This window comes from Pseudopipra pipra, chromosome 3 (genome assembly GCF_036250125.1).
Source record: "Pseudopipra pipra isolate bDixPip1 chromosome 3, bDixPip1.hap1, whole genome shotgun sequence".
NCBI classification, from domain to species: domain Eukaryota; kingdom Metazoa; phylum Chordata; class Aves; order Passeriformes; family Pipridae; genus Pseudopipra; species Pseudopipra pipra.
In genome coordinates this window covers 42,453,078-42,573,837 of record NC_087551.1, presented here as the reverse complement: position 1 = coordinate 42,573,837, position 120,760 = coordinate 42,453,078, and the positions used below count along the sequence as shown (strand labels likewise).

The following is a 120,760-nucleotide window of genomic DNA, read 5'->3' as shown; positions in this document are numbered from 1 at the left end:
GTGGAAGACGTTCCTGCCTATGGCAGGGGAGTTGAACTAGATGATCTTTAAAGGTCCCTTCCAACCCGCATCATTCTTTAGTTCTCTGGTTCTACAATGCTGTGACTGTCCAGAAGATCCCTACTGTTGCTTTTCTTTCATTCTGTCCTGTTTCTTCAGCACGTCTCACTCTGACAGGGACATCCCTCCCTGGAACACTACCTAGTGAAACCCTTATGTGTATCTGGTTTATATTTCTCAGTGTTTTAATGTATTTGTTTGTTTTTTATTGTAATATGTACCTGTGTTTTGATTGGACATGGCAAGGTTTCAGCCACTTGGTTTCTTAATGGAGCTTTATAGTTATTTACCGTCATCACAAACGAAAGATAACAGTGGTATATTGCAAGTTCATGAGGTTTAATCAAATCCACAGTAAGAATGTGTTGTGGAAGAGCCAGGGAACATAATTTTTCATCTTTCTCCTTTTTCTACTAGGTTTCTGTTAAAGAAAGAGATGGAAGGTGTCCCTAGACAATAGGAACTATAGATTTTTAGCATTTTAGCCACTGGATGTCAGTAATGGTTCACAGAAACATAGAAATATGTGCACTTTTTCCAAAGGGTAAAAAATTACTTGAAGAGCACAAGGTTTGAATGTGAAGCATTTCTATCTGAAATGGGAGAAAATTTTATTAGTGTGAAGTAAGCATGGATCTGGTTGGGCTTGCCAAGTTGTGTTGAACTTGATGACTTTTCAGGTAGCAAACAGATCCTCTGTTATAAGATTCTGGGGAACAAAGACAGCAAAGTTTCTTGCACAGCTCAGTTAAGAGGTATGAGCATAACTAAGCTGGAAGACTCTCCACGGGAAAACCTGAGTGTCAGTTGCAATGTATATATAATGGGTATGGTAAATAAGTGTGCATTCACACACATGGAGTCCACATAATAAGAGCACAAGAGACGAAATAATGAAAAAGGTTCAGATGTGCCATCATTGTATAAAGCAATTGAGGATTTTAATAAATGTATTTAAAATGGCAAAGCATCTTCTGGAAAACATCTCCATATAGGTGCCACCACTGCAGTGCCTTTTGCACTGGAAGTGTCAAGACGAGAACATACCAAATGACTTAATGTTGTCATGATTTTTGCATTAAATTAGCAACCACTAGAATACCTGCTGCAGATGTGTGTAGGACTTCTAGACTTCTGTTCACGAAATCCTAGAGAGCGATTTCTATTTATGAAGCACATATGCTAGATATCAGACATACCCCAGCTGCTTCAGATTTGCTGTGAATGTACAGATCAACTGTGCAGCCGTCGTGCAAGGGATTCTGTCTGCTGCAGTCCAGGTAGGTGTTTGGTCAGGTCCACTGGCCTCAGACACATTCCTGTTGCCTGGAATGCCATGAATTTCCTGACATACCCAGTCAATCTTCTCATGCACCACCAGCCATATGCCAGGGGATGCCTGATTTCTAGAAATTGCAGAAAAATAACCAGACTCTGCTTTTTCTTCTAGGACTTAAACTGAAGGAAGGAAAAGAGGGCATGCCAGCCAAAAAATGAATCTATAAGCAAGAATATAGAGAGCAGAAGTAAAGCACCACTATAAATACAGTACAACCATTGCAGTCTGGGGGCTGGCCCACATATTAAGGCAAGATTTCCTTATTTGTAAACACATATTTGATCAAATTGTCATTTCAGTCTTTGGTTTTTTTGTTATCTGTGCTTTGAATACTATTATTTTTTGCTTTGTCCACTGTCAGTTCCTTCCATTTCCATTTTTAAGTTTCATCCTGGTTTCTAAGTTGTGGTCATATCAGTGTTTGAGTGCTTACTAAAGCCCAGGCACAACTGCAAATAATAGTGGCAGTGGTATATGTCAATTTTATGGGTATGTGTTACAAAAAAACCTCAGGCAGACTTTATTGAGGTTCAGTGTACTAACCATCTTGGTATAACTCTTATAATTTTGGATGGATTATATAAATAGAATAAAAATTTAGGTTTTTAACGTGTACAAAAAGACATGCTGAGCCATGAGGCACCATGGGTCAATGGGAGCTGAATACAAGAGAGACATCTACTCTCTTTTATCTGCGCTAAGGCCAAGGATAGATGCTTACAAGATGTGCTATCAGTTCCTTTGTGAATCTCCATCCTGGTCTAAGGCCTTAGAGAGCTGAAACTTTAATCTCAGCTCTGACATTAGGTTTCTTTTTGATTAGAGGCAATGTGCTTAACCTTCACTTTACTTAATTCCATTCCTGCACATTTTTTAAAATGACTCTGCAAGGCTAGCAACTTTGAGTGATACTATTTTTTAAAAAATCCTAAACTTCATTTAACTTAAGCTTACCCAAAAGTTCAGAAAAACCTGTCTTTTAGGAGCAAAGCTGTATTTGATTGGAATTAAGTTTGCCTGTTCTTACCAGGATGCTGTCAAGATGCATAATTTTCTTCTGAGAAGAATTCTTAATCCTCATGCAGATGGGAAGTAACAATAAACACCATCTGCTGTAAATTGGGTTATTCTCTTAGCAACGAGTGAGTTCAGGCTTCATCTGAGCCTCCCATTTTCTGTGCTGAAGTACACACTGGCACTTCAGCCTGTAACAGAACAAGTGATCAGAAACAAAGTGGAAATAAGAAATGAAAAATCTTTCTTATTCCCATCCTGGCAAGATCCATCCTGTCCCTGCCAACCCCACAGGTTTATTGCTGTATGCCAAAGAGGCCAAGATCTGCTCCTCACACCATCTTCCTCTGGCTCCTAGCTTCTCCTGGGGGAGTGGGAGCAGCATCATGAAACGGTGGCAATCTCTCATGACTGCTAGGTGCTGGGAGCCATCCCAAAAAGTAAATAGGATCAGCAGGGAAAGGCTATGTATCAGTTGAGAGGGGATTTAAAGCTGTTTGCTGTTGGCAGAGCTCACAGGGAAGAGGGCCAGTGAGGCACTGCATTGCTACCTGGCTTCCCTTGGCAGAACACATTCCCTGATGCATGGCTGCCCTGTGGATGCCATTTGCTTCCCCAGCCGGCCGTCAGCCTTCTTCTCCCCAGCTCCACCCCAGACTGCTCAGTGATTGAGGCATGTCAACTTGTTTAGGACAGCAGGTGTCTGAGCAGACGCTTGTCATTAACTTGGCATGGCATCTCTCCACAGAAAGCTCTCCTGTGCTGCAACAAGGTGATTTTAAAAGAGAACAGTCTGGGGTTTTTCCATTCTTTTGTACCATGCCTGGTTGGCTTTCTCTGTTGGTAAAGTCCGCAATGTCTTGACCAGTTTCAGGCAGCTGACAATTCAAGTGCTTTGCAGATTGCAGATTCATGTGCACTCTCGGAATATAGAAATCCATGGTCTTCAGAAGTCATTTAAAGCATCTTTCTGATGCAACTGTATAAGGAAATGCTATATTTGCCCTCAAATCACCAAAAATACATTTGTAGGTAAAGGACTTTAATTTGACTCATTGCCAGGGGAAGTGCTCTGTCTTTCTATTCAAATATTTGTGAAAAAATCTGAACATCTTGACAGTTTCAAGAAATCATAGAAATAATGTATGTGTCATTCCTTTTTCATATTTTTTCATGCTACGGTTTCCGGTTAACGTGCAGGTAGATGAGTGTTCGCATAATTACTCATTGGAACTAACTTTTTTTATCTGCTCAGAAAATTTTACTATCTTTGTATTGGATTTGTTGAATTAACATTTCTGATGCTCCGTAAGTTGTAAGATTCAGCTAATTACTGCAAGCCATGTAGAGTATTCAATGCTTCTGTGATATGTTACACTCTCCTGAGCGTGCACATGTGCTAATCAGCTGGTGGTTCTGAGAAGGGTAGGGGCCATGAGCACATGTGCTAAACCATCCTCACGTTCATGTGTTGGTCCTTCAGGTCAAGCACCATAAATCTGGTCTACTGATGCTCTGAGGAAATACCCCAGCATTCCATGTATAAAATAGCTTGGTTGGACCTAGTGAGAAATAAGGACAGCTGCCTAGAAATCATAGGCAAATGTGAGAGATCCTCTCATTTTTCCCAAGCAAAATTTTGTCTAGTGCTTGCTGCACAGTTAGAGCTGGGAAAAAACCAAATCCACAAGGCTATAATCTTCAATCCTCGTTCCATCCATAGGCCAGCTTTGTCAGAGTCTCACTTAGGCTGCCAAATAATTTACACATGGCAATAAATGATTGGACATGAGCTCATATTTTATGTTGATTCCACCATTTTCTGCTTGTCCTCTGCCATCTAAGCTTAAGGAATGGCTCTTGTCAGGACACTTGTGCAGCCACGTGCCTCTGTTAAAAAAAAGAGTTTCCACTGTCCTCAGCTACAGAAGGATATTGTAATTGCAGATGAAATTTTCGATCTACTAGTTTTATGGTGCTTTTTGTTTAGACAGTTCATAACATTTCGAAGGGACTGCATATTCAAAAGCCACGCTTGAGGCTTCTTATGAATCAGATCCCTACAAGATGGATCACATTCAGCATCTGAAAAGCAAGGCAGGCAGGATGATGAGTCATTTATTAAAAAAGTAGAACCTATCTGTGCTTTACCAGTGATTTAATTATATGCACTAGGTTAAGAAAGCTCTTTTTATTAAAAACAATTTTTAGCATGCATCCTCCTGAGATATAAGCAAAGAAATCAGCAATAGAAATTACCTGATTGGTTATTAAATCTATCCCTTCCCAGCAGGATAATTGCTGTGCAATAAAGAATACAAACAGCTCAAATAAGCATAAATTTGTGGTGAAGAAGACTGAAAGCAAGATATGACTTCTTTATATAGATTAAAAGGACTTGCCTTGAGGAAGTGGTCAGCATTTTTTATTAAAAAAAAAAAATCATTGTGCCCAGCCTGATCCCGTTCTTCAAAAGCAGAAGCTGTGTTTTCATCTTTTCCGATGCCTTTGACTATATGGTTCTTGTAAGATATGGAAAAGATGTGCAATGGAGATTGATTAGAAGCAGGAGTGCTAAATATCTTTTGCTGTGAAGAACTATTCCTCCCTTACTGATCAAGGTTACTGGCCATTCTCCACTTCCTGAACAAATATGTGTGGTCCTATTATGTAAATCTCATGTGAGGGGCACTGGATATATGGAGTTTTCTGCTACAGTGCCCCAGAGTCACCCCAGGTGGAGGGCAGGGTGCTGAGGTGCACACGATATTACATGTGGCCTTTCTGTAAACTGATAGAGACAACTACCCCTGAGACACCCCATTGTGGGACAACTGCCAGTGTGAAAGAAACATTTTTGTCAGCTGCTCTCAGTGCTCTCACACATGCTGCTTGCTGGTAATTTTTATTGTAAGTCTCATGATACAGCATTTGTTTCCTTGAGTTCCTATTTCACTTCTCTTTGCCATAGCCAAATGGCAGAATGGACAACAACTGATTTTCAGCAGTTGGATGAATCCTTAGGGGCAGTTGGATGATGTACGGGGGACCAGGCATAGGTGTTTGGTTGACAGTTAGAGAAATTAGGAGAACTTCTCAGGCTGAGATGAGAGTTTCACACTTCCTAGATACAGAGTGCAATCCAGAGGTGGGCTGACAGGTGTTTTTGAGAGTGTTTCCTGGATTGCTTTCTTTAAAAGGTTGTGGCATTGAGGAAGCCCCAGACCATACTGAGCACTGTTTTCCATTTTAGTATATTTGCATCTCAGGTAAGGAGAGCAAGAGAGCAAAGAGAGAAAGAAAGGTAATGAAGGAGCCCGAGTAGTCTGATCTTACTCAGTAAACCTGTATACTGGTGCTTCTAAGATGCCCAAGAGTGCTGCATGAAGCATTTGAAGTAATGGAACCGCAGGAAATGAACCTGAAAGAGTTACAGGGCATCTGGGAATGCCAAAGAAAGTGCATTGAACTCAAGGGAAGGAATAGTTCCTGTTTCAATTATGAGAGAGACTCATGAGGAAAACAATGAGGCTATAATATTTTTAAGCCTTTCTGAAACTCACCTCTAAAGTGTTGCCTTTGAAATTCTTGGCAGTGCTGAGTCATCTGGTGTTCTGTGATGACTATTTCCCTTACTGTTCACAGCTTGATTCTGCTTGACCAGGTACCTCTAAATGTGTCTCCATTGCCTGATGGGTTTTGTATCCATCTGAAGTCTCATAAGCTGTATTTCACATGGCCATATTAAGTGATTCCCAACTGGGTATTTAACCATCCACAGCAATGGCATTGTTTGATAAAGAGGAAAAAGAGCCTGGGAGAATTTTCAAGGTTGAGGTACACTTTGAGTAGGTATAAATAGACTAAAGCTATCATCACACCTGCCTCTCTTCTCTAAGAGTCCCAAAATCACAGGCTCTAAGTGTCACACTCGGCAAGGACAGGAGAAGAAAGAAAGGAATACCACTGGCAGTATAAAAAACACAGGGTTTAAATTTATTTCTGACTCACAGGCCCTAAACCATGACTATTTTGTGCAAGTTGTGAGTTCAGCCATGAAAGCACTGTGGGTCACCTTGCTACAAATAAAACTCACTGCTATTTTCTCCCATTGTCTCATAAAATATGGCAGGTGAAGTTTCGGTTCTGCTCTGCTGTTCCAGCTCTCTCCCATTCTGCGACATCCCTGTCCTAAATAGTTTTGTCTAGTCCCCGCTGTAAATCAAAAATGTTTCTAATTCAAGTTTTAAGATGATAGCAGTTGCTACAGAAAGTCCGAATGCCAGCTCAGCTGGACCTACATTCTGTCTTTCATGGTGTCTAAAAAAATTAGGAATATTTATTAAATCCCTGGGAGATACTCTACAGAAATCTCTCCCTAGACAATGCTCAAAAGGACTCAGATGCCTCAAAGCAAATTAACAACCTGAGATGTCAAAAAAATCTCTTCTTATACCAAACAGTGATTCCAATGTCTCCATTAATGAAACAAAAGACCAAGACTTCAACTTACAGTTAGATCCAGCTTCAGGCATAAATAGTCCAATGACTGTCATAACTATGTGCTTAGAAGGATCTTGCCCAAACCCTGCCCAGTTCTGCATCCTATCAAGCCAACTGTCTGCAGCAACTACTGCTGTGGAGGATAATTCAAGATAATTGAAGGCCTCTTTCCCTTTGAAGGAAAGACAGCTTGATGTGGACCGTAGCACAAGTTAGCAGTGATGCTGGAGCAACAGATGTGTTCTTGTAGGAGGTGATGGGTTTGCAGCTCCCAGATCTCTTCTACACCACCCTGTGCAAACACTGAGCCAGTGTTAGGATCAGCACTGCCCTGTAAAAGCCCTAGTGAGGCTTGGGAAGAAGGTTATACTGTGAGATGAATCACTGGAGGTGAGTAAAGAGAACACGGGAGAGGTGGAAAGAATGAAAACAGCCATGGGATGGGCTCTCACCATGTGGGGGAAGGTAAATGTGCTTATTTTAGGACAACTTGGAGCCCTGAATCCAAGTTTGGCAGGTGGCCCAGTTTTATTTCAAGCTAGGCTTTATAGCATGCATTCGCTTCTCACCAGAGAAGGAAGAGAATTTTCTTTACAACATCTGAGCTGACAGGGCCAGCTGGAAGCAGATAGAGTGGAAAAGGGAAAGCAGACTTTGAACTGGTCTTCAACTGGCCTGGTTGATGGCAATAATGTAATTTGTTCCTTCATCTCAGAGGCTTTGCAGAGAGCAGTGTCTCATCAGCATCCCAATTTGTCTTTGTGATCCTAGGGCAGAAATATGTGCTTGCGTTTTTTGCATTGATCTCTTAGATTTTATTTTTTTAATTTTATTTTTGTTTTATTTTGTTTTCTTTTTAAAACAGGACAGGAAGATCCACGTGCTCTAATGACATTTGCTGTTTATTATCCTCCATATCATTCAGATTATGGCTTGCAGCTTCTGCACACTGGGGAAGTTTGCATAATAGTTTCAGTTCACTTGTTAACAGTAATTATTTTTTCCAGTCTCTCATTTGATGTAAGCCGAATAGCTTGGCCTCTAAGAGATATAATTAGTGATTCCTGCAGTTTGCTATGGAATGGGGCAATTGCATCATTAAATTCAAGATAAGTCTTAACTTGGTGTTTCAGACACTCATATAACGTGTTATGCAACAAGGGAATAAAAGCTACACAATCCTGCCCTTTAGAACTTTGCCCCAGTTATTTCTGCTTCTCCACTGCTTCAATGCAAAGAAAGAAAACACAGACTTACCATTGCAGATAAAAGGACATCCACTGCTCAGATAGCCTCAGCTGGCATGTAGTTGGCTTATGTGACATGGGATGAGGTAGTACAGCTCCCCCCATTCCCGTCCCCCTTTTGGCCATGCAGGTAATGAACTCTGGATATAATATGTGCAGCAGCAAAGATGAGAAGTGATACTAACTCAAGAGAAACTAAAAAACCAGTGCCACCTTATTTGGATGGAATTGTATTTAGAGAATTCAGGTCATTCATTCAAGAGGCTTACCATTTACTGTTTTCTCTCAGCTTGTTTTTTGTCTTCTGTGGAAAACCATTTACGTTAACAACAACACTTGAAATCTTTTTTAGCATTTACTTTCGGTAGATCTGAAAGTTCTTAGTGTTATTTAAGTCTCATTTCACTCCTTTAAAGAAATCATGGTGTTATTAATAGGAATACCTATTCCTTACCTCATAGGGAAACCAAGGCACAGAAATTATGTTACCTGTCTATGACTGTGCATAAAAGAAATGGTAGCGTGAAGAACTGATTTCTAGTATCATGTAGCTTTATCAATTCCCTACCTCCATTTTATTCCAGTAACAAAATATTTCAGCAAAAGATCCAATCACAAGGGAAAAAAATAGAATTTTTATTTAGTAATATTGAAATCTACTATTTAAAATATTATTTACTATCTTATTTTTATTCACATCCCTTCTTTGCAGATAACTAGGGTTGATTTTAAAGTAACTATTTCTGAAGTGTATATATAATCTCCTTAAAAATATCCTTGTTTTGGCACTGTCCTTTCCTCAAAGTCATTATGGCAAACCTGTGACATGGCAGCATTGTACCTGTGTGCAGAAATCCTAACACTGCTGTGATGATTGATAGGACACTGTGACATAGAAGATAGGAGCACATTTTTAACAAATTGCAGTCCTCTAGGATCAGAACTGCATAACACTCAAAAGAAGTGTCAACTGCACCAAAACTCAGCACTTTTTTTTTGCTGTCTCTCCTGCCCTGAAGGCTAGTACATGGCTGGATGGTTATCTCCAGTATTTCTTATCAAACAATTAGTTGTTCAAACTGTGCAAAGCCCATACAGTCAGTCATTTTTTGACTATTCCCTGAAGTGGGAACATACATGCAACATACTTCCATTCTACAACCATAAGACAGTTTTAATAGGAGTAATGCCTTGTCCCTCTGACATTATCAGAAATTATAATCAGAGAGAGATATGAATAGAAATGTTCTCTTCTTTCATTTTGTAGCCTTTTTTCACTTATTTTTGTGTGGTGTATCTCTTGCTTACATACCTATTCTGAGATGCGTTAATTGTCTCTTTTCCCCCCTCTCTTATGCATTTTCCAACAGTTTTTTCTCCCTTTTCTCTCCACTCTTCCATTCCAGTTCTCCACTTTAACATTCTTAGGGGAATATCCTAGATATTCAAATGGATCCTGTGAATCCTGGATCAGATTTAAAATCCATTTTAACCAAGGGAAATCACTCCATTTCAGCTATAGACAAAAATAGCATAACAAGAACAGGAGGTTGGCATATCTGGTACCTTCTTCCACAGCACAGATCACACATTAGAATTTGGCGACTCTATCCCATATGCTGGTTTTTAACTTTGTGGAAATATAGTCTATTGGTAGACCTTGTGCATGTTCCTTAATTTCTGAATTAGCCGGAGCTCTTTTATTGTAACACCCAAACTGTCTCATAAACATGTCTTATTACAGCAGTATCAGTATTCCCTTAAAGAAAATACCCATCACAATTTTAGCTTTCTTGCACAAGCTATGTCTTGCCTAAAATCTGGAATCAATTTTTGAAGATGTCCTTTTCCACTCAATTGATTCATCCATTGTATCTAATGTATTAGGCATTTAGTCCCTTACTCTTGCTGTGGCCAACAGACAAGAGAAATTCCTCTAAAACTTGCTACAATGGGGATCAAGCCCAGTTTCTTAGGATGACTTGTGGAATATACATGGCTGTACTCAAGTGGCTAATCCTCTGTTTCTCTTCCCCACCACTGCTTGTCCCACTGATAGGTGCACGTTCTTGGGATCTGTGATGTGAGAAAGACTGTGTAGTATATACATTCCCAGCTTTGTTTTTGCAAAAAAACCCCAAATCAGCAAGTGAAAATCTCTGATTAAGCGGGGAGCAAGACTCTCCTAGTGATGTAAGTGAAGAGAAGCTTCCCTTGCATTCCCAGGAAGATCAGCTACCAATAAATCATAATTAGTTAATTAGCATCCCCATTAGTGTCTGACAGAATGTGATTAAGCTGCAGAAAGCACAATGTAGAAGCCTGTCAACAGTTTAGGAAGAACTCAAGTCATTCTGAACTCAGCCAACAACAGAGCCATTGGAGAATGCCACTATGAGGTGTCAACACAAGTCACAATGACTTCTGCAGGCATAAAAGGAAATGGAGCTCCCACCATATCTGAGGAAACAAGAAAGGTCAATTGGGCTGTTCTCTTCTTTCTCCGTCTCTTCTTTCACCACATCCCTCAACATCTTAAACCTCTCATTGATTCCCGGCATGAGGCAGTTTGATGGAGAGCACTGTTCATCTCTGGATGATAAAGTTCATGGCTAACCTCTGTCCTTTCACTCTCTCCTCTCCTTAAACTAAGGCTTAATGACTTGCAGCTCTGAGCAGAATAGCAAAGCACAAATGCAGATAGATGTTCAGCAAAGCTGGCCCACAATCTGGCCCAAGGAGAGCATCAAGGACAACGTGAGTGTGACTGACCTGTCATTTTGATGGGTTTTTTGGTCCTGTGGCTATTGTAAGATGTCATACTACCCTAGGATGAGCGCATCACCCAGGGCAGGTTTCTATGTTCTTAGAGGCTTCTGAAAAGTAATGGGATAGAGTGTTTTTGAAAGCATAGCTGTGGGGATTATTCATCCATTCATTGCTAATACAGCACATTCTTAGACCTGTATCTTTTATTGCATTAGCGTAATTTTGTTACTACAAGACATGACTAGCCAGTACTATTTCTTCTATTTTTTGTTCTCTTTTATGTGATGGACTGTGTTGCTAATGGAAAACCCAGGACTCCTTATCTGTCATGCAAATTCTGTGCATTAGCTATCAGTCCTTATAGATGATATTTTTGACTATCAGACTAGAAAATAGTCTGGACTTCATTCCATTTTACAGAGAGGAGGGGGTGTATGATTGTTTGCCCTATAGTTCCTCTGTTTCCTAGGACCTGCAAAGCTCCTCTCCTTGCGTTGGAGGTGGGTAGGAGCATCACTTTTGCATGTGGAGGTGTTTCTGCCTTGAATGGATATTCTGTACCCAGGACTAGACAGGTGAAGGTGTGCAGAGGTTGCAGATGACACCAGCAACTGGCTGGGTAGAGCCTGCTTGCACAGGCACTTACAGTAACTATGCTCTGCCCTGTCTGGTCAATTAATCCCTCACAAAGCCACCAGGAAAAAGAGCTTAAGAAATACCTGAGCCCTTGTTCTGGTTGTTACCATTTCCCGCTCTTCTCAAAGGCAGGGGGCATCACCTTCCAAGTCAATGCACATATAGGCCCAAATCAAAGTGCAGCATGCCAAAATCCAGAGCTGCTGCTCTTTGGTGTCCCTGTAGGACAACACAGCTCATTTGCTAAAAAAACCTCCTCCACAATTGCTACAGGTTGTTTTGTAGAAGTTATTTTATAATCATCTAGAGAAATAGCTTCTCCATTCATTGACTATTGCAATGACTTTGCAGTTTGTGAGAAGCTCAGGCTTTACTGATTTGAGATTTGTTACAGTATCCTCACCTCTTTATTTTTAAAGAAGCGGCTTAAGAAAGTTCTGGTAGATGTGTTATAGTCATTTTTTTTCCAAGTGTGGTTTAGGCACTTACACTTTTCCTGTAGTTTCCTCACTTTGATAAGAAGCATAAATCGTCAGTTGCATACTACTGTACTGGGGATAGAACCTTCAAAAATGTGAGAAAGAAGCCAATTACTGTAGAAATGTTTTTGGATAGCCAAAGAAAGCTGCCTTCATATGCCAAGCTTAGCTGTCTTGACAAGTCATTAATATTCTGTTGGAAAAAAATCTTTCTTTTCCCTTTCAAGCTATATTTTTTTAATTCAGAGGCTCCATTGATTTTACAGAAGACTAATACTGAACCAGTACAATCCAGGTAAAATCAGGGCAAAAAGTTACACACAGGAAACAATAAAAAGGAGAATAAACATGAAAGATCATGCTGTAGCAGGGACTGAGTTCCTGTCACTGCCTGTAAGTAAGCCTGCTTGACACTTTCCAGATAAGACTGCTTTCTGTTGACTGTAATTATATAACTCTTTAGCTGCTTAGGTTGAAACATGCCTTACTGGGTGACTGCCACAAATAGATTCTTTTTTTTTCTTTTTTTTTAAAGCCAGCCAAATACTCAATAACAGAAAAGAAACTCCAGGAAAGCTTTCTCTAATGTTTACCATCTGGAACAGTAAATTCCAGAATGGCATCTTACAAACCAGGTCTGTCCAGAAAAGCCTTTTTAATGGTTTATGATACATGTTGCTACTGCCATAAGCAAATAAAAAAAAGTGCCTGCTTCTTTAACCTAAGTAGCAATGCTCTGTCCTTGGAAATCTCAGCCTCGTTCAGTGATCTATCCATTTTAAGATACCACTGTTTCTGTGATGGAATGTGACAACTTCTCAGTTTCGCAAGGCGGTGCAGTACATCAGATCTATTTTTCTGAAATTGAGAAGAGCAAAGTTGAACAGCTTTGCCAGTAATGAAGAGGAGAGATTAAACCTCTGCAGGTATTCTGATCCTTGCAAGAGGCAGCCGTAAGTGGTGTTGGGAGCTGCAAATGCAGTGGCATGTCTTTGGGTGAGGAGGCAGCCAGGCTTTGCATGCTAACTTTACGGGGTGACTGTTCCTTTGTACTTTGAGACCAGTGTTCCAGAAGTGCTTTCTGACTTCACCAGTCAGCGGCTCAGATCCCATGTCTCCTGTATAGAAGGATGAATTGTGTAAAAACTGTCACTCTACCCTGAGCCTCTCCATCCCTTTCCTCAGCCATCACCCCCATGTATGCCTAAATTCATTGAGGCTCATTCTCATCCTTCAGTTCAGTCATGCCCACTCATGGTTAGTTGTGAAGGATGGATCATTCCTGCTTCTGTAAATGCTGCTGACATCCCTTAGCTTCAGCACGCTCTGCAGAAACCAAACAACATATGACAGACTCAGACCTCATTTCCAGTGAACAGAGAGTGCCCGATGGACCAGTCCAAGGCACACAACTCAGAGATAAGCCACAAAGGTTTTAGGGGCTGGTCCTCATTTCTCTGAAGTGTTTATGGATGTCATGGTTTAACCCCAGCCAGCCACCAAGCCCTATGCAGCCGCTCAGTCCCTCCCCTACCAGCAGGATCAGGGACAGAAATGGAAGGGTAAAAGCCAGGAAACTCCTGGGTTGAGATAACAACAGTTTGATAGGGAAAGCCAATACTGTGCATGCAAGCAAAGCAAAACAAGGAATTAATTTACTGCTTTCCAAGGGCAGGCAGGTGTTCAGCCATCCCCAGGAAAGCAGGGCCCCATGACGTGTAATTGTTACTTGAGATGTCAAATGCCATCATTCCAAACATCTCCACTTCTTCCTCCTTCCCTCCACTTTATATTCTGAGCATAATTTCTTATGGTATGGAACATCCCTTTGGTCAGTTTGGGTCACCTATCCTGGCTGTGTCTCCTCCCAGCCTCCCATGCACCCTCAACATTCTTGCCAGCATGGCAGTTCAAGGAGCAGAAAAGGCCTTGTCTCTGTGTGAGCACTGCTCAGCAATAAGAAAAACATCACTATATTATCATCACTGTGTTCGGCACAAACCCAAACACGGCCCCACACTAGTCACTGTGAAGAAAATTAACTCTACCCCAGCCAAACCCAGCACTACGTTTTATGTAAGTGTATAAAGGACACACTGCCTTTGGAAGAGATGGTCACATCTCTATTTTATTAAAAACAGAGGAAATCAGTGGTGACACAAACAAACTCACTAAAGCTGTACTTTTTCTAAGCATGACTTCTGAAGTTGCAGAGGTGCTGAGCCTTTCTCTCTTTGCATTCTCAAAGAATCCTTCTGCAACAATTTGAAGTAAAAAGCCATCATGTTTGTATAATGTATAAAATGTATAATGTATAATGTAGAAAATATTTTCTTCTCGAGTTCTGATATCCTGATCAAAGTCATATTTTTAATATGACTTGCAGTGGTAAAACACTGGTTGTTTATATACCATTGCCAGTTCTACCAAATCAGCTAAACGAAGCTGAAGAATCAATCAGTCGTATCTGGATTCAGAACGCTGGTCTATAAATACATCCGGAGCTGAAATTTCTGTTAGTGATAGGAGTGGTAAGAGTTGTCAGATTATGAATAATTTCTGTAGTTCTTGCCTTCAAATCTTGATTTGATACTGAACTTTGAGAAATAAAATATTTGAAATAGATAGCTTAAAACTATGAATCTGTTACTTTGATTGTCTGCATTTACATGTCACCTGTTTTGTTTTTTTATTATTGTGTGCTTAGAAATCTTATTTGTTTCCAAGCTTCTGGTAACATTGCTTTCAGGAAAAGTTGTGGCTTCTTAACACTTTGGGTGAATGGAATTGAATTGAATGTTGTTTTCATAGAGGGTAGAAATTTACAGGCTGCAGAACTTCAGAGAGATTGCTCGCTCTGATTCCGTACCAAAGGCGAAGATTAACATTTCCGTCTGACACGACATGCCCCACCACTCAAAGTCTCATTTCATGAACTTTCACTGCATCCTTTCAAAACACACTGTACCAGACAGTTTTGGAAAGTAGAGGCAATGCCTTCACACAAACAGTTCCTCTTCTTGGATTAAAGACATGCATGCATAATGCTGTGACTAACACTTCCCACCTTATGTCCTGAAATGCAACATCCTGTTTGGATCATATTTTGCTTCCTTTTTCTTCTCCATGTAGTTATGTAAACAGCTTTTGGCCTATCTCTTACGGCAGTTTTGGCTTGTTGCATTCAGAGTGTGCCTGTGGCAACAGCTACATGTAGCTCAGATTTCCTTCTGTTGCCATCTGCTCTCTACACCTGATACAAAGCCTGGTCTGTTGGCAAAATCATCATTGTGTGGGCTCTACTTTTCCTCCACAAGAACTTGTTATTGTTCCTCAGAATTGCTAATTTCAATGATATCCATGAAGGACTTGGAGGTGCTGGTGGGTGAGAGGCTGGACATCACACAGCAATGTGTGGTTGCACTCCAGAAAGCCAGTCATATCCTGGGTTGCATCAAAAGGAGTGTGGCCAGCAGGTCGAAGGAGGTGATTCTGCTCCTCTACTCCATTCTCATGAAGCCCCAACTGGAGTACTGCATCCAGATCTGGGATCCTCTGTGCAACAAGGACATGGACCTGTTGGAACAGGTCCAGGGGAGGGCCACAAAAACAGTCAGAGAGATGGAACACCTCTGCTATGGATAAGGGCTGAGAGAGTTGGGGTTGTTCAGCCTGGAGAAGAGAAGGCTCAGGGGAGACCTTATAGCAGCCTTCCAGTACCTAAAGATGGCCTACAAGAAAGATGGAGAAGGACTTTTTAGCAGGGTCTGTTGTGAATAGGACAAGAGGTAATAGTTTTAAATTAAAAGAGGGTAGATTTAGATTAGATATAAGGAAGACTTCTTATAGTGAGGGTGGTGAAACACTGGAACAGGTTGCCCAGAGAGGTAGTAGATGCCCCATCCCTGGAAACATTCAAGGTCAGATTGTAAGTGGCTGTGGGCAACCTGATCTAGTTGAAGATGCCCCTGGTCATTGCAGGATGGTTGGACTAGATGACCTTTAAAGGTCCCTTCCAACTAAAACTATTCTGTGATTCTGTGTGACTTGCTTGTTTAATGCCCTTCAGTTTATATATAGCTCATTTGAAATCATCATCAGCTCCTCCCTCATGCAGCAGAGTATTTGATCATGGAGGCTGGTTCACAAAATTGCCCTGAGCAGGATGGCTCACACAAGGGCTTCTGTTAACTCTGCATCCAAATATCTGCACAATGCAAGATCTAAACAAGACTCTTCCTTGCCTAGATTTTTCCTTGGCTAGTTCTGCACTTGAAATTCACTTTCTGCACTTACAAATATCATTGCTATCTTTGTAATCTGTTTGGGGGCTGTTTTAATTGCATATTGGAAGGACCTGAGCTGGAGATTGTATTTACTTCTCTCCATTCTCATATTAAAGATTCTTTTGGTCAACAGTTTCTGTATAACGTTTTCTCCTTAATTACAGATGGATGCCTGTAGTGAGTCAGAACAAAGACAACTCTAACTCGGCATTGTGTCTCTGATACTGGCCAATACCAGCTACTTAGAAGAAGAAAGTAAGAAAAAGGGCAAATATAAAACAATTTTTCTTCTATTTCCAATCTTTCTTCTATTTCTTGATGCCTTAAGATCAAGAGCTGGAGGTTTTTGGACCAGGAGACTTTCTTCATCTCAAAGATTTAACTGGAGTTTATGTTAAGTAATCTTTGATCAACTTCTACATTAATGAATATATCTAACTGTTTTTTTCAACCCATCCTTGCTTTTGTCTCCTCAACACCTACGACGAAGGGTTACGTGGTTTAACTGCCTGCTGTGCAAAAAAGCACTTCTTTTTATTTTATTTATATTTACTGCTGGCTATTTTGTTTTGGTGCACTTTAATTCTTTCATTATGAGAAGCGGTGATCTGTTGTCCTTTTCAAACCATTATAATTTCATAAGCCTTGATCATATTTTCCCTCATTCATATCTTTTCCAAGTTAAAAGGCACTAAGCTATTTCCATAGCTTCGAACAGACTTTCCTTTGTCCACATTTTACAGAAAAAAAATCTCTGAAAAAGCATGGGCACACAGTGTACTTATCAAATTAATTATGGTTTCTATTTGTGATTCCCATTCTTTCCTTCCCCCTGTGTCAATAGCTAAATTAGAGCCCATTCACTTAGAAGTGTTTTTCCTGTATGTGATACAATGGTCTTAACCTTGTGTTTCACCTACCATTTTGTCTTGCAGCTATTCAACATCGTGAAATCCTTCAGACACTTTTTGCAGCAAGCTTTAGAACTGATTTTACTAAATCATTTTTAATCATCACAAAAAGTTTGTCAGCTAGGCATGCACCTCCTTTGCCTGTCATCTGTAGTTGTTACACAAGTCCGAGCACACAACTTTTGTGATTCTTAGTGGTAATTTCCCTTCTTTATGAAAAATGACCATTTGTTTGTATCTTCATTTCCCTAGGTCATTAGCAGATTTTAATTGCAAGAGTGACTTCTTTTCCGTGCCATGATGATTGTATTCCTTTATGAGCTTTCTGTGAGAGCTTATTGCAAGCTTAGAAAGGAGCAGTGGAGCAGAGGCAGCCTCTGAGAACTGGGGATTCAGATCACAGAAGCAAAGCATCTGGGTCAGCCGGAGGGAGCTAGAGCTGCTGAAGGTCACAACAAAACAGCTGGAGAAATATTAAGGAGACCTAAAACTAGGTCTGTCTGAGAGAAAACTGATTGGAGAGGCTAAAGATCAGCCCATATCAGGTCTTGCTCAGAAAGCTAATTCAGATTAAGCCACGCTATGCGAATGCAAAGAATTATATTAAAATCACATCACAGAAAAAGGATTAGTTGACTCAAAGGAAATGCTATATGTCTCATTTCTCTTTGATTGTCAGTTTAAATCCAGATCAAGACTGTGTTGCTTAAGATGTGTTAGCATCTCGTGGCCCATCTGAGTACAGTATGAATCTCTATTTGCAAGCAGTCATTCAAGTAGCAGAACATAGAATTTCCTCTGTTTATCTGCTCCATGCCTGGGCCAGTTCTCATGACGAAGCCTATTAGTGTGTACAGTTCCTCTTTGGGTGGCAATTCAGAGGTGGAATAGCTCTTCAGAGAGATAGTGGAGATGGGCATCTTAGTTTGTCCCACAATAAATCTTGAGGAGACAGAGCACAAAGCCAGTCTTGTTTCAGTCTGTTAGTGATGAAAGGTGCCGGTAGAGAAGCTGAAGACTGTCTGGATAGGATGAAAAACCTCATTTGCAGCCCATCAGCAAATCCATTTCGAGTGGGCTTGTACTGATGACTGAGGACATACAATTTTGGTTGGTGAGATCTTTCACTCAGCCTACTCTATTTTCTCTTTATGCCACTGCTTACCTATGATCGAGCAGATTTATGTTACATCATTTTGAGAGAGAGGTTGAAAATTTGTTTTGAAAATATATGAAGTTCCCTCTTCCTTCCTCAGCCTTGGCTTTTCGTATGTGTTGCCTGCCCAATCCATCTTCATAAGGGCACATGGAGCCTGCAGCCACCAAATTGTCCTTCTCAGTAATAAAATTAGGGTTTTTAATCAAATGTATTTTTATGCCCCAGACTTCCATTTCAAACCACTCCTTATGCAGTGTTAATATATGTTGTAAAGTAGGCAAGGAAATAAAAATACCACATGATCTATTTGAAGCAAAGTGATCGCTGACTGTGAACCTGAGTTTATTATAAAAAAAACCCCAAATATGTTTTAGTCAACTGAGGCAGGGCTTTTAATCACATATCACAAAATTCCTTCTATGTAGTTATGTCACCAACAGAATAATAGGGAAAAGAGCTAGCATTTCTTTGCAGTCTTCTCATGTTTCATCACGGAAACATAACTGGTTTACCACTGAAGGAATCGTTTTGCTGCATGAAAAGATAGAGTTCATTATGATGTGTTGCAGTGCCATGCTAGTGGTGATTTTTGTTATGCCGTGCACAGAGTCAAAAACTCTTTCAATTTGGATGACTTTAATTAAAATTTCAGATAACAAAGATAAAAGAAAAATTCCATGTCAGAGAGAGTACAGTGTGTGTGTGTGTGTATGTGTTCTTCTCAGACTATGGTAAATTCCCAGAGGGTTATTTGCTTGAAAAGTTAGACACTTGAAAAGTTAGCTCTATTTCCGTGCAAAACTTTTGGACATCCTTGTCTCCAGCTTTCCAGATTAGTAAAAAGACCCTCAAAAACCTCCTTGCCATCTACTCTGCCTTTATCCCAACACATTTGCTGATCAGTTTTAATCGGGAATTTGATGGTTGGAGTTGAAGACACTCATTCTGGGAAAACCCCTTCACACCCACCCGTTGCCCATTCATTCACATTTTTCAAATAGAAAAGAAAAAAAATAGTAACTTTGTGTTTGGGTGGGTGTGAGTTAGTAGAGAAGACAGAAGGTGAGGGAGCCAAACTAGCAGAGGGAAAAAAGGTGCTTGAAACAGGGACTATTTAAAGGGGGGAAATAAATGCTGAGTTTAAGTGTTTGTTTGAGGAACAGAGAAAAGCAAAAATGCTAGAAATGAGAGAGAAAAGGGGGAACAGAAGGTCAATGATCAGACAGAAGGAAAGAATAAAACTGCAGGGGAAAAACAATAAAAGGGATGAAAAAGAGTATTAAAAAATCTCAATATTTTCATGATGAGAAAGCAATTTGGTTTCATGTCCATGTCTTAGTGAATGAAGCTGGCTTTGGTGCCAATTAGTTTCTGAGGGCTTAGAACTTGTCCTCATTTTTCACTGCACTTTTCCTCTCATCTCAACTGCAGCTTCATTTCCTGAGCACAGCTGTAAGTCTCTTTTCTCTTGCTGGAGTTTTGGGAACCATGACCTGCCATGCCACCAGCATCTCAATGATCATGCATGAAAGGCCACAGGGGCTGTCGCAGGCAGGACAGACAGCAGCGGTCTTTAGACAGAGCTTCTTCAGCACCCATACACATTACTCAGCATAAAAATCAAACTGGTCAGGCACCAGTTTCATCTTTGCAACTGCTGATAGGTTCTCAAAATGGCATTGCCACAATATGGGGCTTCGGAAATCATTAATTTGGGGGATTGTTTGTTGTTGCTGTCTAGACCTTTAAAAGGTGAAAATGTACAATTTTTCAGATGTGTTGATATGCTATCTGTAGCATTTTAAAGTTCTGGGGAAGGCATCATTTTTCACTAAAAGTTATGGTCATTGTAAGATAAATTTCAGTTGAACTCCATTTAGACACTTGAGTGTTGTTCCCAGAGTCCATCCAGAGCAGAGGTCTTCCTAAGGCCATAGGATGTTGTGCAGAAAGACAACAGGAGTTCTGAAATAATTTTTTGGCATAAGGAATAAAAATAAAGTTTTAACCAAAGAAAAGAGAAACCTCTCACATTCCAGCTGCAGAAAGCTATAGGAGTCCATTTCTAGAGCTTCCTGAAAGAAGTGGTGAGCTTCACTTCTATTTTGCATGTGCCACAGTGCTGTCTCTCAGCATTCCCTTTAATATGAAAGCACGGTACCCTATGACTAATTTGTTTACCATCAAAAAACTCCTTAATTCCTCATATACTGTAAAAGATCAATATTTGCAGTGGAATAACAGCACAAAAAGTATAATTAAAAAAAATGGATAAGAGTGTAATAGTCTCCTTGTGCGTGAATACTCCAGTAAGAAGCACTCTGGAGAGCATTTTCATTAACAACAACAACAAGAAAAGTGGTAATAATAATGATGGCAAAAATGAAGAAATACATTTTGCATTTATACAAAGAAATAATTTCTCTAGAAATTTGCTTCCAAAAGTGATATTCTTCCAGTTCAGGGACATCCAGTAACCATGAAATATAACCAGGAAATATAGGCAACCATGCTCCAGTTTGAGGTATCTGATATTTTTAATAAACGGTACGAGAATAAAATCCATCTGTCAATAGCATGAAGATCTTTTCAGCGCCAGACTTTATCAAGCTTTATTCCTGCCAATGAGCCCTTAGTCACATGAGGAGTCCTACTTAAATGAATGAGAAAACAGTGTAAAACTTCTGGACTTCTATAGATAATCACACATAACTTTGGGAAGAAATCTTAGCAATGCTGTCTTTGTTCCTTCTCTAATGAAGAAGGTGACTGACCAAAACAGTTATAAGTCACATATATAGATTTGTAAACAGTGTCTGAAATACAGATTTTAGGGTCACTTTCTATTGTTTTGATCCAAGTTTGGGATATGCATAGTAAACATGCATGTTAATTTAGTCCTTGTCTTGACTCCAGTTACTAACAGCTTATCAATAACGAAATGCTTTCCCTTGCATTAGTGGGAAACTACCATGTAGTATCAGATTTGCATGGTATAATCCTGAGTCTACATTTTTCCTCTGGCTTTGAGCCCCTCAGACTTCCCTTAATGATTCAAACAGTCAATATTTGTTGCAGATTCTGTGTTCCTTAATTTAAAAATTTTAATATAATTACCAGATATGCTTCCTTCTTCAGTGTGTTCCCCCATTACCAAAAAGAATGACTGGGGCAGGTTTACAAGAAAATTTCTAAAGTCCATGCTTACAGAATTATTCACATCTCTCTTCATCCCCTGTTACCCTTAGTTTTTTCAGATTAAGGAAAGGTAAATGATTAATCACAAAGTCAATTGCTAAAAACAACAATAACATCAAAATCCTTTTATTGTCTTTATAATGCAACAAATTTTTACATTTTGATGGTTTTTCAGTGTAACTCAAATTCTGTTCAAAACTAACTCCTTATTTCTCTTTAGATTGTGCCTTTAACTGTGCAGGTATTACACTGGGGATTTATTTCAATTCTGGAGAAGTTTAGATACCTGCATTTTCCTTCATTGATTTGCCTCTGGCATTTCAGATACTTATCTCAGCAGAATTATTGACTTAAGCTAAGTCAACCACAACAAACATATGCAAAGCTACACACCCACATAGCAACTTCTGCCTGGTATTGTACACAAATGACAAATGCTCTTTTTGCCTGTTTATGACAGTCACCTACATTCTTCTCACCAATTTGAAGGCTATCATCATTTTCCCTTTCATCAGTTAACTTTAACAACATCTCCATTGCTGCAACAATTTAAACAAGCATGCTCACCCATCAGTGCACAGACTCACTTTTGAGTGGGTGCTCAGGTGGAGATATGAGTGGATATAAGTCTCAAAGATGATTTTTCTGGTAGCAGTTCTCCTTCATGAGTCAGATTCTACATGGGCCTTGAGAGTATAGATTGAAAGCCCCTCCTCTACCTTGATTCTCTATATTTTCCCTACTTTTCCAGCCCACAGTTGTAGGCAGGCATCATAAGCATCCACAGAGCATGACATGGATCCAAATGATGCAAAATAAAGTAGTTAGGAAAAGCATTTGAAAAACAGTTTACTGTCTCTAAAGAGAGGGTTCAAATTTTGTGACATTGACCCCTCATCACCTACAAAGGACCTGCAAATGAACATTAGATATTTGTTTTAAAAACTAGGTAAAAAATTGCCCCAAATACCAGTTCCTTAACCATGCCTGCATGTTTTTTCTTGAAACACCCCTGGTGAGCAAAAGGAAACCTGATGAAAACAATGATTTTGCCTTCTTGTTTGACTAGGCCATTACCTGTATTCAAGCCTGGGGACTGTTTGCCATCTGACTTTTTTTGCTCAAAGTCATCTCGATTTTGAATTCGAAAAACATTCACAGATGGAGAAAAGAAGCACATTTCCTCCAGCAAACACTCTTCTTCCCGTGCTACTTTCTCATTTTCTTCATGGTGATTTTTCTGTTTTTCAGGGACAGACAGTATTTAGTGTTGAGCATTACCATAATGTTTTCTAAAAGCACTTTCTGTGATTGAAGAGACCACTGCTGGATTCCTCACAGGCCTGCTTGGTAGCCTTGCAACAAGCTGAAAAAAAAATAAATGAAGGATAATGAGAGAAATCTGCAAACTGACATAATTCCCCACGTTAATAAATATTTCAAATCATCCCACTAATGCTGTGATTTTCTAAGAATACCCAGAACCTTTCATTAATGACCTCTGCTAATGCCTTTTACTGGCTAGAGTCGTTTCTCTCAGTCACGCTAATAGCAACATGACAGACAGGCCAGTAATGGCATCCCGGGGGCTGCAGCCACCGCAGCTAAGCCGGGGCCTTGCATGGGGAAAACAGGCTGGAGGAAGCTATGCTATTCCCTTTGTGATGGGCAGGGGGCTGCTGTCAGAGAAGGATCCCTCTGCCAGGGTCAGTCGCTGAAGGAGTAGTGTCCAAAGGAGAGGAGGGGTGATCCAAAGAAGTGAAAAGGTATGGCAGCCCTTGAACTGCTCCGAATTATGTGGGGGACTGAGCTCACCCATGGCCCCTTCAGCAGCAGGGAAACAGTGGATGAAGGTTATAAAAGCCCCTTTCTCTCCACCTTAGTGACTGCAGTCAGGAATATTGCCCAACATTTTAAGCTAGTGTTTCCCTTTGATAATAGTGTTTCTACAGCAACACCTTCTAAGAGTACAAGGGACTAGGATCAAATGTTATCTATGTAACAAAGGTAAAAAAAATCAATATTTTGGTAATTGTGACTCATTTGTCATTTCTGTCCCTATATAGAGACAAGTATTCTGAACTTTTCTCATGGAATATTTCTCATGCATGTTGAAAATGTAGGTGTGCTCCTGCCCCTGTGGAGGCCACTGAGGGGTTGAAACTGTCATCATCTGACTCCAGGGAAGAAAACACTGCTGCTTGGTTTGATGCTCTGGAACACATTCTTGTGGAGCAGATGGGGAGGAAAAGGCTGAGACCTACAACAGCACCCGGATAGGTCCATGCCTGTCCCCAAGGCTAGCTGAGAGCCCCTTGCCAAGAACTTTTTATGTTTTAGGAGCTCACGCTCTCACTGGCACAGAACTCACTCCACGACTCAGCCTTCTCTGTGCATCTGGGAACACAAATCACCAGCATCATGTTTGAAAATGCCTTGCCCAATTTTCAGCAGCAGACTTGCCAGGGGACATGCTGGGACCACCACTGACATCAGGACCAACAGCTCCACCAACAAACACACATATTGTCAGACATTGCCCAAGCTACTGTTTCTCAAGAGGGGCTCTTGGTTATGTGCTGTATTGTGCATGTGTGGCCATTTACAGGAGGGTTCTTGGGATCAGTGCTTGAGCTGAACTCAAGCATAAATCATATTAGGTCAGTAGACCAGTGGGGAGCAACAGTAATCTCTGAATCCTTGCTATGTCTAAGAAATGTCTAAGCTGCCTGTATGTGCAAGAGACAAACATGACACTGATCCTAACATTTTCCAGCACTATCTCTGTCATGCAGGAAACTATTGACAAACAGCTCCAAGTTATGCAATACAAATCTACCTGGTGTGCACCTCGTGCTGTAATGCCTTTCGTCCATTCATCATATCAGCGTCTTGTCAGACAGATGCCAAACAATTGTTGCAGGGGTGGTTTTTTTCAGAGGCTTCTGGTGTGAACACCTTTTCTTGGTTCTCCAAATAAAAAAACATTGATCTATAGGTTAGCACGATCAGTTTTCTTCACCAACTTACAGTCCTCAAAATAGCTTAGAAGCAAAGAACTTAAAAGACCTAGTGAACTGCGTTTTTCCTCCATGTTCTCGAATGTGCAGAGTTAAGGGTGAAGCTGAAGAAGCAAAGTAATGGAATAGGACAGGCACTTTTGACAGAGACATCAAATATGCCTAAGATCAAACTGAGGTGAAATCATCTTTGCCTCTGTATGCATCTTGAAGGGCGGAAGAGTTTTCTAATCTTAAAAATGACTGAAAGACATCCTTTTTGCTTACTCTACACTGAATAACTTTGGTGCTTTAACATGCTTTTTGGATATAGACAGGGAGGTGGCCAGCTAAGAAACAATAAGGGTGTGCAGTCAGAGATGCAGAGCTCACTCTCCTTACCAGCATTCAAAACAGCAGGCCACATCTGCAGCTGATGAAACTAATTTCATTGTAACCCAAGGACAACACTGGTCTGTTTGCTTACAGGATATGGAAAACACTCTTTCCCACACATTCTTGAGTAAAGCACTAGAGAGTATCACAGACTATGACTTCCACTGTGGTTTCGACTTAACACTTCACAGTATGCCACATGTGTACCTTTCAAAGAGATGAACAAAAATGTCAATACAGGAAAAGTTCTGGTTAGTGAGTTTTAAATGTTCCACTTTCAGATATATTATCGAGAAAAATATCTGTAAAGCCCACTGAAGTGCTAAATAAAAGTAATTTTCTTCTTGATTTTGAGATCAAAAATATTAAATGAATTGTTTTTCTTAAAATAGTGTCCTTGTTGAAGATTATGTTACCTTGCAACAACCCTTATGTGTTGTTTTTATAAAACATTGAGCTGTAACAGTTGTTCCACTGGGGAAGTCTAAATGTTTAGTAAATGTACATAAACTAACCTCAGCAGTTACCCAAGGAACAGAAAAATCGCGTTGTGTTTCTGGTTTTATAAACAAGGATAGAATCCTGAATGTGCCATAGTCAGTGGAAGGAGCAGCTCTGATTGTGATTCCCAATTGCCTCCTTTCTCTCCAGAGGCCAGGTTTGTTATGATTTGTCTCCCTGCATGCTGGTGTGATCCCAGGGACATTTTGCATCAGAAGAGGGATCACCCTCAAGCCTAGCACTTCACAGAGCAGAGTACCTGATCGGTCCAAATTTGGATCAACCTAAAATCATTAAAAAACCAGGTTTTTTCAATTGGAATGTTTCCACTGAAAACTCCTGGTATTTTCTAAAAACTGATCTAATTCACCTCAAAGTAGAATTAATAGTATAGCACTTAGAAGAGAAATTTGGACTCAGCCAAGTACAAAAAGGAAGGTTCTTTTCTGGCCACTGCTGAGTAATTCATGCATCTAATTTCTAAATTGGTTTCTCTTAAATTACATACAGCTGAAGGAATCATAGAGCCAGAGAATTTCTGTTAAACTTAAAATCAAAAAGCCAAATTGGGATGAGACTGAAAAGATCAGATTTCAACACATCCCCACCCCCAAATTAGTTGATACAGATTATGCTTGCTGGAATTAAATAATAAAAATGTATTTCTAACATATAATGGAGTTCCTTAGACAGTTTTTTATCAGTGAAAATGTATGCATTTAGGTAAAGGACTACATGGAAGTAAACTCTCCTAAAGAGTTCTGAGACCAAATTTACCCTTGGTTGAAGATAACCCTTTTGCATCAAAGAATTACAGTGGATGACAACTGTGATGCATAATCGTCAGCTTTGAATGGAGCTTTGGACCATCAAGGTATTTTTCATCAAGCTAGTTTCCTATGGAATAATGCTGATTCATTCAAGCTAAAACCTTTTGCAGCAAAGTGTCAGTTCTGACACTTCTTTTTACCATCAAAAATTTTTGAAGTGATTAAAAAAATGTCAACACATTTTCCAATTCCTATTTTTCCAATTACAGCATATTTCTCTTATGTTTAGAGAATTTCCCTATGTTGAAACACTATCCATGGTTTGAGTAAGATAACAGTGAAAATTGGGTGGAAATATTTTAAAGATTTTGAAACAAAAAAATTGACAAAAATTAAATTTCTTTCTTAAATTTCTTTCTTAAAACACCAAACAAACAAACAACCACCCAAAATCCACCAAATCCCAGGATTTCACCTTGGTCTATAGAAAAATGAAATTCTTTTATTTCATTTTTTTAATTGTTTTTCCTAATAAAAAAATCTGTGTGAATATATCTACATTTAGTACATAAGTTAGTTTGAAAACATTGGCTAATATTTGTACTGTTTGTTTTTTTTTTCAAAGGACCCTGATTAAGTTGTGAAAGAAACCAATGTCTTAAAGTTCAGCACCATAAGGAAATTACAGATTGTGAATCAAGCCCATGAGAGACGCACTAACAGAGGGGAATGAGCCTGTAGCTTATGAAAACACAATAAAGGTCTAAAAATTCCTGTGTGAATTCCATAGGCTGTTCTTAACCCTCCAGCAAAAATTAGCACCAGGGAAATTTCTGCAGTTGAAAGCTTCAAGACCAGCCTCAAGTTCTACTGCTAAATATTAACATCTGTCGTTATAATGTATTGTATGTCCAAAAGACCTCTCACTGAAAAAATATGATCCATTAATAACAAGTTATTTTTTATGCTGATGCGCAGCCTCATCTTGGCAATTAGAAGATCAGTTTGTATCATTCAACCATCTTCTGTTCCAAGGTAGCATCAGGTCACTGCTGCCCCTTCATGCACATTGGCACATTAAATCCTCCATGCACTAGTTATAATTTGTATCTGTCTTTTAGAAGCAGAAGGTGACCTGGGGTATGTTCTTCCATCATTGTTTATTGTTTAGCATCTCTTGGTCCTGAGCGTACTAACTTTTAAAATGCATAAATGACAGTGGCATGCATGTTCCTGCTATGGCCTGCAAGGGAATATTCATTTCTATTGGCTTAAAAACTAACTTTACTCACAACTGAGCAGCTCCACTAGCATTGCAGAGGTAAGAAAGGCATAACCAAGACTGAATTAATCTTCATTTGTAATTGTCCTTCTCACCCTGGCATTTTATGGGACTATATTTTTTTTGTTATGAGTATATTTGTATTCTCATCATCTTTAACAAACAATGCCTGCATTCAACTGTTTGCCTTGTTAGAAATGGCAAGATGGCAAACAGGCACAACACGAGACCATTCCTGCAGGTGAAAAGAACTTGCCTCTTCCCAAAGGACCTTGATCCAGCTACAGTATCCCGTTAAATGTATTGATTGATGAGCTGCCACCTGGGTTTCAACATGGTCAGATACGATCCTTCCATGCTGTCCTTGCGCCAAGGCTTGATTTAGTTTCCTGAGAATACAGGTATTTCCCCACCTCCTTGGGCTGTCCTCAGCAAAATGGATGATCAATGCTTGCACACTGACAGTACAGTGACAAAATGGCCTCAACTCCCTCACTTTCCTTTGTATAATTTGTTACTGTCCTTGTCTGTTTAGCGATGCATTTTATAGCAGCAGCTGATTCATTCAAGCTTAATAACGCAGCCAAGCTGCTTTCTGACATTATCCCAGCATAATCACTATAATTTCTTCTGTTTCCAATATAGGTCAAGTTCTGCCTGATTCAATAAAGTATCATTTTTAAGTAAGCATCATTCATCTTAGGGTGCATTAGTTTGTTTCATTTTGGTAATTGGTCCTTATCTTTTTTTTTCTTTTTCAGATTTTCCTTGCTCTTTAATTCTCTAATCACACTATGGATTATTAAAAAGCTGAATCCCTGTTAAATAGGATGACCATATACGGAAATTTATCCGCAGTTTAATTTCCATTGTTTCAGGCTTCAGCATTCTTGGAGTTGAGCAAAGAAGTGAGTTCTGATTTTCAATTATAGGCATAGAAAAGAGTAGGAAAGAAAGGGTCTAGTTGCAGTCAAATCTGAAATCGAATAGAAGTGGAAGTCATTTTAAAAATAGCTGGACTAACAGAGATGGTATAGGGGATACAGGGAACTGGAAACCTGATATTTTATTCTGTGGCATAACTTTTGGAATGTGGAAAATATCATCAATATTAGAGAGGGAAACAGATAGCTGTAGGGGTATGGGATTGTGCTTCTCTGTTATTAGATGTGTCTGAGCCCAGTCTCTGAAATGACAGACATGAAAGTCAAAGGGATCTGTAATGAACAAATTATTAAAAAATAATAACAGTTTTTGTTACTATAAGTGGCTTCAGCCTAAAAGGGGCCTCTCAGATGCAGGCAAAGGCTCCTCACCAGATGAGGTTCCTAAATGTAAAGAGTTAGTTCAGAAGAAGCAGTTTTTCAGCAAGCTCCCAATATCTGCGGAAAGGATGAATGATAAAAATTTGACCAGATCTTCAGCATCTTTTTGTGGGCAATAAAACGTTGCAAAAAGAGGTTGCATTTTGTACTCAAAAATGAGATTCACTTGAAATAATAAAAACTTAAATTCTGAATTTAAATTAATTTATATGTTAAATACTTTATTCTGATTCTACTGAAACATTTAAAGTGTAAACACATAATATAAATATATTTAGTCCATGTACTGAAAAATATAACATTCTATGTAGCATAGTATTAATATTTTAACAAGTCAAAATTATGTGAATAAGAACAATGCAATCTAAATTAAATTATCAAAACAAAACAAAACCAAGCAATTTATGACTGTCCCCTATTGAACATGGGAAAGAAATTGGCATATTTCTGTGAAATATGGGTATGGGGAAATCACATTTTATGGGAAATGGGTATATATATGATTTGGCAGCTGTTTCCAGCAGGCACTTTTAAATAACACTCTGCTTACTGTCTGATGACAACTGAAAGTTTAGCTTATACCATCCAAACAGATGAACACTGAAAGTAATCACAAGTAATTATTATATATTATTTATTCTTACTTGTATGCCTGGTGCTCTTAGAGCTCCATAGACCCAGCAGAAGAAGTGGTGCCCTCCCAGGAGAGCAGCTGGAAGACTTTGATCTGTGACGAGCTTCCTACTTCTTCCAATAAAATAAATATAGACCAGAGGTCTACCTCCTTATGTTCTGCAGAGAACTGCCAAATAAAATTAATGCAACCCTTCTCTGATTTGACATTTTTGTCCAGGGTTGGTCTAGAAGAAACTTTTGCCACACTGAATAGCAACTCGAGATGATATGATTTCTTATGCTGATTAAGTCTTTGACATGACTACTTCAGAGAGCTACTCTTTTGAATATAATAACTATTTTATGTAAGTGTGCTGTGCTTTCCAAGTGCATCCATCTGGAAAAAAAAGACAAACTCCTTACTATCGGGGACAGCAATCAGGGTTGTTCCTGAAACAGCAGCCACTAGCTTTTAGTTGCCTTAGAAGATGACTGAAATCAGAATATGAGACAAGGTTGCTGCGCAAGAGGTGATTTTAAAAGTAGTCAAGGCATGATTCAAATAACAAGTGAAGTGGAAACAGAAGTGTCTTAAGGGAAAGAAAGCCTTGAACTTCAGATTTTCCCTAGCATTTTATTTTATGCACTCCAATTCATGGAGGCCCAAGAGACTTCATAATTTCTCCAGGGTATCAGTTCATGTAGTGGGGCTTCTGTAAGTGGTAACAGCCCCTTGGTCTGGACACAGAGTCTGACCCAAGGTACTGGAGAAGATGGAGGCAGACTTCTGCTCTTTCACCGCCATTTGTAATAGTGTGTGTGCAAATAGTGTTACAAGGTATCAGAAATGTTTATCTATAACATCAGTTAAATATGGAAGCTAGCCAGGTTTCTAGATCAGACTCAACAATCATAGACATAGATATATTGGCCATATATATCCATATATATATATTTATATACATATATGTATATATATACACATATATATGTCTTGCCCTGAAGATGTCCCCTCTGGTAGGGTGACAGGGCACTCTGAACAGGAAGCAAAAACACTCAGGTTTGCTGGATGCCTTTGCCTGTACCCAACATCTCTTTTGGATAGCCTGTGTGGCCTCAAGCCTGTCAGAGGTGACCACACACCAGCCAGGTACACCTCTCCTGTGTGGAGCTCTGCTGAAGCCTGAGGAGAAGCTCCCAGCCACGGCCAGCCATGTGGACTGCTACCCTGGTGCAGACTGATGTTTCTCAATGCTTAGGGACAAGATCCACTGAGTTATCTTTGCTGTTTCCACCAGAGGAAAAGGAGAAAATTGTCAGCAAGGCACAATAAGTTTTCCTCTTCTGAGATTTTCTGTCCCTGATGCCCAGGGGATATCACCAGGGGACTGTAAGGGCCATTCATTATCTCTATGTGAGACCTCTAGTGAAGCAGTGGGACAAGTCACATACTCTCCAAACCCTGGGGAAAGCTGCTGTAATTCTGCGTATTTTTCTAGATAACAGTGTGGTGTTTGCTTTTGTTTGGAAGAAGCTGCCTCTTTCCACTCTGACCTGTTCATAAAAGGGGACAGAATGAACCAGTTTCCAAAGCTGCTATTATTTTCTTCAGTGCTGGTTTCTCTACCCCATTTCGGTCTGCTTTTAATATGCTTTTTAAGTCTGATAATGAGTACATTTATCACATTTCTTGAATATTTCTTTTGTAATTCACTGACTTGACCATTCTGAAAATTGCTACATTATGCTAAACAATTATTTTAAAGCAAAGATAGCTGGAATAAAACCCCTGTTCTGTAAAACTGTTCATTTTTCTTCAGGCTTTCAAGATTTTTTTTTTTTCCTTAGACCTCCAAGTAACCAAGAGCAACTAACTGAAGCCAAATCAATTAGTCGATTAAAAATAATAAATGAGGAAAAATCAGATTTATAACTAAATAGAGAAAAACTGTCTAGCCTTCATCCTGTCTAGTAACAATTTTTCCTAAAGTAATAAGGATAAAACAAGTGAATTTAGACTTTCTTGGGGTGAACAGAGAAGTATAAATATCACTTTGGCCAATGGTTATCTCCTTGTAAGGGACTGAAACGATTAAACTATTCAGATAGTATAAAGCAAACATGTGTGCACCATGATCCCCTAAGTGCAATAAAGAGTAATAATGCTTTGGAGCATATGAATTTTCACATGAAATGTTCTAAGTAAGACAGAACTGCCAGAAGCCTCTTAAGGCAGTAATGGCTCTGAATTTGTATGCAATTTATTAACAGAGATACTATATTACATGTAAAAAACCTTACTGACAATAAACAGAGGGAAATTCTAATCAAAATAATTATTTTCATCTTTTCACAATTTAAAAAACAAGAGAAAGGAAACTTGGGACTTGTCTGCTCATTTCGCATTCATCATTAGTGGTATTGTGCCCTGCAGCACTCAGACATCAGGGATTAATCGAAATGAGGCTGTTTATCCCACCGGCTGCTGAAATTCACCCCTTGCTTCCCCCATCTTCCTAGCTTGCATCTGGACCCTCTGACAACTGGTCCCTGGTGCAGTTGCACGCCACATCATTTCTTCTCTCGTCTTTTCATCTTCTCCTGTCACTACTGAAATGCCATCACTTTTCCAATTGCAGCATTTCGATTACTCTTTATCCTCATCAGGAATTACACTAAATGCTATTATTACTTGTTGATGCCTCCTTCACCCAATTCTGAAAAGAGAGGTTGTATGATCCACACCTTGGCCATCTCTTATCTCTCACTGCAACTTGGTTCTCTGTAGCTTCCTCTCATCCAGCAACCTCTTCTTTCTGAAGATGGGCTGAGGAAGTAAAAGTCTGTATTATTTCTCTTCCTATGAAATGCTTGCATTCTTATTTCCTTTTCCACACTTTTGTCTCTGTCTTTTCAATAGATTAAAACATCTTCATTCTAAAGTTCTGCACCTCATTACGTTCTAATCAGCAACTATTATTCATGAAAGAGAAACTGGATTTTTTTCTGACTAGCTCCAGAAAACATCAGTTCACTATTCAGCATCCATGAAATAGAAAAAGAGAAGGCTAAAAACTAGTAAGAAAGAAGTAGAAAATAGAAAACATCAATAACTCATTGCCAAAGTCTGCAAGTCACACCTAGTAAAAATTCATACAGTTTTGATTAATCAGTGTTTAAAAGGATATGGTAAAACTTGAAAAAGTACAAAATAATATAAAATAACATTTTTTAAATAACATGTATCTATAAATTCAGGAATGCTACAGAGACAATAAATGAGGAATAATTGTTGACTGTTTCTCATAGTACAAGTACTGGGGAATATCAAATTAAGTGGTTGTGTGGCAGGTTAAAACCAAAGGAAATACTTCACGAACTATTCTTAAATTGTGAAATTCATTGTCACAGTATGCTGCAAAGGGTGTTGAGAAAGCTGAAAGTACAAGTTAGCTCAAAAAAGAATTAGAAAAAGGATTGGAAATAAAGCCTACCAAGACCATTAGACAGAAAGATGTAGTTATATCTGTCTGTGAACATTCCTAAGCATTATCATTCTTATTTTCTTTCCTTCCCTCTTGCTCTTCCTCTCCTGCAGGTCACAATTCCCACTGTAAACCTTCTCCATCTCTTTCACAAGAATTTTTGGGTATTGATTTGTCCTGAAAACTCATCATGATAGGCCTTTTAGTGTATGTCATAACCTGAACTAAAACATCAACCGATTTTCCTAAGGTGTCATTCTTTTTTAGCATTTGCAGATTGCTGAGAATGCCCTCAGGGATGAAAAAATGTCACTGTAACTTCCAGCTTCATAATATCATACCTACATCTCACAGACTTTCTTGTGGTAGCAGAGATCAATATGAAAACAGAAATAAGAGAAAGAAATAAGAGATGGATGGGTGCACTCTGTATTCAGCGTTGATCAAGGGAATAAGCTTTGTTTCTGAGTTAATGCAGAAAAAGTAAGGTAGTTATGGAGACATCTGAAATCCTGCCCAGAAAAGCCTTCACGGAAAGGAGGCTCCATGCTCATGCCAGAGAGGGATGCTTCTGATGGAGGATGCAACAACGTGGCCCAACATCTGTCTTGCGACAGGACATTCATGTGGCATCTGAGCATGGCATCTGGCACTCTCCATCAAGCAGCCTGACATACCCATCACCCAGCGACAGCACTAATCTCTTAATTAATGTGATGGGCATATATCCAGTCACTCTGAGCTGGCTGTCACTGCTAGAACAGCTCATCCAGCCAGCAGCTGGCTCTCTGCTGTCTGAAGTGCCTTTCTTAAAGAACATGTCAGAGCCTTCGTAAAGGAAAAAGGGGCACCAATAAGGTGGATCTTGTCCATGTCTCATGGGATGCAGCCTATGAGTCTGGTGAGCCTGCATTTTTGTTCTGTTTCCCATTCTGTGTACAGGCAGAGGAGGGGAAAAACTGCAAGTGCAAGCACTGACAAATGGAGGCTTCCCTGATGTGATCAGGGAAGATCACAGCCAGGTAAGAGTAATAGGGTGCAATATTATTGAATCATAGTTCCCACCTCAGATTATCTGGCCTAACTTATTTATTGATCTTGGTACCTGCTGCAAACACATATGCTCGTGAACAAGCGACCATTCATTGATGTGGCAAATTATAAATACGTTTATGTGATGAAGGAGTAGATGAACTGTCCTTAAAACATGGGTACATTGGTGCCAGACTCTTTTTGGTGGTGTCCAGCAACAGGACAAGGATCAACAGCCACAAATTAAAACACAGGAAGTTTCAACTCAACATGAGGAAGAACTTAACAGCACTGGAACAGGCTGCCCACAGAGGTCATGGAGTCTACCTGACTGGAGACATTCAAAACCCACCTGGACATGTTCTTGTGTAACCTGCTCTAGGTGACCCTGCCTTGGAAGGGGGCTTGGACTAGATGATCTCCAGAGGTCCCTTCCAACCTTAACTGTTATGTGATTCTGTGATTTTCCACAATTACAGAAATTCAAATATATGCCCTTATTCCTAAAGAAGTACACATATACAGTCAGCTATTTTGTTAGTAGTCTTTACTTATTATTTTCTCTCAGTGGAATCAATGTCTCTTTACTTAAACCACCAGACAAAAGGTGCCCAGTACTGAATGCATCTGCTTAACAAGCTTTGCGAGATAAATCTTGCAGAATATATATTTGGAAGTACATTTCCAAGACAGCTAAATGCTCAGGTTTCTCTTTTAGCTTTCAGTGTGCTTTTGTGTATTTCAAGATCAAGGAGATCTGAACTCACTGAACTAGAAGAAAGGGAACAGTGTTAAAGCCAGCAGATGATGGTTTGACTTCTACTCATCTTTGTAGAGTCTCTGCTTGGAAAAAAGGAGTTGAAATTAAACAAAGATTACTTAAAAGTATAAATTCAGCTACTTTCATCATACAGTACATTTAAGGCCATGAAATGACTAAACATTCAAAAATCACCCTAAGAAGTGTCCTTGGAAAATAATTGTATCAAATTATTAATCTACACTAAAAAAATTGGTTTGAGTTGTAATGCATCTGCCTGAAGCAAATGCCTACTTTACTAAGAAATTCAAGACTCCAGAGAAATGTAATTGACATACCAGTCTTTAAGTACTGCTAAGACTAATTGGTTTTGGGATGGGGGTATAATAGTGTCAGTGTGTTCCTGAGGTACCAGCTTGCCAATAGGTGTTAAAGTGGTTGAAGATATCCAGGATACAAAAGCGGTTGAGAAATTTTCTTGGGAAAGAGAGAGCTCAGAGGAGACACCTAGGAGCAGTAACTGAGGATGGGAAGAAACCATGAACTAGATTTTGCCTTCTTTCTGGAAGGCAATGACATGGGTTATGTAGGAAAACATAGGAAAACAGAGTCCCAGGAATGGCAGGTACAGATTTAGCCAGGGATGGAGGAAGGAGAGAAGCTTCAGGGACCATGGTGGCTCCGAGGCTATTCAGACCATGCCTGTGAGAAGGGCAAGCTGTTCCAAAGTACAGATTGTGAAGGAAGGCTGAGTCTACAGAGCAGCATGATTTTCCCTCTTTAATGGGTAAGGAATTGTACTCAGAAGAGAATGTTCCCTCTGCAATTGTAGCAATCCACTAACAATGATGACCAGGGGGAAATCAAGCCGTGAAACCTTTTTTTTAGAGTAATTACTATAAATTCAAAAAACCACAAGATATTTTTGTGTCAGTTAAGTCAGTCAGTTACTAATTCCTCATTACTTCCCAAACAGATACCAGGGAGTGATATTAATTTTTAATTTCTTTTCTATATTTTGAGAATGTAGGAGAAGAGAATTAAAAAAAACCAAACAACCAAAACCCAAAAAACCTAAAACCAAAGAGAAACGGCAGGCCACTGCATGAAAGGACTCCTAAAATAAAATATGCTAATTAAATCAGGGACAAAACCCCTACCGGTCCTGATGAGACAGGTGGGCCAAATGGGAGACAGACCAAGTCAGGCTGTGTTTAAGGGAAATGCAGGGAATCAGTGTGTCCTCAGCGTACAGGCAGCAAAGGAAGCTCTCATCTGTGACAGCAGACTTCCCAAAGGAAAAAACAATAGTTGTATAAAATGGAGAAGATGAAGAAAGATGAAGATGTTGTGTAAATCAGGAGAATAACACCATATTTCCTTATGTTACTTGTGCAATCTCCTCCAGGACCAATCTTACTTGTAAAGTGCTTTGAAAAGACAGGTGGCCCAGGTGAGGAAAAGTTAAGTGGGTACTGCAGTGTACAAATGAATGATTTGATAGCATGCAGCTAGATTATTTTGCAAAATATCTATTTTAAGCTTCAATAACTAAACTGGCCTTAAGAAGAATTTCTCTTCTTTAACTTTCTTTTATACTAGACTCCATGTTACAGTGCAACTTTGAGGGAGTAATAATTAAGTATCTGACAAATATCAATATCCCTCCAGAATTTAGTGAAAATCCAGTGCCTTTACCCACTGTGGTTTTCCATTTACTTCATGAAATTAAGCAGACTAGGACATGACACATGAACCACTGACAGATTTACAGTGGTAGCTGAATTACCATGAACATTCTGCTGCTTTCAGCATACACAGCTTTGCCAGGAAAACAATTACAGAAAAACAGTACTCACCTTGCACGATTTTTTTAGTATATATATTAAAAAGAACATGTAAAAGTTGTGTTTTCTTGTCCCTTTTTTGAGAAAACAGACAACAGGGAAGGCTAATACTCTGATGTAGGAACAAGTGCCTGTTCAAATCCAGGCCAATGTGCTCTGCCCAATTTTTGTAGAGTTCTGGTAGCTGGATGACGCTCTGATTGAAAAAGAGTGGTAAGTCTTCAGACAAACTACAACTTGAGTGTCTGACCAGTGACAGAATAAGTACAAAGACAGAATTGATCTCTACAAGCAGTCTCTGACAATTTACGAAGAGTAATCCCCAAGCAAAGCCACTAGAAAATGTTCCAAGGTCTCAGGAATGGGCTGCCACGAAGTCCCCGTGTAGAGCAAGTAGCTCTACACCATATGATCATGTTCTGCAATAAACTGAGATACAACAAGAAACAATGGCTTTATAGCTCATGTTGGATTTAATCTCTAGGCTAGTACTGTCAGGAAGAAGACAATGCAATAGCTGGGGCACTGCTGGCAGGCCTCTGCAGTGGTGATTCATTCAGTGATCCACCATGTAGCAATGACACGGCACACATGGAAGAGCAGTGCTCTGGCTTGAGTTGCTGCCTCTGGTCACTAACATTGCTTTAATGCCTCTCAGACCACATCATCTCCCTGCAAAAAAAAGGCTCAGAGTAGGATTCCATCACATAAGAATGTTCTCATGTTTTCTCAAATTAGTTGGAACAGGCTTTTTAAAAAAAATTTTAAGCTTCTCTGGAAAAGTAATCAACACAACACAAAACAAGGTCACCTAACAATGAAAAAACAAGGGAGTTCGACAGGGCTTACCCACCTGAATGAAAGTAACAGCCATTAACCAAACTATCTAAGCTACACAAAAGAAAAAACACCGAAAGGAGAACATAAATCTGACATAAAAGCTGATTTATATTATTTTTTCATTTTTGTAAAATTATTTTCAGCATTACATAGAGGGAGCTTCAAAAATTCATTTCGGTTAATAGTTTTCTGCATTTCTCAGTACCAAGAAGTCTGATTTTTATTTTGACAATATTCTTTGGAAATGTTCCTCTTTCGTATCACGACTGAATATTTGGAAAAAAAATGGCATGCAACTAAGCTGTTTCTGACAGAGGTTCATGAACATTTTTTTCCAGATGTCTTTTAAATATCCTATTTCTAACAACATTACAAGCTATTTAGAGACTTCATCTTCTGGAATTGGTAGTTCTCAGTGGTGCATCTCAGAATAGAAATTAAGTGTGCTGAGCCAGCAGCCAGTGACGTGTCCTGAAAGGGCCACTTGATGGGCCAAATCCTGAGAGCTGGGAAGTGTTTGTATATTTCCTTCACTGCTGCAGCAGTTCAATTACCCTCAAGAGCAAAGCCCACTTATTTTCTGATGGCTGGACTTTCAGCCTCTGCTTGGAAAAAGAAACTATCTCCTATGTGGTAGCAGATGTCAAACAGAAGGTACTTTGGAGATTAACAATTCTTTTTGTTAATGAAAATAGTCTGTCTCTTCTCTTCCCTGTCCCCTTACACATTTTCAGTATTGCCCCCTTTTATGATCAGATTTTGACTTCTGAAAGACTTCTTCTGCTGCAGCTATTTGGAAACTGATCTGTCTCATGTTTGTATTGATTGAACAGAGTGGGTAAGCTCTCTTAATATAATGGTGACTAACAGACATCTGCCACACTCTACGACTAGCATTATTCTGTCTTGTGAGAAGATGTGATTCCATTTCAGATCGTTAAGCAATTCAAATCACCCTATGCAGAAGACAATTTAACCTTTTCAGCCTCTTTTTTTTCCCCTCTGGAGAGTAGTTGAATGCCTTAAAAAATGTGATCAAGGGGGCTGCTTTTAACCAAAACATAAATGAATCTGTCTAGTATCTGATGAAATGCAACAGAGTGCAAGTTTAAACTTACTTTGCTAACCTGTACTGCTTTGCAAGGACTACTCATTTCAGTAGGATTAAAATTGTCCTATAGGTTACTACCACAAAAAAAAAAAAGGAGAAAAGAGATAATATCTTATGAGAAGGTTTAGCATAGGTTATTGACAGGTTGGAGACTAATCAGATAACGCTAATCAATGCATCTTGGCAACTGCAGGATATTGTATTTCCTAGCACAGGTAAATACAGGTAACTGTATTTCCTAGTGGCTTCATAGGGCATTTTAGGAAAAGATGCTAGAAACCAGAATGCATTTCCACATAGAAAAGAAAATTATGACAGATGACAAAGATAAACAACTTGAGGAACTGTTTCTGGGCATTGTGGCTCTTCTACCTACTCATGGGTTATGTTTTCTGTCTCCAAGAAGAGGTATTCATAATGTTAGCGTATATTTGTGGCCTCTCAATAGTATGTGATATATTCTAATAATATAATATTATTAATATGATAATATTAATGGTTTAATAATAATATATACGATAATTTAAACTAGTAATTAATTATAAAATATTTATTATCAAAGATTAATGTCATATTTAATGATTTTACCACTCTCGTGTTGGAAAGGTAAATTTACAAGCTGATACACAGAAAGAATGAGCACATTCTGCAGCTGAAGAACCTTTCCAGTTTGCACTGCAATGGGAAGATGCCAATGTAGTCTGTGGAGCAAATAGACAGAATATGGCTGTACCTATGCATTCAGGAAGACAGGCAGGCACCTGGCTTGGCAGCTGAAGCATCCTTCGAGAAAGATCTCAAGAAAGTGAACTTGGAAATCTGCAGGTTCTTAGACATAATTGTGAAGTTGTAGGTCCTGAGGAGCAAAGTTCCTATCACTAAGTTTGGGCATCAAGCTCTGCAAACTTAATAATCCTGTAGTGTGTTTTAATAGAATTAACTAGCTAAACAAAGAGCCTCCACATGGTACCACACTCCCAATCCCAGGGACTTTCTAGGTTCAACTCCCATGTTGATCAAAAGCTGAACATGACTTACACTCCAGGGGGGACATAGGCTCTTACAGAGCATTGGCTTAAGGACTGCAGCCTTTAACAGTGCTCCCCTGAAGTTCTACTTTACCGGATTAGGTCTTATTGGGAAGTGTGTGCATGGGGTCAGCCCTTTAAAAAGTGCATTTCAAAACTGCATGGTTTTCAATCGAAAAATAAGCACAGCATTACAGCACTCTGATTTTTGAGTGACAGCACAGCTCTGTGCTTCTGGCCTGCTGCACACATAGTTTCTGCTTCATGCGCACACCAGAGAGCCAGGCAGGACTTCTGCACACCATTGCAGCGTACTTTATGGACCCTCCATAAATTATTGATGAAACAGCTAGTTTTCCACGCATGCATGAGCAACACACCTTATCTTTCCCTTTGGAGTTTAGGTGAGACTTGTTCATAATACACCTTTTGCTAAAAATGTACTGGGCATGCACAAAACATGGTTTCCAAAGGTTTTTAAGACAAAAATCAAGCGTTCATCACTGAAATACTGAAATTGTTCTGCTAAATTTTAAATTTCAGCCTACTCCTTCTTCAATATTAGAAGTGTCAAAAATCACCTCTCCCTTTCATACTATGAGAAAAAACCCATATTAATTCCCCTTCTCTCATGTGAAAACAGTAGCTTGCTTTTTTCCTTGAGTTTTGAGTTAATGTCGTATTTGGGGAATGTTAAATACCAATCCAAGAAATATAGGGTTCAAACACTATAAAGCTGCTGGAAAACAGAAAGCAAAGAGGAAATACCTAGGCAAGCATTTTTATTGCATCCAACATTCCATATGCTGTAAATACTTGATGAGTTTCAAATAAAAAAAAAAATAAACTCATCTATTATCAATGTTATTTTTCAAGTTGTAGGGAGGATGAGAAAGAGCTCCACAACAACCTGCATGGAGCAGTATATTATGCAGGGCAGTGAAGTGGCCAATCAATCCCTACAGAGCTGCTTTTCCCTGTGTCCTGTTGCAAGGCACAATACAGAAACCTTTATGAAAGAGTGTGGAGAGCAATGTAACAGGACTGGTTGTGGTCTTACAGGTTTCTTCCCTGCAAAGTAGGGACATCACATGAGGATGTGCTTGAGAATCAGCTTGAACCACGATCTCTTCCAGGGATGGGACAGCCCTTCCTTGCCCTTCTCTCAGGGGCTTTGGAGGAAACAGTCTGCTGGTCGAAGTCATTATTGTTTTAAGTCTTGATGAAGCCTTTTTCCCAAGTTTTCCTGCTCACCCAAGGCAGTGCAGTAATGGAAGAAGGAACTGGAGCCTATTGGCCTCATGCTGGATGAACAACTCGACTCTGACACTACAAACTCCTTTTAGGGGGGCATTGAGATGGAAGACAGTTTGAAATTCAGATTCTGGGCTGCACTTTCAGAGCAGAGGACTAGAAAAGAATAATTATGAAACCTGATTAAATATTATTCCATTTCAATGTATTTGTGATATGAAAGGACCAGGCACACACTAGATCTTAGGTCTACAAACCCTGTGAAATCAATAGGAAGTGAGGAAGCTTAAGTAGGAAACAGAAATGTCAATATTCTGTTGGACCTAGGCCATGGTTTGATAAGGTAAAATATAGTGCAAGATGGCACAAGACCCTTCCTCAAAGAGCTAACTATGAAGAATAAATTACTGAGAAGTGACAGGACTTCCCACTATCACAGTATTAACCTTACAGATCAGCAGGGCCAGAAGGAGTGTACAGAAGGCACCTTTGCTGTAGCAATAAACCAGAAAACTTCAAGGAAAAAGAATCCAAACATTTTCTCTGTAGGCAAATTAAAAGTGGATCCACAGGTTGCCATGGCTACAAAAGTCCATTTACTCTAGTAGTGTTTTCTAGCGGCTAAACACAAGTTTAAGTGACTAAGGAGAAAACAGGGCTCTGGTTATACTGTTCCATTAGGTTTATATAATTAAATCTTTCAAGTGCAAACCACCACTGGTGACCGTTGTCTGAATTGTTCATAAAAACCCAATGGACTGATGAAACCATTTTTAGAACCACCTGTCATATCTCTGTGTTTCTGCAATCGTTTGGGATCAAATGACTACTAGCATGTCACACATGGCAATTTTCACAATCCAGAACTCTCATTTTGGGTTACGGTAATCTAATTAGCAGTTTCCATGGCTGGTCTAAGGGGAACATGTGAAAAGCTCTGTCTTAGACCATGAGGCAAGCAAAAACCTTAGGCACCCCGCCCTATGTGGGAGCCTCCATAGTCCTATCTCAGAAAAGTGATCTTACCTTCCCATGCATGCAGAGAGTTTCTCTGCTTGTGGAACAGGCAGAAGAGTGATTTGTCTTTGTATAGACTAAGCTGAAAGAGCGGAAAGTTCCACCAACAAAAATTGAATGTGTGTGTACGGCAGGAGACTTCATCATTAAAATGTCATGTTGGATTGGTAGACGCAAGGGTCAGTCCTGCCCCTGTCTGTCAGCGCAGTAGTCTCCTCCCAGAGCTCTTGTCTCCAATATTCTCTTAAAAATAATGAACACTTCTAACGTTTGGCATGCCATTAGGAGGGAAAATCCTGGCAGTGTGCATCAGACAGCTGTGAATGGAACCTGGTTTTGGCGTAAAGTGTGCAAGAGTTGGGAGAAATTGTCCTCGCTGCAACAAGCAGATAGAGGTGGCTGTGTGGGTTTCTCTGGTCACTGGACTGTTCCCATGAATACTTTTGCTGGGAGTCTATCGTGATAAATCTTTTTCTGTCCTGGGCTTCAGAGCACTCCTTCCAGCTGTTGTGTTTTACAGAAAAAACCCAGTAAATTTAAAGACATCTGAGAGTCTATGGGCACTTTCATAGAATCTGGATGCCAAGGTGAATTATACGTCACCTGGATGAACACCTCCATCCTTCCACAAGCTGGTCACTCATCATTACCAGCAAGAAAAGTTTTGCATATCCAGTCTTGACTTCCCATCAGGGTATTCTGAAGGCACGGGGTGGCAAGGATCAATTAAAATAATAGCTTGGCCTATAGAGTTGTGATTTCTGGTGACTAGTGAGATGAAACAAACCCAGTGCAATGCCAAATTGCCGGCTAAGTTGGCAGAGCTTGCAATAGAAAAAAAAAATTAAAAATCCATTTGTATATAAACTTAGTAATATTTTAATATAATCAATAAGACACTTTTGAGATTTTTCAAAGTAGAAATACAGCTTAAATCTCACCCCTCAAATTACACTGAGTTTTTCTGTTTCCTTAAGGATGCACAGGAGACACATTCTTTTCTCTGTATTTGGCTGTATGCACTATAAAGAACTTCAAAGTTTAATGAAGCCATTACAATTTAAAAATACCTAAATAGAACACAAGATTGGTCTTTTAAATACCTACAGAGTTCAGCTTTTATAATTTTCCATGTTATGCTAGAGTCCTTCAGAACCATGAGGACATTAACCTTCCTTTTTTAAAGACAGAAACATTCAGTGCTATAAAACTTGTTAAATCTGTAGCACTACCAGATCTTCAGATCAACCTACACTGAAAGTTTGCATGAAAAAATGCAAATAATATGCCGTCCCCTGCCCCCCCCAGTTGCATACGATAGATCCACAGAATCCGATTACTGTTTACTTTGAAAGTGCTGCTGTGAAAGGGTGGGCTCGATAGCTGCTATCGCTGTTGGCAAGAAGGGAGGCAGGGACTGTCGCCTTAATGAGTATTTGTACAGTAACCAGCACAGCGGGATGCCCAATAGCAATAATAATAAACCTTGATCAGAGATTTCATACATTCTGGTAACATCAGACAGACTCTTCTGACTCCTGCACAACCAGGGGCCTCAGCTACTGTATGAAATCCTTAGATTACTCCAGAGATACTTCTGAATCATGTTTAACTGACCCAGCTAGGGCACGGGTGTTTTCACTTTCCTCATTTTACTTGTGCCACGATATTGCTTTTAGATCAGTGGTAATTTGGGAAGAATGGTTACTTCACACTGTACTCACTTCAGAAACCAACCTACATGCCGCAGGCGCTCAGCCCCACAACCTGCAGAGAGCTGGATGGGCAGGAGTATGTGTGCCACTCCAGACCAGAGCAAAGCCTCCCCGGAGCCCAAGCCCGGCGGCAGGCCCAGCAGCCAGCGAGCATCTGGTGACAGGTGTCCCACAGTCCTGTGCTCCAGCACCTTCCCCACTTTCCTTCAGGGTCCGCCCCAGCGCGGGAGCTCTGTGCCCTATTTTGGGGCAGCGACATCAGGGCCCCGACTGCTCACGCTCTCGTGCATGAGGGGCTGTGTGGCCCCGGCCACGCCGTCGGGGCTCGGACCCGCCAGGTCAACCCCTCAGCGCCTTTCTGCTCCCAGCCCTCCGCCCCCCCAGGACAGCGGGAGCTACTGACGGGCCCGCAGGCACCGAGGCCAGCGCTCCTGTCTCTGCCCTGCGCGGCTGCAGCACCGCGGCGGCGGACAGCTCCGGCCGGGGCCGGGAGCGGGAGCGGGAGCGCACCCCCCTCCCGGCGGCGGGGCGCAGCGGCGGCCCCGCGGCAGCCGGCGCTGTGGTTTTAAGTGGGTGGAGCGGCGACAGGCGGCGGGCCGGGCGGTGGGCGGCCCGCGCTGGCCCGCGGCGCCCATATAACCCCACCTCCCGAGCGCGGAGTGCCGCGGCAATTGGCTGGATGTGGTACTTGGAGATGTTGAGCTGGCTCCTTCCCCCCATGTCCCTGCACACACACAGGGGCGGGTGGTGCGGGCGGGAGCGGGAGGCAGGGCTCAGTCCCGGCGGCGGCGGCGGCGGGGCTTCCCCGACTCGCTGCCTGCCCGCCGCCGTGCCCGAGCCGCTCCTACTGCTGGGCTGCTGCCTGCGGCCGCAGGACCCGACCGAGCCGGGCCGAGGGGAGCGCGGGCGGCTGCTGGCGGCGGCCGAGATGATGGCGGAGGGCGGCGGCGGGCCGGCGCGCAGGAAGGCGCTGTCTCTGCTGGAGGCGGCCCGATCCCGCTACGAGAGCCTGCAGATCTCCGACGACGTCTTCGGGGAGTCGGGCCAAGATAGCAGCGGGAACCCCTTCTACAGCACCTCGGCCGACTCCCGCTCCGCCGCCTCTTCCCAGGACGAGGAGGACGACGAGGAGGACGAGGGGCGCCCGGGGGCGCCAAGCCCGCGGGGCAGGGCGGCCCGGCGCCGCTCTCCCCGGGCGGCGGCCACCCCGGCGGAGCGGCGGCGGCAGCAGCGGCAGGTCTGCGGCGGCAGCGCCGTCCCGGGCGGCCCCGGCCCTATGGAGGAGGAGGAGGAGGAAGCGGAGAAGGGGGGCTGGACCCGATCGCTACGAGACGTCCCACCCCCTCCCTTCAAGGATGGCAGCGGTACGAGGAGGGCAGGCTGCCGGGGCCGGGGGCGGCGAGCCTGGGCGGCCATTGGGGTGCCCGTGCGGGGTGCCCGGAGCGCGGCCCTCGCGTTCGGGTCGCGGCGCAGCCGTGGGACGGAAAGCCCCGTGGGCCCGGCTGCCGGCCTGGGCTGCTGCCCGGCCGCGGGGGCGGGAGACGGCAGGTGCCTCCTGCCCGGTCCCTTCCCGGGAGCGGCCCCCCCGTCCGGCTGCTGGTGCCCACGCGAGTGGGAGGGCGAGGAGAGGCCGCGTGTGCTTAGTCACAGCCCTCCCCTCCCCGGTGGGGCTGTGGCCGTGCCCCAAGCCCGGCAGCGCCGGGTCCACCGCGAGAAGCAGACAGTACGGGGTGCCCAGGCCCCCGCTGTGGCTGTGCTCCGGTGCGCGGGTGGCTCCTCGTCCCCACTCTCGGGTGGGGAAAGCCGCTGGTCAGGGCGCTGCGGGTGACCTGCCCTGCGCTGTGCAGAAGGGCTCTGGGAATGGGACTGGGATTCCCCCTGGCTGCAAGGTGTTCTCTGCGGCCGTCCCTGACCTTAACCCTTCTAGTGTGACTTTTGGGCAGAGCGAATACCAAGAGAGTGGTGAAATGACACGGCTTGGCGTGCAGTAGCAGTGCACAGCACGGAGATCTCCGTGGACTGGCTGGTGTGGAGAGCTGCACCACTGGTTTGCCAGGAGAGCCATTATAACATATCTCTCTGCAGGCCTCGACAGCCAAGTTGACTGTGCAGTAGAGCAGCAAGGCATTGCAAAAAAGCGGTTAATGGCTATGAAGAGCTGGGATGTGAAATTCAGCATTTGCATCTGAGAATAAGATGTGATGATTGCTGTCAATTGAATTGACAGTTTGCCTGGCCTGAGGTTGCTTGTCTTTGCTTTTTTTCAGTAGTGTTTAATTCCCTCATTTTGCTGTTGAAAATAAATGCTGAGGAGTAGTGTGCTAAAATTTGTGCAATGAGGCAGGCAGAAACCTGTCTGAGGAAGCAGCTTGGGATGAGGGAGGAAGGTGGGACTAGCACTGGAGCCCAGAGAAAGTTCAGTTGCGTTTCTGACAAATGTGCAGATAAAAGCTATCTACCTCTAGAAATAGGTAGACCCTGTAAAACGTTTAAAAATCACCGTTAGGTACCTCTGTAAAGAACTCCTAGGTTTTATTGAAGGTTCTTATTCATAAGCATATCTAAGATGAGGCTTTGGACCATAAGCTTCATGGCGTGATGCTATTTCAGCATCAATTTTCATTTAATTTCTCTGCCTTTGATGGCTTATTTCTTCATATCATTACTTTATAGTAATATCCTTTTTAACACAGAATTGGGATTACTGTTTTAATACTGGTTTGGAAAAGAATTGAGTTGGTGACCTGTTAATCTGGGAATTCATGTTTCCTTTGAAATAAAGGAGTCAGATTTATGGTTGACAGAAATAATTTAGATGTTTCGTGAGGAAGGTGTATCTATATTGCTGTGAATATTTCCCCCAGTAATAATAGATGGAGAAGAGGTTGCTGCTGCCCTTTCATTCTGTTGATCATGATGATAGATGCTGCTTTTTCTTCATAGCACGGTGATTTGGTTTGGCGGAAGTTCAGTTAGTGTCGTGATTTGATATATGTGAAACATGTACCCTCTGTGATATTTTTATTTTTGACTACTCATATTTTAAGCTGTGGAAACTACTGCATTGCATATAACTGAGCTCTTATAATTCTAGTTTGTACATTGACTGCTTTAAACCATGCAGATATCATCACTGGAGTCATGCTAAACATACATGTACTGGCACCCTTGTTGCTTCATTGGACACTGTTCTGACCCAAAAGTTTGGATTCATACATCCTGAGGAAAAGGTCTCCACTGAGGTGAAGACAGCTGTTCTTTGCAGTGACAACATGTCTTTCAGTTCCTAATGGAGTACAAGCAAGAAATACAGGGTCAGACAGAGCACTGACAAGTCTGTATTCTCAGTTCAAATATGCTGGATGTAAAATGCTTTCTTTCTAGGTTCTGAGATTAAAAGGAAGAGGTTTACGTGAGATTGAGATAAAAAATATCTTTGGTTAGCATCAAAACTTCAGAGTGTGGCCTTTTGGTCAAAATCTCAAGATTTGCCTAGTAGCAAGTACTTGATATCATCTGATGCCAGAAGACAAATGTCTCATGAGACTTCAGCCCCATTGATGCTGGAAATAAATCCTTGAATCAGACTAGGATCAAAGCTACTGTCAACCTCTGGTTTGGGAGACTGCCCCTTCATGAAAGGGACGGTGTGGGGGAAGAAAAGATTTAAGTTAGTTAATGAGAATGAGCTAAAGCTCCCATGAGAAAAAATAAAGACCCACTTAGAAAACTCATGGTCTTTTTAACTACAAGTAGAAAACACTATAACTTCTTTTTTACCTTTTGAATAAATTACTTAATACTGCCTTTCCCTTCCAAGTCTCAGTATTAAATTTATGTCTTTAAAAAGGATTGTATCCATCCCTAGATTTAATCTTGAGCACAGACAGGCTAACTGATACTTCATCCCAAAAATATACTAGAGACCCAGATGTGCTGGGGGCTGCTGGCAGTGTGTTAGATGGTTCAGTATGTCCTCAATCTGCAGTCAGTCACTGCGTGTATTCATGGTGACGCCTGCCTTCCTTGTGTGGCAGGTTCTGACAAACTGGGAAAGGTCTGACTTGACTTATATGTGTGGAGATAAGTGACTGGCATTGCAATGCAACACAGTGCTGTTTGTGTCCCAGATTTTTGTTTTCTGCCCCTTCTTCAGGGATCTCCAGTTACTGTTGTTCCTGTTCCATTTAATAAAAATAGTGGGTACTTAGACTCCATGGGGGGGAAAAAAACCCAAAACAAATCAGCATTAATAGCTGTAGCTGACTTCCTTTGTTGAAATCCAAAATAGCTGTTAACTTTAACACAGAGGTTAGAACAGATGGCTTTCTGGCACTTTGTGTTATTTCAAGTTAAGCTAGTCTGTGAAATCATTCTTTTAGTTGCTGAGAAAAATCCCAACCATATTGTGGTGCCCTGATTTTTAAACTGGTAACTTGTGGCACTGTGTAGTTCTAATTAAAACAGATTGAGGAACAATTGCCTGTCACAAATATTAAAGCAGTAATGTGAGTTCTGAAGTACTGGGATATCAGTAATGGGTAGGAGATCTTGGAGGCAGTTGCTGAAATGCCTTTCCTTCACAAAGAGCTCCTGGCTACAGGAGGTCACTGTGTGTGTTTGAAAGGCTCATGGCATCCATGATCTAATGTTGGATCCAAGGTTATTGAGCTGGTTGTAGAGTGCAAAAGAACAAACTGCTGCTAGGATAGGGAAAGCATAATTGAACTAGAGAGAGAGAGAGAGCAAGCAACAACTATTACAAGCTAGTATATGCCAGCAACTCAATGCAAACACTTCATTTCTGGTCGCTCCTGCCTCAGATTTAATTGGTGTGCTCTTCCTTCAGGAGTAGGGTGGCTCTGGGTGATGCTTTCCCTTGTTAGCTCAGTAATCTGACCAGGAACTGTTTGGTAATAGATAGGGGCAGTATTGGTCTGGTTGTGGAGGTCTTAAAAGGTGCAAATATCCTGATATTGCTGCTCCTTGATTTTCCTGATTTGAGTTAGCTGGTGTTTTCTTCCTAGGATCCAATGGTTCCTATATCCATATAGTTCAATGACCAGAGAATTTGACCTCAGATGTAGGAGCACTTGTTTACTGTTACGATGTTATGTTATTGTTATGCTTTAAGGTGGCAACAGTAGCAGGGAAGCCTAAGCTAAAGTTAATGTTGAAGTCCTCAAAGTTATGGGCAATTAGTGCTACTGTTTCCTTCATTTTCTATGCCCTCCAAACCCTATTCTTAAGCCTATACCCAAGGACAAAATGTTAAGAATGTTCCTTGTTCAAAGACCATAGCAGCTTCTCTTTGAGTTGCATTTAGAGAGTGAAAGTAGCTTTTATGGATTTCCAAAGTATTTTTCCGAAACATTAAATGTACTGTAAGTTACCTTTGAAGAACATGCTCCGGTAGAACAGCATGCTCTTGGGAAGAGGTCACATAGACCATGTTTAGCAATCTTACCATCTTGAAGAGGTTTAAGCAAATATTTAAAGTAGATTTTAGTTCAAGAGCATGGACAGGCAGATGGGAAGGCAGCATTCCAGCAGCAAGAAACCTGGAGGAAGAACTCTTGGGTCAGGCTGGGCCATAAAAGAGGGACATATATGTACTACCACCTAATAGTTGTGGTGAATTGGATCAAATCCAGAATAGAATCTGAAGGTTTTAGTCTTACTATATTGATGTCAATATCTAAAGATTCTAGAGGAAAAAAAGTATGAAAGCTACTTAGTCACTTATGGTGAATTCTGCTTCAGAAACATCTGGGCCAAATTCTCTGTCTGTAAGTGGATAAAGTGACATAGATGTGACTTGTTCTTGCTTAATTATGTCATCAGAGAACTTAGCTACTTTTGACTTGCATAACCATACTGGGAAAAAAGACATATCTGTATAATCTGTTCTTACATTCTAATTAGAAATTACTTATAATGACAGTATCACAACACTTCCAGGAGGATATGATAAATATGTCACAAGGATGTACATTACTACTTTGCAAAGCCTTTATAGGATGACTTAAAGGCTTGAAGTTTTGCTAAATAAGTGAATTATGCAAAGGCTTAATATTTTCTATGTCTTACAAAACCTAGATGTGCCTTTCAGGAGGCTTTACGACTTTAGAGCACATTTTCCTGCTTCCGTCATGACTGAAGTGAACAAAGTACATGTGACAGCCTTATTGATTCTAAAATTTAGTGCAACTTAGCTATCTGTGTTCCCTTCTTCCTTTTGCCTATACCTCTGCCATTAAACGTGCATTTGGGGAATACCCGAGTGTGTAGATAAACTTCACAGAAAAAAACCCAAACCTGTTCTTCTCTGCTTTTATGAAGAGAGTGTGTTTTGGTCAGTACTTGAGATATGAAAGTCTGTAAGCACTGCAGATCAAGGTCTTCTCCATAGACACCATCTAGCCTTTCACAGAGAAAAAGCATATTTACTCCTAGATCTTTCATTGCATAAAATGAGTCTTTTCTCCTTGCAGCTGTTGATGGGGTCATTTAAAAGAAGTAGATCAGTTCCTGCAGCCACTCATGTCCTTTTGTCGACATCCCAGAAACCGTACAGCAAATAATTTCCTTGTCTGCATACCTTTAAGTCAATCTAGAGAGCAAGTCAGCCTCTCTGCTGAGTCTAATGAGGATACTAATAGTGGAGCTGATTTGATAACTCTATATAGACTGCTAGGTCACAGGAAGTTGTCCTGGATGCCACACACTTAAAAGAATCTGGAAATGTCTCTTAGGTGTTCTTGTTTATATAGGTGTTTTGTTTCTCTCCTGTGTTCAAGCTTCTAAAATTTTGGAGTAGATGGATTTAGCAGTTTAGAAATACAAGGTACTTCCCAAAGGGAAGGTAATCATAGAAATAATTACACATCCTAACTAGAGGTCAGTGGAGTATAATCACTGAAATACCTCTTTCTTCTGAGTACTGTTAAAATCGGGCATGTTATTAGAAAACAGAACAGGTGGACTCAAAAGGAATGCATGGCTAAGACAAGTGCATGAGAATACTACTGTTTGACATCTCGCTTCCTTGTGGCAAGGCATCCTTTTTAGGAGCTTATCCAATATCCCACTTCATATTCCTTAAAGAACAGCATGTTAATCAGTCACTGGCTCTGTTTGAAAATGAACAAACACATAGCTGAGTAGGACTTTAAAAAATTAAGCCAGAGTTCCTTGTCAAGAGATTGTGGGGAAATAGGCTTGGAAAGCTCCTGTGATTATTTTGGCTCTCTATAAATTACTCCTGGATTATCATTGTATTTTCTGTGAAAACAACTAATATTAATGTCACGTGATAGAAAACATGCTCTTGATTCTGCTTTCTTGGATAACATGAGGGATTCACATGACCTGTATTGACAAACTATACTTGCTATTAGGAAGGACAGAGAATAAAACCAAGCAACTTCTATTCAGCAAGCAATGCAAAGCTGTAACTTTGTTTGCAGCTGCAAACTGGGCAAGTTGAAGAGTAGTTGATGGGGCACACTGTAAGGATGCAAAAATCATGTCAGAGGGGGATAAACAGGAGATACAGAAGCCAAGAATATGAGGTACATCTGTATGGATGGGGAAATTAGCTGTGTATTGGACGGGAAGATTACTGGACTGACATAAAAGATACAGTGGGTACAAATGGAAGTGTTATTTCTAGTGAAGAAAAAGCAGAAAAAAGACGTAAAGCAGCTGCTGTTATAACTGTGATTCATTTCTGATTACATATGGCAGGGAGGTGGGTGTGTATGAAAGATTAAATTGAAGCAAAAAATGAGAATATCTTCCTCTTCTTAAGTTGCTTGCAAAATTCACCATTGTGGAAAGTCTGATCATCTCTGCTTTTTTTGGAAAGGTAGTAGATGCTGGCTAACTTCCAAGTGGGTAGCACTTGTAGGTGTGCAGTCTGGGGTCAGCATGTAGCTGTGAGTGTGTAGCTATTCCCACTGATGTCATGGTGCTGTCAGCTCCTGGATGCACCCTGCTGATACAGGGCCTTGGAAAATGGTAATCATGTCAGTTCATGCCCAGAAAAACTACTTTGAAGAGGTTGTATGTATTGAAACTCGTATGCACGTAGGCATATAGGATCATGGAATTGTTATGGTTGGAAATGACCTTTAAAATCATCAAGTCCAACTGTCAACCCAGTACCACCACTATGTTCACCATTAAACCATGTCCTCAAGTGCCATATTCACAGGTTTTTTGAACATTTGCAGGGATGGTGACTCCACCACTTCCCTGGGCAGTCTGTTCCAATACTTTACAACACTTTACATGAAAAAAAATTTTCTAGTTTCTAATCTAAACCTCCCCTGGTGCAATTTGAGGTCACTTCCTCTCATCCTGTCACTAGTTACGTGGGAGAAGAGACCAACCCCCACCTGGCTACTCCCTCCTTTCAGGTAGTTGTAGAGACTGATAAGGTTCCCCTGAGCCTCCTTTTCTCCAGGCTAAACACCTCCAGCTCCCTCAGCTGCTCCTCATAAGACCTGTGCTCCAGACCCTTCACCAGCTCCATTGCCCTTTTCTGGACTCACTCCAGCACCTCAATGTTCTTCTTGTAGTGAGGAGACTGAAACTGAACACAGGACTTGAGGTGAGGCCTCACCAGTGCTGAGTATAGAGGGACAATCACTGCCCTGGTCCTTGATGCCTGTGCTGAGGCTAAAAGAAAAAAAACTCAGGAGCAGTTAATTGAGGGTGAGATAAGGAAAGGGTTTAATTTGTGCTTTTCAAAGGACTTGTAGCTTGCTGGACTGTATTCCTGGACAGGATCACTAAATGAGACCTTAAACTGAAGAATTTTTCTTATTTTTTGGCCACTATAGTTACTCCTTGCTTCTAAACTTGTCCTTTTACATAGTTTTTGGTTGGTTTGAGATGAAGCAAAATAGTGTTTGAAGGTTTACACTTGTGAGATCTGCATGAATTCCCTCTTGTCACTGGCTTTGAGATGAAAAGAAATTAAGCATTAAAATTTGGGATGTGTTTAAGTGATATGTAGCTATTTTCATGGGGCTAACAATGTTGCAAATAGTTTCAGTCCTTTCTTTTAAGGGTCTTTAAAGAAGGGAGGTGGCTTTAAGCATATCATAAACCTCCCCCATTGGGAAAAGAGTGATGGGTTTTGGAGTAAATGACATCATACTCTTTCCACTTGATGGGGTTGTAGTTGATGAATAAGGAATGACCTCTCAAAAAAGGCCTTTCTGCATCTGCTTCTGTACTACTGGGTAATGACTCACATTTAAACTGACATTAGAGGTGGTCTAAAACAGCATGTCAAACCTCTACAGCAGCCCCCTGTCATTGTACCCTGTGGGGTGTGGGGGCTCCCTACAGGCAGGGTGCTATGGGGGCTCCCCTGGGGGGTCTGTCAGAGCAGGGCTTGGCAGCCAGGGCCCATTCTACCACCCCAGCAGGACAATTGCAGCCAGGGGCACTGAGACAGCCCCAGGCACTGGGCACCTCCCTGGGGACAGGCCGAGGCTGGGTCAGGATGTGGGCGTGGGTGGGCCTGGCTTGGTGGGGCCCATGGCTGGGCAGGGCTGTGCCAAACTGCAGCCTGGCCCTCATGGGGTGGGGGCTGATGCCCTGGAGGGCTGACATGGGGACCTGGGCCAGGAGGGCCAGGTAGGGACCGTCAGGCATGGTGGTGACCTTGGGGCACTGGCAGCAGCTCCTTGAAACAAACTCCTTGGCAGAAGCCATTACTTTCTATAATGTCTTTTCCACAAAAAAGATGTTCAGAAGGAATTTGTCAGTGCTCAGTTGGGCCGTCCTTCTAACCCCCTTCACAATGGCTCTGGGTTCTCTGTGCTCTGTCTGTACAGCTCAGGCTGTTGGTAGTCAGCCATTCTCTCAACTGTGGAGAACCTGGCTGGTTCCACAGGGTGACTGGGAGATAGTACAGTCTTTCTGTTTCATAGGTGCCCTGCAAGCTCCTTTTGGTTGAAATTACCTTTGGTGTTTATTTTTCATGTATGAAACAAAGTACCAGCTTGTGATGGTTTTGGTGCGTGAAGCAGTTGTGCAAAATTAGGAGCTTGCTGAGCCTTGCAGAGGCCCACCCTGATCACTGCATTCCATGACAGACTTACTGCCTTGTTTTCTGTGCTGAATTCTTGAGGCACGAATCATCTCTGCAGTACCAGCTCCAAGTTTCACATTGTGCTTTGTGTTACACTACAAACATTGCAGAGATTAAAATATATAATGGGGAGAAGCAAGCAGATGCAGAAACCTCTGATTGAATAAATACTATCTAGTCTCTGTCAGGTATTCTCACTAAAATTGTCATAATGGCAAATGCCTGTTTGTCTCCATTTGAATTGGGCATGTCTGGCCCAGCATCTCCAAAAATGTGTCTCATAAGAATCTGGCAAAAGCTTAAATGTTCTGATGGAAGAATTTTTATTTTTGAGAATTTGAAAGTTCCTTCCTGAATGAAGCTGCGGTTATTGAATTTGTTTATTAAATGTTTTGATAGCATGAAGTTGGAAGTGACTCCATGTACACTGGAGAACAAGCTGGGAATTTCCAAGGTTCTTCATAGCCTGGAATAACCTGGTGTGGGGGGCATGAGGGCATGGTGCAAGAGGGAAATGCTTAGTGTGAAGGCAGCAGTGACTAACAGCAGGAATGGAAAATGAAGGAGAAGAACTGTCTAGGAGAAAAAAGAACTGGATGTTGAAGCTGAACACCAGACAAGTGTGACTCAGTGTCATGTTGTTGTGAAAAGGCAAACATCCTCCCCAGCTATTTAAACGGAGTGTACAAGACTTGAAATGAGACTGGTTTGCCATTTAGGAGAGAGAGTGTGGGTCACCAGCCCAGGTGAGAAGCACACAGTTAACTGAAGAGAAAGGACTGAGAAGCAGAAACTCTACTAACCTGGCCGCCTCTTAGTATTCAGGTTTAAAGCTAAGGGGCTGTGTGGATAAGTAAGGGCTATTATAGGAAAGGGAATTATCTGCCTTACCTGCTCTGAAAACTGAATATAAGGAATAATGGGTATAAATTGATGGATAATTAAATCAGACATGATAGAAACTCTAAGACAGTGCAGGACTGCAGAAGATGAAATGTGTCACTGAAAACCTAAGAACAAGTGTCATTAACCTTTTGTATCTGTTGTAATAGACTGACTCCGGTATGTGTGCTGAATGGGGATAGAGGCCTTGGGCTGAAGGACTTCCTGAGGTCCTCTCTAGCACTCTTTTCCTTTGTTTTAGATTGGTTAAGATAAATGCAAACACTAGGGAAGCTGCTTTAGTGGCAAGTTGTATGTTGGAATGTAGTAGCTTATGAGAAAGAGCTGTGTGCTTGCAAAAGGCCACCTGATCTGTTAAGATGAACCTACCTCCTTCGCTTTGCCCAGGTAAAGTGGTCCAGGCACACATGATGGTTACTTAGGGTATTGTTCCCACCCTCACTTCTATGGTAATAAGTTGTGTGTTCATGAACTTTGTATCTCTACTCAAAAGACCTATTCTGAGGCTCCTTCTTTATGTTAAAAGCACTAATCTTCTTATGATAGGGATACCTGATATGACACTATCCATATTTGGGAGATTAGTAATGCTACACTCTGGAAGCAGTTACTGTATCATCCAGTGGGGTCTAAGTTTGTACATGCCTTTGTTTATGACACTTTTTTGAGATATAAAGAGCTTCCTTGCAACTGAATCCCAACACAAACCTCTGTAGACCATGAGAATGGATGCATGGAGGAAGACAAGCGCAGGTCTGGAAAAGGCCCAGCTAAATCCTAGTCCAGATACCTGCAATAACTGGTGACCATGTAACTGATGTCTTACCGAGAAAGGACAACAGAATGTCTACTCCATATTCATGTGTCTTCAGTTCATGGGTTGGGTATCAGAAGGTAGTTTCTGCACTTCTTTGTGAGCATTACAAAATTATTTCATCTTCAAAGACTACTATTGGCACTTAGGTCTTCTTTTTTCCCCTGATATTTACCTCAAATATATTTAAAGACATTTGATTTTTGGTTTTCATTGTGGGTTTTTTTTAGCTTTCTCTTAGTTTTTGTCTCTTTTTTTTTTCTTCTCCCCCTCCTAGGCTAAAAATAAGAGAATAACAGATTTCTTCACAATCTTTCCTTGCAAGAATACACCCCTACTTCTTCTAGTAGTAGTTCCCTGTCTTTTCCAGTGTAGGATCAACTCTATGTTGACAAATTGCACAGGTTTCTAAGTAAGGTTTTATGGTTCCTTGTTTAAAGGTACTAATATGTCACTATCTCTACAAAAGATAACTACTAACCTACTTAATGCTACTTAAAAAACCACTGTTTTAGAAGTCAATTGTGTGTATCACTTCTGCAGAATAAGAGATTGTGTCTGATTTGAGCAGATAATTAGAGAAAAAACTTTCAGTACTGGTTTGTAAGATTTATTTTGGCCAACAAATCCAAATACTATCTAGTAGGATGATCAGCCTAGTATTCCTTGTTTGTGTTTTGAGCATACACTTGGTTCTAGTTCCATGTCCTGGTAAAAAAAGAAATAAAATCTCTCCCTAAGTCACCTACCTTTAACCAGATAACTCCTGTAGCAGTCAAGGATCTGGATAAACAGGAGACATTAATACTCTTACTCATCCCTGCTGCTGCCAATTAACAAGTATCTAGCTAGAACAGATAAATTTGGCTTTGCTGTAAGTCGTATCTCAGAAGCTTTCCCACTAAAAATGATTTTAAGGTGACCTGTGTATGATACAAATACTGTGCATTTGTCTTGATGTCCTTGATTAGTCTTCCCTCCAAAATCTACTCAGTCTTTGAGAAATATTGGGATCAGAGTAGCAAGTTAAAGTCACCAAGGTCTTATTTCTCTTTGAAAGTTTTTGTTTTCACAGCTTAACATGTTACCTTGAGCATGGATTCACTTATGTTCTTGCTATGGGGCTCCAAGTATTTGAGAAACAAAAATATATACTAAACTCCAAGATTTGAATTTTTTTATGTCCTTGTCTGTGATACAGGTATTGCAGCTTCTGATGTCCTGTCCTCAGACTCATGAAACTTAGTCTCTTATGAACCTCAGTATTTGCCTTCAGAATGAAGCCAAAATCCTTGCCCTAACAGCTGAAACACACCTAGGTCATCATGAATCTGTCTGTCATGAAAATTACTCTGGCTTCACTTCCTCGTTATTCCCCTTCATCTCCCTTTTATTTGGTTAAAGAGCATTTTTGATCTTTGTGTACAAGGCATGGCTGTTTCTGGTTAAGAGGGGTGTGAGTACAGCCAGAAGTACCTAAACCTACAATCCCACTTAGACCTGGGTAAATTCAAAACACATTGAACTATGTCAAGTGCAAATAGTAGTGCAAGCACCTACCTGCTTTCTGGGACAGATGGTGAATGTAAAATATTCAGCTATGGATATTTTTGAATTGGTACTGTCAAAGTGGGTCCTGAATATGAAATGGTTCTAGAAATACAAAATGGACTTGACACTGTTAATGCTGTTGTTGAGATTGTACCCCTTTTTAAATTTCTTTATTTTTTTTTTTTTTTGCTGAGTGAAAATAAACTAAGTGACCATTAGTTTCTTTAAAAGGAGCCATTTATATTGTATGCTGAAACAGAAACATTTGATAGCATTCTATGGGCAGATATTGTAGTAGAGTGAGAGAGATGTTAAAATAAAAACTGTGCCTTTTCTTCAAGTCTTTTGCTGAAAGATTGACTCAGAAGGGGTCTGAGTATTGACCTGGAGCAGCTTGACATCGAGCAGTGCACTGCCAATTGTTCTAATTCCGGCTTTCTTCCTAAAATAAAAGGGAGATGGGATTCTTTCCTTTTAAGCTGAAATGGGCAGCTAAAGGGAGAATCCCTAAGCACAATACTTTAATCAGAGAAAGAGCAAGAAATAAGTGTAACAACAGCTGTTCAAAACTTTACTTCCAAGCTTTCAGTTTCTACTGAATCCTTTTAATCTGTACGATAACCTCCTTCTAACCTGTTCTTCTCTGCTGCAGCATTTAGTTTCTCTAATTGTATTTTGCTTCCTAGAATTCTCTACTATCATAAAAATGAACATTTCTCTTATATCTTAATACAGATTCTACCAATACTTCACATTTTAACATCATGTTCTCAGTCATTATGAAACTTCCTTTCTTTTATTCTTCTGGAATTTTACTCTGCTGGACATCATGTCTCCACTGTTCCTGTTAAAATTGCAGCCAGTAAGGAGCAGGGATCCATCAAATTTTGCTGCTTAGTAAGCCAAGCTTTTTACAATTTTACTCTGCCCCACATGTCCAGGAGAAGGTAAAGGTCTTCCAGATTTTAAGTTCTCGCCTAGCTTATGCAAAAGTAACTGTTAGGGGTGACAGCCTTTTGAACTACCCTTGCTGAAAGATGGCTTGCTTGAGTTCAGTCCTTATTAGATAGCACATTTGTAGTGAGAAGAGCCTGTAGGCTCCAATGGCATTTCCTGTGATGAAAAAGCTAGTTGGTGTTGAAAAGCAAGGTCATGTGAAACTAGACTCTGCCTGTTCTTTCCTTCATAGTGTCACATAAAGATGACATCTGGTACTTCTAATATACCAAAATTATGGCCAGATGCTCCTGACCACACTGCTCACACTCTCCTGCTACAGCTGATGTTCCAGATCTGCTTTTGTGGGAGATGCAATATGTGAACAACTGTCACACCCACTACAACATCAAACTTATCTCTGGAAAGCTGGAAGGAATGCAGCATGCAGCCCAACAAAATTTGAGTTCAGTTCTAAAAGTGGTGTTTATCTATGAGTTTGGTTATCCCATGATTATTCAATTTTCTTTTTGCATGGAGATTCCACTTCATGGGTGTCAGCTGCCCCTGCATAGAGTTTTGAGTTAGCATTTTGTTGGGTCCAAGGTGTAAATGCATCTGTGCTCCTGCTGCCTAATAGAAGAGACCAGTGGAAGTTTAGAGGCCAATGCACTGAGTAATGGGCCCAATTCTTTACAGCAAGCATTTAAGGGATATTCTCCCTTTTCCCTCACCTTTATACGTGGGAGTGGAGATTGGGTTTCCTGTGTCTGGTTCTTCCCTTGCTTTGCTCAGTGTACCCTGGAGTCCCTTATTCCCCACACATTGGTTCTAGAGTCACGGGGAAGTGGACAAAACCAAGTGATAATATTTATAAAGGAAACAAAATGTTATATTTGTTTAAGCAGTTTTGGTGTGGCTGTTGTTTTTCTTCTCTTTGAGACTAGCTGAACTACCTGTTCTGCGTACTGGTGGAGCTTGAATGCTTCCTAAAGAAAGGAGACAACACACAGATACATTTTAAGTTTTGCTTAAAACATCCATTGTAAGTTGCCTTGTCTGTAATTTAGAAGAGGGAGGAGAAAGTAAGCAAGCTTTTAAACTGAAGTAAAAAAAAAGTTTTTTTCTAAGCAGAGTCTTTAAGCACATCTTCTGCTATGTCTTCAAGGACTCTCTACTGTACTTGTCACTACTCATTCTTTTGCAGTCTGTTTTCTGTTTTTTTTTTTTACAGACTGCATCACTTGGCATTGTAATACTTATGTCACTAAGTCATTTTTTTGGAGCAACCCTTGGCCAGAAGAAGTATGCTTAATCTCACTTTAAAAACTTCCACTTCAGTGTAGGGTTGCACTGATACCTAAGAATAATTTGATCGTTGTAGTTTAAGGTTAAATATCTACCTCAGATGCTTTCTGCTGGGCTGGAGCTGAAAAGACCCTAGAAGAGATTAGTGTTGTCAATTAACTCCCAAACTGTAGCCTCAGAAATTTCTTAGAAGAGATCCCTTTTGATGTTTATTGAAAATACAACTTGTTTGCTTTACATCCTTATAACAGTAGAAAGTTTGGTATCAGGTCTGAGTGGTAGAAACTAACATTAAGTCCCATGATCAAAAGGAAAAATCCATGTTTCCTGAAGAACACGAGTTTCAATTTGCTTGCCAAGGTTTGCGAAGAGTGGCCATAATCTATGGAGTGGTAGTTGGAAGGCCCAGAATAGGGACAACAGGACTGCAGGATAGACTACAGAGCATTTTTGTAGTAAAAAGACATTCCCCTCTTTTCCTACCGCTACGCATATTGCAGCCTAAGTTTTGCTTTTAAGATTAATAATTTGCATGGCTGACTGCAAAATGAGTTTGTGCTCTGGAAACCTGTTTCCACTAGAGAAAAACACAAGGCTGTTACATGTCCTTTTGATTTGTGAGTGATGCAAATTAAAAAGGTGAATATTGAGGGATGTGAATATAGTACATTATTCTTTGAATCCAGACAAGCGTATGAGCATGTGCTTAAATAAATGCATTTGTGGTACTACTTTAGGGGTAGAGTATAGTGACATGAAAACTGTTATACCAACGCAGAAGTAGTTCTGACTGATAACACCACTCCTCTGTTCTTACAAGAAGTCAGTTTTCTAGTGGGACAAAGGGAAATGACTCCTTTTTATACTGGTATAAAACCTACAGTAGATCAGCTGAAGCTTATAGGATTTGAGTGCACACTCACCTCTCTGCTAAAGAGAGGGTGAACTGTATCTGCTAAGCTGCTTTAGTCCTGATTGCAATTACTGAAGAACTCTAGAGCAGTGTTCTCCAAACATTTTTGATCATTCACCCCTATCAGCAGAAGCATTTTCATCAGGTACCCCGAATCTATGTATATTTATTTATTTATAGATTATATACATGCACTGCTGTACTAATATATTATGTGCATTACAAAGCATACACAAAAATAGAAATGAAACCGAGATGAGATAAAGTTGAAGTAAACACAATGTAATTTATTTATTTTGTATTTGTTAACAATACAAAAAAATACTTTCTTTCAGCACCCTAGTAGATTATCTTGTGCAGCACCCCATGTTGGAAACCACTGTGCTAGAGCCTATGAAAGGATCTTGATACAAAGCTCACGGCCAAGCAGACAGTGCCTGGCAAGCAGGACTGTGGTCATTTGTGTCCTGCTCTGGCAAACTGCTTCAGTCCAGATTCAGACAGATAATTTCTGTAAAGTGGCTTGAATCTCTCTGCCAGGGGTACTACCAGACCCAGATGTACCTGTGATGAAAAGCAGTATGTTCACCTGCTTTCTCTGTCTTCTCTCTCCTTCCCAGATAAATAAGATTCTAGCTTGCCCAGCAGGCTTGGGGTTTTGATCATGCAAGGTTATAAAAACTCCAGGCCCAACTTTGCTAATAATCTGAAGGCTTTTTTTATTTCCTGCTAAAACATCAATGGGGGTTATAGCATTTCAGACTTAGTAGAGTCTGACCCTTAAGGGAGGAATGTAATAAGTTCTTCATGTGGAAGGTAGAATTCACCTATTCAGAACTATTCACAATAAGCAGGAAAGGAGCTGCATCAGATGATAGAAGAAACTGATGGGGTTGAATGAGATGCAGCAGGTCTCTTTTCTTAATTTTAGTTTATGATGCATTCAACATAAATAAAGAGTGAATTTGAGAATAAAATAAAATTAAAAGAATAAAATGTTTAAATGAGAGCTTTGTGAACATAGCAACAAGTGGCCAAGGAACTGGAAGGGCCATGTAAAGGAGCAAATCTGTCTAAAACCAACTTCAGCAGTTAGGTCCAGAAGGCTTAGGAAGCAGGAGGCTCCCTGTGGAGATGTATATTCTTCTTCTGTATTTGCCTTACTGTTTCTGCATACAGAGCCAAGAGAGCAATGAGAGACTTAGCAATGAAAACTTGAGGTTCTCGGATACTCCTTTCCCTGGGGGATTCCATATTCAAAAAGTGCTTAAAAAACCTAGAAAATGAAAGAAGGTTTGGAAACAGGTGCAGTGCTGTTATCCTGACTGGAGCAGCAGCATATGCTGATCTCTTCCAGAAAGCAGGTTGACACCAGGGCTTCTGATGGATGAACACTGGCTAAGGCCTTGTCTTAGTGAGGGCATGAAAGGAGTTCTCAACTTTCTATGAAACACAGTGGTAAAGAGACAGAGATGCTTGGATGTCAGTAGCAATAAAAGGAAAAAGAATTTTGCCATGTGAGAACAGTGACTTGGTTAAATAACCCTCAATTGTTGCATAAGTGGAGGCTGTGAGACATCTAGAGAATTGAGTTTTCCTCGTAGAAAATGTTGTGGTACTGGATAAACACTGATGTGCTCCACACAGATGTTGGGCATTTCCTTGCCAGCAGAAACTGGCCAACGCAAGGAGGAGACTTCCAAGAGCAGCTCTATGTGAATTGTTTCGCATCTACTGTGTAATTAAATTGATTTTGGTGGCCTGGCCATCTGAGCTATATAGATTACATTTCTGCCTTTGATCACTTACGGAAGTATATATGTCACCTTACTGGTGTTTTGGTTTTAAGCCTATAGATTTGAATCCATGCTTTAAGGTTTTCAGTGTTTTCATTATGTTGAGGATGATTGAAGAGAGTGTAGATGTGGATGCTCATACCTGTGGATTGTAGGAACAGAGGCAGAGAATACAAATTTCAACACTTTCACGTAACGTTACACTGTCTTCAAAATGAGAGAAGAGCAGCAGACCTCCTTCCCCAGTAGTTATGACGTTTGATCTGTGCTTACCTACTAATTAGGTATTCCTTGACAGAAAGAGTTTAATGGAAAAATGGTTTATGAAAGTATGACTGTAGATGCCAATACTGTGTTAATTCACACAGGTCAGTGCTCGGGAGCAAGGGGGAGAAGTGAAACAGGAACCAGAAGGGGGTTGGGACATCTAATCTTTCTTTTTGAACAGCCATAGGCTGGTTGGGCACAGGTGTGGATCTTTATTCTGTGACTTAAAACTGAATATCATCAGATGGACACACTGCTAACCAATGCTGGCCCACCTGTGCTATCTGACAGCTATTCCTTGTCTCAGAACATGTGACCTTAGAAGCAGCAGTTGTAGACTTGGAAAATTCATACTAACATAAACCTCATCTCATTACTTCAGTGAAATGCCAATGGAATGGGAAACTTTGAGGTATTGCAGTGTCTCAAAAATGCAGGAGGAAGGGGGGAGAAAGCAGCAGAGAAGTGGAGCCAGGTGAAGGTCAGGGTCAGATAACAGTAAGCAACTGTGAAGGCTGAGAATGTGCAGAATGGAGCAAAGGAGAGCAGGGCATAGGTTCCAGTACCAGCCTGAGACATGATAAGCCAGAAAACCAGATGATATGATTAACCAGAGATATTAGAGCATATCAGTCACAGACTGAAACATTTATGGAGGCTCACTTCCAGTTCCTGAACTCAGGAAATATTTTCTATATCTTGATGGGCAGGCAGTTTGGAAGGGAAGCACCACTTCTGTCTGAGTGACAGTCAAAATTCACAGCCCTTATTTAAATGAAAACTTTTCCAGTTACTTGTCACTGAGTAAATACACTCCATCATATCATGAAATCATAAGCCACCCTGATACAAAAACAGCAGCTTACATCTTTTCACTTTTTAGAAAATCAATCTTTAAGTAGATAAGAGCGTGCAGGGCAGGACATGGGGCCAGGATTTACAGAGCAAAAAACATACTGTGAACTTCCTTATTGCTATGTTAGTAAAACTTTACCTTAAACATGCATTTGACTCTGCATGTCTGTGTCGCTGTCTGTGGCCTCTAATTGTCATTGGCTTTTGTTCCAGGTAGATAATTTTCAAATTGTGGAGGATCTAGCTCTGGTATAGTCATCCAAAGATCTGTTCTGAACCCTACTGTGAAGACTGTGTGCTTCTTCTGTAAGAGAAATACTATAGCTAGGAAATGTGAAGCTCCAGTCACTGAGGTCTCAAGCTATAAATATCCTAATCTGTGGTTACAGAGTGGGAAGCTATTATTTCTGTTGTGATAATGCCCAGAAGCCTCTGTAGGAATCCTTAATGTGAGGTGCTTGGCACTTTGCAAACAGAAGGACACCCTTTGCAGTAGTTATTCCCATGTTACTAATTTAAATTTACCTTGCAGGTGCATGCTTTATAATTATATTTGCAGATTCAAAGAACTGATGTTTGTTTCTGTTTTATATATAGCAGAAAGATTTATTGGCTTTGTCTTCCACTCCACTACTTAATATGACCCAGATTTCATCACCAAGAACCATTTTTAAATTTTTTTTTAATGTCAGCACACTGTGAAGTTCTTTGAAAATCTCTGCTGTATGAAATGTCTGTTGCTGCTAGGTCCAAGATGAGAAATAGAAGCTACTTTCTCCTTTTCTAAAATGAAGTATGTTCTTATAGCAATTAATTCTTATGAAATGTTTCAGCCTTTATTGTTTCACATGTTGACAACCCCCAAGAAGCCTGGACAAGATGACCTCCAAGTATAGCTGTGATCTGGGTTTCTGGATGACTACCAGTAAGCAATACCAGTCTGGTGACCTCAAATCTTTTACCTGCCTAATCTCAGAGTACAGCCTACTAACCCTGTGTTTGAAGAGATAGACTTTGGCTCCAGAGTAACAAAGCATCTTGCCTGTAAGGCTGTGGGGGAAGGCACACAATGCTTTTCTTTGCAAACCTTGTTCCATGGCCTGGTTCCAGCTCCACTTGCACCCCGGCAGCTGTGTGGCGTGGCGTGGGCCGTGATGCAAAGCAGTTCTGCAGGCTGCACATAGCAGCTGGGCAGAGGGTGCAGGAGCGGTGCTGTGTTGCTGAAGGACTGCTGAGGATGAGGGGTGCTGTGCCACTGAGGATCCTGCTCTGACTTCTTGCACTATTTAGCTCTGAGTTGTGCTTCTGGCTTGCTCTTTGCAGATACAACTCCCTGAAAGCCTTCCCTGGGGGTGCAGTGACTTGTAAACACATTGGTGTCACCCCAAAGTTAACACAGGCAGTACAAGTAATAAATCCATCTCTTTCACAGCTGACTGCCTTTTTTCTTCAGTCTTCGTTGTTGAAGAAATGTGCTGATTTCTTAAAACTGATGAAGTCTAGATTTATAAGACTTATTAGGAACCCTAAGCAGTTGGAGTGCTGTGGAGTGTGCCATGTGTCCCGCATGTGGTAAGAAGATTAGGGATGTTGATGTACACAGTATAAAGAAGTCATTTATTGATCTTTCTGGCTGCTTGCCTATTTTGAGTTGAGATGTTCAGACACTGGTCACTTCTAAGGGCAGGCAGAAAAAGAATGGAAAAAGGCAGTCTAACAACAGGGGCAGGAGAAAAAGTACAAAAATAAAACAGAAAGCACACAGAGTGATACTGTGCATGTGTAAAGGAGCCCTGACTCTAGCAAGATTGCACATATGTGACCTCCACTTGCACCTTATGTGTCCTAAGAAAATATTTAAACGTTCATCTACCCCTAAGCCTAATGCACCAGCAGAGAGACGTGGTTTGTAATTTCTTGTTCTAAGGTTTTTGAGGGTGTTGGGGAAGAACGTGGAGGATAGAAAGTGAGGAAGTTACAAGTTTAAAAGCAGGTGTGTAAATGCAGATGCATTTTGGAGTGACAAGAGCTCCTTTGCCTCCTGGTCTGGGGTGATAGCAGCAGAGAAACCTTGTCTTACTGGTCAGTTCATGAATCACAGAATCAATTAGGTTGGAAAAGACCTTTGAGGTCATTGAGTCCAACCTATGAACACCACTAGGCCAACTAAACCATGGCACTAAGTGCCACATCCAGTCTTTCTTTAAACACCTCTGGGGACAGTGACTCCTCCACCTCTCTGGGCAGTCCATTCCAATGTTTAATCCCTTCTGTGAAGAAATTCTTCCTAATGTCCACCTAAACCTCCTCTGGCACGGTTTAAGGCTATGTGCTCTTATCCTTTTGCTGGTTTTCTGCGAGAAGATGCTGACTCCCGCCTGGCTACCACCTCCTTTCAGGGAGTTGTAGCTGAGCCTCCTTTTCTCCAGGCTAGCTCGTCTAGATGAAGCTCACTTAGAAATGCATGTGCACACTTTCCTACAGAGAGTAGTAAAATTTGTGGGAGGCTGGTACAACCCAAAAGAAGCAGGCTGGAAAAAGAGCCTGAATATTATTCCCATGCAGCTCCTGTTATCCGTCTCCCTGGCAGATTCTAGGTTTTGAGCTCTTCTAGCAGGGCAGCAGCAAGAGCACCCCGCTCATCACCCTATCCCAGGTGGGTGCAGCAGTACATGCTTAGTTCTGTTCATGGGAAGTAGCATCGAACACTTTGGGAACTATGTGCTTACCCTGACAATTACTCTCTGTCTTCTGCAGGAAGAGCCTGTTGCTGCTGGGAAGCAATTGCAGAGATCAGTACTGTAGCTACCTTAGCTCAGTTGGGATGGAAATGAATTGTTAAGAGGTTCTGTACTGAAATCAATGTTCTTGCATGATAAGGTTGTCTCTAATGCTTTTCTAAACTATCTGGATTTCTTGGTTGATTTTTTTTTAAAATAATCAATTTTTGAGCAAAGCAGAAAAACATTTCCTCATGAGACTTGCTCAAAGCGAGGAAGTTTCAGTGGCATATGTGTGTGTTGCATGTAAATGCAGGCACTGATGTGAAGGCTTTCAGCATCTCATTAGTTGGGTCATTTGCTTATTGACTTTTATTTACAAAAGATAAATGAAATGTTCTGATGATTTGCTTGGAATACATACTAGGCTATTTTCCCTCCTTCAAACACAAAAGCCCTACCTTTTAAGGCAGGGTCCTGACATCAAATATTGCTGACGCTTATACAGGTGGATTTTTATTTTAAATTTCTGGAAAGGAGCAAGTTGCATGTGTGAACAATGTGCACTAGAACAGACCAGGAGCCTGGGACAGAAAGATGTGATCGTGGATTGCATCTGCAAGAGTTACCAGTGCAGCGGGGGACTGCGCCATGGAACCATCCCAAAGCAGCCTTCTGGGATTTAGTTATGAAGGTCACCCTGCTGGTAGTGGAAGTTGTGCTGACATAAAACAATCCATTCTGCTTTGTAGAGTTATTTCATAAATGTGCACAGCTCTGTTTCCAGCCAGATGTGTAACTGCTATGTGATCTACTAAAAGCTGTATTACAGATGATGTATGAAGTCAGCACGTTGATGGTTGTCTCTAATCTGCTAGATATGCTCAGTGTCATCTGGTCTGCCAGGAGCAGCAAGTCTGCTCTGATGGCTGAGTGCAGTAAAATGTTAATAAAAAACTACAGTGGCAAAAGAAAGTGCAGTGGACTATTGCCAAGGGAGCTGCTGCAGCAGGAGTCCCCCTGATGAGGGACAAGCATATTTAGTCTCACAGCCAAATGAATAATGTGAAAAGGATTTTGTAAACTAACACAGTATGGTACTGGTGTAGCATTGACTCTGCTGCTTAAAGGTGTTTGGCTTTTTGAAATTATTGTAACCATAAGACTTGTACCAGTGTTTTGGGAGGTTCTGTTGATAATGGTGGTTGGTAGGTTGCAAGATCTCACCAGAGAAATTAAGTATATAATTAAAGATGTCAACATTAGCTGCAGTGGGCTTTTTATTCTTTGTACTTGTCGCAACTTGAAAGCTTTGTAGCTTTAAAACGTGATGGTAAACACAAAGAAATACTTTCTTAATTAAATGATTTTTTACCATGGCTTTAATCTACCACAAGCCACACTTCCATGGAAGACTGCCACAACATGCCTCACATGTTCTCATTCTCAGACCAATGCTGTTGGTGGTACAACATACATGTGGTCAATGGGAAAGGTGTAAGACCTGGCTGCCTGATCCACTGAAAATGTCCAGAAATTCAATTATTTTCTACAGTGTCTTATCACACATGGTAATCTACTGACTAATACCTAAAATTCTTTACCTTTGGCATCCCAGTCTTGTTCTTGGGTGCCCCATGGAAGCTCTTCACCTTTTCTGGGTTGAACTGCCAGCTAGCACACAGCACTACAGGGAAGGAGGAGTGGGGAGGGTGCCTTGGTTATCACCACGGGCCTTGGGCCACCATCACATTGAGTGGGAAGGTTGTCTGGTGTTGGGTAAATTATCTGTCCCTGACCTATGCCAGGTTGACCTGCTTAGACTTGACTCTCAAGGGGTTTTGCTGTAGTGCTGAAGAAAGCTGGATGACATTCTGGATTCAGTATTCAGCAGGAAAACAAACTGAATTGCAGGAAGTTCTGTGGTTTGCTAAATACTTTGTTAAATTTTACCATTTAATTTAAATTTTGCTGTTTGATTTACTAAATAAGTTCTCTATTTAATTTGTCATTAACTCAGCGGTGTCTGCTGTGGAGGCCAGGGACTCTTTTGACCAGAGTCAGCACATAGCAGCTGTGTGCTGATTTTCAGTCCTCTTTCATTTGTCCTTGGGTTGCTTTGAGACACAGCTCTTAATGCTCTCTATGGATAGAAGTCAGACTGCAGTGTGTGGATCGCTTTATTGCTGACGCTGTGAGGAAAACAATCCTTTTTAATGCCGGAGGGGGAAGAGAAAGTGGCCTTTCACAGAAGCTGTTTGGAACAATTTTTTTGACTACAGTTATTAGGTGCAGACGTGGAGGCATTGTCAAAGGCTTACTTATAAGGTTGGAAGGGTGCAGTTAAATCACACTTTGCTAAATAGCTTGGAATAAACTTAACTGAACCCAAATGTGGAGCAGAAATGCCTCTACTGAGTGCCCACGCAAAAGTGCAAAATAAGTTTCCAGGGGAAGGTGACCTTGTAAAAACTTAACCAGAAGCATGGGCTGCTGAGAGAGAGCTCTTATGGTCTAAGAAGAGAACCATCTTCATAAGGACTATGTCCATTTTCTTCTTTCTAAGCCAATATAGTGTCTGTTTGGGAGTTGTCGGAGTTTTCATCCTCATAGGTTGGCTCTCAGCTCTAAGCAATGCCACAGTATGGATCATGTTTTCATCATTTATATTGAATTTTTGTGCTAGGCAGGAAAATGAGATTTATCTACCAAAATAACAGATGCAGACATGTACTTGCCCTAAAATACTGATCAGAACCACAGCTGGTATAAACTAGGATGACTCCTTTGACTTAGCAAAGCAGACTTGTCACTGAAGCTTTTGTAGCTTTTTCTAATGAAGATAAACAAAATACATGCAGCATAATATCCTGAATATCTTCGATACTGCTCTCCTGTAGGAACTGGGCAGCAAGTAGCAAGTATCTGAAATAAACTGGAATAAAACTCAGAAGAGAACTGTTACATGCACTTACTTTAAGCTGTCTTGACAGGCTTGTCATAAGGCTGTCAAACTGGCTATGGTTTGAGGATGGTCTGATACACATTTCTTCCAGGCCATTAAGAATAGAGCTTATAAGAACTGATATTCTGGAAAGTCAGATAAGCTCCAGTGCTTCCAAAGCTTACGTGAGGAAACTTAGTGTGAACAGAAATTCTGAAAAATCTCACTTGGCAAATATTAGAACATAGTTTTTGATTTTGTTCCTATTTTTTTAGCTCTTTGTATTCCTCTCTACGTATTGAAAAAGATGAGAAGTTGTTTTAACTCTGTCATATTTCATCAATCAACACTTTCCATGAAGACATCATGATTTTTTTGATGAATATGTATTTTCTGACAGAAGTCTTCTGTCAGCACTTTTTAATGTTCTCTAAATAAGACCCAAAAATCCTATTGTACTTTTGCAAAGGTAACTTCTCAGGAATATGAAACAGTCTCTAATTATCTGGACTTAGGAAGGAGAAATTAATTGTCTTTTCGAGCCTTGGTCTTTGAAAGCTGTGCCATATGTTGGAGGAGAAAGTATTTCGCTATGGCCAAAAAATAAGTTTCTGCATCAATTTTTCTTAGATAGGTATCTGTGTTTAATATACTTAAATGTGCTATCCTCATGGGTGGCACTATAAATTTTTAGATTTTTCCTCAAAGAAGGCAATAAAATTACTTTTAGATTCTCAAACTGATGCTTCTACCCACTCCCGTGCCTGATTTGGGAGTATTGGGGTCTGCCAAGTTGCAAATGAAATTACATTAATTTCAAAGTCAGCCCTGATTAGCTCTGCACAAGGTTTGTTTCCAAGTCATGCAATTTGGATTATCATTTGTAAGGTAATACCTGGGCCTGTCAACATAATGGGATATTTTATCATGAACCTCCATTACATTTTGAGTAAGAACAGAGTTTTTTGCACAACAGAGCAAAAGGAGAATTTTCTTTCACTGTGTTATCTTCTTACAAATCTGATTTATCTTGCCAAAATGACAATGCTCTTGACCTCCTTAAGAATTATATGCTATGTTGTATGCACTGATAGCTTTCCATCTTTTATCCATCCTTTATTCTGAGTCTGTGAACTCTGAGCTACTAAATTACAGGTTGGTAATCAGAACAGAAAAAGTGAAAAAGGATACATGAACTTCTTAAAAATGCACTCAAATTACTTAGTTCTGCAAACCAGCTAGGTAAGAAAAAAACAGTTAATTCACTTGGAGTTCTTATTTTTTTTGTAATGTGTTGCTCCATGAGGAAGACTAGAAACACTGGTGAGATTGAAGTGGGGCAAAGAATGTGACTGGTGGGGACCCACTCAAGAGAGAAAGCAGAGACTGTAGGAGGACATGGAGGGGCTGCCTGAAGGATTGTCATATGGAAGTTTCATCTGAACTTTTTCTTAAATCTTTCTGGTTTTCCTCAGTGTCTTTGTTTGCTGAGAAGTTGAGCATGCAGCCTGCTCTCTTGCTAGGCATTGGACCCAGCAAGGATGCTGCAGTTTGCCCTGAGCTGAGTTGAACCAAAATGGGCTCTGCAATGCACAGAGGGTGAGGTGCCAGCCTCTGCTTCACAGTCATATCTCCAATATGGAAACAAAAATAGCTTTTCCTGTTTAGTTTTTTTCATTTATTTTGAGTCTATTCTTACAATTTGAAATAGCTGTGGCCCTGTAGGAGACATTCCGAGTGCAAAATAGAAGATGGAACCAACTAGTCACAGTAGCAGTAATGACTTGCAAGCTGGTGGCTGCGGATTGCACATGCAACTTTTTGCTGGCAGACAGGATGAGAAGGAAGAAGAGCTTGAGTTTGTACATTGTATCATAGCAGAAGTTGTTTGTTATTTTCCATGTTCTACAAGGTCACATAAAGCAAGCCCAAAGTGGTAGTGCTGCCGTGTGTGCTGCCCAGTCAGAGGTTACTCAGTGGAGCTCTGACCCTGTCCTGAGTGTGCACAGAATACTGGGTCTAGCTGCATGTTTGGACGCTCCAAGAGTGCTTTTTCACTCTGACTCTATAACTTGTATTGAAAACCCTGATTGGCTTTTAGAGCAAAAAACCCTATGTAAGTAAATATATTCTCCATGCACACCCTTTATGGCAGAGAAGAGAGAAAAATCTGAATTTTATGTACGGTCGTAATTGTATAATTATTCTGAGAATAGACAACTAGGCAAAGCCACTCTTTCATTTGACTGAGTAAGCTTTGAAAAGTAAACAGTGCATGTATGGAACACTGAACTCTTTTCATGTCAGTATTTTCTGGGTAAGTGTCATTTAAGTCGATGTAAAAATCCTTAAAAAGTGCAAATTTGCTATTTAAGTTTCTTGTGCAGCCAGTTGGCTCTCTATATGGGATATATATGTGTACTTAGATAGAAAGTCATATTTAAATAATTTATTTTAGGCTGGTCATTAACTATGCATAACCCAATTCATGTTAAAATTCAGTTCTTTTCCTACTGAAATTCGGTGTCATTCTTGTTATATGCATATCAGTAAATTATGAATCAGTTGTACTCACATTGCCAATAAAGGCTGTTTTTTAAGACAATGAGATTATACAGGGACTTTCATAATTTTATTTAATCAACAATTAGATTGACGTTTGAGTCAGAAAGTGATTCAGCTTGCTTTTTTAGAGCTGTGTGGGTTCTGCATGACCAGTGAGACACCAAGCCTGCATATTTATTTCAGGAAGGAGAGAAGGTAGCAGATTCTATGTGGCTGGAGCAGGACTGCTGGGTAAGAAAGGATAGTCCTATCCAGTATACCTGGCAGTTTTCCATACTCACTTATCAAGATAAACTTGTGCAGCTACTGAAAATTTAACTACACCAAACTACTTTTTTGTGCTTCTGACTGCTCTTGTCTCCCTAAAGATGGAGTCCAGCATGTACCTATTGTCCATATCCACATGTCTCAAGACCAGCATATTTCACTTCATAAGACTTAATGGTTTATGAATTCCTGTTTGCTGTAGACAAGATTTAAAATGTTACCCCCACTCCCAGCTTCTGCTTCTGAAGGCAGGAATTTAAAAACTGTCTCTGCGCTCTACCTGGAAAGTTGCCTGAGCACTGGAGTTGAATTCAATAGCTACTCAGGATTCCATAACTAGGAATACACTCTCTGCTTTGTGTTGTTATCAGAAAGCCATTACTACTGTAGAATATAAAAACCTGATTAAGTTGTGGGGAAGAAGGAAGTGAGGTGCTATAAGTTGTTCATACAGAATCATTTGTAGAGCATTTTATGTCAGCTGTAATACTCAAGTGGGTGCTAGCAGAATATAAATCTCCTTATCAGAATAAGAGAACTTTTTGTTAAGAGGCCTTATTATTGCACTAGCAGTTGAGGTTAAGTTAGTGTATCTACTCTACCCTCATAGTTTTCACTTGTTAATGAAAACCTTCTATCATTTAAACTGAAATTTTCTTCTCTGTCCTTACTGAAACATGGTTTGTGTGGGGCTCTTTACTCTGGTCTTACTATGTAGAGTAATGTGCTTTCAACCGAAGTGTTTCACTTCCACTTTCTCAATCTCACTAATTAAAACTGGAAAGTAATCTTTAAATAGATATTTTTTTCACCATTTTTTACAGCTTGTAAAAAAAAATCCACTTCTGTTTGCTTTTTTTGGCATTCTTTGCAATCTGAAGGTTTACTGTTTCAATGTCTTGATGCTATCTTTCCATCCTTCTAATAGCTTGAGTTCACCAGAGTGCCCCCAAACATTAAGGCTTAAGAGCAAGTCCAGACACAGTATTTGTGTAGTTTCATGGAAAATTTCTGCAAGCTATAGTTGTTGCTGTAACTAAGAATGTGAGCTGAGACACAGCAGTACTGGAGAATGAGACCTGACTGACATGGTAGTGGATCTTTGGAGAGCCAGATTGTAGAATGGCAAATCCCATGCTCTGATCCAGGGGGAGAACTGATGCTGAGATCCAAGCAGCCACGTAGTGCAAGGAAGACTCGCTCTTGTTAGGCAGAACTTCAAGTGAGAAGCTGTGTGCCTCCTGCTTTTGACCAGGAAGGTGTTTTTCAGACAGTCCCAAGGCTGAAGGCTGCTGAACTAAGGTGCAGTATTTATTTGTCCAACTCTTGGTTTGGGATTATACGCTTGTCACTGTCTTTTTCACAGGAAGGTGAAACTACTCTTAAGTACTCCCCTGTCCATTGGGTTTGTCCATGCTGCTCTTCTCAGGTGTATTGGTTTTCACTGCTTCGCTAGGAGAATAGAGAATGTCCCCTGCCCTTACCTGGTGACTAAGACACTGCCATGAGGTGGAAGCATAAACTACCACTTTTGAAATGAAGCTTAATTAATTTATGGAAGGGATTAGAGGAGAGAGGGTTGTAAGGACTGGTGCCTGTGTCCCTGGTATTGCAGGCTCAATGTTCCTAATTTGGCTTAATGTAATCTGGTGTCTGACTGGCTAACTTCATTACACTGATACAGTGCTGCTTAGAGGCTTAGAGCCTCCCCTTTTTTTTTTACCCCTCCTTTTATGGAATAGTTGAAACTGGCAGAGAATGTGCAAGATCAGTGAAAAGCTAGAGTAATGATAGCGTGGGACTGCAAGGCTTATTACATTATGGGAGGAAGAGGACCACAGTATATATGCATTGTACTGCTAAAAATATTCCCTGTGACGTGGGACAGCAACACTAGCCACATGGTAGCTGTGACTTGTTCTGGTAATGTGCTCTCTTGGGAGTATCAGAGTGCAGGATAAGGTTCCAGAGTGGTGGCAGAGACACAGAACTCAAACACATAGACATGACCTGTGTGACTCTGTGTGGAGCAGAGGCAGATTTGAGAGTCACAGAATTAATGAAAATGAACTGGGCAGGGATTAGAGCTGCAAGAGAAAAGGTGGGATCAGGTTCTAGTGCCTAGGAATCATGTCATATGGGATGAGGGCAGCACTCTCTCTGGAGGACTCCCTCCTGTCCTTCTGGGACATTTTGAGGAAGGCACTGCTTCGACAACGGTATGGACAAATAAAAGACTATCCGAAAAAAGCTGCTGAGGATAAAAGGTGCAGGTAGTGTATAAGTGGAGAAATTAAATGCATGCTGCCCAAAAGGCCTGCATGCTACAAACTAGTGTGCAGAGCAGAGGAAGAAACTTTTCGGACTGTGTTGTATCATATAAGAGGAAGACACAGAATATGGAGGGAAGTTTCCTGGTGAAGTCTGTCAGACAGTGAGTACATGCCATCACTTTGGCCTTGTTTTTTTGCTCTAGGGAAGTTAATCATGCTTTAAATTTCTGGTGTTAGACATGCCTTGTGGTGATCAGGAGTGTACCTATCTTCCCTTCTTGCTTTTATTCTAGGTCCAACACGAAAAATGCCCCTGACTGCCAGTGCCATGGACTTCTTTCAGCTCTTTGTCCCTGACAATGTACTAAAGAATATGGTGGTCCAAACCAACATGTATGCCAAGAAGTACCAGGAGAGGTTTGGTAGTGACGATGCCTGGATTGACGTCACCTTGACAGAAATGAAGGCCTTCTTAGGCTACATGATATCAACCAGCATTCACCACTGTGAGTCTGTTCTCAGTATCTGGAGCAGTGGCTTCTACAGCAACAAGAGCATTGCACTTATCATGACGCAATCACGGTTTGAGAAGATCCTGAAATACTTCCACATTGTGGCCTTCCGCTCGAGCCAGACAACGCATGGCCTCTACAAAATCCAGCCTTTTCTGGACTCTCTGCAGAATGGCTTTGACTCTGCTTTTAGACCTTCACAAGCCCAGGTAAGAGTTAACCTGTTGGCAGGGAACATCCAATCTGTGCGCTCTTGGTTGTCTCACTATGATGGATAGTGCAGAGCATCACTGCTTGAAGAAGAGCTGGGGCTTCACAATGTGAAGCCATGCTGTGGTGCTACCATGAAACAAGAGAGAAAGCAGCACTGTCCTGTGCAAGTGCTCATCAGTGTCTGACTGCAGTGCTGCAGTGCATGCATCAAGCATGTTTCAGTGGGAATAGTGCTCTCTGAGCTGGAGCTGTTTGCTTTAGTGGCCTAAACATGCCTGGAGACTTCTCAATGAGGCTGGCACCGCTATGTTTTGCTATCCTGAGGATGGGAGGGTGCAGGCTTTGCCTGTGAGGGAGAGTGGAAAGGGCAGAGCTGATGCAGCTGGGCTGGAAGGAAAGCTGGTAGCTGCTTCTGCTACAGGCTGAGGATTGGATGGAGGAGCTGAGTTTGCAAGGAATGACTGTCCCTGACCTTAGCAGAAGGTGCTTGCTGTATGTTCCAGTAGCAGAGCCACCTCCTCACAACTGAGCAAGGGAAGATAAGCGGAGGGAGTGATGAAAATCTTTTCTTAATATTCATCATACACTATTTAAACTTTGTTCCAGTATAAGTTTTCTGCTTTTGGAGCTGTTGCTACTGGTCATGTTCAGAAGTCTGAAAAGAAAATGGAATAAGCATGAAATATATTACCGCTTGAAATAACTTCTCAATCAACTTTCTGTTTTCAGAATATAAATATTTCACTTAGACATTTGGGAAGAGTATTGTGCCCATGGTCCTCTTTTTCTTCCTGTTTCCCTTCTGAAGCATCACATTTTTGCCCACTGCACAAAATTAATGAAGCCGTAGATGCATCACATCCATTAAAGTGTGCCTAAAATAAATGGGGAGTGATTACAGCTTATTTTATAGACAATAAAAATCAAACCTGTATAACTCATGAGAACACAGCTGCCTAAAAAGCTGTTAAGGTAGAGAGGGGAGGAGCGGGTGTTCTCACTAAGCCATGCCAGCAAGGTACGTTTCCATTAAGACAAAACAGAGAGTGAGAGACACGGTATTGTTGGGACTGAGCTCTCATTAAGGTATGAAATCTAATCTTTATGGCCGCTGACTTCAGTGGGCAGAAGATAAAGGCTTCAGAAATGTGATCACTGTGTCTAATGTAAATGCTTATAATGGTGTGCTGCGGGACATGCTGTGAGTGAAAATCCATTAAAGGATAAATTTGATTTGCATGTATATCCTTTCTCCCATTCCCTGTCCTGAGCAAGGTTTGAGAACTGAATTGACAAAATCACAGCATCCTGTTTGCAGTGGCAAAGTATCTAAATCTCCACAAGCAAAATGTATGTTTGTCCTGAGCTTCATAAAGAGGTGCTGCTTAAAAAATATGGGGGAAGAAGTAGAGACAGCCAGTTCTCTTACTTCCCCTTCCACTTCTCTGCTCCCGTGTCAGTGTTTACGTCAGTGAATTCTGTGCAGCATGTTTCAGTGGTATTGAGTGGAACACAAAGCAGTAAAATACAGCTTCAAAAATAACCCTGTGAGAAAGAATAAGGATTTGAATCTGTTGTTAAAAATACCCTAGTGTACCTCCAGTAGCCTACTGGGGGATGTTCCAGGCCTCCTCCTGAAAGGAGCCTTCTGCGTAACATCCTCCTGGGTGCCATCAATCAGGGCTGCACACTACCTATCTCAAGAGATGAGGACCCCATCTGCTTAGAACAGCAGGAAAGACCTCTCCCTGCAAATTGTCTTGAGTGCAGATTAGCAGACTGCAGTAAACATAAAACCCAGAATGTCAGGTCCAGTGAGAAATAATAGAAATAATTAAAAAATAATAACCCAGTTGCACAGAAACAAATGGAAAAGATGAGGGGAAAGAGCCATTTAGATGGGCTTTCAGATGTGCTGCTTCTGAAAGCAGTTTGGAAAGAGGAGCCCAGCTTTCTGTAATCAGAGATACCCAAAATCCCAAGTTCAAAATGGAATTGTTGCTTAAAGTACACCTGTATCTTAAACATGAAACTTTTGGTACCTGGGTGGCTTGCATTCAAGCTTTATGCTACCATCTTGTAAGCAGCATCAAGCAGCAGAATGACTTGTGTTCCTTGCTGTTGAATGCAGCAGGGCTATTTGGGCTTGTGCGTAGACTTGTTACTGACCTTCTTCCTCTGGCAGTGTGGACTCACAGAAGTTAGGAAGATACCATGTTTAACTCACCCCTATGGACAGAGCAGAAACAATCTGCATTCAGAGGCAGTGCAACATCTGCCTTCACAGTTGTTTCTTCTATAGATTTGATCTTTTTTTGGAGAGCTAGAAAATATTCTTCAAGTGGAATTTCTGTCAGAAAATGCTTACGGGGTATTTTTCTCATCTGTGACCCCTCCTCCCTCCCCAAAATGTGTCTGTAAAAATAACACCACTGTTGCTATGAAAAGAAACAGGGAGAGAGAGAACTATGCCAATATACCAAAACAAAGAAAACAATCTAGTGAATTATAATTATTTTGCTAAATATACTGAGCAAACAAAAGAAAATAATTACGCTCCAGCTTATGAAAGAATTGAAAGCCCAGAACATTATAATTGTGTATCAGCGGTGCTAGCTTCAGTTTCTGAAGTTAAAAAATGGTGTTCTGACCTAGATTGGATAAAAAATGACGGGAATATTCTCTGCATCTTATCCTTCCTCAACATCTTCTGTATAAATAAGTGCTGCCTCTACCTGAGCAACAAGAGGTGGAGTTTTGGGTCTGTTTGTGTAATCAGTGTTGTTTCTTTGCTGCTTAGCTTGGTAGCTGTGCTGCTGCTGTCTGCAAGCCTGAAGGCAGGGAAGATGCCCTGCCTGCGCTCAGGAGGTATACTGCACCAAATTCAAGGGTACTCGCCTGCCAAGGATGTACACTGAATTCTAGAAACCAGAGGAGTTCAGGGAAAATAACATCGCTGCTCAAATATCCTTCTGTGCCTGCTGAGTATTGATATGCTTGACACCAGGATGTGACTAGACAGGATTTCTGTCTTTGGCTACCCCTGACTGGTGAGGGAGGGGTCAGGAGCACAGGTACTCTCTCCTTCCCTATCCCTCCAAAGTACCTTCTCTTTGGTGTCTTGGAAACAAAGAGTTTTGCATCTGCCCAGTGAAATGTCAGCTGGAAACGCTGGCTTAAGTTCCTGTCTCTAGCTGGAGTGAAAGAGAGGTGAACTGAACCTCTTGCTCCAAGGGCACGGTGCTAAACTTTGGCTTATTACTAGGCAGCTTGTTTGTGTTTCAAACAAGGTATCATAGGTGGTATCATAGGGTATAGCAATTTCAACATATTTCTTCCAAACAAGCTCACAGATTGGATGACAGCTTCTTTGAAAACATAGAGGGGGAAAAACAGGCTGATCAACTTGCTTTTGTGTCCTCACGCATAAAAGTTCATTTGGCATTGAGCATTTCCAAATTATAAGATCCTGCTCATGTCCTACCTCTATATTTCAGATTTTTTGTTTTCAAAATGATTCTGTAGGAGTTGAGGGTGCTGGTTCCAAACCAGGACCGTTCTGTCTCAGGGCTTTTGTGATTATGACACAGATACATAAATATTCAGAGAATGCCAGGCACAAGATGTGGAGCAACAGAAAGACAGACTGAGGAGCAATAAGAATATTGAACAGGAAGGTAAATTTCTGATGTTCTGTAGCTCTTGGCCAGTTGATCCTTTGGTGAAGCCAGATTTTAGGGAGAGTTTGGCAACAGAAAATGATGAAAATTTATTGCTATTTTTAAATTACCTAATGGTAATGGAGTGCTGTAAAAACTGAGGTTTTGTTTTTTAAAAGCGTTGATTGAAGACTGAACAAATGGGCGGAGGAGCATGTAATCATGGCTCCATTGGAGGTGGGAGTTAACCTTTGAATGAGGGCAAAGAGGATCCATAAAATGTGGATAGGTGAATCAAGACTTTGAAAGTGAGAAGAGAAAGAATCTTTGTGATATATTGGAGGAGAACTATCAGAGAGAATTAAAGAAAAATGATGTGGTCAGAGTGATGGCCTAGGAAAATGGCTTTCCAGCAGCAGTCTCTAGGCCAGCATTGCTTTAGCTGGAGGCCAAAACTAAAGCTGTTGCAGGGTGATTGTGGGCTTGGATGTAAAGTTGTCTGGGTGGGTGAGTTGTTACTCTAAAATGAGTAACATTTTAGAGCTCTTACTCAGAAAGAATGGAAAATATAGGCATTGCCTAGCTAAGAAGACTTCGCAAGGAGTAGGAGGTAAAGAGTGACATTTAGGTTCACTGGCCAGTGAGATCTGCAGCAGGAAGAGAGGGACGTCAGCAATGACCAAAAAAGGAGATAGTAAGGGGGTTCTTAAGGGAGGGAGATGCTCTCAAATGTAGCATAATGAAATCAGAACTGATAGCTAGATGTGCAAGCAGAGATGTCAGATACCAGCAAGAGAATTTAGTTTAGACAGGAGGAGCTTTGGAGCAAAGAAGTAGAAGCACAAGCTACTACTGCAGAAGTAGTGACTGACTCTGTGCATACAGGTGCAGTTACCCAGAGGACTGTTTGCAGCTGGATGGTACCCTCCAAAAGCCAGAGACAAGGCAAGCTGAGGCAGTTTTTCCAGGAGACAGGCTGAAGAGACAGCCTGTGCTGTGGATGGCCATGGAGCTAAGGAGAAGATGAGCTATCTCAAGGACATGTTGGTTCATTATCTAAGTAAAAAGAGTGCAGGAATTCCAAATACAAGGCTTAGTGGTCCTGGGGCTTTGTCTACAAGCCTGTTTGGGCTGTGGTGAGAGCAAGATGGGTGGAACTTTGGCATGGCAAGAGAGTTGGAAATTATCTAAAATGGAGAAGAAAGGCACTCCTGACAGTGGCTGTTTTGTTCTGTGAATGAAAGGTGTTGCGAGGTGGAGCAATTGCTGGAGTTTCATCTTGGAGTCTTGCCTCTCTGTCACTTGGAGTGTATGTACATACTAAGGAGAAAACAAAGAGTGAAAGTTTAGCAAGTAAATCTACCAGGGATGAGGATGACCATAAAGCAGAGGAAAAAAATGAGAAACCCAGTGTGATAGCTGTGGGGAAGCAAAGGAACTGGATGAGGAGCTTCTTAGACCTAAACAGAACTGGGAATTTGAGAGAAGAAAATGGGAATGATTTGTATGAAGAAATCCACAAGATTTTCTGGCATCACAGGAAGTCAGGAAGAGGGGAGGGCTTGGGGAGTGAGTCAAAGATGGTGAAGAGGCGGCCAGGAATATGTGTAGGAGTCAATTAAGCCTGAATGTAGATTTTTATCAAGATGAGAAGCAGGAAAGAATATGCCATGGGGGCAGTAAGCTCACTCCTGTAAAAGTGTATATTTCAGCAAGAAAGGGGAATGGGGAAGGAGCAAATATCGCTTTGCATGGGGATTTGGCAAATACATGGATTTGAGATTACAGGAGGAGCAAGGAGACTGAGAATGCAGGAGAGTGAACAAACTAATAGTACTGGCCAGTGGCAACAGGGCTAACTTTTGTCATGACAAAACCATGGCAGTGCCAGAAGGAACAAATTACTCCCTTTGAAAACAAGATGGGGATCAGCTGTTCCACCAGCAGGCTCAGCCCATAGAGCACTCTGCTTGCAAAGTTCTTTACAACTGTTGAAGCAGTGGCTGCGTAGGGAGGGGTGACAACACTTGTCTCCCCACCCTAACGGAAGCAGGAAGAGCAAGCTTCAGGGTTTTCATTTCATTTTCCTTGCCTGTCCACATTCCTTCTTTGCGGCAACAGCAAATCTTGCCCTACTCTTTACATTTTTGTTCCCTCTTCACAGCCATTCAGTAGAGACTTCGGTGGAGCATTAGTCTTCTTATGGAGAAATGACTTAAATGTTCACTACAGGGAAACAAAGGAGGGGAAGCTCTGGGTCCTAGAGGAAGACAGGGCTGAGCATGGGCAGGGAGAAGAAGAAAATGGGGAGAGGCTTTAAAAATTCAGATTTGCTTTTTAAATTTAAGGCTGACAGGCCTTACTGTGTCATAGAAGGCAGAAAGAGTGTGAAGGGTAAGCAGGATGCAGTAGAGCTGCTGTGAAGAGAGTTGATACTGTGGTGCAGTTGAGGGAGAGAAGCTAGACTGAGGGTAAAAGTGATGCTTACACAGCCTTTTCTTTATGCTACGCTCCATCTTACAGCAGGGGAGATTAGTGGAACACCACTCAGTGGGATCTGGCAGGTAGAAGGCATTTCCAAAAGTGAGAAATTCTTAACTGTGTATCCAACCCCATCCCAAGGGATGTGCACCAGAGAGGCAGAAAGGCAAAAATGCGGATGAGGGCATGTTTAATATTTGCAAAATGCCGTCAGAATCCTCTGAGGTGGACGTGGGAAATGCCCCAGGTGACCTTTAGAAGGGAAGGACCGTGTTATGTGTGGACCTTGAAAGAAGAAGATTTGGCTCCAATGGGGAAGCAGGGCAGCTGCAGCTATGAAAACAAATAGCTTTGTGTGCAGCTCTCCTTTTTCACATCTGCGTTTTGGTGTATAATTTGAACATTTCACAAGAGTGCTTTCAGATGGTCCTGTGAATGTTTTATGAGTCGTTAAGAAGTGCAGTGCGTGTAAATGACAGTGTGCAGCCATCACTTCATGGGGAGGGCACGGGTGCCTATTTTGGGTTGACAATGATGTTCAACAAACATCTTGTATTCAGGAGGCCAGCAGCTGCTCATCACTGGTGCTTAACTGCTTACCCTTCACATCTCTCCTGAAAGCATTTCGCAGGTTTAATGCAGCTTTGTTCTCATTTCCGCCACTGTGCACAGATGTGCACAAAAGCAGCACACATGCAGGCATGGAAAGGATTGATCGGGGGGTGAGAGCCTCTGAGCCTGTCTCCTGGAGGGATGGTCACTGGAAAAGAATGGGCTCCTTTATATATACCCATATATATATACTATATGTGGGTATATATAATCCATCTGACTTAATTTACACCCCTTTACAAGGGTATGAACTATGGTCTGCTGGGACTGCTTTCCCCTCATGTATTAGGAGGGGAGCCTGAAGTTACTTGCTCTGATTTAGATGTAGATTTCTGAATTTGGTCAGCATTCATCAGCTGAGATCTTTCAACAGTTTGCAAGCCTTTGCCTTTTCAAAAGTGACTTGCTAGACAATTCGCATGCCATGCAGTGAGGTTTGTGTATGTTATGAACAGCTGTGAGGAGCTGCAAGGAGGTACTAATAATTTTCTATAGGTGAGTTCCACAGTGTAAAACCTAACGGTTTTGCTACTGAATTAATGAAGTGTAACAAAACAGTTAGAAGGATCAGGGAACCACTTATATCTTCTGGATGCAGAATGCAGATTGCTACTTGCTCCAGTCTGCCTTGTCTTTTTCTATTCCTGCCTCTGGTGCTTTATCTTTGTCTCCTTTTGTCAAATTTTTCAGCTCCTGAGGGAAGAGAGACTTTCCTGAAGCTGCCGGCACCAGGAGAGCACCACCTCCTTAGGTGGCAGCAGAAAATATCTTTTTCTCCGTTAACTTCTTCCTCTGTTTGATGTGTATTTTCCTTTACTGTAACCAAGGAATGTACTTTACAATATATTTTAGGGGATGTTTGGGTGGAAGACATTCTGCCAAACAAGATGAAGCTTATGATGAAACTTGGAGAAGGATGCTGTTAACAATCCATTCTCCTTGCCCCATCCCTCCCATCATTTTGGAGGGATGTTGAACTGTAGCTGATAGGAAGAAGTGAGAGCCATGCCTTGCAGTGTTTGCAAACCACATGTAGAGCAGCTATCCACAATGGAGTGTGCTTGGCTAGGCTTTGGTTTTTGTTGGGTGGTAGCATGGAACAAAAGTGGGTTTGCTTCTTTGTATGGGGTGATGTGCACAAGCACAGTGCAAGGGTTGTATTTCCTTGAAAGAAGTTAAAGCACCTTTTTTTTCTGCAGTTGTGTATTCTTCTGGTTTTTTCCCCATCTCTTTTCTTGTCAATTGCAGGTACTACATGAGCCCCTCATTGATGAGGATCCTGTTTTCATTGCTACCTGCACAGAGAGGGAGCTGCGCAAGAGGAAAAAGAGGAAATTCAGTCTCTGGGTTCGGCAGTGCTCATCCACTGGTTTCATCTGCCAGGTGGGTTTTACCTCTTCAAATGTCTTGATTCAGTTCCAGCAGGCCCTTAAACGTATTGCGGGACCAAAGGTAACAGTCACTTCTCTTCATTATGTTGCCGGGGGCTACAGTCTGAATGCAGCCAGTCTCTGACTCCCGCAGATAGTAGATCCAATGGACAGTGATGACATGTTCCTGATGCTCTGTTTGCTGTATGGTTTAACTGAGAGTGTCTGTCTCTAGTACTGTCCATCTGGCTGCCAGCCCTAAGCTAATTAAATTGAAATGCAGTTAAAAGGTCTGTGTGTTTGTACATCCTAAATTTATCTAAATGGCTAGGTACTGTGACTTCTGTCATTTTTAATGAGTCAGCTTCCCTCTCTCTAAGTATAACACTGCATCTGCAATAGCCAGTGGTGTCCAGTAAACTAAATCAATATGGTATCAAGATGTCAATTTTTCTTTGAGAAACATATTAATGGGGGTTCCTATTATGTATCTTTTCGCACATTTACTTCTCGATCAAAGAAATAAAATTTGATGTGACTTTGAGGTGAAATGTGAGCTGGAGAAGGAGACATGCTAAAAGGCTTGTTTTTAGTGTTGTGAAGCAATGGGAACATCTTTTCAAATTCTCAGATTGCTCAATTGCTGATTTATTTTCAGACCTCTTGAAAAATCTGGTCATTTATTTTGAAACCTAGAGGTCAGGGGGCAGATGTCTTCTGATACTTCTTTTTCCCAGGAGCTTTTGTGAAAAAAGTGTATTTCATAGTGGTGGTTCAGAGATGCAGGCAGCCCGTGCACATTGCTTGCTCAGGCTGAACGCATGTCAGAACTGCAGGGCCTGTGGATTTGCTACAGTTGGACATTTGTTCAGAGTAAAGTTTGGTCAGTGAATCATTACAACTGTTTGAGTAGCTGTGCAAGAAAAGAGGCTCGCTGGGAACAGGGATTTGCATTTTCAGCAGTGCTGTTCACTCTGAGAAGAAACGTAGGATCATATATCTTCCATTCATGTTTTAAAGCAGCTGTTTTGTCTGATACAAAATGGACTCACCTTGTGAAGCATCCTTTAAAGTTTCTGCTCTCAAGGCTCTTGAAAAGTCATTTTCTGTATAGAGGCAGTGTTTTTGATCCCCAAGGAGAACTCCACTAGTCCCACACACAGTTTATTACTGAAGCATATTGGGTACAGCGAGCACAAAGTTTGCTCATCTCTCTTGCTGTGCACCCCCCAGCCAACTGCCACCAAACTAATGAGTCTTCAGATATGCCAGACGTTTCAGATTCTGAGCTATAATTATGTTGCACCTCCCATCCTGTCTATTGAGAGAGTAAATTATTGGAATGCAAAATTAGACAGAATAGATGCTCAGCACCACCCTAATTCTCCTGTTCCCTTAATGAATTAGATACGCATGCTTCACTTGCATCCGGATGATGTCCAGGATTATTTTACCAGCTGCCTTCTATTTCCATTCCATGACTTGGCTGTCATTATCAATATGCTAAAATGATTGGGTGAAAGGGACCTTAGAGAAGGGTGAAAAAGAATAGATGGGAACATGAACATTCATGCTAAATGGAAAAACCTAGTCTGGGAAGGATGGGCATCTTCAATTTTATATGCTGGAAATACTATGTTCATTTTTGTGTCACACTTATGAGGGATCTTGCAGAATCCAAAACACTTGTTTGATGGTTGTTTGGTTTATTGACAGTATTGAAACAGAGGGGGTTTTTCACTGTGTTTAACATATGGAGAGAATTGATCTAACCTGGTAGAAAATCCAATGGTTTCCCCTTTGTGTGCACACCCTCCCCTTCATCTCTTGTGAAGCTGCTATCATGAAGGAAAGACTAGTTGCCTGTTAGTTAAGGACTGACTGGTCTAGCACCTGTCTGCTGTTACAAAAACCTTACAGGACCCACTTGGAAATATGCAGAAATTCTGTTATACTGCCCGGATGAATTCCCTCCCTCATTGTTTCCACATAGTGACATTTGGGTCCTTTCATTCAAGATAAAATAGGACTATCAATACTTCAGAAATCAGGCTCATGCAGTTTCGAAAGTCTGAATAATATATATCTATAATAAAGTGAGACACCCAAGCAGACGAGAGAATTGAACTACTTATGAGTGGTTCTGAGGAATGGAAGGAACCTCAAGAGGTCTATGATGCTCCTGGCCAAAAACAATGTCCTCTGAACCTGATTGATAAGCCTGATGTTAAAGAAATCTCCATTTGAGGAGACATCCTAGTTTTCCCAGTGTTCTGCTTTTCCTATGATGAAAAGGGTTTGTTGGTCTGTTTTGCTAATGTAAAATGGTTATCAGTGTTTTGAAGCCATATGCTGAGCTCCTCTGTGAACTCTGGTTGGCAGCTCACAGGTCAGTTGTTAATGTAAGGAATTTCAGCTGCTTGATTCCCCAAATTTCTCTTTCTGCTAATTCTCATGAACAAAGCTGAATCGTATTTTTGGGTGTGAGTAAATACTTCTGTTTGATGACTCATCCTTTACTTTTTTAAGCAAATAGTGTTTGGTTAAAAATCCAGCCCAATAAGCCATACATGGGACAGAAGTGGCATAAAACCCAAGTGCTGCTTGTGGAAGGTGTGTAAACTTATATATGCATAATGCAAATAATGTATATGTATTAGACTACTTTTCTGTAGTACAGGGAACCTGACTCCACTCTGACAGTTAAGTCTCTGTTTTAAGGTGGGTGCACAATTTCAGATCATATCTCTGCTTTGGAATTTCTCAAGCAAAGCATCTTGTTGCAGTGAATAGCTTTGTTGCTGAGTATCTTTTCACGGTCAGCTGGCCAAGTGGGAACATGCAGGAAGGACACATCATTCAGACAATGTAAATGTATGTCTACTGCAGTAGGGAACATGAACAAAACCTTTCAGAGGGTTCGGAAGGGCTCCAGGAGAGCTGACTTTGGAAAAGTAGATGGCAAAACTGCCCTGATACTGTTGCCTTTTTCATCTGCCCTTGATACTGGACATCAAGGTGTCAGCAGCTGCTGTTGCAGGAGAGGGCTTGGACCTTTTTATTTCTTTCCTTCTAATTCAATGAGAACAACAAACTCAGCTTGCAGGACCTCAGGTGTCCCTCTCTGCTCCGTCTTCTATTTGCTTTCCTTGTTTCCCTCCAATCTATTTCCCTATATACTGGTTAGCACTTATATTTCTTTACTTATCACTAAGACACTTTTCAAACCAATATTTTTATGTCTTGATTGCATTTTAAATGGTTGCAGTACCTAAGAAGTCTTTCTTTCTTAGAGCATTTGCTGAGTAAGTCATCCTATTTAAATCAAAACTCCAGTTGTGTCAGGTTTTTGTCAGTTTTTATTTCTCTCTGTCTCTCAAAATCTGGAACTCTTGCTTGTAAAAGGTGTTCATAAATATGATTTGTAAGAATCTTTTTCATTTTATATATAGCAATATTGCTCATCAAAAAATGATGAAGTAAGCGGCCAAATATCTGGTCAGGGCTAGTTACTTTGTTCTTTGTAGGGCACACTGTGCTCTCTCTTTGCATTTTTTGTGTGGCTCAAAAGGAATGAGTGTGGTTATGAGTAACTGTTACTAAGTGATGCCTAGTCCTTGCATAGGAAGGTTTTCTGATTATTTTGCAGGAGAAGGAAGCACAGGATTGCTGGTGAACCTCAGCACTGAACCCCATGGAGAGTCAGGCAGAACAAGCCTATTCCCATACTGCCTCATCCTGAACCACAGACACTTAGCACAAATGTAACCCTAAGACAGTCCCTGACCCAAAGAGCCATCAATCAACAAAATGGAAGGCAGTGTGTAGATGGTAGAGAGCACTACAAAGTGACAGTCAGGCAATATTAATTACTGTGATAGGCGGTAATGGAATTAGCTCATCAACGTAATTATTAGCTTAAAAAACCTGATATCATGGTGAGAAAGAAATTACTTTATGGATGTGTATATCCTTCTCTATTCATTGAGATTAATTTTATTCTCTGAGGCTGTAGTGTACACTTTTCCCTTTCCACACCCCCTTCCCTGCCCCCAGTATATGGGCTCTGCACTTGCTTTTATTCCCTGGCAGAAAATTCTTGCAATAATGCATTTAATTTTCACTAATATCCTTGTGAAATATGTTGCTCAGATTTATGAAGTCCTTCAGGTCCTTGTACTGGGACTGAATTTCCATATTCCACTGCTTACACTGAAGAAGTGATGAGTCAGAACAGATTAAGGAAAAGTACTGTGTATCTGCAGCTTGAGTCTTTCCATGTTCCTGAAGGATCAGTGACTTGCATGATAGCTATGTTTAAAGAGTGAAACTTGGATCAGGGTGGCCCCTGCCTGACAGGGTAAGAAAGGGTTCTCTCACCAAAGAACAGCAGTCTCAGTGAAGGGAGATATTTAAGGTAACTCCACAGATCAGTGGCAGAGCTCTCAGTTGCAGCAAAAATCCCCAAACAATGAAAACACCATGCTTTTATAATAAATGCTATAATTCATTTCAGACAGGGTAAGTACAATCAGTTTGAATACTTTGTAACCTTGTTGATTTTACAGAGTAAGAATTTACTTCCAGAATTTAGAGAAACTGAGATTGTGCCCCAAAGAATTTATAATTTCACAACACACCACGTAAGTGTATTTAGTCAATGGGAAAGGGAGAGGTAAATAAACCTTGAGTGAGTTTTGTTTTCAAGGTCAGAGTTGCAGGAGAGTTAACCATCTGTGCATTTTTTTAATAAAGCTGCTCAGAAATGGCAGTGTTTCAGCCTATTTAAGTTCTGTTTAGAGATTAGTCTGAGCCCTTGCATTTCTTTAAACAGTGTACTGATAATTCCTCTATTGCTGGAACAGTTGCACCTGGAACACACAGATGTAGCAGCTGCTTTGAGGAGGTTCTCAAGGTCAGGCTTTGGCTGGAAGGGGATCCCAGAAAATCTGATTGCCTTCATTTGTCAGTCACTGTTAACTGGAAAATCCTATCTGCTTTCTTCCTCTGGCACCCACCAGGCTCTGGCTTTTTATTGAATGTGGTTCTGTATCATCAGTTTCTGAGAATCCTAGATCTCAGTTAAAAGTCTATTATCCTCTTAATCACCAGTTTTAAGTGGGAAGGTAGTTTTGCAGATGTATGATGGGCCAGTTCTATTCATTTTTTGGAGTTTACAATCTTACCATGTTTCTAGATGAATGGGAAAACCAAACATCTAAATGTGACCTAATGCAAAGATCTCTCACAGAGTTTACATGCAGTCCTAGTGTCTATTTTCAGGTGGGAATTAAGGGTTTTTTTCAGTTCCTGTCTGAGATGCTTGGAATTTATGGCAATAAAACTACCTGTATAGTCGTGTCCTTTCTGCAGCTCTTCTCCCTCAGTGCAACTCTGCCTGGGGGAGGAGGCTAAAAGCGCCAGAACCTCCTACTCTTCCGTACGCCATGGATCCCATCCCTTTGTGCTGGGTGCTGTAAGCAGAACAAAAAGATGATCCCTGCCCTAGCAAGTTCAGCATCTAAGTGCAAGATGGAAGCTTAAGCTTCCCACAACAAATCACTTTAGTTCAGGTACATTTTGGCTGCCCAGAGAACTCTGGAAGCAGGCTGAGTGCTTCAGTATTTCTTGGCTAATGCATACAGCAGAGTTGGGACTAACGCACTGCTAGGCAGCAGTATATATCCTACTCCCAATGAGCCTGCATGGGCCAGGTAGTCATCAGCCTTGTTGCTCCTCCTTGGAAATGAGCTGGGTCCTTGATGTTACTGATCTGTCATCTACTGGTTGTATCTTAAGACTTTATGCCCTTTTTATGTAAGTATATTCCTCCTTGAGCTACTACGTGTTGTCCTCTCAGCAGTAACAGCACTTCTGATAGTTTATACTTTACTTGCATCACTTATATACTTTCTCACATCTCCTTGGTTACACACCTTCTCACAGTTCAGCAGTAATTTTCTTAGAAAAACTGAGTCAGTGTTGTGCAATTGTGTGGCACCAGAGTGAAGCCTCAACCATGGACCTGAGCTGGCCTGCCAGTTACATGGAAGGAGCCTGGAAAAGCAGCATTAAGAAGCAGCAGGAACAATGCATTGATTAGCAATTGCCTTGTGGGGATTGCATGCTTTATAGGAAAGGTTTTGAAGATCAAGAGGAGAGAGCTCTGCCAAGGTTAGTGGTGATTTCCAACCAGGCAGGAGAAGGGCAGCATGGAAAGAGGCAAATATGGGCTTCTTTGACATTACTGGTTGGATGCCTGGCTTCATGGGGCAGATGTGGGCAGGAATCAGTATACTGACAAGGTATGGGAGGAGATCAATAGGGAAGCCTAAACCATAAAGGCTTGTCTCTATTTTCCAGCCACATTTTCATTTAATGCTGCGAAGAAGAGGGAACTGGCGGACGGCTGATGTGGTTGAAGCAAAGGGTTAGGCAAGTGATTTGAGGGGTAGAGCACTGTCTGGATGTCAAGATACATTTCAGCAGGGCCAGTGAAAAGAAGGATGATTGCAGTAATTGAGAGGAGGGCCAATCACGATGTTGTAGTGCCCTCAGTGGTAAGGAAATAACATGGAAGAGGGATGTCATGGCCTTAAGCCATACTGGACTTGCATTGTCAGCTCTACCAGCATCTTTTTGCTAGTCTCACTGAGATCTTTTTAAAAACTTTGAAGAACATGTGCAGGCAAAACAGACATTTGTCAGTCCTCAGCACAAAGATATTAGCTGGATTTTTACGTTCATGCAGATTGAAATAATTCAAAATAGGATGCAGAGGGAGAAAAGAAGGGGACCAAGGAAAGAGCTTTGTAAGGAACACCAAGAGCTAGCTGGGAACAGACTGGGAAAACTATGTCTCTCTTGCATACTATTTTGAAAGTAGTCTTTAGAATAGTAGGAACAGAATGAAGAGAGACTCAAAAAAATGAAAATATATGGTCTTGGTAGAGCACCATTACTGGTACCAACAACTGCTAGACCTAAGAGCTGTCTGGGTAGAGATGATTAAAGAAGGGGGAAATATGAACTGCAGCAGGTTTAGGGTGAGACTGGAGGGGAGAATCTCCCAACAGTGTTGGTAATGGCAGCCATTAGAGATGAGGTTTGGAATGAGAGGGGAAAACGGAGTGAGGCAGGATCTAGAAAGTAGTGCTGGGAATTATCAATTGTGTATTTGGCTGTGAAGTCTATAGAAAAAAATAAATTTTCTTTTTGGTAGCTATTTAGGATCCAAAAAGTGTGACTGCTTTTCTTTGTTCTCTTGCTTTTATAACTGTGTCATCTTTCTGTTTTGTGGTTGTTTAGGATCTGCCCTTTGTGAGATATTTTTGCACAATGTAGCTTTCAAAATCTTCCTTCTGTTTATTACTACCTCTGCCCTTTTTTTTTCTTCCAAATGCCATCTATTTCATTTGAGAATTGTACCCTGGGGTGCTTCAATTATGTATGAAGGTGGAATATTTGGGATGTGCTATTCACAAGTGCTTTCAATATGCCATCTGAACTTTGAATATGAGCAGAATCGCTAATATTTTAGTTTCTAGGGCACATTCTCTTAAATGAGCAGTCAAGATGCAGCTTTTGTTCCTAAGTGCTCAGTATTTTACTCAGTCTCCGTGAGACCTTACGAACCTTCCACATGAGGATGATGAAAACATATTGGATTGAATGTATCTGGTGCAGTAGGGCTGCCACAGATAGAGACGTGGTAGAATTGACCATGTTGTTGTTCTGATAAGAAACAAATAGTTGAGGGATGACTAGATAAAGCTCCATTTCTGTCCCAGTACTGCAAGTTAAAGATCTTCAACCTGTAGTTGCCTCCTAAGACGTATGATGTCGCATCTATAGAAGTTATCCCATTTGGTGCTGTAGATCAAATGGATTGGTAGCCACTAGAAAAAGATACACAGTGAAAGAGATCTCTGCAGATATTCAAGAAGCATTGCTTTGACTGTCACCTGCAGAAGCAGGAGATATTGGCTGCCAGAATCTCCATCTGTTATCCAGCAAGAGTTGTTCAGCCTGTACTTCCGATGATATATTGCTGTTGGTGCACATGGAAAGGGCATAAAGCTCTAACACTGTCCCAGGGCAAACCAGAAAGTCTAGTTAATGGTTTAACAAACATTTTTGAGGAGCAGCTTCTGACTGTGACTGTGAAGGTCTTGTAGCCAATTTCTGGCAATTTATGCTTTTTCTGCAGACTGCTGATTCTTAAATACTACTAATGTATTACAGAAAAGGAGGGAAAGCTGTGGGAGGTAGAATGAAATAATCTGGATGAGAGGACAGGGAGAGGGAAAGTAAAGGCCATATGGGATCTTAGGCATTTGCAAAAATAATTGAAGCTATGCCTTTGTCAGTTGTCTGTACCCAGCCACTGTTTCACAGCAGCCTTTATGCCTTCCAACATTGTGCTGCTGTCATCCATCTTCCCAATAGAGCTGGACATGATAAAGCTTTGAATGATGCTTCTCCAAAACAAGAAATACTGTGCCAAGAACAAAGGTTGTTGTTGGATAGGCAAGTAAGTGCCCAAGGAGAAAAGAAAGAAGTATATTTAACATTGAAGAAGGAGGGAAGGTTTAGCAGTGTGTATGGATGTTTGAGTAAAGGGCACTGGGGAGGTGAACAGAGCGAAGGGAGATGAGAATCACAGCCAGGTGCACAGGGAATTCTGCTAACAAAACCTATGGAGTTTGTAGCATCCTACTATGAAAATAGGGGTACCTCAGTGGACAGTTGCATGGTGGGCATGCTCTTTAAAGTAGCTGCTTGCAGACACATACCAACCCACAGTGAGGGACCAGTTGGCACACCAGCAGTGCCAGAAGACTGTCTCATCCCTTAGAGGGATAGCACTCTATAAGAAACATGGAGTGAGAATGGTGCAGCAAAGATTGCTGGTTGGCTAAGACTTACTGGATTAGGGGAGGTAAGGTGTAGGACACTTTTATAGACTTAGATTCCTACTTTGTTTTCAACTCAACTGCTAATCCAAGGTCAAAACTAATTGTCCACATCTTCTGTCTTCACTGTCATGTCTGTAGATTTTAAGAGTTTGATGTGTGGTCTCTGTGCTGACGTACTAGTACCCTAATCTTAATTTTGTTGCCAATAATCATGAAACACCTTTGCTGTAAATTTGGAACAATCTGCCCTTTGAATGCATTCCACCGTTAAGCTGCTCTCTGAATCCCTGATTAATAACCTAAATGCCTTATCATAATTAGCTAGTCCTCAGCCTTAGAATTGGGGAACGCACAAATTTGACAGCTTTCAAAAGTAAGTGGAGCAGGATCAGGGAGTCTGCAAACATTTCTGCCTTTGTCCTCATCTGGAAGCTGTTTCTATCAAAAAGGGGATTTAATTTTTTTTTTTTAAGCACTGTGTATTTAAGACTTCCTTTTTAATACATGCTCTATTTCTTTTTGGAATTAGTGCGCATTAGTCCTTGCACCAACTTTGTTCTTTAGCCTGTCAGTACCTTCAAAATACAAATTATGTCTCCTTTCTCAGAGATTTCATACATAACAGACTCTGATGAAGTCTATTCCACAATGCACGAATTGCTAGGGAATATTACATAAAATATATATAGAATGTCAGTGCTGGGAGATGCACCATCTAAAATAGGGAGAAGCTGTTTAATTGAATTTTATTCTTCTCTAAGATCATTGAGTTACAAATTCCTGGGACCACTACTGCAAACATGAGCATTTTTGTTCTCTGAGCATTGCAATGAACTTTTATAACAGGGGGTGTGTAAGAGAAATAGGCTATACAGGAAAGCAATGCTTCATGCTTTGCACGGTTGAAGTTTCAAACAAATTTAGCAAAGTTGTTGTGGATACATCACTCCAAAAAACAAGGCAAAATTCCTTTTTCCTGCCCCTGAATACTGAACAAGTTTCAGCTTTTTCTCTGACAGGTAAAATTTTCTGGAATTCCTAAAACTTTTGAGTACTTTAGAGCCAAAGTCACGAAGGAAGGCCTGTACAGTTTTTTCCAGAAAATTTGCATTCCTGTGTGTTTTTTAAATCTTTCCAAGTTCCATGGTGTTAGAGTACTGTTTGAGTGACTGAGCAGTGTCTGCTTCTTCTCATTTTTCTTTCCAGCAGGTTATTTTTGCTGACTCTCAGAATAAGATGAAGGTTAGATGCCTAGTTGGCTTTATTGGGTGTTGAACTTCGGTAAAAGTTATACTTGTAAAATACTATCATTGAAATAAAATGGGAGTACAAATGTGTACAAATTTGTATACAAAGGAAGGGTTACACATTTTCTCCCTCTGCATGGCAATGCAGAAGATTCCTCTCCTGGAGGAGTCTCTGGTACTAATGAAGCTATAGTTTGACTTCAGTGCTCTTTCAGTTGTTGGGACTTTGTTTGGTTAATTATTAGTCGCATTACTAAGGGGTCACTCCAACACAAACACGTGTGTCCACCTACAGCTGATGGTGACAGCTCTTGAAATGCATAGCCCTGTGGACTGACTGTAGCAGGGCGTGTGCTAAAGCTCCTGCAGCCTGCTGCAAGACAGGCATTTCCCTACTAACCACAGTGTATTGTGCTGTACCCAGCCTCTGGTTCAGTCTGTTTTGGTGGGTTGTCTCCAAATCATTATCTAAGTAAAGGATCTAAGAACTAGCACTGTGACTGGAGAGTTTGATGATGATGTTCTGGCTGGTTGGGTATGTGTTTAGCTGGCTCCTCTCATTTATGGGGATGCAGACACACTTTCATCACAGCCTGACAGTTGCTGCCAATGGGAAATAAATCTGAATATTAATGCAGTGAAGGTAATGGACCATTTCCTTCTGGTCATCTTGTACTGGCCTTTCATGAAACTGAAGTTCCCATGCTCTCCTTTTGCTGACAGCATTGAAGTCTACACAGATTCAGTACAACACATAATCTCAATTATTTCTGGAGTCTTTTCCTGCCAAGTAAACAATTTTCAAACTGCACAACAGTGAGAGGAGCCTCAGGAAGTCCTTAAGATGAGGTGAAGGATGCTGTATTTATTGGTAACTGTGCCAGCTAACCTGAGGTGGTTTTAAAGCAACAGCCCCTTGAAAGGGACTTTAATCAGCATTTTATAAAAAGTATCTGCTGCCTTGATTTTCAGCTTGTCTCACATAGAGCTATATAAGTTGCATCTGCTCTCTCTGGATTCCTTATAACCTTCTGACTTTTCTTACCATTTCTTATTTAAGATTTATGTCCATCTCAAAGAAGGGAGTGGTGCCGATGGGCTGGATGCTTTAAAGAACAAACCGCAGCTTCACAGTATGGTGGCTAAAAGCCTTTGTCAGAATGCCTCTGGGAAGAACTACATCATCTTCACAGGCCCAAGCATTACCAGCCTGAATCTCTTTGAAGAATTTGAGAAGCAAGGTGTGTATTGGGTGACTGACTGGGTTTTAATGGTGACAGACCTAGATACCTTCTGCCAAAAAAAACTTCCTAAAACTTCCTAAAGTCTTCACTGATATTTTGATTCCTTGTATAGGTAAGTTGTTCATCACTAAGAAATGTTCTCATTCATCAGAAGGTACTATACAGAGGACTTTCTAAGTTGTTCTTTAAGTCTTATGCTTTAAGTCTTCAAAATGAGGATGTAAACCACATTTTAATAAGATTATTTAAAGCCCTTGCTTTTGTCCTTTGCCTTAGAAATGGGAGGTCAAATCTATATGGCCTGGGGGACTTCTTAGGAGGTCTCCTATCTGCTTGTGATTTTTCTGTTCCCGTTGTGAAAGACTGTGGGTGGGATGAATCCTTAGGGATGTACCTTAGAAGTCTTTGTTGGTTTAATATCTGCTGGAGATATAACTTCTCTAGATGATATTCTATGCCACTGCAAAAGCCCTAGAAAAGTGGGGGCTTGTTTGTTTGTTTGGGGTTTTCTGCGGGGTTTTTTGTTTGGTTTTGGGTTTTTTTTTGCTGGTATCAACGTACCTCAGTAGGACAGTTTTTAGTTTTGGAAGCATAATAAACTCTACATTAGCAAAAGCACACCTGCCAGCAGAATGACGTCTCTCCCAGCAAGTTTCATGCTAGTGCAGAGTAATCCCAGGTCATCCTTTATGTCGAATCACCCCTCACCTTGGACGTGGAAAAGCCATGTGTTGCTTTACTTTCAGCAATGCTGAGGACTTGTGACTCCCCTTAAATTACAGAACTACACTCTTTCCAGTCACTTATAAGTCATTCCATGTAACTCTTGGCTTGTTCTTTGGTCATCATGGCCTTACAGAGTTGGTGTGATGTGTAGAATAGGTCCTTCATAGCAGTAAGGCTGGAGGCTGCCAATATGCATCACGGCGAGGCCATTTCCTGTTTCAACACACCACTGATGTCCAAGTTTTGCTTTTGGCATTGCAGAAAATTAAACTCAAGCAAACATTATATTAATGAAAGATGGCCCAAAGCAGGGGGAAGGTCTGGGAATTGAGACAATATGTTGATTCTTATTTAAAATGAGAACATCAGTGAGCTGCACCAGTGCTGTAGTTGAGTGCCTCAGACTGTGCTGGCACTGAGGGCTGTCTCTGTTGAGTTCCATGCAGGACTTAGCTCCTACATTGTTTTAGATAAGCTGAAAGCTCACTGAGTACAGTGGAATACCTGCATATTCTTGTAAAAGAGCCATGCTTTCCCAAAGGCTGCAAACAGCCAAATGGGAAAGAAGTCAAGCATATTTGTAGCGCTGATTATAAGCATTACATTTTTAAAACTACTAAATCAATGATGCAAAATGTGGGTTTAAAAAAAATTGAGAGAATAACACACATACTCCTAGTATCTGAGATTAAATTTTAAGGTTTAAATACGAAGACTGACAGACAAAAACTTGACTGTTGAATTGCATCCTTTATGCTCAGCTAGGGAAGGATAAAGACAATCTGGTGTGATCCAGTTGATCTGTAACCCTGGTGAAAAAGATGCATGGCTACTAAACCGGCTGAGTGTTTATTACTTGCAGATAATTCAAATTGTTCACAGGGTTGAATTATTCATGGGATTTACACTGCCCAGATCATTCAAATTAATGGTTTGTAGCAGGTAACAAATTCAGTAGTGTCTTTTTAAAGCATGTAATTTTTACTCACTATCTGATCAAATATGCTAATGCAATACTGAGAATTTAGTTTGGTTCATGACTTGTTATATAGCTTCATGAGACTTTATGATCTTTGACAGCTGCCTCCAAAATTAAATTTGAGATCTAGTACACACTATCACCTTGCTAGGGGTGAAGTTATGAGGTGGGTGGGGGGTTAACAGTAAGACAGCAGGTTTATTGACTTTGCAAAATAGCATGGCAGTCCTATATCAAGAAGATCATGGGGAACAAAGCATTTCTGTGTAATAAGGTGAGGGGATTGTCTGCATTTGCCAGGAGTTACAAGGGGCTAGCTCAGAGGTTTTGCGGGGGGATGTTGAACTGGAAAGACTGTGAGACACTGGGAGAGGTGAGATGCTTGACATGCCAAGCTGTGGTGAAGTCAGTAAGAGCCTTGAAGGAGATGGTGTTTACTGACTCTCTGCAAAGCAGATGGTGTATTGCCAGCACCTGCTGGGATTCTACTGCATTGGCAGGACACTTGGGAAGAGGCAAGCAAAGAAGCCTGGATGGTACAGAGAGATCTCTCCTGATCTATCAGAGTAAGTCCATGTTGGGGTTTTCTGGTAGGTGGCTTAGCCATCTAAATCTGAAAAGGGCCACACCGTGACCAAGATGTGTCATGAGAGCCTGTTGAAAAGCAACTATGCTCAGGTGCTCATGACAGTTCAAGACCCATTCTTAAACTGATGAATTTACTTCTTTTGTTAAAGAAAATTTAGTTTCTGGCTAAAGCAGGATCAGCAGTAGAAAGATCTCATGGGGAACTGAAAAAAAAATTGATATTATCTTAAGTGCTTTATTGTTTGGGGTTTCTGTGGCTTTTTCTCGTGACTGTCAACAGAGAAATAGGGGAAGATTTAAATAAGCTCATGCTTGGAAGCTATAAACTTTGTGGGAACATAAAAGTTTAAGGGAACTAAAGGGAATTCTGGAAAATCTAGAAAGAATCACCCACTAAAACGATATTAGTTTCTCTCAAAATTCTTGATGAAAAAGAATCTGGGGTCTTGGCAGCTAGTGAGCTGAACATGAGTCATCAGCGTGCCCTGGCAGCAAAGTTGTTCAACACTGTCCCGGGGTCTGTTAACAGGAGTGTAGCCTATAGATTGAGGGAGCTGATTATTGTCTCCTACGGTTTTGGACAACATGCCCCCCAGTAGAAGAAAGGCATTGATAAACTGGAGTAAGTTCAGCACAGGGCCACCAACCTGACCAGGGGCTGTACTACAGGCTCTGCTGTGGGGAGGGAACTGTTCTTGTTCAGGTTGGGAAGGGGCTTTGTGGGAATGCAACAGCAGCTTTATGCTACCCTATTGAGAGAACAGAGCTGGCTTTTTACAGTGGTGCATTGTGGAAGGACAAAATACAACAGACACAGGCTGAAACAAAAGATGTTCAGGCTAGATGCAAGGTTTTTCCTGAGGGCAGTGAAGCAGGATGTCCAGACAGGTTGTGCAGTCTCTGTTCTTGGAAGTTTTCAAGCCCAGACAACATAAAGCCCTGAGCAGTGCTGTCTGGCCTCAGAGCTGACCCTGCTCTGACAGGGGATGGGACTAGAGACCTCCCAAGTTGGTTTTCAACCTGAATTGTGCTTTACTCGGTTGGATTCTGTGATCCTATAAAAATTTTGTGGAATCTTAACTATCATTCACTTTCCCTAACCCTAGCCCCCACATGATAAAAACACAGTGTTCTTTATTGAGAGCCTGCTGTGTAGCATCTTCACTGTACCACACGAGACAATAATGTGCCTAGTAATATAAAGAGATGTCGCTGAACATTATTGTAAGATCTGTGAAGATACCAAGAACTGAGAAAACTTCAGAAAATAAGACAGAACACTTTGATCTTTTTCCAAATCAAAAACCTGAATAGACCTCTTTTTTGTTTTTCAAGGGATGTACAAAGAATTTCTTTCTCTGGCCGCTGAATAGAACTGGAAACCTGCACTGAAATGCCCCAGATTCTCTGTTCTGCAAGCAGACAGCTGTCACTGCTATTCGCTGTGACATTCATTCATAGTGCATGTCCCTTTTTCCCTCTCTAACCATTGGTGGTGTTCTTTATAGAGGACAGAACCTCATAAAGCCCTGTGTCTCATGTTTCCCTTAAACAAATGATTCCTGGAAGTCCCTTTTGCACATTCTGAACCAGGAGAAACAGCTGGCTTTGTCCTGCAGAGGGGCTGGTGTTGGCAAAGCTGCAAGTGCTGTCGTTCTGGGTGACCATGGCATTCCCACAAGCTTTACAGGATCCTGCAACTCCAGCACATGGACTAAAGCAAGGTCATTTCTCCACCCCACAACAGCCCCCCCAGCTTCTGACTTGACCCAGTGTTTCATGCAGAATAAATGATTGCAGAATGTGTATTTTTGCCAGAATTAGCTCTAGCCTGATGTCCTTTGCGAATGGTACTAGTGAAGAAGTGTTGAAACAGGCTTCAGCACAAGCTCTCTGGGGACTGGTGACTCTGGGGACTGGTGACTCTGGGAATGAGTTTTGGTGACTACACATTTCCTCTTCTTTGCTAAACTGTCTTAGGTTTATTCATTTATATTGCACTTCCAGTTTAAGAAGTCCAGAGAAGGACAACCTGTCTCCACTGACTCCCATGTGTGTGGCAAATACCTGTTGTGATCCTGATTTAATTACACACAAAAACTTCACTGAGCCAGATGGACATAATTTTTATTGCTTCTATTGCCATAGTAACTGGGTGGTTTTAAAAAATTCTACAGATTAAGAGTGTCATCCACGATGAGAGATGCTAGTAAATCTGCAGAAGTGCTGCACTTTTCTAGGCTATACAGCAGGAAGGTTACACAATGTGTTCCTGAGAGAGAAAGTGGTTCCCATTATTCTGTATGAGTGAAACATCTGCTGGAGGCTTTCTGCAGGCTTATTCCTACAATAAAGGGAAAGGCTACAATTAATTATTATGGGCTCTCAGAGGTGGCTGTTGCTGTTTTGAAACTCTACCACAATAATGTAGTTATTAGCTTGGTTTTATACCATTGCAGTCTGCTGGAGAAAGTATCACGTTTCAGTGAATCATAAACTTTAGGCAGCTAAAGAAATTCTTCTCAGGCTCGCTTATCAGAGCAGGCAGATCTTAATATTGGCTAGAAGAAAGCTTTCTAAAAGTTAGCTATGTTAATGGCAAAGTTTGCAGGTATGTGCCCTGCTGTTCGCGTACCTCAGCAACAGAAGACATTAAAAAAAAAAACACACCTTTATATTGATTGTTGTCATCAGGCTTCTCTCACTGTCTTTGGTGGAAGGAACTTACTGATTTCCAGGGACTGATTCATTCATTAGAAATAACCAATGGAGTGCAGGTTTCCTCCTTGAGGATGAAGTTTCCCCATTGCTGTGTTAGTTACCACCTTCTGACATAAGTGGCTTAAATTTCTGATGGAAGAGCCATAGCTCCTTGTAGATCGGCCCACAGCAACTGGACTAATTAATGAGTATTTTCAATTATTTTATTAGTATTCCTGTAGTATCTGTGAGCTCTTGAGGGAATGCTCAGCATGCCAATCAGTGTGTGAACCAAGGACAAAAGCTTCACCTGCACTGAAGAGCTTAGGTCGTTCCAGAAAGACAGAGGCAGAAGAGCCACGTAAAAGGAAACCCAAGAACAGAGGTAATGTGGTTAGGGGAAGCCAGACACTGTATTCTGACTTTGTGTTTCCTCTGTAAGGATACCATGCAAAATTTGGCATGATGGAAAATTTGATCAAGCAGACTTAGCTGACAGATGAGCTTTAAACCACCACAAGATGTGCACAGATGTCACCTGCTTCCATGCCCATTGTTTTTTTCCACTCAAGTGGGTTAACATAAAACTGAGGGAGACCATGGAAATTTCCATCCAAAATTTCCTTGGAAAAATTTGATCAAGATCTGCTTCTCTTGAACAAACAGAAAGAGGCTGTTATTATTTCACAGCCTAATGACAAATTCAAGCATTATTATTAATATTGTTTCCAAATCTTGTTTGTGCCCACCTGGCTGCACTGAGGTGTGTTTTGTGGTGTTAGATTTTATTCATTGCCTCTTTCAGAGGCCAAGAAGCTGTGAGCAGCAGACTGTGTCGCCTGCAGAGCCTATGATGTCTGTGCAGGACAAGATCAATGTTCGCTCAGCTAGGGCACTGTGTGGTTTATCTCCTTTCCCCAAAATCAGTTTTCACTGAACTTGTATTTCCATCTTCTCCATCCTTCTGGCATATGCATTTTTTAAATCAGCCAGTGGTTTCAGTGTTTTTTAACTGCTTAAGCAGCATTTCCTTAGTAAACCAGATGATGCAGATGCAAGGGGTAGTGAACTGAAAATGAGGAACTTGGCAGCACAATGAAAGCAGTAGATTAAACCAGAGTTTGCCACCTATGTATATTGTGATTAAAAGCATCATGGGAGTCATGTAGGAGAATTTATTTCAGTTATCATCTAAGATTCTATAGCTTTCCCTACCTCTCTGCTCCCTCCACAATTTATTCTCTTAGCTAAACATCAAAGACTCTCTGGGATAATAAATTCTGATTTGTCCCATAATGCGTATCACCGTTGGAGGTTTTTTCAGACCAATTTTAAACATGTTGTGAAGACTATTACACAGATTGTAGATGTTATTGCTAGGAAGATACCCTGAATTATTTTTCTTGTCATTTCATCATGACTATGCAGGAGGTGTGAATACATTTAATCAAGAGAGCAGACTTTCTCCACTTGTCTCTGTTTCCAGAGACATTAATATAGGACACAAATCTTTGGTATTACAGAAGAAAACCAGTTGGCTGACATATCTCTTCGACTACAATGTTGTAGGGCAAGTTCTTTCTCTACTTAGGTCACTCAGACTTGCTCTTCTGTTTTTGCTCTTTGAGTCCATGCAATGAGGGAATATGTTTGTTCATATGCAGAGATTTACTGCTGTGGGTTGCTGAGCACCAGGAAGAGTGACTGCACAGGCCTACCTCCATCCATGCTGAACAATTCTGAAACTCCACAGTCCAGAGGGCAGTACAGAATAAGAATGAAGGGAAACATGTCCTTGATCTGCTGGTACAATAAAGGGCACTTTCGTTTTCTGACCAACGCCTATTCACCGGTTCAACAAGGTAAGCAATATTCCTACTTCTCATCTCAAAAGTGCACATGCTTTATGTCATAAGGCAAAATGAGTCACTGATTTTGATAATAAGGCTGAACAAAGAGCTTGATCATAATTGGTCATAACATTCTAGATAAACAGTAGCAGTAGCGATTCCCTTTTGTGTCTTCCTACAGCTGTTCTTTTTTCCTATACAAAGGTTAAAAGCCTAGTGCAGCCTCCTTTGCCTGAGCTGGTGGAGGCAGTATCCTTTCAGGTAGAAAGATTATATCTTTGGTGATGGTCAGAGAAGGGAAGATGATGATATAAGACTATATAAGACTTATATAAGACTATACTAGCCCCATTTGCAAAGCGTCTTCTAGGATTGCTGCTAAAGAAAAATTAATACACATCATGATGTACTTAGAACTCTGAGCAGATCCTACAATTAATTTATCTTACCCAGTAAAAACTTAGTCACAAACAAACATCTTTTTGCCAGAAGTAAATATGATTAAGGTTTCCTGTTGTATGTTAAATTGATTTTAGCAGTTGATGAAAAAAAACCAAAACAGATAATTTGGATGGTTCAAATAATGGCAAGAGCTTCTTGCAACTGAAGTCTTTTCCTTTTTGAAAGTATACAGATGGTATAAAGAATGTTTGGAAACTTCTGTTAAATGCAATATGACTAGCTAACTCCTTAAAATTAGTTTTTCGGTGAAAATATTGTTTCAGTTTCTTATCATTTTTATTATTCAGATTTATGTATAACTGCTAGAAACAAATAAGAACAACCTAAACCTTTAAATGTAAAGCCACCAATTCAAAGGCACCTTCTACACTCATTTTCTGAATCCCAAGCAACTCTCACATGCGTGTACAGACTGCGTAAGCAAAGTTAATGCCAAAAATGACTGTATGGTAAGCTGAGAAGCTGACTTAGTGTGTTGTTCAATGCCTTCCCAGGAAGCTTACTACCTTAACAATGCGTGGCTCATCCAGAGGAATTCTGCTGGGCACCCCAGTGGAGTAACAACTTGGTGACTCAGATGGGCTGGTGTCTGAGCACAATGCTGAAAATATGTGAAGGAAATACTACACTTTGGAGACCCTGCTAAAGTCAGTCCCTGGAACAGTGTTGCTTCCCATGAGGGGCATTCGCCATCAGGATTTGTGCTGTTTTCCTTGTGCATTTTGCTGATTTAGATTATTCAGCTGCACTAACTGGACAAGAGTTATCACTACATGTCACCTGTTTTTTTATAGACAATCATGGAGCATTTGGCTATAATTCATAAATATTATTAGAAAAATACTCTGTAAACATCAATGTTAACTGGCCCATTAAAAGGGGGAGCAAAAGCAAACCGTCCTAACAAGGAGCACATGGAGGTGTGAGCTGTTGTGCTTGTGATTGACCTTGGGTCTGTTTTGGCATAGATGGGATTGTAGGCTCTATGTGTGAGGTAGTTTAACATCCACCAATTAGGACCTCTGTGTGTGATGGACAAGGCCTGCCCAATACATTGCTCACCAAATGCTGGCTGGGACAGTTGACATAGTTCACAGTGAATCAGAGCAGAAAACAGAGACTGGCTTTTTAAAGAGTGATGCTGGGGAAAGAGAGTCTCTAGTGAAGACCTAGGAACAGATGGAGACTCAGTGGGAAGGCAAGAGACCAGATTGCCTGCCTCTGATTTGGCATCTCTAAAGTCAGTGCAGCAGAGCTAGTTTAAGTCAACTTGAAGCTAGACCACCAAAGTCTCCTCTAAAGTGTGTAAATATAGAGGAGGAAGGGGAGGAATGTATGCTCCTTGAGGCAAGCCTCTAATGTGAGCACATGTGAGCACCTGCTGAGCACATGTGTTATATGGGAGAGGAGGTAAGGACAAAGGGGATTAAAACCCATGCAGGGTAGTTGAACTGAGAGTGGCACCAGTGGGATTGCCTGGTGATTCATGGTGTGTGTTTGCACTTGGTTGAGCATAAATGTTTGCAGGCTGCAGGAGTCCATAAGGAGAAAACCTTAAAAACAGAAGGCAAGAGATGGTCAAAAGAACACTTAGGATAAGAAAAGGGGTGGACATAGCTAATAATTAGCTATTTATTGCAATTTAGAGGAAAGTCAAGAAGGTACTTGCCTGTATTAGGAGTGCAAATCCCACCCTAGCCAGAGCCATCAGGAGGGCAGTACACTTGTCAGAGCTGATCTAGGAATACTATTCTTAGATGCAGCAGGTTATTTATTATGGATGTTTTAAACCCACATGTCATAAGGCATCATCTCAGATACTAAAGGATGAGTCTCATTCCTTTAGTCCTGCAAAAATGTCCTCCTTTCTCTGCTGTCAAGTATGTAGTTTCTGCCTAGAACAAAATCTGATTGGGTTTTTAATTTCCCTTAAGCTTTAACTTGAGTTTAATTTTGAGTTGTGCCTGTATTGTAGAAAAACTGAGAAGTCAAAAGAGATTGGGACCTCTAGAGAGTAAAAAGTTACCCTTATTCTAAAGCAGGTGATCTATGTGCTGGCCCAAACATCCCCATCTGTGGGACAAAACTGCATTTTTGTTTTTTCACTCTAGATCTGGTGCCCACTTCCCTAGCATCTCCATTAGTACCTTCTAGAAATGGCTACAATATTTTTTATTTTTCATATATAGCAGGATGGAGCAGGCAGAAGCCTCACTTGCCGCACAGCAAGATGACCAGAATAATGTCTCTATCAAAAAACTGTTGAATCCAAGATCTTTTTAAGAAGTATCTTCTTTCTGAGAACTGTCACAGGTGCTCTTCACCAACTAGCTCTACTTAAAAGCTGAACAGACAATAACTGAGGGTAGAAAACAAAGCTTGGGCCACATATGCAAGGAGTAAAGAGCTGTAAATGGGGTGTTGGCATCTTGCAAGTGACTTGTGAGCAGATGGGAGATGCTGTGGAGCCATCACAGTTGTATGAAGCAGTTGTTTAAGTCCCTGTGTGGTTCTTAGCCCAGGAGAAGCTGGAGTGAGGGGTGTCTGGTGACAGTCTAGTTTCCTGAAAAAATCAGCTTTTAAGATTGGCCCAGAATTGGGAAGTCTGGGGCAAGAAGAATAATGTTAAAAAGCATGTTTCAGGATGGATGAGCTTAGGGTTTCAGCTTTACATTTCCATGTGCCCTTTGTGAGCCTGCAGTCAGGAGATTATGTCCAAGTATGCTGACAGTGGGGAGGGGGCCAGAGGACCCTGATGGGAAGACCTTGAACAATCAGACATTGTGCAATGCTGACTGTCTGCAATTTTGATCAAGAACTGTAACAAATCAAAGTCCTGATAAAAAGCCATATAGCGCTTGGATCACGCAGTGTTATATTGTTATGAAATCTCAGTGTTTGCCAAGCTGGATGCAAGTGCTGGTATTAATGAGACTTACATTTAAAAAAACCCCAACTCATGATTCTTGTAAAATCACAGATAGGCTTAGAGGTGTTTTGAGGAAACAAACACGTCTCAACAAACCTTTGTCTTTCTCCTTGTTTCATTTGGAGTGGTATTTCCCAAGCTTTGCTTGATGAGCATACAGTCTAAAATTTTAAATAAAAAAGAAAAAGGGTTTAAAAAACCCCAAAAGCTGATGCCTTCCTAAGGTGACAGCATGGAAGCCAGAAGCCAGCAGCCCTTCCAGCATGGAGGCAAAGGCAGGCTGTAGCTGCAGCGCAGGCGGTGCATTCACTGGAGTGCTTCCAAGGATGGGAACACAGTGATGCTGGGGGAGGACCAGGAGGGGAAACAACTCATCAGATGTGCTGGTGAGTCAGCTGGCTTGGGGCTGACTTTGGACCGCTTGCCACAGAGACCTGCAGCCAGGAAGGACCCAGCTCCAGCTGTTTTCTTCCATGGGGAGGTAGCATATGGCTAAGAAGCAAGGCTAGGAAAGGCCAAAAAATAATGTGCCTATAAAGCTATTTATATTATCAAAACAAAGGAATGTTATGTGGAATATAATAGAAAGTGAGAGGGAATATATGGTACCCATATAGGTGATGTATCAGTCCTCTTTACCTCATGCTGGTCAGATTTTGTAGTACTCATTAAAAGGATCAAAAACACACTATAATAATTATGTGAATGTAATGAAGGCTTTATTTATTTGATTGTTCCTCCCCCCACTCCTCTCCACTTGAGCTACATTTACACCCAGCTTGGGTGAGGCAGAGGTGAAAGGAGAGTGCATTGAACAATTTAGAGGTGATATCATTTTGGACTCTTGAAAAATCAGACTTTAAAGTCCCCAAATAAGTTGCTGCATGGCTCAGCTGTAACATGACATTTAGTGTCACAAGTCTTGCTTCAAAATAGCACAGGGGGCTTGGCAGAGATAACAGATGGAATGAGACTTCCAGTTGAAGGAATGAAATGGTGAAGTCTATAATCAAAACGTGAGTAGCATTTTAGGGATGATTGTAAAAGAGTTGGCAGAAAGAAGGCAATGAAAGGTTTTTTTGAATGCCTGAGAAATGAGAAAGCCCAGAATTGTACCTGTACTGAAACAATGCTGAGAAAGGATGCAATGAAGCCTATGCTTCTCTAGACCAGGAGAAATTTTGCTGGTATATATAGGGAGACAGTACAGATCCTCACTAGACAGTGCCATAGAGATGGAACAAAGGTGGTCCACACCTTGGAGAGCTGACCATTGAACCCTTTGGGGACATAAGTCAAAAGTTGGGGAACAGACTCCTATACTGTAAGTTTGTTTTAATCACCCTTCCCTCCTACAAGGAGCGTCCCCCAGGAGTGGGGAAGGAGGACAGGAACAGTAAATCAGAAAATAGCTAGGAGAGTTTCTTAGGAGAACTACTGCTGTAGTGTTGAATAAGGCCAGGTCAAAGATAGACCATGTGAGGGAACGGGGCCCATTTTTGGAGTAACTTGCTCTAGGTATCACATCTTTGTCAATGCAGAGAGTGGTTTGTAGGTGGCTGAAGGTGACCTGTTGCCTTACCACGGACTAATGCAGTAGGCAGCATAATTGTCCCCCATGATGAGCTGAATTACCAAGCCAGCTGACCAGGCAGGGAAGGGAGCATCACTCGCAGGCAGAGAAATGTGTGCTTAGCTCCACTGAGCAACCTAAGTGTACATCTGAGCTCTGGCTCCCCACAGCAGGAATCAGGCTGCTTTCCATTTCAGAGATACTGCGTGGCTCCTTCAACTCACACACTAGCATCACCTCTGTCTTGACTGAGTTTATCCAGTTGACTCCTTCTTATTGTATTTTCTCTTCTGTGTCAATTAGCATCTGGAAAAGTGGAGGTAATGTTGCTCTTGACCCCCATGGGTGGAGATAAGCAAAGGATTTAATTTCAAGGGACTCATTTGGGACTTCAGAATTCAAAGCATATAAGAGCAGGTCACCACTCTAGAGGTGACCACAACTTACTGTGAACCAAAAAAGGAGAGACTAATACTGTCTGTAAGGGGCTACTGTGGGACTACAGCAATGTATGCTTTTTTCTGAATGTATGGCAAAGATGTTTGTGTCTAACCTCTCTTCATTTCCAGCTGAAAAATGATCCCTCTTCTTCTCCTTCCACTTGCTCAAGGTATTACCAATGGGGAAAAAAATCAAGTGAGCATCTCTGTTACAGATAACTTCCCAGTATTAGGGCAAAAACTGTCAATAAGGTTTATTTTATAAAAAACTGTATATAGAAACCATATCTTTTAATTGCTAGACTTATGATGTTAATTTGAGACTGTTATGTTTCTAATTGATGCAGGAGTTATAATTAAGAGAAAAAGTGGAGAAATTCCATGTCCATTGGCAGTTGAAGCCTTTGCTGCTCACCTTAGCTATATCTGCAAATATGATGACAAATACAGCAAGTAAGTAAGAATATGTGCATGCATGTGTGTATTCCTTTCACGCCTTCTCTCTTGCTGCAATATTTGAGTCCTCCATGTTGAGCTGCAGCTGAGGGCCCAATCCTGCTTTCACCGAGTCTCAGACAAAACTTCAGTTTAAGTCAAAGATCAGAAGCTGACTCTGCACAAGGCTGTTGTTTAGGCTCTATCTCCACATTCACCAGTCAAAAAGAGATGTTGAGACATAGGTCCTTAGCATCTTGTAAATGACTTTTAAGAAGTGTTGGGAGGATAAGCCAGCAAGCCAATGCTCTTGGCCACGTCAAATTGAAGGCTAAATAAAAAATTCAGCAAGGGTCTACTAGCCCCACAAGTCTCTCAGGCTAGCTCAGATGTCCACCTCTAGCAATAGATGGTGTTTACTTGATTATCTGTCCTGGTGATATTTGTGTCACCTGGAGCCAGAAGAAAAAAGACATTCAGTTGTGCCTCTAAACCTGATCTACATGATCTGAGAGGGCAGAACATAGAACTTTTGTCTTCTGCATTCCAGTTGGGGTCTTCAGTGTTAGCTCTTAATGTGGTAGGGAGAAACAGAAATGAGTAAGAATAGCAGTGGTGAGACTTAGTTGTGGGAATAGTGATGAGGTGCAGAAGATTTCAAGAACTAAAAACTGGAGAGAAAGAGCAGCATGGATTTTTAATGCCAGTTCTGGGCAAGGCAGCAAGAATTCAGTAGAATATACGAAAGACGAGGAGGTGGTTGCTGGAGAACGGTACTGGGATCTGATCTGAGGAAATCAATACGGAAAAGAGCTGAGGTAGTAGATTTAAATAATTACTAAAAAAATGAAAGTAGGAAAGTGGAAAATCTTATGACTGAAGAGTGAATATTCTGGCAGTCTTAGAATGAGTCAGAACCTAAATATAAGGATGTCAGTCCTTTCTAGTTCTGCCTTATGGAGCAGTGCTCCACGTATCACCACTGTACGCTCTGGCTCTACCCCCACATCCTCCCACCTACTGTTGACAGCAGCAGAAATCATTCTTTGCTCACAATAAACATGAGGAGAAGAATCACCAAGCTTCCCAAAACTGTAACATAATGTGCCTGAGGCTTTTTTTAGTTGCAAATTGAAGGGATTCAGACCCACAGCTCCATTCATGTGGATGTTTGTCATGGGTAAGCTCTAGGAATCTTTATCAGTACTCTTATTTAAATGGAGTGGTAGAGAGGTAAGAGTGTTGCTGAAGCAAGCAACTTGCAACTTCTTCAAGCTCAGAAGAGCTTCCGAGAGCAAGGAAGTCTGTTCTTTTAGACACTACTAGAAATTTCAAAAATTGTGCAAATTAGCTGTAAATGACTGTGGAATACATTGTACAAAATTTCTTAAAAAGATACTTGAACTAGGTATGAAGTCTCAGGTCTGCTTCTCCTTTATGACTGCAGGATCCTTGTCTGAGATTATTTCTTGCATCCCAGCTGCAATTGTTTGGCTTAACAGTGCTTTTCTCTACTCTCTTGGCTTTTTAGGTATTTCATTTCTCACAAACCAAACAAGACCTGGCAACAAGTATTCTGGTTTGCCATCAGCATCGCCATAAATAATGCCTACATCCTCTACAAAATGTCAGAGGCCTACCATGTGACAAGGTACAGCCGTGCACAGTTTGGTGAGAGACTTGTAAAGGAGCTTCTGGGCTTGGAAGACACCTCACCCTCCCATTGATGCATTGTTCCTGGTGGCGTAGGCAGAGGCTGAAGGGTAAGCAGAAGATACCACATCTGGAGCAGCAAAGCAAGGAACTTGTGACACCACCAGTGCTGTCATCCAAAAATGCCAAGTGATGCCACTAGAGAGGTGGAAACTTTGTTCCTAATAGCAGCTGGATGTAGACATGTTGCGCAGAAAGTGCCACTGGAAAAGCTGACACAAAATTGCATATGTGAATGCCCTGTGGGAATCTGTACACCCAAAAAAGACTTAAACTAGTTGTCATCTCAATACTATTTGTTGAACAGGGTCATCTTGTAAAGTTACTCTTGGGCCAAGAGCTTGTCGTAAGCTGGCATAGCTCAGCAGTCCTAGACAGGTATTATGGAAAACTCTATAGCGTACTTGGAGTTACTAAATTCTGGGACAAGCAATGTAAGTCTGCACCATGGGCTGTGGCTGGGAGTGCCTGCCATCCTGTAGGGCGTTGCTGCTGTCCTCCCAGTGTGATAAACGGAGCAGTTCAGATACATGAACACTGAAGCAAGCATATTGACAAACAAAACCTTCACAGGCAGGCAGCCAGGAACTGAGGACCAGTCAAGATTTTTTCTTTCTGTGTTTTTTTTCTTTTTCCTGTTTTTATTAATGTCACCTAAGGCAATTTGATCCCAGTTAGTACACAGAAAAATTAGGAGAAACCAAATACATTAGTGAATTTAAAATGAAAATACATTATATTGATTTTCTTTTTTAACCAGGACAAAACATTTTATACACAAACACACAGTGATTAATACTGTAAGTATTAACAATGAGTAAACCATTAAGTAATACTGCCTCACATCTTAACTGCCACGGTCAGTGTACAGGTGAGAAATCAGAGTATAACATCTGTATTTTTTCTTGATTTCAACTGTATCTTAAATGTTGCTTAAAAAGCTAATCTAATGGACTGTTAAGGTTTTAGGAACAGCAGTTTCTTGCTTTTTCCTTTGTAACTGTCAAGACTTTTTTGGTCCAGTTTAGAACTCTATTTGACACACAGTTGGCAGGAAAAAAATAAGTCACTAATAGCCGTGTGTTTCCCATTATCACTGTGGTGTGTTCTGTAGGAATTCTTTTAGTTAGAATTCAGGGCTTGTTACAGTAGTTGTAATTGAGCAGATTACATGTTTAGCAAAATAACATAGCATCACGTTTTACAAAAAGAAGTCCAGTTGCAACCAGACCTTAAACCTCACTAAAACAGAGCAAGCCCAAAGAGTTCTGTTCTTAGTAACACTGTAGAGGACAAGGATCGTTGTGAGCTGGTGGCCAAGGCTGAAATGCCACATTTTGGTGCTGGTGGAATCTGAAGGCTGCTGGAGCTTCAGAAAACAATACCTAGAGAGAGAGGTATGACTGAAACAAGGGGGAATCGATACTGAAGTGAAATGCTACCCTGCCCTCTACACTTTATTGATTTCAGTCCACAACTCAATCAGCAAAAAACTCCATGTTCTAAAGGTTAGCAGTGACAAACACAAACAGAATTGCATTAACTTATGGGGCAGAAACCATGTTGCTTAGAGGACCACCTGGTTTTAGGTCCCCAAGCCTGAAAAGTTTTACTGAAGAATGACTTGAGGTGATTCAAGAGGAATGGAGTGATCAACTGATTTATTGATTTATGATTTACAATCATAAATCACCAGGTTATATGTATCTATCTGGCAAGAGGCAATAGAGGGTAACCAACATGAATTTGAAAATTCCTGAGATTTCATCATTATGCGATGTGCAAATGCACAGCATGTAAATAATAACAGAGAAAGAATTGAGCAGGGGTTAGTAAATTAATGACTAGCCCATAGAGTATCCTTGCACTGATACCTTTCTGTTTCCACCAAAGTCTTATTTTTTGGAGTAGACTTAGAGGCAGATCTCACCTGGTTGCAGGGAGAGTAAGGGAATGGCCAACTCCACAGTGATTCTGCTTGTCATACAGCCTGGAGCCTATCCCACATGTCCTGCTCTGCCTGCCGGCTGCACAATGTACAAGGGTGGGATTCCTAAGCATCCCTTTTCGCTTCTCAGTCCACAAGGTCTCCTCCCAGGAAACATGGGAGAAAGGACAAAACCTTGTGCACTGAGGCCTCCTAGCCTCAAAAGGAGGGAGAAGGTTTGCACCACTCTAGTCCTTGGCAATGCCAAGCTGCATAGGAAGCCAGGGATGAGTTCAGAACTTCTTAGCCCCACAGAGAACTGAGACCACCCCTCTTCAGACTGTGTGCGATAGCTGGTTATTGTCAGTTTTCTAAGTATTCAGAGAGAGGAACTAGCCTGAAGCATTAAAAATAAATGTTCAGCAATATAAGCCCACAGTTTCCTTTTTTCAGGAAATTTCATGGAGGTACCAAAAGGCAAATGGTATTCTTATTGCTCCCTGCTTCAGACAATGCCAGCTGATACTGGATTAAGAAGAGTAGCTAATAGTTCATTATATCCCATAAATTTATATGGTAGTCAAAATTAGGGCAGTAAGGAAAGGTCTGGCTGGAACTTTGCTGATGGGATGGCTTGACTGAACAGTATCTGCTTCCTTGCATTCCCCTGCCATGCTGGAGCATTTGCAGGGTACCTTTACCCCAGCAGAGATGGGATGGTTTGCAAGACCACCTCAGAGCCACTTGGCATTTCTGAGGAGTAGGCAGAGCATTCTCCAGCTGTATTGTGGGCCCCTGGGATAAACCTGGAGCCCTTGGCCAATTGTTAAATTACTATGTATGCTTAAAGGCCTGGATCTAGGCCACCCCATACAGAAAATGCCTTTTCTTTTTCAGGTGAAAGTAGGTCTGAGGCCTTGGAATATTTAATTTTTCACTAATGTATGCTGTTAATCATGTGGATTACTTGAGCTCAAATCATGAGGTCCTAGCTTTTTGCCTCAGGGACTGGGTCCTGAGTAGTTTTCCCTAGAATTGGTGTTGACGGGGGATTACACAGTGGCTGACTATTACAGGGAAGATGCTTTAGTCTCCTTTGTAAAGGAGAAAAATGAAAACAAAATTATAGCTTTGCAATGAATTTCATTTTCTTAGCCTTAACCATCCCTCATCATTTTGAACTGGTGTTCTAAACATGCACAAACATTCCATAAGTAAGCAAAAATATTTATATATATTTATATGTACAAAATGCTTGAATTTTGGCTCTTGAAGCCAACAAGCAAAAGTCACCAAAGCATAGCCTAGATCTATGGATGACTCTTCCCCCTCATCTTTTCTTTTTATTGACTGGAAGTGGATAGGGTTGGGGAAAGTTAGGATTTCTGTTTGTTGAAAAAGCATCTTGCACTTTCTCTGTTACTACAAACAAGGCAAAGTAATTAAGGAAGAAATTGAATAATTTTTAAAAGGCTAAAGTTTGTTAACTGCAGCTCAGCCTCTGTAACATTTCGTTTACTACAAACTGGCTTTCTCAGATTTGGTTCCCCACCTGCTCATAATATTAAAGCTTCTCCCTAGTTAAAGGGCGGGGGGAGGGAGGGGAAGTTAGTCTCAAAGTAGTGCAAGGATGCTAGTTATAGTGTGTGTGTCTAATTGTGCAATGACTTGTGAAATGATAGTTTGGTTTGTTTGGGGGGCTTTTTTGTAGCCTTAAGACAATCTAGGTAAGATCGTAAAACTCAGCAGTAGATGAAATGCAGTGGAAATGCCAGCCGGGTCACAGAGAAATGTCTCTAAAGTTTCTCAAAAAAAACCAAACAAAAACCAAACAACAACAACAACAACAAACAAAAAAAACCAAAACAAACCAAAAAAACCCACCACAACTAACTTTGATGCTGAAGAAGCCAAGGGAGCACAGCATGGCTCATTTCTCTCCTGCTGAATTGAATTTTCATTCACATGTACTTCTGAAAACTGATAAGGACTTATTTATGGTATGCAAACTTTGTTTCAAAGAACTGAGAGCATCGGTAAGACATACTGATCACCTTCTATGCACAGTACTTTCAAGAAATGTCTGTCATGCCACGATCCATTCTTGGAAAACATTTCTTTTCCCAGTGTGTGATATAATACTCACTAGAGCTTGGAAGCCACTGTGAAGTGGTTTCCACTGTTGTCTCAGTTGAAAAATGCTTCAAGGGCTTGCAGAAACTCTGCCACTTTTTACTTCAGCCCGTCTGTGCACTTGACACTAGGGCACAGTATAAAGAAATCTCATCTCCATTTTCCATTTCTATTCTCTATCCTCAAGCCTTGTATATTTACAAGTAGTCCAAGAATCCTAATTTATAGAAGTACAACTTTGTTTTCTTCAGGTAATTCCTAGAGAAAAATGAATTTACCTGTTTCCAGACTGACATTAGGGACAGCAACTCAAACACAGCATTGCCATTCTTTACCTCCAGCTATATTACTGTGGCCTTCTTTTTTGTTGTTTTTTTTTTTTTGGTCTAGAGAGGGTACTTTTTACTTTCCTTCTAACATTTATTTAGGAGTCTGTCTTGAGCTGGTGAGTAGTGAAAGAAGCCTCCAATATCTTATTCTTACATGCCTTAGTCCCCTAGTCCTAGAGCTGATTTTAGGGATTATGCTGCACTGATAATTCTGCGCATCTGTGGTAGTTTCCAAGCAAGGATTGCAAAGTGGTGTAACGACCTCAGCACTCACGAGACATCATTAGCTTCTCAAACAGGAGCTTCCCCTTTCTTAATCAGATACCAAGGCACAGCACAGATAAAGGGGTAATGAAACTGTAAAGTGGAGTTTGCACTTCTGTGATTAAGGCCATGTTCTATGTTTTCAGCTACTTGGTTCTTATTCAAATGCACTTTTCCAAACTAGAAATGAAAGCATGCTAAATATCATTCTCCCGCTGAAGTAAGGGCTGTGGGACTTAGCACAGGTTCCATCATACAGGCCAGCATGAGTCAAAACCAAGTTGCACCGAAGGTAAGAAAAAATGTGATAAACATAGGAGCACAAACAGTTCAGAGGAACTTAAAGGAGATAAATGGAAAATGTGAAGCTCTATGATAGTCCAGTAATGAATGTGAAATTCAGGCAAAGAATTACTGAGTTGAGAAAAGTTGGTGAGGCTTAGATGGAATATGAAGTCTTCCATCCATCTCTGTTGTGGAGTTTGCCATGCCACTTTCTTCTTGGTAGGACTGGTGTAAGATTGGTTGTAAAACGAACTCATCTCAATCTGGTTGAGAAAAACATTCAGGTGTTGAAGGCTGTTGTTTCACAGAGGCAAGGAACTCTTAAGCTGAAAACAGCTATATATTTGGCCTATTAACTAGGATATTTGCATCAACAGATCACATCATCTGCTCATATGCAAGCCTGTCACCAGTGCTACTTGATAGATATTCATTCTGGTAACAATTCTTCCCTAAGCTACCTTTGTTTCCAGAAGCATTATGAACTGGAAGCACCCCTGTATCATCATCATATCACTGTTGAAAACAGTTAGGAACAGCTGTGCTTTGTTCAGAAAGGGTATCTTCGTCTTCTTTTGAGCAAAAGCTCTGTCTCTTCAGAAACGTAGCCTTGGAGAAGTTTCCTGCCCTATGCTTTCCTTTGCTTCCCTCATTCCGTGCATTTAAAGCACATCCAAGTCATCCTGCAGGTTCTTGGTTGGTCTGGAAAAGTTGACAACACAGAGTTGGCCCTTCAGTTTACATTTATAGCATTGCTTTGCTGGTCCTTTTTGCTATTTTGCAAATCTCATATGAAACAGGGTATTGTTTCTGAAGCCTGTACTGGTTGCAACCACTGTGAGGGTGTTGCCTGCTTTGCCCCATTAGTGCTGCCCTGTCAGGTTCCTGTGGACACAAAACAGGCATCAGCACCACCGCACCCACCGCTCCAACTGGAATGGCTGTAACATTCCTCAGCTCTGGATCACTGTCAGAGAGGGGCTTTGACAGGGTCTGGGGAGTCTTTTGGGGTTTTGTTTTGGTTTTAAACCCTTCCACTCTGATGGGTCTGGTGAACAGCTTTTAGGTATCACAAAAAGGCCTTAAGTGGTAAACCCCTTTTGTATCACTTTGCTGAAGTAATAATTGCTTGTATGAGATGTCAAGGTGGTCCACATGATCAGTGGTGCAAAAATCTTTCCCATGAAAGCATAATTTGCTGTAACTGAACAACCCTTGAATGCCTGGGTGACCTGGATGAAGAACCCAGTGGGAGTGGACCATCATGCCGTGCTGTAGGACCACAGTGTGTACAACCTGACCAGATACACAAATGGGGGAATGGATAAGTGTAATTTAGGATCCAAGCTCCTTGGACAAACAGACTTCATAGTCAAGATAATCTCAGATGTTTTTCTAAGGCAGGGAAGATGCCAGGCGTATGCAGTTTGCTCCCAGCCCTGGCAACTCCATTTCAAAAATAAAGAATCTGGCAAATACTTTCACACTTCAAGTATTTACAGTGTGCTCTGGACTTCAGAGTATTTTGACCTGTTTCCAGTAGTTCCCCATAAAAGCCTAGAAAGTGAAAAGCAAAGCACCATCCAGAACCTAAACCCGCTGGTGTCAAAGTAACTTTATGGTCTTGTTCTCAATCTGTGTCAAGGTATATGCAAAACATGACTGCTGAACAGTTTGCATGTCTCTATGAAATGGAGTTACTCATTTGATGGAAAACAGTTTGCAGGTGTTTTGGACTTTCTTTTCCAACCTGGATTTTTCTTCTAGTTATAAGCCTGGCATTTCAGTACCAAAATAAAAAAAATAGCTTGACCCCATGGTCTGGGGGTGAGATTAAAGATAACAAAACTCAGGTTTAATCCAGAGATTAATCTGATCCTGTGAAGCTAATCAGCATGGTCTGACACAAGGAGGCATTCAAGAGGAACACTGGGTTTGAGGAGGCAGAGGAAACTTCAGAGGCTGGGTATGTGGAGGGAGAGGACCCACATGATCCCTTCAACTCTCATCATTCCAGCATGTGTGCCCCCCTCCCCTGCTACCTTTGAATTAAAAAGAAAAGGCTGATGTTTAACACATACAGTCCTGCACAGCTGCTTTAGCAACATAAACCTTGCTTTAGCTACATCCCTGGCCTCACTCTATGCCTTTCCTTATACTATACATGATCAGTAGTCATCAACCTTGGAGTCACAGCACTGCTGCATGTCAGCACAGCATGGAAGTAACAGACTGTGGAAGCACCACAGTAGAAACAGGAACAATGGGGATTCTGGAAAAGGAATCTCTCCCTCAATGTTTTTTTTTCATTTATTTTCAATGTGTGCAACTTACATTCCATCAAATGCAGTGACAGTACCAAACATGAGGATGGGCCTTAGCTGGCCAAAGGCTTTCAAGACTACTGGGCTGTGCTCACACCATCAGCAACTGCAGTTCTGTTGCAAAGTTCCATATTCTTTATAATTCTAAAGATTCCTGCTGAAAGCATAAATTCCAGAGGTAAACCATACACTGCAAATTGCTTTTTTTTTTTTTCTTTTTTAAAACCTTCTCAGAGCAATTTTATAACAGCCAAGTCTTTCAGGAAATGCAGGTGTGTGACCTCTTTCCAGTAAGAGATACACAACTGTATTTCTGCACAGGACAGGGAACTACTTTTGTGACACCGGTTTTGTTCTACACAAAGGCACGCTTGCAATAAATTTTTACAAGTTTTGTACACCATGAGCTAAATTCTGAGTTCCAAAAATGTGAAGTGTGGCAACAATAACAAAATGGATTTATAGTATCACTCTGATATCTTGTCATGTGATTTTATTTATTCGACAAAGTTTGTTTACAATCAACAACTTTGAAATACAGTCAGATATATTACCGGTTGCTTTTCTGTCTTGATGTTTTCTGAAATACATGGGGAAGATGTTTGGTTGTGCTCTGGGTGTGTAGGTGAAGGGATGTAGAGAATATACTGCAACATAAGTTACAGGTTTACACTCTAAGACCATTAGAGGCAAAAGCCAGCATCTTTATCCAGCCACTGAGTATAGAGCCATTTTCTTTAGAAACAACTGAATTTAAAAAGCCTTTCAATGTAGTCTGCACACAGGCGTAGGAAAGGGTACCACTGTCCCCAGCATGCCCCCCAACACTCACAAGCAATGCTTTCCAGCCACCTCAGGGCAGGGCGGGCTGGACACAAGGACATGGGTGGCTATCCCAGCTCTCAGTACTAGCCCTTTGTCCTTAACTGCTCTGGCTCTTCCTGGCAAGGTTTGTCTGTACCACTAGTGGTATTCACCGAAACCATGACCTGCACGCCAAATAGGTGGCATTTGCAGGCAAAACCAGGTATGCGTGATCTATGGATGGCCACTGTTTCACAGCTCCAAGTCAGCAAGTTACTAGGACCTGGTTTAAACCTTAATCACTTAAGGAGCAGAAGTCTCACAGGAGAACATGTAAGTGGGGGTACAGTGGGTCTCTGTCAACAACCACAGTAAAGATGCCCCCCACTCCTTGGCCCTGTGTCCCTTATTTCCCTGTGGTTGCAAAGCCTCTGCTGGGGACCAGGCTGCCTGGCACCTCCAGGTGTGCACAAGTGTGGCTCAACACTGACCCCTTGCCACTATCTGTTGGGCAGCTGCCATGTCTGATTTGCTCAGAGTGTTTCTTCATATCATTTTGTGTTTTCCACATGAAGAAATTCAGTTTGCACCTAAGTTGTCCTAAGAAAAAGCCAGATTTTCAGGGAAAACAAAACATCAAAAGAAGCAACCAGTAGCAAACCGCTTGACCTATTTGATATCTCTATGGATCCAGCCCCCAGGAGGGGACTATTTTTCTGAAGTTGCCCAGTATCAAAAAAGGTGAGGTCAAGCTGTTCAATACAGCCAAGATCTCAGAAATTGTATCAGTTTGGCCTGGCTCTCCCGCCAAGTCCAGGCTGTCTCCTTCCCCCTCCCACTCTCCCCAAGCGAAGGAAAAAAAAAACGAACAACAGAAAAAAAACCTGAAAGAAGTCTGAATGAAACGGGATTATATCAACTATATATATATTACATATATTTACAATTTATATATACAATTTGAATATACTATACACAACAGGGAGCTCCCGAGGGGGGAAAAGGGAAAAGGGAGGGGGAAACAGGGATAAAAAGAAACCTAAAACCAAATATCTTCTAAATATACACCTTCGATAAGTACACCTAGCGAATAAGTACAAAAAAAAAAATGGATTAAATACTTCTCTGAATGGGACAGCAGAACTAACTCCCCACGCCTCCCGAATGGAACGGAGATAACGGCAGGTCGGAGCAGGCAGGCTTTGGCCTATACAAGCAAAACTGTCTGCAGGAGGGACCTGTCATCTTCAGCCACTGGAAGAGCAAAGAGGGCGAAGGCCTCTTATCTGCACCTTTTTATAAGTTGTGTTATGGAAAGAGATGATATGGAATACTTCCTTAGATCTCTGATCCTGTTGCTAAGGAAGGCCTAAAAAATCCAAAAAACCAACCCACTACAGAAATCTTTTCAACATGTAAGTAGCTGCATTGACAACCCTTAATATGCTGGTCTGAAAGACAGTCTGGACTTTTCATACAATCAGCTTCTTCAACAAACAGGCTCCTTTTCTCCTTTTCTCTGGATTTTTTGCACCACAACAGTGCCTGATGAGAAACCCACGGGTTTCTGCTGTGAGATATCACATCCAAGATCAAGAAGTGACCAAACCACAGTGCTTGCCTTCAGCACAGAGTGAAGGCTTGCTCATCCCAAATGAGTGCAGGGGCTGGAAACATAGATGTGCGTAATCAGGGTGATGGATTGGCATGAACATGCCCTGGGGGAGCTGTCAGGGCTCCCTGGGATGTGAACAGCCACACACAGCACAGCACCTGCACTGCAGGTGTCTCCACACATCACTCCATAGACACACACAGCAGGGGGGACCTGAGGACGTGATTACAAGCCCCTGCAGTGGGATCAGCCACACATCAGTCGGGATGTTCGGCTGTGCCATAAACCAAATGAGAATTTCTCTGAGTTCCCTGTCGTGGTTGGAGTTGCCCCCAGCAGCACAGCGCTTTGGTCCCTGGATGTGCCCATGACCAGAGCTAATGCTGTGTGTAATCAGGCCAGAGGATCAGAGTTGCAATAAGCAATGCGAATCATCTTTAACACACTAACTGAATAAAAGAAGGAATTTAATTTGTGAAATTATGAAATCCAGGATCTGATTGACACAGAGACACACGCACACAGACGCATAACCTCAACGCTGTCATTGAAAACATTGCCATCCATTCAGATCAGGCCATGGCCTGCAGTAATTCAATCTCTCATGAAATTATTCTCAAGAGAATTTACAATTAATAATTCCAACAACGTGGTCTTTCTTAATTAAACCAACCTTAGCATTTCCTTTTGCAGTGTTTTCTAATATCCTGTTCCACTTATCCCTCCATCCCTAGAGAGAACCAAAGAGAAGAAAAATGCCGAGTTGCAGACACTGCAGAGAAGGACATCCCCAGCTGTTACTAAGTCAAAGCAGAGGCTCTCTTAAGGCACCTTCACTCGAGCCTTGAAAAAGCACTTTACATGCAGTAATGAATGGCATCTCATCAGACCCCTGCAAAGCAAAGCCATCTCCACTCTCTGAAGAGACTGTCTCCATTCTTCAGTTTCCTTAGATTACAGCAAAGCCACAGTTTTGTTTTTAGTAATAAGAGTTTAAGAAATCAAAATGCAAAAGGTGATGAGAATTGAGGGGCCAGAAACCTCTCTCTGATGTTTGCACTTCCCCAGGTGAGAGATTGGGCAGGATCCTTCAGGAACACTTGCACCAGAGATACTGGCATGGGATTCATGAATTTTACCAGGGATTTTTTGTAGAATATGTTTACAGCTTTTACCTGGGAACCTGCAGTCCTTCCTTCATACAAGAAGCAAGAGCAGCAGCAAAGCAGGTTTTCGGACTCATGGGAATTGGCAATCCACAAACTTGGATGGGAGTCACCTCCCTTGAGCAGAGAGGCTCACCTCCTGCAGTGCACTCCTTGTCCCACACTGGCCTGGAGGTGGCTGGTACCAACTGTGATGTGAACACACTGAGGTGCAACAAGCCAAAATATGCCCCTTTTTTTTTAACTTCCATGAATCAGGGCTGGACTGCAACCTCACCCTGAGATTAGCTCAGTTGCTTAAAACTTGGTGCTAATAGTGCCAGCGTCAAAGGTTCAATCCCTGTATGGGCCATTCACTTAAGAGTTCAACTCGATGATCCTTGTGGGTCCCTTCCAACTCAGACTATTCTGTGACTCTGTAAAAGAAGGGTTAGATGCTCCTTCTGCCAGATTCAGACTCCCCAGGAACGATAAAGCAGGATTTAAGGTGGCAGCATTGTATCACACACTTTAGGGAAATGGCAAAGCAAACCTCTTCAATCTCTCCTGAACAGACACAAAATTTAAAAATAGTTAAAGACAACGATGCCAAATAGTAATCCCCAAAAATGGAAAGTTATGAAGGAAAGTGGAGGAGAGGAAAGATTTATTTGCTGTGAATAAGATTAGCATCTGCAGGCAGACACACCAGAATAAATTGCAAATCACCCTCAGGAATTGGAAAAGTTCATTGCCTACTAATCTATCTGTATCTCAAAGACTTTTAACATTGAAACACAGGAATTACTGTACATAGCCATCTCAAACATTTGGGCTGAAAAAGCTGGTCTCTAGACATAAGCAACTGTATCTCCACACAGCCACAGAAGAGAGTCCCCATCCAACACTCACAAATTAAAATGTTAGTTCTATACCCGTCAGTGTCCTTTCAGTGTGTGTGTGCTGTTCTTCTTCACGTTGACTCTCCAATTTATCTTTTTTTCAGTCTTCTCCATTATTGTGCCCAACAACCCTGTGCCCAACTATCACGTAGCACAGAGCTACTTCTGAGATTGGATGGAAGAGAGACATCTCACCAAGTAGCTTAGCATAACAGCAGCATAGCATTTTTGTGTTCAAATAATCACCTGGTTTTTTGCTCCTATTCCATGATTAATATCAAGCATGTAGAGCACTGCTGTGTTCAGAAAAGCAATTTCAAAAGTGCCACGGCAGAGTTCCACAGTTTGTCTTTTCAGACACCAGATAATGTCAGGTATTTACTAAACTGAACATGGATGATCACCCACAGTTTGCAGCCAGACTGAGCAATCAGTGGTATTAAATACTGCATGTCAAGTTTAATAAACTTACTAAAATAGGAGAAATACTTGCACTTTTAATGAAGAAAACCTGCTACTGCAGCCAGGGGCTTGGTCTATGTGATCCTGGACTAGAGAAGCTCTGAAGTATCTGAAGTCC

The 120,760-nt window shown here is 41.3% G+C and overlaps 1 protein-coding gene and 2 long non-coding RNA genes across 6 annotated transcripts; all 3 read left to right on the top strand.

Annotated features, from left to right (window-relative positions):
- Window positions 1–10,442: 10,442 nt before the first annotated feature.
- LOC135411386 (uncharacterized) lies at window positions 10,443–23,048 on the top strand. Of its 4 annotated transcripts, none has more exons than XR_010429131.1 (5): window positions 10,443–10,920; window positions 12,294–12,440; window positions 12,583–12,682; window positions 16,498–16,588; window positions 22,853–23,048. It is a non-coding gene; the product is annotated as an uncharacterized LOC135411386 (long non-coding RNA). The 4 variants fall into 4 exon arrangements; XR_010429132.1 differs by lacking the exon at window positions 22,853–23,048 and adding an exon at window positions 17,497–20,457 and having other exon boundaries at window positions 10,444–10,920; window positions 12,294–12,342; XR_010429130.1 differs by lacking the exon at window positions 22,853–23,048 and adding an exon at window positions 17,497–20,457 and having other exon boundaries at window positions 10,444–10,920.
- A 3,124-nt stretch (window positions 23,049–26,172) lies between these two features.
- Window positions 26,173–27,049, top strand: LOC135411387 (uncharacterized). Its single transcript, XR_010429134.1, has 2 exons — window positions 26,173–26,371; window positions 26,893–27,049. It is a non-coding gene; the product is annotated as an uncharacterized LOC135411387 (long non-coding RNA).
- Window positions 27,050–44,317: 17,268 nt separating this feature from the next.
- On the top strand, window positions 44,318–116,267 carry PGBD5 (piggyBac transposable element derived 5). Its single transcript, XM_064648842.1, has 8 exons — window positions 44,318–44,942; window positions 74,095–74,522; window positions 82,527–82,661; window positions 93,874–94,054; window positions 100,715–100,912; window positions 106,652–106,757; window positions 108,271–110,344; window positions 111,086–116,267. Exons 1-7 carry the CDS (start codon window positions 44,507–44,509, stop codon window positions 108,464–108,466), a joined length of 1,680 nt encoding a protein of 559 aa, XP_064504912.1. The 5' UTR covers window positions 44,318–44,506; the 3' UTR covers window positions 108,467–110,344; window positions 111,086–116,267.
- The last annotated feature ends 4,493 nt before the right edge of the window (window positions 116,268–120,760 follow it).

What these genes read in the sequence shown, in the direction of transcription:
- PGBD5 (XM_064648842.1), top strand. Translation starts at nt 44,507, where the DNA reads ATGATGGCGGAGGGCGGCGGCGGGCCGGCGCGCAGGAAGGCGCTGTCT. An exon ending in TGAAGAATTTGAGAAGCAAG is followed by an intron (nt 94,055 to 100,714) that starts GTGTGTATTGGG and finishes GTTCATATGCAG; the next exon opens with AGATTTACTGCTGTGGGTTG. An exon ending in TATGATGACAAATACAGCAA is followed by an intron (nt 106,758 to 108,270) that starts GTAAGTAAGAAT and finishes TTGGCTTTTTAG; the next exon opens with GTATTTCATTTCTCACAAAC.